This window comes from Schistocerca americana, chromosome 4 (assembly GCF_021461395.2).
Source record: "Schistocerca americana isolate TAMUIC-IGC-003095 chromosome 4, iqSchAmer2.1, whole genome shotgun sequence".
Classification (NCBI taxonomy): domain Eukaryota; kingdom Metazoa; phylum Arthropoda; class Insecta; order Orthoptera; family Acrididae; genus Schistocerca; species Schistocerca americana.
In genome coordinates this window covers 692075548-692219726 of record NC_060122.1, presented here as the reverse complement: position 1 = coordinate 692219726, position 144179 = coordinate 692075548, and the positions used below count along the sequence as shown (strand labels likewise).

The 144179-nt window shown below is 41.6% G+C and overlaps 1 protein-coding gene across 1 annotated transcript; it reads left to right on the top strand.

Annotated features, from left to right (window-relative positions):
• The first annotated feature begins 79186 nt into the window (after positions 1 to 79186).
• LOC124612607 (dnaJ homolog subfamily C member 22) lies at positions 79187 to 142092 on the top strand. The gene is made up of 5 exons (XM_047140900.1): positions 79187 to 79543; positions 80155 to 80302; positions 102209 to 102410; positions 109101 to 109368; positions 141462 to 142092. The coding sequence occupies exons 1-5, from the start codon at positions 79304 to 79306 to the stop codon at positions 141666 to 141668; spliced, it is 1065 nt and encodes a 354-aa protein (XP_046996856.1). The 5' UTR covers positions 79187 to 79303; the 3' UTR covers positions 141669 to 142092.
• The last annotated feature ends 2087 nt before the right edge of the window (positions 142093 to 144179 follow it).

Genomic DNA, 144179 nt, shown 5'->3' with positions numbered 1-144179 from the left:
GTGAGGACGGGTCATGAGTCTTGCTTGGGTAGCTCTGTTGGTAGAGCACTTGCCCGCGAAAGGCAAAGGTCCCGAGTTCGAGTCTCGGTCCGGCACACAGTTTTAATCTGCCAGGAAGTTTCATATCAGCGCACACTCCGCTGCAGAGCGAAAATCTCATTCTGGAAAGAAGTGTATCAATATCAAGAGCACAGATGACAAGCCAGTACTAAGCAATGAAGGTAAATCTGAAAGGTGAGGAGTATACAGAGGGGCTTTACTAAGGGTAATGACATTGAAGACAATACTGTTGAAAGGAAAGACGAATTATATGAAGATAAGATGTGAGATATGATACAGAGAGAAGAATTTGACAGCGTTCTGGAAGTAGAAACGAGGCCTCTAGAATTGATAATATTCCTCCATAATTATTGAGATCTTTGGGAGAAACAGCCACGACTAACTTATTCCACATGGTGTGCAAGATATGTATGAGAGAGGCGAAACAGACTCAGATTTAAAGAAGAATGTAACAATTTCAGTTCCAAAGATAGCAGATTCTGAGAAGTGTGAATATTGCCGAATTACCAGTTTAATAAATCATGATTACGAAACACTCACAAAAATTATTTACAGAAGAACAGAAAAAATGGTGGAAGCTGACTCAGGAAAGATCAGTTCGGATTCTGGGTATTGTAATACATGGATGGATGTAGAGGGTTGTATGGGCGCACGACGGCAAGGTCTTCAGCGCCCGCTCAGTAACAGATTGAGACAGGTGTCAGGAAAAGACTCATAACAGTAAGATAAAACAGAACGTAAAACACAGGTAACAAGCTTGGAAAAATATGGGCCTACTCACACCGAAAAGTGGGACGAAGCATCCCGCCAGCAGTAAAACATGGACAACACATGAAGAAAGTGGTAGAGGGAGCTAAAACAATATATCAGATGGAAGTGGCTGGCTGACCGCAAGGAAAAAGGGAGGAGCCAGCCACTGTGCAATACACTAAAACCTGCAGCCTACAAGTTTAGGCCAGAGTCCAGGCACATCACAAAACTTTAAAACCCTAGACACACACGTCTCATCATTAGCTAAAACACGGGGCAGATCCCCATCAACTTGTGCTTCTGCCCTTGCATTACGGTATAAACTGCAGTCTGTTAAAATGTGGCGGACAGAGATGTGCACACCACAAGCATCACAAAACGGGGGATCCTCCCGCCGTAATAGAAAGCTATGCGTGAGAGGACAGTGCCCAATCGGAAGACGCGTGAGGGTCACTTCTTGTCGCGCGGGATTAGCCGAGTGGTGTCAGGCGCTGCAGTCATGGACTGTGCAGCTGGTCCCGGCGGAGGTTCGAGTCCTCCCTCGGGCATGGGTGTGTGTGTTTGTCCTTAGGATAGTTTAGGTTAAGTAGTGTGTAAGCTTAGGGACTGATGACCTTAGCATTTAAGTCCCATAAGATTTCACACACATTTGAACATTTTGATTTGGTCACTTCTTCCCGCCTGAGCAACCGGCAGGAGGAACGCCACGGCCGAGTTGTTGACTTCACCAACCTCAGTTTATTGTCCGTCACCGCCAGCCAGTCTTCCTCCCACAACTCCATGCATTTCTTGTGGAGTGCAGAAATGACAGACTGCAAGGGAATAGGACACTGGACCACATACTGCTCTCTGCAGGCCTCCTTGGCAGCCCGAACGGCCTGTTCATTGCCCCATATTCCTACATGACCAGGCACCCAGCAGAAGGACACCTCCTTACCCCACTGTTAGAGTAAGTACAGTTGGTCATATATCAGCTGGACCATCTCCTCAGTTGGGTACAGATTCTGAAATGATTGTAAGGCACTAAGAGAATCGGAGCAAAGGAGAAATCGATTGCCCAAACACGATTCATCCGCTCCAGTGCCTTCAGGATCACGTGGAGCTCCGCTGCGAAAACGGTATATTCATCAGGGAGGCGAATCCGGGTAACATGGTCAGGGAACACTACAGAACAGCCAAGTAAATTCTCCTGTTTGGAGCCATCAGTGTAAACGACGGTAAAACAGTGATGCGCATCTAAAATGTTAAAAAACTGAGATTGGAATGTAAAATCTGGTGTGCTATCTTTCTTAAAATTAGTCAAATCTAAAATAAGTCTGCTCCTGTGCGCGAATCCCATAGGGCCGCGTCGCCCGTTGCCAGTTATGAAATAGCCGTGCCAGAGGAAGCTAAGCAATGGTATGGTATGCAGGTGTGTATTTTGTGGACAATGTTTTATACGCCTGTCGCACCGTAAGTAGCCGCCGCCGCATGTGAAGTGGTGGTTCACCAGCCTCTGCACAGGTGCTTGGTACGGGGCTAGTTCTGAATGCCCCAGTGGCCAGCCGAAGCCCTTCATGGTGCACAACGCCCAACATCTTTAAGTAAGAAGACCTCGCAGACCCATACACCGTGCACCCATACTCGAGCCGAGATCGCACAAGCAACCTGTAAAACTGGAGCAGACAAGTCCTGTCGGCTCCCCATGTACTGTGGCTAAGAAATTTTAAAATACTTAAAGCCAGAAGTGACCGTCGTTTCAGGTCTTTAAGATGAGGTAACCACGTATGCTTCGAGTCAAAAATGAGCCCCAGAAATCTCACCGTGTCTCTAAAAGTAAGGACAGTGTCCCTCATCCTCAACTCAGGAAAGGTTAAAATCGAACGAGAATGGTGAAAAAGAACACATAAGGACTTCTCGGTGGAAAACTTAAAACCACTCTTTTGCGTCCAGTCATCCAACCGTCTAAGAGTAAGTTGCAATTGACGCATTGTCGTTCCAAGGTTTGAAGAAGTGCAAAACAAAGAGAAATCATCCACAAACAAGGAACACTGGACAGGGCTCTTCACTATGGAGGTAATGCTATTAATAGCGATGGCAAAGACAGTCACACTTAAAACGCTACCCTGAGGGACACCGTTCACCTGCTCAAAGCGGTCAGACAGGACGTCACCAATTCGATATCTAAAATATCGTGGCGAGAGAGGAAGACAACTACGAAAACCCCATCTGTGAAGCTGCTCCAGGATGAGACGCCTCCAAGTGGTATCGTAGGCCAAAAAATACACCTAGAAGGTGATGACGGGGTAGGAAACCTTATTGTACAGCCGCCTCCAGGAGGGCAAGGCTATCGAAGGTGGAACGAAACCTCCTGAACCCACACTGAAAGCGACTATGGAGTTGCCGGGATTCTAACATCCAGACAAGGCGGTGGTTGACCATCCGAAACAAGGTCTTTCCCATACAACTAGTGAGGGCAACACTTAGTAGCTACTATGGCTCGTGCAGTCTTTGCCAGATTTCAAAGAAGGAATTAAAACTGCCTCACGCCACGAGTCAGGAAAGTGACCTGACGCCCAAATGGCATTAAAAAGTGCGAGGAGGATTTCTTTGTAGCGCCTTGTGAGATGCTGTAGCATACTGTACTGGATACTGTCGTGACCAGGGGATGTGTCACGAGCTGCAGACAATGCAGAATGCAGCTCCCACATAGAAAATGGGCAGTTGTAAACTTCATGAGAAGTAGACTGGAAATCCAGACTACACCTCTCAGCAATCGCTTTATGGCGCTGGAAAAACGGATCCTGACTGGTTGTTGCAGTAACAATGGCAAAATACGCTGCCATAGTGTGGGCAATGTCTCACGGATTCATGTGGAGAGTGCCATTATTCATTACTGAAGCCATTGGCCACCTCCCTCCTCTCCCAGAAATTCTCCTGATGGTCTCCCACACAATGGAACTTTTGGTGGAACGATTAATGGTGTTCAGGAACTGTTGCCACGACCTCTTCTTGGTCTCTCGAATAATGCAGCGACATTTTGCCCTCGCCACCCAAAAGGCTGCAAGATTCTCAGCAGTTGGCCGACACTGGAACCAACGCAGAGCCGCACGCCTGCTCCTGATTGCAGAGCGGCATTCGGCACTCCACCAAGGGACAGGGTGCCTCTTCTGGTGGCCTGTGGACTTTGGAATGGATGCTGCAGCATCGGGGTGGACTGTTTTGGTAATATTATCCACTCATGCCTCAACATTCGCACATTGTTCGAACTGGTCCAACTGGCTATAAAGTGTCCAGTCGGCCCCACTGAGCACCCATCTTAGTGGTCTCCTTTCGGGGCCCATGCCATCTGGCAGGTGAATCCAGATTTGTAAGTGACCACTGCCGTGCAAGTCAGCGACCACTTCCCATTGAGCATTGGTGGCAAGAGCTGGGGAGCAAAGCGAGAGATCAATGGCAGAAAACGACCCAGTTGCTCTGCAGAAGTGAGTGCTCTGTGCTCCATTGAGCAAGTAGGCACAGGATGACAGGAGAAGCCTCTCAATTGTTCTACCCTGGGACAGGTGATTGCAGAGCCCCAAAGCACGTTGGGGTCATTAAAAATCACCACAAATAATGAACGGCTGGGGGAGCTGTGTAGGAAGGTCGGCGAGGGCTGCTTCATCAAGTGCATCATGTGGGGGCAAGTAAAGCAAAGATACAGTCAATGGATGATGCAAGTGCACGGACACAGCAACGGCCTGTAAAGTTGTCATAAGTGAGAGAGGCGAGGAGTGGTAGTCTGTCCTTACACAGATACCTGTGCCACCTCTAGCTCTCTCTCCACGCAGGTCATCCTTTTTGTGGAGTGTATAGCCTTGTAGCTCAGTGGAGTATGATGGATGGAAATAAGTCTCCTGGAGACACAGACATAGTGGTCTACTCTGAGAGAGTATATGAAGTTCCTCCACATGCGTCCAGAACCCCTGCAAGTTCCACTGAAGTATGGGAGGGGGTAGCACCTTCACCCTGTCTGTCTGATGGGGTGGGGAGACTGCAGCAGGTGGAGGGGCAGGCGTGGGGCGAGATGATTGCCCCACACATACGTTGTACTCCATCAGCTCTGGGGAAGAGTCAGATGAAGCATCATGTAAGACGACATCTGCATGGTCAGACGGTTTACCACATGATTTTACCCAGTGCTGCTGCTGTATAGAAGGTTTCTGCGGTTTCGCAGGCTTTGAGGGAGCTGATGTGGGAGTGGTAATGGCCGTACTGGGCTTCGGAACAGCCTCAGCTGTTGGAGGCGCCAGGGGCTGGCCCAAGTTCGCCACTGTACCTTTGTCTGCCGTTCGAGTAGGGGCTACAGGCTTTGAAACACTGGCTGTGTTACAAGAGCACTGACATCTGCAGGTGTTAGTTCCAACACTCACCACCTCTGTCTGCATAGAGGCATCAGCTTTTGGAGTAGGCTTCTGAACCATGGATGCAAAAGACGCAGCAAATGTGGGAGGTTGCATCGACTTGTAGATCTTTTTGGCCTCATCATAGAGGATACACTTGATTGTTTTTATTTCCTGCACTTTACGTTCCTCTAAAGATATTCGGCAATCCCTACTCCATACAGGGTGGTTCCCAGAACAATTGATACATTTGGCTGGAGACGAGCAACCAACTCCTTCATGAGCAGCCTTACCACAATTGCCACAAGTTGCTTCACCTTTACACCCTAAGGTGGTATGCCCAAAACGCTGGCATTTAAAACAGCACATTGGGGTCAGGAAATAAGGCCTCACACCAAGGCGAAGGAAGCCTGCTTTAACATGTTCAGGAAGTTTCGTGCTACTGAAGGTCAGAATAAAGGAGTCAGATTTGACAAGATTGCCATCAACCATCTTCATGATATGTTGTACATCAACGATACCTTCTGGAGCCCACTCACGTTTCAGATCTTCCCTGGGAATGTCGACCAGATCCCAGCATGTCACAACACCTTTGCTATAATTCAAGGTGCTATGCAGTTCAGTGTCTATGGCATACTCCCCAAGGCATTTAGCAAAAAATGGTTCAAATGGCTCTGAGCACTATGCGACTCAACTTCTGAGGTCATCAGTCGCCTAGAACTTACAACTACTTAAACCTAACTAACCTAAGGACAACACACACATCCATGCCCTAGGCAGGATTCGAACCTGCGACCGTAGCGGTCACGCGGTTCCAGACTGAAGCGCCTTTAACCGCACGGCCACACCGGCCGGCGGCATTTAGCAGATTGGAGGTTAGTTGCTTGCTGGGAAGTAGACGTTTCCACTAGCAAGGTTCCATTATGCACGCGCTTCACTGATTTTAAGGAGCCACAGATTCCCTCCAAACCCTTTTGTATATAGAAGGGGTGAAACCTTTTCAAAACTACCCTCCTTCCATTTCACAATGAGCAACACGTTCTGATTATCAGAATGCATTCTGTTACCAAAGACTTTACTTGTCAAAGAAGTGCCAGAGTCAGAGGGACTGACTGTATGAGCCCTCTTGAGAGACTGGGTGTTAGAACCTTCCAGCGGCCCACCCTTTCTGCTGGGAGGAGGAAAAGAGGATTTCGAAGGATCAATCTCGGTCCCACGAGCAGATACGGAACTAGAAGTCCACCTAGACAGAGCCCCACATGCCTAGGTAAGCCTTATACAGCTGAGGTGCAGCAGGTACCACATAGATTGCCCACTAACAACTCAACAGCCATGCATCTCATCAGCGTGCAGCATACCTTGAGATTGAGGGGTTGTTTATAGAGGTTTATTCCATCCTCGCGATCTGGACAGTCAACCCAAGATCCCCATTCCCTGAGACACACAACGTTCCTCTGCTGCGCTGCATGGTGGTCGCTTAAGTATGCCCAGAGCTTATGGTGACAGGGGACTGGCAGCGCTTACCAGTCCCCAGCTCAGGAAACCCAGGGTCGCCAAGCCCGTACCCAGCACCTGAATGCCGAGCCCCTGTGGGGTATTCTAATACAGGGATATGTTGACAGGCAGAAGACGGCACTGCAATCAGCAACGCCTATATAACACAAAAAGTGCCTGGTGCAGTTAATAGATCGCTTACTGCTACTACAATGGCAGGTTATCAAGATTTAAGTGACTTTGAACATGGTGTTATAGTCAGCACACGAGCGATTGGACACAACATTCCCAGGTAGCGATGAAGTGAGGATTTTCCCATGCGACCATTTCACAAGTGTACTATGAATATCAGGAATCCGGCAAAACATCAAATCTCTGACATTGCTGTGCCTGATAGAAGATGCTGCAAGAATGGGACCATTGATGACTGAAGAGAATCGTTCAATGTGAAGTGCAACACTTCCGCAAATTGCTGCAGATTTCAGTGCTCGACCATCAATAAATGTCAGGGTGCAAACTATTTAACGAAACATCAGTGATATGGGTTTTTGGAGCCCAAGGCCCACTCATGTACCCTTGATAACAGCATGACACAAAGCTTTATGCTTCACCTGGTCCTGTCAACACCGACATTGGACTTTTGATGACTGGAAACATGTTGCCTAGTGAGACAAGGCTCGTTTCAGATTGTATCGAGTGGATGGATGCGTATGGGTGTAGAGACAACCTCATAAATCCATGGACCCTGCATGTCAGCAGGGGACTGTTCAAGTTGGTAGATGCTCTGTAATGGTGTGGGGCATTTGCAATTGGAGTGATATGGGACCCCTAATACATCTGGTCTTTGACAAGTGATACGTACATAAGCATCCTGCCCAATCACCAGTAGGGGGACAGATTATGTTGTGGCACATTTTGTTAGTGCGGATTGCCTATGTCAGGGGCAGGTATACACTCAAGAGCGAACCTATTGTTCTCCTTTGATTGACAGATACTTAAACTACTGTTCTCCTTTGATTGACAGGTACTTAACCTATTGTTCTCCTTTGATTGACAGGTACTTAACCTATTGTTCTGCTAAAAGAATCCTTCCTTTTGATTGACAGATCCTTAACCTATTGTTCTGCTAAAAGGATCCTTCCTTTTGATTGACAGTCACTTAACCTATTGTTCCCCTGCCACCTCCCCCTCCCCCACCCCCCACCCCCCTCTCGCTGCTACAACTACACTTTCAGGTCTGAGTTATTGGAATAGCCCCTCTCACTCTTATCAATTTGATTGACTACCTAATGAAATTCATCGATTAATTTACCTCTCCCCCTCCCTGACCTACCACCCTCCCTCCCGGAAATTGGCGGGAAAAGGACTCAGTTGATCGATCATTTGGAGGGAATTCGATTGTAGTGTATGGAATATTGTTTAAACAATTTAGATATTGTGTGGAATATTGTTTATTTAAACAATTTAAGGGGTTCAAGCCAGTGTATGGAATATATGGAAATTGGTGGAGAGGAAGGATCTCATAACAGGAAATTCAAGGGTATATTGTTTATTTATAAAAAATTCAGTTTGTGGGGTTGGATTTCTATTGCTCATCATTCTCTGCTGTTTGGAAACATGTAGGTCTTGTAGGAAGCAATTACATGGAGCGAACATGTTGCATAACCTAATGTCCAGCACTGTACTCTGGGTGTCTTAGCCTAATGTTTGGGCCTTTGTCAGCAGTTAACCTATTGTTCTGTTATGTGGTTTTCCATGTCACCCCCATTTTCTTAAACTATTGTACAGCCAAATTAAGTATTTAGTTGTGTCCTCCCACCATTTCCTGGTACACTTTTCGAATTTCACATTCTTTTGAAGGCCATTTCTGGCGCATTCATCTATGTCACCCACCCCCTTAAGCTATTGTACTGCATTTTACATAAAAATCATGCAAATTAACCTAGTGTTCTGCACTTAACCTGCTGTTATGCTCCATGTCACCCACCCACGCACACCCATGCTTAACTATTGTACAGCTAACACCACACTGATATAAAAAATGTACGCACATCAATTAAATCAAGAATTTTCACATGTATGTGGTAGCTTTTTTTAATTTTCAGCATCCTATCCGTCAGTGAAATCGATAGACTACAATTTAAACAAAAGATCGCTCATAAAACACACATCCCATCACCCGACGCCCGACTCCGCTGCCGCCGCTGCCCCTGGCCCGGACCCTACCCCGGCGACAGCCATCACAGCATTGCTCTGCCATCCATGTGCCGCACTCCCTCAGGCTAGCGGGATAGGGCTGCAGCAACCAGGCTGCTCACAGTGGCCAGATTCCACAGCATCTCCTCCTCTGCCATCACGTCCTTCATCACGTGAGGTACGACACACACCCCTGTCCACCTCACCACAGAACTTCAAGGCATGCTCACACTGATCCAATACACGAAACACCTCTGGGCTGCACGTGTGTTTACCGTTGCTGACGCTATACCTGTGGATACTGACGTCGCAGATCGCGCTATAGAAATCTGTTCCAGAATAGCACATGCTGCTTTCTCTATAGTGATCCTAATGGGACATACGAGCTGTGTCCAGCCATGCTTACCTGTCCCAGCATGACTGACGCCTCGCCACGAAACGTCTGCATGGAGACTCGCCATCTAAAAGGTTCTCAATGTTATACTAACGTCACATGCCTATGTAAAATAAGAGACAAGTCGACCTCTCAGAAATTGTATAGTGTCCCAGAAACAGTTAACAGTCGCTTTTGTAGGCGCTTTTATGATGTCTCAGCTTGCCCACATAGAAATCCTTGTCCTGACAGAACCTGTTTACAAACATAGCACAGAGTAACGCTGAATGCATTCCTCCTGATGGTCCTAACGTGGCATCCATCACATCTTACCTTCCTGCTTTCCACATACACAAACGTCCTCACCACTATGTAGAGACTCCTATATCCCAGCACAAAGAATATCTTGTGAATGAAAGGAGGATTATGAGTGGCTCTTATCGAATTTACCCGCCGAATTACTGATGCCGCCAGTGTGGAAATACTGTTCGCCTTTTTCTTTCTTTCTGCAGATGAGACTTTCAGGTGCAAAAAACTATTTTATACAGATATTGCACCCACAATTAAACTTTGCAAAGTGCCCTACATATCGTCAAATACAGAAATATCTTACTCAATTACACTGCTATCTGACCGAGGACAGGGGCTTGAATATTAGAACGTGAAACTGATCTCCAACACAGCAATATACCACTGCATACTGTGTCAATGTAGTAAACATACAATTCATATCCTGTGCCATACAAAATCATCCCTTTTACATCATTCGTACATACACTGCGAAGACAGACAGCATAAGTACATGCACCATAGGTATACTCACAGCACTAGATATTTCTCGCGCGGTCAGGCGGCCATGCAATCCCAATGTGTGACCAGAGTATTCTCAGTGGATCGATGTCACTCTCAGAACTGTAGTTCACAGACTCACTCTCTTCCCCCTCGGCAGAAACGCGGTACTGTTTTTGATCTGGACCTGCTTGCTTGCTCGCTTTTCTACACACATCTCCAGACTCTGTGATTACAAGAACATATCTAATTTCGCATGGTTTGCTAGAATATCATATCATTTTCGCGTTAGTTCTTGACATCAAACATATATCAATATCGCTTGCATAGCAGTATCGCTCGTGCAATATAATTCTGAAGATATAGACTGCAAATTATTTCTCTAGAAACCCAAAACTTTAGCTAGGTTCAGTATGCTGTAAATCATAGAGTAACTAGAAAAGTATTCCATCTGCGAAGACCTTTACATGAAAAAACTCGACATAAGAAAAATAAACTGATATTTCCACTTGCTAATACCAATGTCGGTGATGTAACAGATTCCAAATCATCCCTATAATTTACAATGTCAAATAACGTGTGTCTCATATCTAGAGAACCAGCAAACGTGTCTTCCACCTGCTAGATGTATACACCACAATCGATGTTCTTTCAACTAAATAAAGACGTGAAATGTGAAGAAGCAGTCAACTGAACAATTTACATGGGTGAGAATAATGGCCCAGCAGAAACACAAGTCGATATTGAATCTTCTCAAATTTCCGCACGATCACGAAAGCCGTCCAACACATACTAAGTATTAGTTCGCTATTAAGCCGTCTAGAGGACTACATGGTTAAGTCAGCTTCATTCCTACACTCCAACAGACCCTTCCATTCAGACAGCTCCTACCGTTAACGGGAAACGTGAATCATTCCCGTCACCGGCGCTGCATGCCAAGCACGCATAGGCAGAATCATCCTAGAAAACCAGTCACATATATGTTTTATCATTGTACTTGCAATTAAATGTTATGATCATAGTCTCAATTGAACAATATTCGACAATGAACAAAGTATTGGAAATACACCCTGCTGACGGCTGTGGCTATGGAAATAGAAATATCTGCACCATTCCTATGACCTGACATACTCTTCCCCTTGCTGTCACAGTATTCCACGTCAAATCCATACCTTCCTTGGCACATGTCTGAACACAAACACGTAATTTATAAGCCTGATGCCCAAGGCAAACCTATCATACATCCCCTACTACTAAGTATAATACCTCGTCAATAACTAATTGCTGGCGATGCGTAATAATACTGACTAAAAATCAACCATTGGTGGGCATGTCACATAAGTTTTTCTTCCTAGTGTTGCCACTGTGCCTTACAAAGAGAGGCGTAATCGTTTAACAAACTGTCAGATGTTAAAAAACACAACCATATTACCACCACAAGCGGTCTTGGTTCTACAGGTGCACACAAGTATCTATGTTAAAAGCTATACTGGCTTTATAAATCTAGGTATGGCTTTCCCTCCGAATAAACTGGTTTTTCCAGACAAATACCGAGACGGTAATAGTAGGAGTGCATATTATCAGACCAGCAGTCTGGCTACACTTAGCCCACAATGCAACCTCGTGATGAAATTGCTGAATTTTGAAAGTGATTCAGCTAAGGAATGTGGTATGAAACCGGTATTTGCAACTACCTCACGCCGCTAGATATTTCTCCAGTATTTGTAACATATTCTGTCTCGATACCATGTCAGAGGTTTGGTGATATATCCACTGAGTTATAGGCGATGACTGATTGAGGAGGATCACAAACAGTAGTAGATGTTGCGCTGACTGACGTCGTAAGAGATATACACTAGCTTTTCAAATCTCTAGTGTCACACTATCTGCTAGAAATGGTATCTATGATTTGGAATCAAGTCCTTCCATTCAAGTACATACCTGTGTTGGATCCTATGGTGAAGTGCTTTAATGATTACAGCTGCAAGTGGATATTTCTGACACTCTCATATCTCGAAACAAATCACTTCTCTCGAACTTATCTGCTACAATAAAATTCCAGCCTCGTTTTAGGTAGTCCCTATGCATCATGCAATAGGCCTCTCAGACTCTGAGCTACCATCCCTGCAGCTTTGCGCACATGATCGTTCCAATGTAACTCGGAACTGAGTAGAAGTCGGAGGAAACTATATCTACCACCTTCTGCATACCGTGTAGAAACAGGCTACGCTGTGTTACTGCGACAGGACTGTGTCTTGACCATTCGATGGAAACGGGAACTGAGAGAAGGAAAAGGATTTTTGCTACTGAACTGTGGTGTACCCCCAAACTACATACAAATACTACAGATCCACGTCCATTCACATCTATCTCCTGAAATTGCTATCCCCGTTATTCTGTACCATCCATCAGAGAAAAGTTACGGACTATAAAAGCTCAGCTAACTTCATCCGATAGAGAACAAGATAAGATTTTTATTGCATCTCGCTCCTCCCATATATCGAAAACAAATACCACATGCGTGCAGGCTCGAGCACATGTGACGATTCAGTTAAATATACGGGTATTGATCAACTGCACAGACCAGTTTAAAGTTTCATTACCTGTACTGTAGGAGGATGATCGTATCCTGCGGACTATACTGTAAGTCGCAAGAGACGCCCCCTGTGACCATGTCTCATTGTTTGAAACATTGTTTTTTTTTCTCATTACCTGGCGAGGTAAGCTTAACACAATTTTGTCATATGATGACATGGTTGGAGACCGTGGCTGTTATTTGAAGAAAAATGTTGATGGTGTTGGCACAAAGTAAAATTGTGGCTGGTTGCTGTCCCAACACCATCAACATTTGTCTTCAAATAACAGCCACGGTCTCCGACCATATCATCATATGACAAAATTGCATTGTTTTTTTCTCTGTTCTAACACGCTATTTACACTGCCAAACATTTTGCTTTCCTGCCACAACTTCGAGGTCTGTGTCAGGTTCTAAACTGACATTAAGACATTCTGATGCACGATCTCTTGCACACAAGTACATCACCCCAAAGTACCATTAACCAAGACATCACACTGTGACGTCAGCTAATGATGCGATTGACGTCATTCATTAAGACATTCTGATCCATGGCCTGACACAGACAACAAGGAGACCACCCCAAAATAGGTTTCTCTAAGGCGTCGCGTTGTGACGCGACTGAAGTCATTCAATATGAGTGCTGTGACGTCAGCTGATGACGAGATTGACGTCTTTCAAGATGGCTGCCGTGACGTCAGCTGATGACGAGATTGACGTCTTTCAAGATGGCTGCCGTGACGTCAGCTGATGACGTGTGTACCGTTACCCAAGATGGCTGCAAAGTGCTACACCCCCTGCCAAGCCCCCATGGCGGGAAGTTTGAATTTTGGAGGGAAGATAGGTCAATCGGGTTACCTCTAGACGTCGCACGGTGTAAATCATATTGTTTCTGCTTTTACCATAACACAATGCACCCACTGGATGATATAAACTAAAAGTCATTTACAACATAAGGAAATTGGAAGAGTTTTGCGGTGTTGGGATGTGTTTACAAACTACATTTAAACTCATCTGTCATATTGACGGAATAGTTGATTGCTCTGCATTCCGTTTCGACTGATTCTTCATATTGCAGTCATGTATGCGATCACTGTTTTGGTGCTAGCCATCCCCAGAAGGTGTCACCCCTCCACAAAACTCTTTCTCCAACTCAAACAAGCGTTGACAGTCAATCACTATATGGTAACCAACAGTGTGCCAGTGGACGGATGGGATGGAAAAGACACCCCCTATGTACTGAAATAATAAGCGTTACAGTTGCCTGTGTGAACAATTTTACCAATTTTAGAGTAATTTCAACACCAACCAATGATATGACAGCATGTTTCCCAGTTTCAGTATCACAGATAAACCACCATCTCCACACTTTGTGAGTACCATTGCGAATGTGGATAGATGACTGTGCAGTACGTCCATGCACTGTTAATTCTCGAACACATCTATCGTCAAAGTATATCAGACAGTGCTCTACACATACACTTCGAGGACAGTGCTTAATTTATGATCTATCTCTATGCCGATGATAGTCACAGAGCATTCTGGCAGTCTTAGTGTAAAATTAGAGACCGAAAGACCCCCCTCACACTGTCATTGACCAACCCGCCCTGCAGCACACTTATTAATTTAATCTGCAATCGACCAGAAGTATACCACTACATTCCACCCCTCGTGAATGAATAGAGCTTGCTGAGTCCTCGCCCATTCAAGTGCACAAGATTTCTTGAGATGTACCCTTGTCGAGGAGGTTAGCACGCATTATTGGTGTATAGTAACACATTTGAAAGTGTTGTGATGTAATAGTAGACCATGAAGAAGAACAAGAAAGGGATGATTTTAATGCGCAATGGAGCTCTAGACGGATGGAGTTCGAAGCATTTTTACGTAAATCAACCAAGCTATCAATTTTAAAGTATTATTCCAGAGTCTAGGTTCAGTACCTGGAAGGTACTGGTAAGAAAGAATATACACACATGCACTCCTAAGGCTACAACGTTCCTCACTTAAAACGGGCTATAATGTTAGATCGCTTGCGTTTCCGACCTATCAGTCATATGAAATGTAGTGCTGTTAACATTTCAATTTAAGAAATATATTTCAAGCGCAAGACATACATCATTTTTCCCAGTTTCCCTACGATAAACTGTGTTATCGAACCGTAAAACGAAAAAAACTACTTCCTTAAAACATTGGCTCTGTGTGAAACGAGCACAACATAGCTTTCCAGAGATGTATAGCGTCCACTGTTCACATCCGATCACGCTTCGGAAATTATACTGTGCCTGCATCAGCCCTATATAAAATTATCGTTAGTAACGGGGAATACCTCTTACAAGGAAACAGATAAACGCATAGCAGCAGCGTCCGACGTGAAAATTGCAAGGAAACCAAAGAAAGATTTAGAGAAGCTACTGAACTTCAGGGAGAAGAAATAAAACCTTCTGTGTCTATTGACACACAGTCAACACGGTTTTAGAAAACATCGTTCCTGTGAAACACAACTAGCCCTTTATTCACATGAAGTGTTGAGTGTTATTGACAAGGGATTTCAGATCGATTCCGTATTTCTGGATTTCCGGAAGGCTTTTGACATGGTACCACACAAGCGGCTCGTAGGGAAAATGCATGCTTATGGAATATCGTCTCAGTTATGTGACTGGATTTGTGATTTCCTGTCAGAGAGGTCACAGTTCGTTATAACTGACGGAAAGCCATCGAGTAAAACAGAAGTTATTTCTGGCGTTCCCCAAGGTAGTGTTATAGGCCCTTTGATGTTCCTTATCTATATAAACGATTTGGGAGACAATCTGAGCAGCCGCCTGAGGTTGTTTGCAGATGACACCGTCGTTTATCGACTAATAAAGTCATCAGAAGATCAAAACAAATTGAAAAACGATTTCGAAAATATATCTGAGTGGTGCGAAATTGGCAGTTGACCCTAAACAACGAAAAGTGTGAGGTCAGCCACATGAGTGCTAAAAGGAATTCGTTAAGCTTCGGTTACATGATAATCAGTCTAATCTAAAAGCCGTAAATTCAACTAAATACCTAGGTATTACGATTACGAACAACTTAAATTGGAAGGAACACACAGAAAACGTTATGGGGAAGGCTAACCAAAGACTGCGTTTTATTGGCAGGACACTTAGAAAATGTAACAGACCTACTAAGGAGACTGCCTACACTACGCTTGTCCGTCCACTTTTAGAATACTGCTGCGCGGTGTGGGATCCTTACCAGATAGGACTGACGGAGTACATCGAAAAAGTTCAAAGAAAGGCAGCACGTTTTGCATTATTGAGAAATATGGGAGAGAGTGTCACAGAAATGATACGGGATTTGGGCTGGACATAATTAAAATAAAGGCGTCTTTCGTTGCGACGGAATCTTCTCACGAAATTCCAATCACCAACTTTCTCCTCCGAATGTGAAAATATTTTGTTGACACCGACTTACATAGGGAGAAACGATCACCACGATAAAATAAGGGAAATCAGAGCTCGTACGGAAAGATATAGATTTTCATTCTTTTCGCGCGCTATACGAGATTGGAATAATAGAGAATTGTGAAAGTGGTTCGATGAACCCTCTGCCAGGCACTTAAAAGTGATTTGCAGAGTACCCATGTAGATGTAGATGTAGATGTAGAGGTGTTGTGGACGACATTGTAATTTTTTCATAGACAGAACGGTTAGTGTTTTGAAAAGAGCATCAACAGAAGTAAAACAAGGGTATGGAATGTAGCTGAAAGAAATAAGACGATGCTGAGTATATTAGATTGGGAAATGCGTCACTAAAAGTACTATAACGTGAGATTTGATACTTGGGCAGCAAAATAACTGATGATGCTCGAAGTAGGGGGGATATCAAATGCAGAGTGGCTATAGCAAGGAAACAGTTTCTGAAAAAGAGGAATTTGTTAATGTCGAATGTAAATTTAAGCGCAAGCAAGTCTGTTGTTAAGGTATTTGTCTGGTGTGTAGCCTTGTACAGAAGTGAAAAGTGAACGATAAGCAGTTCAAACAAGAAGAGAATAGAAGCTTTCGAAATGTGATGCTACAAAAGAATGTTAAAAATTGCCTATGTAATGAGATAAAGAATGAAACTGGGGAGAGGAGAAACTTATGGCACAATTTGACTAACAGAAGGTATCGGTAGACATGCTTATCTGAGGGATCAAGCAATCGTCGTTTTGGTATGGGAGGGAAGTGTGGGGGCGTACAAATTGTAGAGGGAGACCAAGATGTGAATACATTATGCAGGTTCAAATGGATGCAGGCTACAGCAGTTATTTGGAGTTGAAGATGTTTGCACAGTACTGACTAGCATGGAAATCTGCGTCAAACCAGTGTTCGGACTGAAAACCAAAACATTCAAATACACACATCAAAAAACGTCTTGCATCATCCCAGTTCCCAGAACTCCTGAAAATAGACGTTGACTGTGGATATTGTATCACAAACACAGTCCCTTTGACTGTTCAGAGACTAAACCCACCCAAAGATGTAAACAACAACTCATGAGCAGCGCCTATTAGACGGATGGGGTTCGACAGCCGATCAGTTCCATTCGTTCAACCAGGAAGGAGGTACACGGCTCGTGTTGTCTATAGTTCAACCATGCCTAGACAGTCAATACCGCCGTTCGATCGCGTCCACATTGTTATTTTTGCCAGGAAGGGCTCTCAACAAGGGAAGTGTCCAGGAGTCTCGGAGTGAGACAAAGCGATGTTGTTCGGACATGGGGGAGATACAGAGAGACAGGAACAGTTGATGACATGCCTTGCTCAGGCCGCCCAAGGGCTACTACTGCAGTGGATGACCGCTACCTACGGATTATGGCTCGGAGGAACCCTGACAGCAACGCCACCATGTTGAAAAATGCTTTTCGTGCAGCCACAGGACGTCGTGTTACGACTCAAACAGTGCACAATAGGCGAATGATGCGCAACTTCACTCCCAACGTCCATGGCGAGGTCCGTGGTGGTACAACATGCAATGTGTGGTTTTCATGAGAAATAAAAAGGGCGGAAATGATGTTTATGTTGATCTCTATTCCAATTTTCTGTACAGGTTCCGGAACTCTGGAAACTGAGAAGGTGCAAACTTTTTTTCATGTGTGTATTTTCAGTTACTGCTTCTGTTATTTACATATGATTAATAATAACAGTAGTAAATTCTCCTAACAAAAAACACCTGTGCTTTTTATCTTTCAAAATATCGCCAAAGATATTACGTTATATGACAGCAGTAAATTCTCCTAATCAAAAACACCTGCTTTTTATGTTTCAAAACATCGCCAGAGATATTACGTTATAGTCGCCACGTTTTTTTACAATGATTCTCGAATGTACACTTCGTGGTCGACGACTAGTATCGCTATAAGTTCTTTATCAGCACGGTAACTGTCGGCCTACTTCTTCTATAGACGTGGGTTCTGCTTTAAATCATTCATTATTTCCACGGAGCTCTGTGAATCTCTTACGCTTTTACGTGAATAATTCGGGAACACCTTTCTATTTGTAAGCTTCGAGATATTAGACGGGTATAATTGACACGGAATGGATCATAATGCTCGAGATGGAAGGGCTGACAAAAATTAGTTAAAAAAATCATTCGAGCCATTGCGGGACCTAGAAAGAAACAAGACTGCAGTCTCTTATTTGAGAATCTAGATCTAATGTCCATTCGAAGCATGTATATATACAAGATTCTCATTTACAGAAAGAGAAACCCAAAACTTTTCGAGGGCAACTGCTTCTCACTTGAGTATGAGACCTGTCATAGCAAGTTACATGTTACTATTCCACAGACTTCAATTATATGAAAAAACTCCACATTGTATGGGCATGAAATTTATAAATAAAATCTGGAAGTGGAAATGTGACTAAAATCTAAATAATACTGAAGGAGATCTGGAAAAATATCGGAAAAGTAAATGCCGTTATAGTGTTGAAGATATCGTCAATAATAACCATGTAAAATGGAATCTATCTAAAGAAGTAACACCACATTTATTAAAACCATATATTATTTTTTAATGTTAACTGCGTAAAACAATGCTCGTCTCCAGAAGTAGCAATAGATATGTTAACCCTTTCAGCCCTGGTATACTAAATAGATTGGTCTACCTTGAACATCATTATTTCTTTGTGCAATACTCTGGGATACTTGTACACTAATGTTCTGAATATAGTAACATTTCCACTTGAGAACCTGAGTTTAACAATGGCTGCTATCTAGTGTCTTTCCTGAAAACTACAGCGGGAATCAAGATAGTGGGCATAAAGATAGCTCCTCTTGTCTTATAGAATTTAATTGTATATTGAAGTATATTTTGCTTTCTTTTTATTATATTTCTATTGATTACTAGAGTTGGAATAGTGTTAAGTGCAACTAGTCCAATAATTATGTCAGAAAAGGATTAGCCTAAAACAGTATTTATATTCACCTCCAATTTGGTGTAGACCATACTAAATGTAGTACAACAGCTCTCACAGATTATGAATGTATATTATTCATAGTGCATGATAAATTCACTACATATAAAACGTTACGTTTGATTAACAGATCAATGTTTGCCGACATTTAGTCTGTTTTTGTAATGTTGGAATTTTATGGAGCAATTTCTCTCAAAATTTCGAATGAAAACGAAGGGCATTACATGTTTCTAAATGGATAGCGTCGAAGAGTTTATTGTTGATTCCATTATCATTTTCTAGTGTGTTGGAAACTAATGACCACTTTTTCATATTTGCAGTTCTGTCCATTTTGTGGTTTGTAGGACGCTCAATGAATCCATGCTAAAGCAAAGATAGTGATATGTATACGCCTTTATCAGAAGCTGAAACTGAAGATCTACCGCAGCCAATGCAAAATGGTTATGTATCTGTCTGCTGGAGAAGAAGACGAGGAAATCAGTTCGAAACGATGACGTCTGTTGTTTGTCTAATTGCTGGAGCTGATGGTATTATAGTTAATGAAACTTCAACCAGAAAGACGATAATGCTAGAAGTGACAGTTCTGATGATGTACCTGTGTATGAGAAGTGGAAAGTAAAAGAATTTGAGAATTCAAGCAACAATATTTGGCTTGGGACACCATACCGACACGATGGAAAAATGCTTGCATACCATATGAATGTTGTGGAAGCTATATTGAAGAGAACCGTTACGAAATTGTTGTTATTTGTACAAACAATTACATCATTAGAAACATGGCCAGTAGCATTACAACTGGTCCTATTGAAATTCGGAGGCTCATTGCGATGTTCATTGTGATGGGTTTCTAAATCTTCCCAGGCGGAAATTATTTTGGAACCCATTGACACGCATTCTGCTGCTTGCTGAACTGATGTCATGCAACCGATTTGAAAAATTACTTAACAATCTACATTTAGCAACTGACCAACCAGACAACAGTAATGGTAAACTATGGAAGGTTAGACCTATCATTGATTGTCTTATGTCAGTACGTAATGATCCCCATCTTGAAGAATTTGTGTACTGATGAGCAAATTATTCCTTTCAGAGGACCTTTGAGCATAAAGCAATATATAAAGGTAAGCCATATCCTTAGTGAGTGAAATGTTACATTCTGCATGGCGAGAGTGAACTGATTCCATTGTCTACCGAGGGAAAGAAATACTTCTCAAACCTCAACTAACTGAAGCATTTGATGTAAATGGTCCTCTGGTGTCACCATTATACATTACTACTGTACAGGGGATGCACATAACATTCGATATGGCAATGCACGACACTGGCCAAAAGTAGTGGACGTTCAGCGAAGATGTAAGAAAGAAATGCGTACCTTTAACTGAAAAATCAAGTGAGAAAACTGTGACGTTCACTTCGTTCGCTTACGTTTGACGAACAATGAAAAGTGCTTCAAGTCCATCCACAATCGCAGGGTGTAGTACATGAACAATGAATAAAATTAGTACAACATAAAAGACCCATATTTTTACTACGATTAGTGATAATGACATTTCAACAAAGACTTTCTTGTGTGGAAACAGTGCTGAAGGGAAAACAAGATAACAAAGGAATAACTGATAATGCGTAACTACCAACTCCACTTGAAATTTGATGTACTATTTATAGCACACCCTAAATTTACAAACTATATGGATAAAAATATGGTTTTGTGCCTTACTGTGTAAATAGATACTTCCTAAGAAATAATGAAATTTATTGATTTTTTTATGTGAAAAATAAAAAATAATGGCTTGAAGGTTTAAGTTTAGTAGTTACTAAGTAGCGTTAAGCCTAGTTTACACGACGACATTGCGTTGCGCCACTCGTTGCACGCAAATGGTTTCATATTTGACTGTAGATACGGAGAAACCAGTATACAGTTCAGTTTCGTCGTTTTGTGGGTTCCTGAGTCGCGTCTGAAATGAAAGTTTTGGCAGCTGCACGTCGTACGAGTTGTGATGCAGTTAAAGCTTGTTGCGTGGAATCGCTGCATAAGAAAAAAAATAAGAAACGTGTTTCGATTCGTGACTGGACGAAGAAAAGACGTCAGCTCGGTTTCTCAGCATCCTTGGTGAAATAATTTTAACGGAAGACCCAAGAATTTCTTTTAATTATCTTAGAATGTCACTAGAACTGTTCACGTTTCTTCTAAATAGAGTTAATTATGCGATAAGGTATAAAGATACTGTAATGCATGAAGCACTGTCGCCAGAACTGAAATTACATATCACATTGCATGCATTACAATCGAGAAAACTCGGCATACTATAAGATGCGGATTTAACAGTAATAATTATTAATATTAAAAGCAGTAATTATTCAAAGCAGGCTGCATTATGAAGAGAATGGTTTGCAAACTACTCTCTTGAAGATAGATCTGTACAGTGGTAATATTTCGAAATTCAAACATATGTGAATGGGGAGCACTGCTGCGACGTTTTAAATGGATGAATATTGAATAAAGAATGCAGCTTCTTGATTTGTGTAGCCTTCCCTCCTGTCAACAATAGTCCTTCAAAAAAAGAGTCGACCAACTCGAACGATGGGATTTTAGTCTTTTAGACGAGAGCATTTCCACAGCTAGAATTACATTTGCTTGTATTTTTCTTAATTCAGTTGTATATGAGCTTCTAATTCAATAAATTTTGCCCTGCAGCTCAGATATTGTCGAACTATCTGTGTTCTGATTGCACGTGACAGTGTCAGGAGCAGCGATATATTACCTGTTTTTGTAATTAGCATCACTGAAATCCCACAAACACCTATGCAAAGCATAGATATCCAAAACGCAAACATTATTCTCCGTTCCTCACTTCATACTTCAGTTTGTTTACACTCTACGAGCACACATAACCTCAAAACTAATGCAATTAGTGTTGCCAAAGTTGGAACACGCCGAAAGCGTTTAGTTTCGCCGACGAGTTGCGCAAACGCTCGGCACTCATGCGCATTGGCCGGTAGCGCAGTTACCTGTAACCTAGTGTCGTCGTGTGAACTAGGCTTTAGAGTTGACAAGTCACCTATGTCACATTATTTGATTATATGAGATGTGTCACATGATAATAAAAATATGATTGATTACTTTTTCTATCACGCTACATATTGGAATGTTCCCAGTCCTGGGGCCAAGAACAGTCTTTAGTAAACTACAAGTCATTTAAAATGTTCTACAATAATAGGAAGCTGTTATCATACGTTAAATAATTTTCATTCGTAAACACAACTTGATATGTGAAAAATTATTCTAGAGAAAAAGTAAAGTAACGCTCGTTACATACCGCCTATACAGAAGCTCTGCTGTTACAAAAACAGCAACACGACATGGGCGATCTGCGTGATATTTCTCTGTGTGTCTTCGCGAGGTACTGTTTGGGCCCTAATGTTTTCTTGGAGAGCAGCATTCATTGTGTATCCAGCACTCTGTCAAACCGAGCATTTCAGTTTGCTCCCAAGAAAATTATAAGCAATGGAACCACTGGAGCAATCATCTTTCCCGCAACAATTTCACTCTATTTAGAAGAAGACAAACTGCTTTACAAAAATTTATCATCAGCCTCAGGGGCTGCGCAAGGCTCAAACCAAAGATGATTCATATCGGCTCGCCTAAGACTAACGTGATTATATTTATGAATACTTTTTATGTGAGTTTGCCAATTTAATATTAAATCCTTTTTAATTTTACTACCATGTTTAGCGTCTCAGTGGTAGGGAAATCTCCCTTTTCAGAGATGTGAGGAGAAAAATGACAATAAAGAAGATAATCTAGCAAGATATGAGCGGTATAAGTACAGACTTCCTACGAAAGTACAAAAACATATACAGAAACTTACGAATTAAGAAAGTCGCTGGCTGCGATACCTTTCTTCTCTATAAAATGCACGAGTGCGAGTGCATTATTACACCTAGCGGTATGTTTGAACATGACTCAAACTGTTTGAAAAGTCTACATCACAGTTCGGGAAACCTCGGATTCTGTTCGATATTTTGATTGGCCTGTGATCTCGTGAGTTTTGTTCGTACCATCACAACGACCTGTCTTAACGTTTTTAATGCACTATGAATTTCAACAATTAAAAAAAAAAAGCAGTGAAACACGGACTCAAATATCTTCAAGGGTGTAAATCATGCGTAAGAACGGCAACTAATAAATAAATAAAAGACTGCAGTCATGATTTTGTGTAGTTCTCGAGCTCTCGGTCGTCCTACAATCTGGCGAGGTCTGATTTCCAAGACGGGTTACTCCGCTGTAATATATTCTCGCAATAAAACTTAGTCACTTCATTACGACACATTTCGTTTGTTCAGCATTTAATTCTTCAGTAGTTTTATCCGAATGTTGCCGTGTTATTTCCAAACTGATTAAAATCTGCTAAAGTGTTTACCTGTCATTCAAATACGTGAACAGAGATTGAAATCGTCATTTTCAATCTACTAGAATCATTACCGCCTCTGATAATCAAATAAAATATTATCCTGGGTTCACTCAAGCAATATGTTTTGGAGGAAAATATTTTCGTCTTTGTTATTTTCATTTAAAAACCAACATAAATGTTTACATATCCATACATACTGGTACTGTATGAGAACTCGTATTTTAAACTTGTTCAAACACAATAGGAGTTTGTGCAGCGGTAGGATTTAATGCTGTTCCCTGCAGTGTTTCACGAAATTGTGAAATTTAGGCAGAGCCACGGGTTATTGTTGTGAATAGTTCGTAGTTTCTTTCGTAGTCCCCTATCTGTACCTCATCAGTCAACCTTGCTTTCAACATTCATCTGCAGCACCGCATCTCAAATGCTTCGATTCTCTTCTGTTCCAGTTTTCCCACAGCCCACGTTTCACTACCATACAATGCTGTGCTCCAAACGCACATACTTATAAACTTCTTCCTTAAATTGACGCTTATGGTTGATGCTACCAGAGTTCTCTTGGCCATCAATGCCCTTTTTGCCAGTTCCGGTCTGCTCTTTATGTCAGCCTTGGTCTGTCCATCATGGATTGTTTTGGTGTACAAATAGCAGAATTCCTTAACTTCGTGTGCTTCGTGATCGCCAGATCTGATATTGTTTCTCACTGCTCTCATTTCTGATAATCTTTATTGCTTTCACCTTTCTTCGATTTGCTCTCAATCCATACTCTACACTTATTAGACTGTTCATTCCATTCGACACCGCCTGCAATTGTTCTTCACCTCCCCTGAGGATAGCAATGTCATCAGCGAATCTTATCATTGATATCCATTCACTTTCAATTTCAATCCCACTCTTGAACCTCGGTCATACACACACATTTACAGAGAAACATTCTTCAAAATGTGTCTCCAGAGAGGTGTATGAATGTTCGTCTGATCACCGATGTGGGTGAAAGTGGCTTCGTCAGTAAACGTGATTAATGGGAGTACCTGGCAATTTGCAATTAGCCAACGCCGAAACTTCAGTTCTCTACCCTCATCGCCTTCTCGAAGCCGTTCAATTCCTTGTAAATTATAAACATCGAGGCCGTGCGTACATACATAATGTCCGTCATATCTTTTTAAGTGGAACATCAACATGTTCGACCGAACAACGTCTTCTACTTCATCCACAGTCTGTTGTTTTGCACATTCAGATAAATATGACTGTTAGGCACAGCACTAGTCACAGGCAGATTTGTGAAAACACCATTAACTGCTCTTGAATCCAGTACCCTGCGATTAGGAAGTCGTCTGTTGTTTTCTCTAGAAGCTGCAACAGCATTTACGTTACAGAACCTGTACACAATTTTCATATAATCTTAAACGATACAGTGAATCTGGAAACAAATGATAATTACTGTTGAAAATTTTCTGTTTTATGTGTGTGAGGGTGTGTGTGTGTGTGTGTGTGTGTGTGTGTGTGTGTATGTGTTTCCAGTGGCTGTCCTGTTTATTGCTTTCTTCTCACTTCTTTTTCAAGGTGAGGGACTAAAAAAAAAACTCTAATCACTATGGGACTTAACATCTGAGGTCATCAGTCCCCTAGACTGAGAACTACTTAAACCTAACCAACCTAAGGACATCACACACACGCTTGCCCGAGGCAGGATTCGAAACTGCGACAGTAGCAGCAACGCGGTTCCGGATTGAAGTGCCTAGAACCGCTTGGCCACACCGGTAGGCGACGGACTGCAGAATTGAGAGCCTACGAGCTGGATTGCAAAGAGTTTTCACAAAAGAAACAGGCTAGACCATAGATATGTTCAGCGTTCAAGGGGTTTCAACTCAGGTGACAAGCACAGCATTCACTTGAAACTTTCCGGCAGTTTAAAACTGCGTGTCGGGCCCAGGGTCGTATTCGTTACCTTTGCCTTTCACAGGCACGTGATCTAATAATTGAGCTGACCGCACCCGACTCAGGACAAATCTTTACAGCTTTACTTCATCCAGTACATCTCCTACCTTCGAAAATTCACTGAAGCTCTCCTTCGAATCAGCGCACACCCCGTAGCAGAGTGCAAATCTCATTCTGGAAACATCCCCTGGGCTGTGGCTAACAAGGGAACCTCCCCATCGCACCCCCCTCGGATTTAGTTCTAAGTTGGCACAGTGGATAGGCCTTGTAAAAGTGAACACAGATCAATCGAGAAAACAGGAAGAAATTGTGTGGAACGATGAAAAAAATAAGCAAAATATACAAACTGAGTAGTCCATACGCAAGATAGGCAACATCAAGGAGAGTGTGAGCCCCGGAGCGCCGTGGTCCCGTGGTTAGCGTGAGCAGGTGCGGAACGAGAGGTCCTTGGTTCAAGTTTTCCCTCGAGTGAAAAACTTATTTTCAGACAATTATTAACGGTCCGTCCGTCCGTCCAATGCGAGGTAACTGCGCCGTAGTATGGGGACGCTACACCTAAACAAACATCGAAACACACTTTCTTGGGAGTGATTATCACATCCACAAGAAAACCTAAATCGGGCAAGGTAGAAGAATCTTATTACCTATTCCCCAAGTGTGCAAGTTAGGTGGGTCGACAACACATTACTGTCATGTGACGCACATGCCGTCACCAGTGACACATAGAATATATCAGACGTGTTTTCCTGTGGAGGAATCGGTTAACCTATGACCTCGCGATCAAATGTTTTCGGTTCCCATGGGAGAGGCACGTCCTTTCGTCTATTAATCGCACGGTTTTGCGGTGCGGTCGCAAAACACAAACACTAAACTTATTACAGTGAACAGAGACGTCAATGAACGAACGGACAGATCATAACTTTGCGAAAATAAAGAAAGTAAACTTTTCACTCGAGGGAAGACTTGAACCGAGGACCTCTCGTTCCGCAGCTGCTTACGCTAACCACGGGACCACGTCGCTCCTGAGCTCACATTATCCTTGATGTTGCCTATCTTTCGCATGGACTACTCAGTTTGTATATTTTGCTTTTTTTTCATAGTTCCACACAACTTCTTCCTGTTTTCTCGATTGATCTGTATTCACTTTTTCAAGGCCTATCCATTGTGCCAACTTGTAACTAAATCTGAGGGGGGTGCGATGGGGAGGTTCCCTTGTAAGCCATGTCTCCGCAGTATCCTTTTATCCAGTAGCGCTAGTCTTGTAAATTTCGCTTTTGTGAAGTTTGAAGGGTAGGAGATGAGGTACTACCGGAAATAAGGCAGTGAGGATAGGCCCTGAGTCGTGCTTGGGTAGCTCAGATGACAGAGCCCTTGAGCGGGAAAAGCAAAGGTCCGGAATTCAAGACTCGATCCGGCACACAGTTTTAATTTGCAGAAAGTTTCGTATCAGCGCACACTCTGCTGCAGAATGAAAATCTCATTCTACAGTGTTCACTTCCACCACTCATGCACTCCAGGCAGTGGACGGGACAGCTACATCCTGAAAAAAACAGCACTGTCTGAAAAAGCCTTTTAGCTGGATAAATAACACAGCCGGGTGCGCTTTCTAGAAGCTACCGTGAGAACTGAAGTTTCACTCAGCGGCCACGCGGAATACCGTTCTGCTTAAACTTCTGAAACAAGAGTTGCTATTAAGTGTCATTTTTCAAAGAGAGCGCGCTTTTTTATATGTGCTTACAAGTGAGCCCTGCAATGATCCGTTTCAGAATCATATCATGGAGTGGGAGAAGTCTCCCGGCTTTTTCCTCATGCCACAACACCATTAATTAATAATAACTAAATCTGCAAGAGTGGAAGTTTGTTTAACCAGTTATTACTAAAATTTTACTGGACAGAGCCCGCAGTTTCTTCCTCTGTTGGCCGGCGAGTTCCTTGCTCTGACAGAAACAGCGACGTTTCAGAGCTTTAAGATAGAGATCGCTTGCCGCTAGGCGTCGGAAGAAAAACGACTTGCTGCTAGAAGATTGTAGAGGATCGGGCAGATGGCAGAGCAGTAAAGACGACTGAGGAAATGATCCTTGCCGTTATGTGTGACGATGCCTCTACTTCAGCACTGGGTACAGAGAGAGACCCGAACTCAGAGTCTGCAGCCGGTACCACCGCTGCGTTCCGTATCCACGCTAAGAGTTTGGTAAGATGGACCATCACTGCAAACACCGATGCGGTATGGACGCAAAGTTCGTTCACTTCTTTCAGAAGCCAGCTGCACAGTTTTAATGCTTTACAGCCAGCTGTCTGCTCACACTATGCAATTTGGTGAGCTTTCATGTGTTCCTCCCCTTTTTTTCCCATGTTGTTCCTGTAATCAGCTAACCACTCTGCAGTTACTGGTCGTATCTGCGAAATATTCTCACAACTATGGTTTTACCGTGCCTACCCGCCTGTGCCAGGATTAGATATTACTATTATACACTCTTCTCCGGTTATTAAATGTTCATTCAGTTATGTCAGTGGGTAATTCACATATTGATGTTTACGATAATAAACCTGTTTGCTATACCGACAACATGTTTCTGTTATAGGTAGATCATCCTTCCCCTTAGATATCTATGTGTGTGGTATAATACCCATATTTTCGTCTGGCCTGCTGCTATTAATTGTCATTTCGGTGAGGCATTTCCATTTGTGTGACAGTATAATTTCCTTCCAATGAATTTGCATGATCATATTGGGTGCTTGCCTTCTCTGAAAGTCACCAGAGATCGGACTATAGGATCATAGTGGTACGTTAAACCATACCACCAACACCCCTTATCTTGCTTGCTCAAGAGTAGCCACCTCCAAGAATTTATTTATTCTCGTACTTGGACTGGAAACTAAGAATAGCGTATTTAGGCAAGGTTTGTATTAGTGTTAATAAATTAGTAACTGATTTTTCATTACGATTTGTGTGCTACATTTATACTTTTAAAAACATATGAGTGAAATAAATTCGTTTTTATGCTGTAAGACAGTCATTTCTTATCCTATATACTCGTAGTATAAGGTTGGGGTAAATAAGTTAGTGATCAACACCAGGCTATAAGATGGCAGGTAAACACATGATGTCTCACGAAAGACACCCAGGAGGGGTCCATAGGTGACGTGGCAGTAGCAGGGCAACACGAACATCGCCACAATCTGCACTGTTGTCAAATTTATTCAAGATGGCGAATCCAAATTGGCGGCCGTACATGTGGCAACGTCATACTGACATCATGCCGAGAAGTTCAAATTTTGGAGGAAAAATAGGTGAATTGGGATATCTCCACTAACCTAGCTTCACCCCCCTCTTTTTATTATATAGTTCGTTAGGGATACTGCAAATCTTATTATAGCCTTCATACAAGACAATCTGAATTTAAAACACATTTACCAAACACATGTATGAACTGATGTGTTGTTCAACGAATTTTATTTTCCTAAGACCCACGAAAAAATCAATAAATCATTGAGTTAATGATAGGGAAAGGTACCATGAAATACTGCATTTGACTGATGTGCAGAAGATCGCAAAAGGCCAGGTGTTCTCTCAAACTACCTATCACCAATCTGTATTGTGTCCTCAGTTACATTTATGGGCTGCATACACATCGAGTATGGTCTTCCCCTGCTGACGCCAAATGTTGTATCCATCTGGCCAGAGGTGGGAAAGATAATGAATTCGTCAATGGCAACACCGTCGTTATCGTGTCGTTTTGTTTTTGCTGGAAGCTGCCTGAGGGATTCAGTAACCGGCTTAAAGGTCTCTCTCAGTGTTTGCTGTCGATCCACATGCCCTGACCTTAGCAACCTAATTTCTCTCGAACGGCTTTCAGCGCCTGATTGATTTTCTGACATCTCGATGTATACTAAGCAGATGTCTCTTCAGCGAGAGGCATTATATATCCACTCTTTTTCCTCTTATTATGTGCCTGCTCCCCCTTCTCAATAACAAGAAACTCTACATCTATTTTCCCCTCAAAAGTCTCAACCTTTTCAGTTAAGTCGGTTACTTTCTTACGATTTCGTTAACTAACTCATTTCATGCACTGATCATTCTCAGAAGTGTCTGGTAATACGTCTCTAGCTTCCTGCGAATACCTCCAACTTTATGCACTATAGTCTGAGTTTTCACATCCATGTACAAGTGAATGTTCTGTCTATGTACACCCATTCTCGCAGGCTGAGAGACAGAAATCCGCTCGAATTTGTCCCTGGTGCAGTGTATACTGATGTACTCACCTCTACCTAGCTATATATTCAGAAACTTACGGAAATTTTCACCTGTACCTACCATCATTCAGTTTTCTTGTTTTATCAATAACAAGAAACACATACTGTGAATCATTCCAGCAATTGGCACATGCCATTACGAAATCATTGAGCGACATGTCAGTTCCTGCATGTGTTTGGTAAACGTGTTTTCTTCAGATTGTCTAGTTTGAAGGGTATAATGAGGTTTGCATTATCCCAAACCAACTGTTTAGGGATTCTGGAATATATCTGGCTTAGATAAAAAACATCAGCACACATATGACGATCAAAACAGAAATATTTTCGAAGTTGGTCTTGGCTTCCCACATCAACATCATCAACTATGAACACAATGTTTGGCTGAACTTTTTCAGGTGGGGTGATATCACTGCTTTCACTGAAAGTCGTGTATGTAACGCCCTTTACACTGTGCAGTATCTCCTGTAATAGCCGATACTTGGGTTGAAACAGTATTTTTGAAAATCCACAAACAAGTTCAAATCAGAGTGCATCTACGTGTGTTAGCAGCGTCACAAGGACATTAGTCTTGCCACAATTGGATGGACCTACAATAATTGCTCATATATTGCCGGGAAGGAGTATTCCATTCTTCTTCTTCAGGTCTTCTTTTGAATTTTCATAGGATCAGTCACCAACAACAAAGTCCTTGTGACAAGGATGTTTCAGCCACCCTGTCATGATACCAACTATGTCAGGTACCAACAAGTAGTGGGTATATACAGAAAGACACACTTGTAAAGATAGTAACAGTATGTGTATCCACTATAGATCTATCACTTAACCAACTGAGCTATATTGGCTACACAGAGAATCCAGATACGAGGTGCGAGAATAAAGTAATGAGACGGATTTGAAAAAAATGTTGCTTACCACTTTAGTCAAGTTTAGTGTTGTCTCCTTCAAAGTAATTCCCTAGTTCAATGCTGATTGCACACACTTTTTCCAGGACTTCTGCCATTGACCGCCATTTTGATTCTTGGAAATAGAAAAAAGTCGCACAGAACGATATCTGGTGAATAAGGTGGTTGTGGTAGTACTGAAATTTGTTTTGAGGTCAAAAATTGCTGTACTGACAGAGCAGTATGGGATGGCGCATTAACATGATGCAGAATCCAATTATCAGCAATGTTGGCACAGACACGAAGAACTCTTTTACAAAGTCTTTCTAAAATTTCTTCGTAGTAATATTGGTTAACTGTTTGTCCAGGAGGCACCCACTCGTTATGAACAATTCCCTTGGAATCAAAGAAGCACACAAGCATGCATTTCACTTTTGACTTTGACATGTGAGCTTTTCTTGGTCTGGGCGATCTCTTTGAGCACCATTGCAAACTTTGGCGTTTTGTCTCTGGATCGGACTGAAAAAACCAACTTTCATCACCAGTGATAACATGGCTCAACAATTCTGGATTGCTTTCCATTTGGTCTAACAGATCGGCTGCCACATTTTTCTGTGTTTCTCACTGTTGTGGTGTGAGATTTTTGGTGACCATTTTTGCACAAATCTTTCTCATACCAAGAACTTCAGTTATTATTAGACGAACCATTTCTCGATTGATGTTCAGTTCTTCTGCGACCATTTTTATAGATAATCTTCGATCAGATTGTACGAGTTCACGCACCCTGGCCAAGTTAGCATCCACCCGTGAGGTTGATGGTCATCCACTGCGTTCTTCATCTTCAATACTCGTATTCGTTCTGCCTTCACTAAACATTTTATGCCAACGACAAACTTGAGCTCTTGACATAACCTCTTCTCCAAAAGCCTTCTGAAGCTTACCGTAAGTTGTCGTCGCTATTTCACCCAACTTATCGTTAAAAGAAATTGCATATAATCGCGCAATATTAAACGGTTCCATTTCCATGATGAGAGACACGAACACGTGTTAACTTACTACAGCACAACTCACTACTGAGCAGTTGCATCAATGTGCTGCTTGGACTAGAAGTAGCTTATAGACCAAGATCAAAGATATTGTGCCTATACAAGCCTGCAGGGTTGCCAACACAAGCCTGCAGGGTTGCCACATCTTGCGAAGAAAATCAGTCTGACAGACTTTATTGTAGCACCTCGTATATGAAAAAAAATACATACACAGTGTGAGATTATATATATAAGCACATTATTTATTTAAATATAGTACATCGGGTGTAGTATTTCAAAGAAATCATCAGATTCTATCTTCTTTGTGCCTGTACACTATTCCCCACATAAAGCTTATTGATGTGCAATAAATTCTACATGTATCTCCTTCAAACCGATGGGCACCTCGCAATATCCTGGTTTTTCACACGTTCATTTAAGCTGTTTCTCTTTTGGCTCTGCATTCATGCAGAAACAAATGTACTGATCCAAATCATCAACATGTACACTACACACGTGTAGAAAGTTTACATCATCATAGTATGCAGAGTCTATGCTTGGCAACCAACAACTCAGTCTCTGCAATGCAATGTGTAGCACGGTATACACATCATATAAATTCGTGACTGAGGCAGAGCCATCAAACGCTGTTGTCACAGATATTGTCACACCAGTAAGGTGAATGTCCAGCGGGGAGGAGGGAGGGGAGTACGAGTTGGAAAAACCCTGTGTGGTCATTTGCTGGTTAATGTAGCGCAATGCTGTTGTTATAAGCAATTGTTGTCACTCATGTGACAAGCCCTTGATTCTAGGGGCTTTAATTTTTGCATATGGACATACAGACAGTTGCAAATTAATATCATTTGGAGACAGCTTTTACTGAGTGAATTGATAATGTGAAGCTTGTCTGTCCTTCTGAAGAAGACGGGTTTAGATCCATCGAAACCGTCGTCAAGGTTATTTGAAGGCCACCATTTTTTGCAACTGGTTGGGTGTCCTTTTCTCTTCTGTAATCGTTGCTGTAGTGCAGCCATATTCAAAATAGCAAAGTGAACATTGTATTCGGGTATAACAAAGACGGTGATAGTATCGTTATAAGGTGACTGTTTGCAAAGCATGCATAGCGGCGTGTCCAGTGGCGTTTGGCTGTAACCGTTCTTTTCCTCCTCATCGCTCCCACCTATGTAGACATAGGCTAGTCAGATATGATATAGATCCTGACTGGTTGAGAACTATGGATGACATGTTTTTACCTGCTTGGTGTTTGTTTCGGCTGGTATATTGTGTGTGATACTGTACATCGTATTAATGCTCTGAATACTGATTATCCAGAATTGTATTCAAACTTTGTACACCTCGCTGCATTTAATTCTCACGGCTGTTATTATAGGCAAGATTTTGACTGAAGCTAATTTACTGGTTTTAACTATTGTAGCTTACATTATTATGAATTCCCAGCTAGACACTGCCAGGTTTTTCCACTGCTCACAGTACAAGTGGAAACGAACATGACTTCAAGATGCTAGGGTTTCCAGGAAACAAAGACGTAATTAGTGGACATTGTTTGTTAACTCAGAAGACAGTAAAATGGCCTAGTCGAAACTTACAAATAATATCTGTCTATATAAAACAAACAATTTCTCTTGTGAAGTAAAGTAAAGCAAAGTCGTATGGCATGGATGGCTTGGAGACCCCGAAGGGCAGGTTCAGCCTCCTAATCGTGAAGGTTTTCCCTATCCTTTGCGAATACAGGCACCTTTCCTTCGTGAAGTATGAGAGCTGTATGCGTAAGTGTATGTAGGTGACTGTAATGTGTGTGTGTGTGTGTTATGTGTATTGTTATGTTTGTGCTGAAGAGGGTGAGAGAAGGGAGAGCGTGAGACCTGGTGCCGAAATGTAGCCTACTCCTCTCGAAGAACACCAAGGGGACCACCGAGTTTAATGTCTCATTTGACAGATGGCTCACCATCAACAATGTCACGTGCCCTGACTTCATGAGACACTGAGGAGTTGTTTGGAATTTAATCCAGGAGACTGGCGAAAAGACTGGTGAGATGACATCAGTAATGCCCCGCAAACAATATTTTTTAGTATTTACAGTTCAAAAGATTTTTAATTTATAGCATACAATTTTTTTGCTGACAGAAGAACAAAAATATAAAATTTTTATTTGCCAAACAGTATAATTTTAGTACCACACAGCTCGTTAAAATCGTTTCTCAGTTATTACATGACACACTGCAAGGTGCCGAACAAGGACATATCAAACTATGTTGCTCCTTTCTTGGTGTTTCCATGGGCAAAATGAGAAAACTTCTTCCATTTGTAGAAGTTTCATATCAGCGCACACTCCGCTGCAGAGTGAAAATCTCATTCTGGAAACATCCCCCAGGCTGTGGCTAAGCCATGTCTCCGCAATATCCTTTCTTTCAGGAGTGCTAGTCCTGCAAGGTTCGCAGGAGAACTTCTGTAAAGTTTGGAAGGTAGGAGACGAGGTACTGGCAGAAGTAAAGCTGTGAGTACCGGGCGTGAGTCGTGCTTCGGTAGCTCAGTTGGTAGAGCACTTGCCCGCGAAAGGCAAAGGTCCCGAGTTCGAGTCTCGGTCGGGCACACAGTTTTAATCTGCCAGGAAGTTTCATATCAGCGCACACTCCGCTGCAGAGTGAAAATCTCATTCTGGAAACATCCCCCAGGCTGTGGCTAAGCCATGTCTCCGCAATATCCTTTCTTTCAGGAGTGCTAGTCCTGCAAGGTTCGCAGGAGAACTTCTGTAAAGTTTGGAAGGTAGGAGACGAGGTACTGGCAGAAGTAAAGCTGTGAGTACCGGGCGTGAGTCGTGCTTCGGTAGCTCAGTTGGTAGAGCACTTGCCCGCGAAAGGCAAAGGTCCCGAGTTCGAGTCTCGGTCGGGCACACAGTTTTAATCTGCCAGGAAGTTTCATATCAGCGCACACTCCGCTGCAGAGTGAAAATCTCATTCTGGAAACATCCCCCAGGCTGTGGCTAAGCCATGTCTCCGCAATATCCTTTCTTTCAGGAGTGCTAGTCCTGCAAGGTTCGCAGGAGAACTTCTGTAAAGTTTGGAAGGTAGGAGACGAGGTACTGGCAGAAGTAAAGCTGTGAGTACCGGGCGTGAGTCGTGCTTCGGTAGCTCAGTTGGTAGAGCACTTGCCCGCGAAAGGCAAAGGTCCCGAGTTCGAGTCTCGGTCGGACACACAGTTTTAATCTGCCAGGAAGTTTCATATCAGCGCACACTCCGCTGCAGAGTGAAAATCTCATTCTGGAAACATCCCCCAGGCTGTGGCTAAGCCATGTCTCCGCAATATCCTTTCTTTCAGGAGTGCTAGTCCTGCAAGGTTCGCAGGAGAACTTCTGTAAAGTTTGGAAGGTAGGAGACGAGGTACTGGCAGAAGTAAAGCTGTGAGTACCGGGCGTGAGTCGTGCTTCGGTAGCTCAGTTGGTAGAGCACTTGCCCGCGAAAGGCAAAGGTCCCGAGTTCGAGTCTCGGTCGGGCACACAGTTTTAATCTGCCAGGAAGTTTCATATCAGCGCACACTCCGCTGCAGAGTGAAAATCTCATTCTGGAAACATCCCCCAGGCTGTGGCTAAGCCATGTCTCCGCAATATCCTTTCTTTCAGGAGTGCTAGTCCTGCAAGGTTCGCAGGAGAACTTCTGTAAAGTTTGGAAGGTAGGAGACGAGGTACTGGCAGAAGTAAAGCTGTGAGTACCGGGCGTGAGTCGTGCTTCGGTAGCTCAGTTGGTAGAGCACTTGCCCGCGAAAGGCAAAGGTCCCGAGTTCGAGTCTCGGTCGGGCACACAGTTTTAATCTGCCAGGAAGTTTCATATCAGCGCACACTCCGCTGCAGAGTGAAAATCTCATTCTGGAAACATCCCCCAGGCTGTGGCTAAGCCATGTCTCCGCAATATCCTTTCTTTCAGGAGTGCTAGTCCTGCAAGGTTCGCAGGAGAACTTCTGTAAAGTTTGGAAGGTAGGAGACGAGGTACTGGCAGAAGTGAAGCTGTGAGTACCGGGCGTGAGTCGTGCTTCGGTAGCTCAGTTGGTAGAGCACTTGCCCGCGAAAGGCAAAGGTCCCGAGTTCGAGTCTCGGTCGGGCACACAGTTTTAATCTGCCAGGAAGTTTCATATCAGCGCACACTCCGCTGCAGAGTGAAAATCTCATTCTGGAAACATCCCCCAGGCTGTGGCTAAGCCATGTCTCCGCAATATCCTTTCTTTCAGGAGTGCTAGTCCTGCAAGGTTCGCAGGAGAACTTCTGTAAAGTTTGGAAGGTAGGAGACGAGGTACTGGCAGAAGTAAAGCTGTGAGTACCGGGCGTGAGTCGTGCTTCGGTAGCTCAGTTGGTAGAGCACTTGCCCGCGAAAGGCAAAGGTCCCGAGTTCGAGTCTCGGTCGGGCACACAGTTTTAATCTGCCAGGAAGTTTCTTCCATTTGTCTTTCATATATCTTCCTATAAACTACTGTTCCTCATGAAGTTGCATTCATATCAAATGGAAGAGCACCTTGATTTTCATGTACTAGTGATATTAAATGCATGTATGGGGAAACGATTTCGCAGTCCTCCAGTAAGTCAAACAGACATTAGAGCAAGAATGATTTATAAAAAAAATACATTGTGTGGAGACAGGCTGCTAACTTTTTCAGTTATTAACAGGAACAACTGAAGTTTCTTCAGTCTCCCTGAAACTAAACAAATTAAACTTATTTTTCTGGATGGTTACAGTTATTTCCAGAACATCTGGTTATGTGACTAATATTTTTCTCTAATTCTGCCGTTCATCAGACATAAAAATTATTTTGCGGGAAACACACATTTAATTATACAGATCTACAGCAATGTTGTTTCTTTTAATATGTCATCAAATAATGGATTTGAATTCCAGGCCTGGTGTCACTTGTCAGGTTCATGTCCTGTCAAATTTGGCAGGTGACTGCGTTCCATCTTGCGATGCAGCTTAATTGTAGACGCCAGGCACAATCGCTTAAAAAGTGCAGTGAACTGCACTCTGTCGTATACGTTCTCTAGCTACAGTGCACTGAAGAGCTCAAAGACGAGGAGGACTTGTCATGCGACGTGACTCATGATGAAATGGGAGGCGATGTCGAAGACATAGAGGCTCTAGTTCAAATGGTTCAAATGGCTCTGAGCACTATGGGACTTAACTGCTGTGGTCATCAGTCCCCTAGAACTTAGAACTACTTAAACTAACTAACCTAAGGACATCACACACATCCATGCCCGAGGCAGGATTCGAACCTGCGACCGTAGCGGTCGCGCGGTTCCAGACTGTAGCGCCTTTAACCGCTCGGCCACTCCGGCCGGCTAGAGGCTCTAGTGTTAGAGTTTAATAGGGCGTTGAAGTTGCGGTCAAATACAGCGAATGGAATAGGTAATATTCCTTTGGAATTACTAAAGTTACAGGGGAAGTGACAATCAAGAGACTATTCAGTTGGTATGTACAAGCGATGAGTCTTGAGACACACCATCAGACTTCCAGAGAAATATCGTTTACACAATCTCAAAGATTGCAAGAGCAGATAAGGTCGAGAGCTAGGTCACAATCAGCTTAACTATCGTCCATTCAGTTTGCTGACCAGAATAATGTAGAGAAGAATGAAAATAAAAACTGAGAATCTGATGACGATCAGTTTGGTTTTAGGAAAGCTAAAGGCACCAGAGAGTCAGTTCTGACGTTGTGATTGATAATGGAAGTAAGACTGAAGAAAAACCAAGACACATTCAAAGGATTTGTCAAGCCGGAAGAAGTGTTCGACAATATAAAAAAATGCAAAACGCTCAAAACGTAAGCTAAGGAGAAAGGTGAGAAGTATGTAGTATGTAGAAAAATAAAAAATGGCTTTTTCTGCAATCACTTCAACATATAACCACCTCCCAGTGTTAAGTACAAGTTTATGGAAACTTATTTTTGACCCATTTTCTGCCACTTTTGAAGACTGTGGACCATATATGTACACATGCGTAAATATAAGACTTCAAATGCTAAACAATTAGTAAAGTAAGCTATTTTAACAAATACCCATTTCCCACGTTAAACAATTAGCACACTGCAGCAAATACGCTTTTCCTATGTACCAAGTCTATGAGGAAGTACTTCCTGGTGTGTTTACTGTGTCTACTGTGGGATTAATAAGAATTCAAGAAGTTGACAGGTATAGCACTTCCCAGACAATCAAGACCAATAAAAGGTTATAAATTGTGTTTTGCCTGGAACAATATACATATTATATATAATTATTATATTAAAGCTGGAGAAAATATATTTTTCTCATGGTAGGACATTGTTCTTCACAACATCATCAAATATGGATGTTGCTGGTTTAGATGTGATTCGCATGAAAAATGTTATGCCACAAGTCTTAAGAAAAGAAGACATGTTATGAACAGACCTAAAACATACCCTATTAGAAAAACTGAACCTCAAGGACAGTTAATGTGTTATGTCTACTAAAAAGAAAACTGGAAGTGGAAGAAGTCGAATTAAAAAAACGAAGACTGTCGTTTATGACAAAGAAATTCTCCACGAAGGGGGGAGATAAATTGCTATTGGAAAAATAATTGTAGTTGTGCAAGCAAAGCTCACATACTACTTTAAACACAGTGCACAAGAAATCTGGATGCAAGTGGGGTATACAATATATATGCCAATTGAAAGCGATCATAAAGTGGAGTGTGTGCATAAATCTTTGGATCAGTGGACTTTCACTGCATTAAAGGATGCATGATAACATTTTCTAAATATTCGCTCTCATTTGAATCAGCTTGAGGAGGATTATTACACTGTATGTAAATGTGGTGGACTGGACATTTTGCAACAGAATAGTCTTTTGCAGAGTTAAAAACCTGATGGAATAATTACATTTAATGGACATTCGTTGGCAAAATTTGTGAACGTAAAGTATTACAAGGAAATTTCACAAGAATGTGGGGCAGAAGAGCTGCCAACATACACACAGGAAGATGAGGAACGTTTTAACAGTATAGTAATGCTAGAAATAAGAGGTAAAATTAAAATTCACCATTGGTCTCAGCTAGAAGAAGTGCCATAAGGAAAACAGCTAATTGTAAAAGTCATAAAAGAGATAATTTACAAATTAAAACATTAGATGCATATTAGAATTCGAGAATATACATGCTTTGAACTTATCAAATTACTGATTGGAGAAAGTATTAAATGATTCAGATGTAGATTTAAATTATAAGTTTATAATTAAGCTGGATGTTATTAAAACTACACCAAGCTAACACAAAGATACAGTTGTTTGCTCTGTGTAAATGGATATGCAAAATTAATAACATTTTTGTACCCATATATTTGCTTTCTTATTCGGTGTCACGCCAGAACAAGAAAGCCTAAAAATTATCCTATTTATGGTGATCCATATGTGTCTTTTAGATGACGACATTAAACAATAGCATGACGTCAGTTCTTAGGGCCAAATGTAATTTTTTGACTTTTATCTACAAAACACGGCATAACGGTAAACATAGCATTTCTCCTTTATAATGTGTGACAGAGAGAGGCAAACAGAAATGCACAATTAATGGTTCAGCACCGAGGCTTATTAGATCATTGCTCCGGACAATTGTTGATCAGCCTCCCCGTATATTCTCGTCATTAAAAAGCTATTGTTGTCTAGATATTCAGCGCCTCTGTTTCTATAATTGATATATCACAATTTGGTGATCGACCAACAGTGCACCCGTCCTGTACATGGCAGAACGTTCTTGATACCTCAAAACTCTGTATGGCATGTTTGTAGGCATATCATTCGCGTAACTATAAAAAAGTAATCTATCAAAAAAAATGAAGCATTGTAAAATTCTATACTAAGAACTGTGAAGATATTGAATGAGAAATACATGTAAGGAGGACTGAATTGAAAAGCTGACTTGAAAGATCAGCACTTTGCCACGATGTAGTACTGACTATTCTTCGTATTTTAACGTTCCTGTTAATACATACGCCAACGGTCTTGCCGCAATGGTAACACCGGTTCCTGTCAGATCACCAAAGTTATGCGCTGTCGGGCTGGGCTAGCACTTGGATGGGTGACCATCCGGTCTGCCGAGCGCTGTAGGCAAGTGGGGTGCACTCAGTCCTTGTGAAGCAAACTGAGGAGCTCTCTGATTCAGAAGTAGCGGCTCTGGTCTCGGAAACTGACATACGGCCGGGAGAGCGGTGTGCTGACCACATGCCCCTCCATATCCGCATCCAGTGACGCCTGTGCTCTGAGGATGACACGGCGGCCAGTCGGAACCGTTGGGCCTTCATGGCCTGCTCGGGAGGAGTTTAGTTTTAGTTTTAGTTTAGTTAATACGTACAGATAAGACAAGTATTAAATGGCCACGTAAAATTCTGCTTTAAAATCATTTTGTTCATAATGGAGCACAAACCAACAAAAAATGGTTCAAATAGCTCTGAGCACTATGGGACTTAACATCTATGGTTATCAGTCCCCTAGAACTTAGAATTACTTCAACCTCACTAACCTAAGGACATCACACAACACCCAGTCATCACGAGGCAGAGAAAATCCCTGACCCCGCCGGGAATCGAACCCGGAAACCCGGGCGCGGGAAGCGAGAACGCTACCGCACAACCACGAGCTGTGGACACAAACCAACATTTTCCGTCGCATTATACTGAAACACAGCGCTTGCGAAGGATACACTCTATCTCTGAATACTAAGACAGTGGTGTTAAATTTTCTGATACCTTCAATCAGATACTAAATACCATCAGAGAACGACGAGTTTTAGTGTATGTTACAGCCAACATAAAAATGACTACTGTACAGGAGAATTTTGTAGCGGTAGTAGTATGTCTTCCTTTTTTTTTTTTTTTCTTCATTGATTTTCAAGTCCCCCCGAAGGTGGTGGGCTGGCAGCAGCGTAGTACGCTGCTCTACAGCCTACAGACTTTGTTTCTAAAATCGGAACAAGAAAAGAAACAAGAAAAACAGGCGATAAAACGGTGACTTAAAGTGTAAAATGGCGGAAAAATGCGGAAAGTTAAAACAGAAAGCAAAAGGGGTTGGCAATGTTTATAAAAGACACAGGAATCAGACAAGTAACATAGTACACACACAATTAAAAAACATGGCGACAGTCTGGTTTCTGTTCGCAAGAGTTAAAAAGCACACCCAGCGACAGTGTGATGGCCGTTCGCAAAACTTCCCAAAAAACACAACACGGAACACTCACTGTAAAACACTGCACGAAAATGGCGCCACAAAGATGACACTCCCAAGCCAAAGGCAGATGGGGGGGAGGGGGGGGGACCTGGAGGAGGGGAAAGAACAAGGAAGGAGGAAGGAAAAAACGAAAAGGGGGGGACCAAGGAGGGAGAGGACTCATAAAGGGGGAGAGGGACAGGGCAGACGCGAGGGGGAATGAGAGGAGGCAGAGGAGGGAAATGCAAAGGGACTCGGGGGAGAGAAGGGGGCAGAGAGACGTGAGGTGGGGAAAAAAGAAGATGGAAGGGGGGGAGAGGGTAGTATGTCAGGGTTATTAAGTGTTAAAAAAGACATATTATCGGAAATATCTTCGAGAACTAGACAGATATTTAATTTTAAAAAATATTAGAGAGATATCGCCTGTGTTCTGTTCGTGTGATCTGAGAGTTACATGCTGTCGGTTTCTGCTGATACACTATGTGATCAAAAGTATCCGGACACCCGCAAAAACATACTTTTTTCATATTAGGTGCATTGTGCTGCCACCTGCTGCCAGCCACTCCATATCAGCGACCACAGCAGTCATTAGACATCGTGCGAGAGCAGAATGGGGCGCTCCACAGAACTCACGGACTTCGAACGTGGCCAGGTGATTGGGTATCACTTGTGTCATACGTCTGTACGCGAGATTTCTACACTCCTAAACAACCCTAGGTCTACTGTTTCCGATGTGATAGTGAAGTGGAAACGTGAAGGCACACGTAAAGCACAAAAGCTTACAGGCCGACCTCATCTGTTGACTGACAGAGACTGCCGACAGTTGAAGAGGGTCGTAATGTGTAATAGGCAGACATGTCCAGACCATCACACAGGAATTCCAAACTACATCAGGATCCACTGCAAGTACTATGACAGTTAGGCGGTGTAACATTATGTGATTGCCTTATCATTTTAAATCATTCACTAATCGAGCAGTCGCTCGGCAACAGCTACAGTTAGCAAATAATGTTGTGAGAATGTAAAAGGTGAATGACCTGGGACGTAACTTGTTTATTGCCGAAGCGCCGTCAGAGATGCATTGAGTTACTGACTTTGAAAACCGCGGCGGGAAAAACGGACAGAAGAAGAACACTTTTACACATTCTTTTGTTGTAAGAGATATTCTCGATTAACAGTTACTCGCTTACTCATTTTTTTTCTCTTGTCTCTTGTAACTTGCGTCGGACGCGCATGTCTTGCCGTAGTATTATTATTGTTAAAAATAATATTATTTTAGTGTAAAATAAAAGTGCAATACTGCATAGCAGTAGATTTATTGTGCGACGTGTATGTGAAAACGTCAAAGGAATTATTTTCATTACGAGAAGAGAAGTGCTAGTCAAAACGGCATCCATGTTAAATCCTTCATTGCAGCGTAAGTTCATCTATTAATTGCCATAAATTCAGAGTTAAATGGAACTGGTGTATGGACTATTTATTTAATATAGAATCTATGTCTCACTCCTTCATGAAGTTAATTAATTTTCTTTATGTTTCTGCCAAATAGAGAGTTCACAGTCACGAATTCTTTCGTCGAAATCGGACGGAAGTTACATGCGGCGAAATATTCTACTGGTAAATGCATGATAAACTACGGTCCCTTAGGAAATTCATGTTGAGCTATCCAAAAATAATTATATTTTGAATAGGCATTTACTCTCCTCTGCAATGCAACTTCCGACTGATCAGACGATCCAACAAGAAACAGCCGCACACGGTCGGCGTTCGCAAACGTATTTCCATCGCCGATTATGGCTATATGTTACAGCACAAAAGTAAACATATTGTTATAATTAGCGGCTACGAACGGGTACATTTATAACTGTATGTTTATGTGTACACATTACGTAAACATATCGTTATAGCGGGAGGTGAGAAAACTTGGATTTCATGGTCGAGCCGCTGCTCATAAGCTACACATCACGCCGGTAAATGCCAAATGACGCCTGTCTTGGTGTAAGGAGCGTGAACATTGGACGATTGAACAGTGGAAAAATGCTGTGTGGAATAACGAATCACGGTACACAATGTGGCGATCCGATGGCAGGCTGTGGGTATGGCGAATGCCCGGTGACGTCATCTGCCAGCGTGTGTAGTGCCAACAGTAAAAATCGGAGGCGGTGGTGTTATGGTGTGATCGTGTTTTTCATGGAGGGGGCTTGCACTCCTAGTTGTTTTGCGTGGCACTATCACAGAACAGGCCATGTGAAATGTGAAATGAATAGTATCTGCTATATACAAGTCATGCTAATCAACATAAATATATAACTACAGCCCCTGCTAATAATAATAATAACAGTGGTAATAATAATATGCATAAAGTGTCTGAAAAAAAGAAAGACTTGTTTTTGGGGAATTTTGTTGTATTGTTCATAATCAAGTACAGTTTAGGGCAAGAACGAAATAACGTTCAAACTTTCGGTAATCTTCATTTCCCATTTTTGTGTATATAGGTGTTTTCGTGCTTTTTCATTTTTTTCGGTCAAATGTACGAGATCCCCACACAACAACATACGCTTATTATACATTTCTTTTCTAGCCTGTAGTCATTCTCATTGATCTCGTCACTTTCTCAATCAACGAATCTCGCCTGGGAGGCCCTAGTTCCTTTGCGGCTACCTTTCCCTGGTAATTTTCTTTTCTGTTAGCATTTAAAACAGATTCAACAGAGTTCATGTTGACACTACACACGAAAACAGATTCCTGAACAGTAAACAACCAAACACAAACTGCTGTTTGTGGAAATGATTAAATTCAAGTACTACTGTCTACCAACATGATCACTTGACTAGAATAAAACTGAAGCGCTGAGAACCATAAGACCCAAAAGCACACCGTCGTCGATCCCACATTTAAGTGAATATCAAAGAAACCAGTGGGACATCTTTTCGTGAATATTCATGTATACAGTGTGGGCCTACAGCACAGATAAACGTGACACACCATAAGATCCAAGGATATCAGAAGCATGGATACAAAGTCTCACATTTGACGCTGATGTATTTTGTGGTTCTCAGCGCCTCAAATGGATTACTGTATGATAAAATCGAAAACTTAAAATACTTCATCTCATTCAGAAGCCCATAAAACAGGTTTTTCTATAACATATAACGATGTCCAATCTAATTTTACTATATAGTGAGCGAATTATCATATCTGAAGAGCGTGCTGCCGTCAAGCGGAATTTATTCCAAGCGAACGTGGATAAACGTGTGCTGCAGTGTGCTTCCACCTGGTGGCACTGACGTGAACTTCTAGTTGAACTAGCTATGCACGCTGTGAACCCTGCGCACATACACTGTGCTCGGCCAGCAGAGCAACTATGTCACCCAGTTGCCCCTGCGCTAAAGCTTCTTAAAACGTGCGCAACTGAAGGTGTGCTCATGACCCTCATGCCAAGTTTCACAGAATCTAGAGAATTAGTAATGCAGCAAAGCTCGGTAGATTAGTGCCGTGTGTTTCAGAGTACCGTATTTCCATTACATTTAACAGTATTCAAAGAAAAATAACCAATAAATGGTTCAAATGGCTCTGAGCACTATGGAACGTAACATCTATGGTCATCAGTCCCCTAGAACTTAGAACTACTTAAACCTAACTAACCTAAGGACATCACACAACACCCAGTCATCACGAGGCAGAGAAAATCCCTGACCCCGCCGGGAATCGAACCCGGGAACCCGGGCTTGGGGAGCGAGAACGCTACCGCACAACCACGAGCTGCGGACTAACCAATAAATCCGAAAGATGTCAAAAGCTAGGATGTTCACGTGCTCTTGTACTCTTACACAACAGACGCCACTGTTTATCCATACCGAGACGACTGGAAGCGGTTTTGAATGTCAGTGGTTTCCCTACACCGTATTAGACACGGTAATGTGCTGCGTTTTTGGTGTTTCTATATTTTTGTCCACCCCCCTTTTTCTGTAAAAGACCCTACCTGAAAAATTCTCCAAGTGCTATTACAAATTATACAATAAAGGTTCTTTAGGTTTTGCCACAACTTTTATTTATACACGAAATAGTTTTCGGCTTCCTACACCATCCTCGAGTGACAAGGTGTTGTCTCAACTATAGATAAAATAACCGAACCACTGAGGGAAATATTGATAGTACAGAAGTTTTCTGATATAAAAATTGTCAAGTTGGTCATAAGCACAGATGATATACAAAACCAAACTGTTACATTTAAAAAAATTAAGTTGATATCCTTGTAATTGTGAAGATGTCTACATAAATGGTGAAACACATTGGAACAGAGGAGAAAAAAGGAAATTGTTGCTTGTCTGTTTTTAACTAAGCCGGAATCGCTGTGCCCTTTGGGTATTGATTTCTAACATTTCCAGTGGAAATGAAATGAGCGTTTGGCGTCATTGGCCGTGAGGCTCCTTAGGGGGCAGGTCCGGCTGCCTTGGTGCAGGTCTTATTACATTCGATGCCACATTGGGCGACCTGCGCGCCAGATGGGGATGAAATGATGATGAAGACAACACAACACCCAGTCCCTGAGCGGAGAAAATCCCCGACCCAGCCGGGAATCGAACCCGGGCCCGTAAGACGGCAATCCGTCATGCCGACCACTCAGCTATCGGGGCGAACAATATTTCCAGTGGAATGACTTTTAACGTTCATTAGCAGTATTTAAAAATTCGGATTCCACATCCTACGGATGATTTTCTTTTGAAACATGTTTAGCGGCACCTTTCGTGTTCTTACAACCTAATTACTGTGATTCTGCCTTACGGGCCCATCAAACTCTTCTGATGAAGAGAACAATCTTCAGCTGCACAAGTTACTTCAGACACTTCCCTTGCTTCGGCTAGCTTATGTAATGTTGCATATCACATAAAATAAGTGTCTCAGTTCTTTTTACTGTATCTCCCGCAATGTAACTGCAACTAAGTCGCTATTCCCCTTCCTATCACCTTTCGTTGTGGTCATCTTTCCTTTCTTTATCCTCAATACAAATTTGGTGCTATAAAGAGAGTCTATTGTACTAAAGGGTTCATCCAGTACTTACTTTCACGTGATATCAACTGAGAATCTCAATATTTGTGCAGAATAGAGAATAACAGAAAAAAAAGCAGAGGGCGGCTCCTTCGATTCGTGTGAAGCCAAGCGTTGCTCTCGGTGCCATACTGAAACCGAGTAAACGCGAAATGATGGCTGATCACTACTACCACTCGAAATGAACATTTTTACTAAACGAAATAATCCAAACGAATAAATGAAAAGTTTCGCGAAAGGAAAAGCAAAACAAACAAATTTTGCCATATCTTTTGTTAAAACTTATCACACAAGCTTTTAAATTCAGCCGGCCGAGGTGGCCGAGCGGTTAACCGGCACGGTAGCTCAGCTTGTTCGGCCAGAGAGCTGTTTAGCCTCTGTAATAAAAAAAAACTGGGTGGAAGGATGAACAAAATGAACTTTAAAGGATGTCATGTGACGTCCGCAACGACAAAACACAACGAACAAAATTAAGAAAAAAAAAGCGATTTTAGGCGCTACAGTCTGGAACAGCGCGACCGCTACGGTCGTAGTTTCGAATCCTGCCTCGGCCATGGATGTGTGTGATGTCCTTAGGTTAGTTAGGTTTAAGAAGTTCTAAGTTCTAGGGGACCGATGACCTCAGAAGTTAAGTCCCATAGTGCTCAGAGCCATTTGAACCATTTTAAATTCATTACTGTCAGCATGTGCATGATGGAACTGCCACTGCTTTTAGCTTCAGAGGACAACGAAGCTACTTTGTTTTGTAAATATATGTTTTTTCTTCCTCGTATCAATTTTATTTTACTTCTTAAGTTGCCCGCATCTCGTGGTCGTGCGGTAGCGTTCTCGCTTCCCACGCACGGGTTCCCGGGTTCGATTCCCGGCGGGGTCAGGGATTTTCTCTGCCTCGTGATGGCTGGGTGTTGTGTGCTGTCCTTAGGTTAGTTAGGTTTAAGTAGTTCTAAGTTCTAGGGGACTTATGACCACAGCAGTTGAGTCCCATAGTGCTCAGAGCCATTTGAACCATTTTTTTTACTTCTTAAGTTTTCTTTTCTAGGTACCATGAGCTGATAAATCAACTTCAGTTCTAACAGAAACAGCTGTTACGGGACACTCTGCAGGAGTTCCAGTGTTTGCATCAGTGCTGAAAATATCATATGTAACACAAAAGTGTTGCTTTAAATGAAGGCAGTAGGCTGTATTAAAATTTAATTCATAGAACTGTTTTAAATCAGGCCCTGAACTATAAGTTCACTCTTACATACACAGAAGAACCTAAGAAACTGGTACACCTGCCTAATATCGTGTAGGGCCCCCGCCAGCAAGCAGAAGTGCCGCAACACGACATAGCATGGGCTCGACTGACGTCTGAGCTAGTGCTGGAGGGAACTGACACCATGAATCCTGCACGGCTGTCCATAAATCTGTAAGAGTACGAGAGGTGGATGTCTCTTCTGAACAGCCCTTGCAAGGCATCCTAGACATGCTCAGTGATGTTTATGTGTGCGGAGTTTGGTGGCCAGCAGAAGTGTTTAAGCTCAGAAGAGTGTTCCTCGAGCCACTCTGTAGCAATTCTGGACGTATGGGGTGTCGCCTTGTCCTGCTGGAATTGCCGAAGTCCGTCGGAATGCACAATAGACATGAATGAATGCAGGTTAACAGAAAGGATGCTTACGTACGTGTCACCTGTCATAGTCGTATCTAGGCTTATCAGGGGTCCCATATCACTCCAACTCCACACGTCCCACACGATTACAAAGCTTCCACCAGCTTGAACAGTCTCCTGCTGACATGCAGGTTCCATGGATTCATGAGGTTGTCTCCATAGCCGTAGACGTCCGTCCGCTCGATACAATTTGAAGCGCGCCTCGTCCGACCACGCAACATGTTCCCAGTCATCAACAGTCCAACGTCCGTGTTGATGGGCCCAGGCGAGGCGTAAAGCTTTGTGTCATCAAGAGAACACGAGTGGGCCTTCGGCTCCGAAAGCCCATATCGATGACGTATTGTTGAATGGTTCGCACACTGACACGTGTTGATGGCCCAGCACTGAAATCTGCAGCAGTTTGCGGAAGGGTTGCACTTCTGTCACGTTGAATGATTCTCTTCAGTTGTCATTGGCCCCGTTCTTGCAGGATCTTTTTCCGGCCGCAGAGATGTCGGAGATTTGATCTTTTTCCTGATACTCACGGCACACTCGCGTAAAGGCTGCGTTCACACTGCCGGCCGGGCCGAGCCGAGCCTGGCCGGGCCGCCGCCCGCTTCGATATCAAACACATGGTTCTGAATTGCGGTGTTCACACTGGCGGCCGGGCTGCGCCGACACGGCGTGAGCCTCCCGGAGCCGAGCCGACGACATTCCGAGTGTTTAATATTGCCGGCGCGAGCCGACCGCAGGCGCGAGCCTGTGGAGCAGCACTACAGCTTCTGCAGTACCCGCATCACTCGTCTCCCTTCTGCTTTCATCACAAGTGTGACTGCACACGTCTTTTATTTTAAGATGTTACCTCACATTTCACAATCAGTGAGGAAAAATTACGTTTATTATGATGATACATGCGAAATTACTTTTATTTCATTTATTTAATCTACCGTATTTACATGCATTTACAACAATAGCTTGCCAGCAATCGCGGCATTGCCGCCACTGAATAGTTCGCATTTACTTGTAAACGGAGACAGATATGAGTGTCACTGAGGGACGGAAATGTGTCCCTACCAGATGATAATGCATTGTAAAGTCATGCTGTGGCAGTTCCTTATCAGTGGAGATAAAACCACTGAGTCAAAGGGCATTATCTCAAAACTCTTCGCCTATCAATCTGTCTATCTTACAAGGTAATGAAAAGAATTCTGTGAGGTCATCAGTGGCACCACATGATGAACCATCACCACTGCCAAGCGCTGCATCATGAAGAAAAAAGAAGAAAAAAGTTGGAAAATTCTGAAGGAGTATTTCTGCGATTCTTCGTTGAAGGCACAGCAAGACATTACCCAAAATGACGAAGCTAATTACTTCCTAATGGTTCTCAGGAGTCCCATAAACTCTCTTCCCCTCAGAGGTTAGCGTTTGTGAAATTTAAAATACAAAAGCATGACTACAATTAACTGGAGGTAGCGAATGCTGTACAAAGTTCTACTGCAAACCAAAAGGTGTCTACTAACGAATCTTACCTTATCGTTGTACACAATTTTTCTTCTGCTGTTATACTTCTGCGAAAATGTGTGTTCTGTTTAGAAATTTTGTCTTGAATGTTCTGCAGCACATACTGAAATGTATTATGATTCATTCTGTAATTTGAATAAAATTTTTCAGGATAGTTTTTAAGTTCTTCATATAAAGAAAAAAACTCTCCTAAATGTCTGTCGCTATTCATAGGATGAATCCATAACCTCCTAGTTCTTCTGTACTTCAAAACTCGACGAGTTACTGCAGAGTCAAAACAATACCAATAAAAGAGTGAAGACATTGTTCTACACGACAGCACAGACTAGCTAAAGGCGAGCAACCGTTGACTGCAGCTGCGTTTTCTACTGACTTGCTTGTCAGCTGTCGAAGGGTGGAGATCTTTTTAAATTTATTTATTTGGCCTCCCGCCAGCCATTTAGCCAAAGAGTGGGGATTACCTTGACAGTGCAGCGCAGCCCGCCAAAGAAGAAAAAAAAACAATGAAGAACAATGAAACGCTCATCTGTGCCGATCTACAGTAGTTTCATTAACTCTCCATTATTTTTTCTGTCAAAAGTAGACAACGAGACTACAGAATTGCGCTTCAGTTATCTTTTAGTTCGAAATACGAAATGTACATCATACTAATTGTCGGATGTTGATGACAAATAATTGTTTGTCTTTTGTGATGCAACGTGTGGCCAATTATAAAAGCATAGCAGATGAATTGTCCAGTAGCCGAGGGAAAAATTCTTATACATTTGGATTTATCTAGAGAATGAGACCATTAAAATAATAAGAGGGACCGGCACTAGGTCTGCGCTGATCACTAGTAATTAGATTTTTTCTGTGCTGCATTATATGACTACACTAAACCAAGCTGTAACCGCGCGAACTCCGTGGCTTGCGGACGCGGCACTGACGCCACTGAATAGCTCGCATTACTTGAGACCAGAGACAGATATCAGTATCATTATCATTTCAAAAACTTTTTGGTACTTTTAGCTACATTTCATTCCCAACAATGTATGGTCTAAAACGGATCTAACAGTAAGCTACCCGCTACATAACTTTTTCACTACAAGATTTGTAAATCAAGTGCACAACGTTGACAAATAGCATCATTTCACAATGACTGTTAAGAAATATGGAAAGATAAATGATTCAATACGAAGCTAAGATGTTGCACTACCACGTGTTCAAAAATCAGATTCTTTAGCCACATACTTTCTTCAAAATCGGTTGGGAAGCGTTACGAAACTAAGAAATCACGCGAAACGAAAAGTAGACTTTTTCTTTTTTCACGACGCAAGTAACGCTTTTAAGGAAAAAGTAAGTTCATAAAACGATGCGGCGAAGTCTTATATACCGCTAAGAATTTTTAAAACATGAAAATCGGAGAAGTGGATTTTCCCCCATTTCGCCGTCCCGGCTCGGCGCGGCGCGCAATGTGAATGCACTACTCGTCGGTCTAAGCTGGCTAGGCACGAGCCGAGCCAGTACGCGTCAGCCCGGCTCGGCCCGGCCGGCAGTGTGAACGCAGCCTATTAATGGTCGTACGGGAAGATCCTCACTTCATCGCTGCCTCGGAGATGCTGTGTCCCATCGCTCGTGCGCCGTCTATAACACCACGTTTAAACTCACTTCAATCTTGATAACCTGCCATTGTAGCAGCAGTAACCGATCTAACAACTGCGCCATACACTCGTCTTATATAGGTACTGCTAACCGCAGCGCCGTTTTCTGCCTGTTTACATATCTCTGTATTTGAATACTAATGCCTATACCAGTTTCTTTGATGCTTCAGTGTATAATGTATTGTTAATCACATCCGTTTAATAAACGATGGTTGATAAGTGTAAAGAAACTTTCGTCGATGCTTATCCTAAAGATAGCACATGTTTCAGCTTTTCCGTCACTGGCATGCAACTGTTGGAAATTAACGCCTTCTTCTTCATCGTTTTCTTCCGGGAGTAAGTACGACAATAAATCACGATCACTGATTTTGAGAAACGTGCGTCTACTTGCACGAACTGATCACGACTGAGCGCAGACTACTTGCACGCCGTCAGGCAGCGCGCTCGAAGTCAGCGTGCTCAAATAAAATACTTTAACGTCTATTTTCTCCTTAGCGTGGCGGGATGTGGCTTTTCTTCCATCTTTAAAAACAATTTCGATATGTTTGCTGAGTTTAACACGCAGCAGTGTATCACCTGAAATGGACCAAACCAAAAGTAGTTAGCGACCACATTTTTCACCGCAAACCGAGGCCCACGAGAAAGACAAGCCGTGGAGCGTACGTCACAGCATGTGACACTATAGGTCCTACGAGTGCATGCACCCGCCTCCGGTGGAGAGCGAGTAATTATTTCAGACGAATTTAATAATTCTTGACTGCAAGTTTCAATGCGTGCAAATTCTCGATAGGCGTGCAAATTCTCGATAGCACACGACAAAATTAAGACTTTCAATAGGTACCTCTTCAAATACATATCTATTTCTCGTGGGCTTTGCACGGAGCCGAGCTTTCGCGAAGTGTGGCGGACAAGTCCACTAGTGTGACGTTACAAGTTCTTTGCAGGGCCCGTATATCTCGTTGGCCCCACTGCAAACCCTTCAAATTTTATGCTACAGAGTACTTGGAAATTAAGTGTCATAACCATTACCAATATCGAACAAAACAGACACTTCATCATCAGTCTGTGATATCAAACTATATAATACGAGAGAAACCAATTGTGTGTTTCATTTTCTTTCCTCAGAATCGAATGAGATGTGTTATATAGTGAAGAAAATGCGCAAACTGGAAACAAGTCTTTTTAATTTTTTCTCAAGTGCTGCTACAGCCTCTTCGTGAGAACGCTCGTTATTCTCCTTTGTGGTCTTTTTTTCTTGCTATTGCTCATTCTAACAATGGTAAGACTCTAACTAAATATTAACACATATTTCTAGTTTTTACAATACATCATACAACTTCAACTTTTATAGTCCTGTCTTCCTCATTTGCGTGTAATATTACGGTATATTAATAATTTTTACTTGTGGACCGTCTGACAGCAACTGAATAAAACACAATTTTAGTGCCATACGCGTTTCGCCTTTATTTTCTGCAAGGCATCATCAGTGGCAGGTTGCGTGGACAATTTCCTACATATTATGCTCCTGTTGCATTTTTCGTGTTGTTCTTCTTCTTATGAACGCCAGTTTGCGGTTTTTTTCCCCATTCCACAACACTATGCACTGAACGCTTGTTTTAAAGCATAATATGTAGGAAATTGTCCACGCAACCTGCCACTGGTGATGCCTTGCAGAAAATAAAGGCGAAACGCGTATGGCACTAAAACTGTGTTTTATTCAGTTGCTGTCAGACGGTCCATAAGTAAAAATTATTAATATACCGGAACATCATACAACTATTTACTTGTAGGTAAACTCAGCAGCTAAAATGAACAATTAATAAATAAAACGTACCCTTTCGTCTTTCGTTTTAAACACGACTGTTTACTCGGTTTGAATATGGTAGACCTCGCGCTTGCACACTAAATTTTGGCGCTTCGATTGTAGCTGACTTTTCTTTCTCTATGCTCCCTACTCTGTTGTACTGGTACAACAAAGCGACGTTAACGTGCAACCGTGCGTCACATTTTTCTTACACACTGCTGTCTTCCTTGATCTTCCTCTTCATTGCTCCCATTTGGTTGTCCTAAAGTACGTTTCTCTCTCTCTCTCTCTCTCTCTCTCTCTCTCTCTAGTACTTCGTCCCTCGCTGACACTGCTGTTTTGAGGAAAGTGGCTGTAATGGGTGAATGCAAAATATTGCTTGAAACAAAGAGAAATGACCAGATAATATCAGATTACAAAATTACTGGTAAGCACATTAGTACGTGACATCGTAGAAGTGTTTCGTAGCAGTATTAAGAAGAGGTACGAAATGGTAGAATCACGTGAAACGAGCATTAGGGAAAGCGAGAAGAAGGCTTACATTTATTAAAAGGATTCTGGGAAAGTGCGAGGCCCCTGTAAAGGAAATATCATAGAAGACGCTAGGGCGAACAACTCTAGAATATTGTAGCAGTATTAAGAAGAGCTACGAAATGGTAGAATCATGTGGAACGAGCATTAGGGAAAGCGAGAGGAAGGCTTACATTTATTAAAAGGATTCTGGGAAAGCGCGAGGCCCCTGTAAAGGAAATATAGAAGACGCTAGGGCGAACAATTCTAGAGTATTGTTAGAAACGGCGTTCGGAGTCTTTATCAAGTAGACGTGACAGCGGACATCGAACGAATTCAGAGCCGTTCTTGTACTGTCGTAACAGGACGGTAAAGTGTAACAGGAATGCTCGGCGAACTTAAATGGAATCCTTGGAAGAAATACTACGTCATTGTCGGGAAAACCTGTTGGGCAAATTTCTTGTTCTTAAGGAGCCTTTCTCCTGACGGGGGCTGGCTCTGCACTTAGCCAAATGCCATTGTACCATCTCCGAATGTTCTTCAGCCACGAGTTACTTCGCTTTTCAACATACCTTTTATCTTGTATTTCCCCTTCAACGACGAGTTGTTAACTGGTATTTTTAGACTCGTATAATGAGTCCTAGGTACCGAGTTTTCCTTTGTTTTAAAGTAAGCAATAGTTCTTTTTGCTTTTTCATCATATGAAGGACCTCTTTGTCTGAAATTTTCAGCACCCAAGACGTATGTAAGGTACAGCGATACAAATACATTTCAAAAGCAACAATTCTGTTTTCTAAATGTTGGTCAAGGGTCCAGCGTCCGCGTCCGTAGAGAGATATGGAGGAATTGTAACAACAAATCATTCGTATTCTGAGCTGCAGACTAAAATCCGATGTTATGAAAAGTACTTGCTAATAAATTGTCTCCTGGCCTGTGCTATGGTAGATCTGTCCTCTTTCTTGCAGCCACACTGCTTACCAATAATGTTCCCAAGTACTTCAAGTGGACACTTACTGAATCTTATTTTATTGACAAGGTTGTTGGGATTCTTCAGTTAGAGAAGACAACAACTTTGGTCTCGAAAGTTTTGATAGGCCAAACACTTTACTGCGCTGGACTGAATTGTCTATCACGTCTTGGAAAGCAGGTTGACCATTTTTTTGTATGACAACGCTGTCATCTGCGTACCTAATATTGTTAACTATCTTTCCTTTTGTAATGATCCCGTTGTTTTATTCCGCCAAGCTCCCCTGAAAATTACTTCGGAATAAATGTTAAACAAGAGATAAAAATCTTCAATGCTTGGTGCTCCTCAGGTTTCAGATATTTATTAAAGACATCATCTATACACTATAAGCTGCTTTAGAAAGTTTATTTTGCGCACTATGAACCGAGAGTAACAAATTGGTTTTTGGAATCTGTTTGCAAATTGCATTTATTAAACGCAGAGAATAGTGATGTTTATAAAGAGTAACTAATCGTGCCTGCAGAAACTGTCAAACGATGTTCACTAAAGATCTCTGCCATTTGTGTTCCTGTGCAGTTACTGAAAGGAAAGCAGCATTAACGAGAGTCTGCGATCTTTCCTTCGACAAGTCACCAGTAACATTGTTCTCCCTGAAACTGTGTTTTATTTTGGAGTACGCTATTCCTATCGGATTTAGACCGCAGTTGTAGGGCGATAAATATTCTATCTGTGGTCTCTGCTGCTCTCAGCGATTTTTATCCACGACGTACACTTTTACGGCTGGTTTGTTTTCCGTTATTGTAGGTAACAGTTCAGCCTTCCTCACTGAATCATTGCAGTTTATTTGCCCATCTTGCAACCGCTCTAACGTCGTAATCCTGAAATCATATTTATTAGGCATTCTTTCGAACTTCCTGCTGTAGTATGGCGCATTATCAAAAATGGTTCAAATGGCTCTGAGCACTATGGGACTCAATTGCTGAGGTCATTAGTCCGCTAGAACTTAGAACTAGTTAAACCTAACTAACCTAAGGACATCACAAACATCCATGCCCGAGGCAGGATTCGAACCTGCGACCGTAGCGGTCTTGCGGTTCCAGACTGCAGCGCCTTTAACCGCACGGCCACTTCGGCCGGCTATGGCGCATTATCCATACAATCACAGAACTGGGTGGAATATTACGAACGACCATATCTGCAAAATATCGTCAAATTCAAGAAGTTCGCAGGTTAGTGGAAACAGTTTCTTGCATGAAACTTCCTGACAAAACAGTGTTCCAGATCGGGTTGCCAGTTTTGAGTCTCGGCCCGGCACAGGGTTTTATTTTGTAATGAATTTTGACATCAGCGCCCATTTCGCTGTGGGATGAAAATTCGTTCTAGTTTCTTGCGTCTTGCTGCAAGTACTAGCTGAATTTGTGTTTTCGTGAAAGTTATTCTCAAACTTGTGTGTGTTCAGTACCAGTGCGAAGGTATCCTTTTCGAAAAGAGGAATGTCACAAAGACAGATTTGTCGAAACAAATGTACTGTCGGAACCCCTAAAGAAATATAATTGTCACCATCAGTCAAGGAACTGCGAAATGAGTTTGCGAATTACTTTGTTTCATCAGAGGACAAAGTAGAACGGCAGTAAAGACGTCTTTAAATTTTAGCTGATTTTTTTAAATGTTGCTGCAAACATAAATGCATTACATTTGTGATAAACGTAGTAACTACTACTTGCAAAAATCGAAGAATAGTTAAAAGGCAGTCTCTTGGCGAGATACCGCACCGCATTTTTGCTTCCTGCTATCGAATACTTGACTACACAATAGACGAGAGATGTTAGAAATTTGCATACGACATACTCAAAGTTTTAATCCAAGTGAAGTCCTCTAATTTTAGTTAACTGAATAGTGTTTCGTGGTAACATCAATAATTACTCCTCTACTATTTTTCCCGTTTTTTTTAGTTTTGTGTTTCGTCACGATTTGTATCCATTAGTAATAATGCAACACCAAAGGCAACTGCTGTGGCTTTTAAGAATAACTGCACTTCAGTAACAAGTACTTGCGGCGAGTACCTAAAATAAACTTCCCCAGTGACTCGCAGAAATAAAATTGAGTAAGTTTTTGTTCTAATGTAAACACCTCAGCAAGTACTTACAGAAGTTATTTGCTACTGGACGCAAGTCTTTTATAATACTTCGCATATGGGGGCAGCTTGACGTTGGCAGCACTCAGAGACAAATGAATGTGTTTCAAGTAGTCCCGATTTTCTCCGCTTGTATCAGCACTAGCGAAATCGACAAGTTATCGTGGTCAAACAGCAGGAACAAATCATATCCGAAGATATACTACGAGGATTGTAATTTACTTTATGGACGCTTCTTCATGATGTATTATGCCCTGTAGGGTCTTTTACTACCTCTGCATGTAATTGACACAAACAGCAGGAACGAATCATATCCCAGGATATACTATGAGGATTGTAATTTACTTTAAGGACGCTTCTTCGTGATGTATTATGCCCTGTAGGCCCTTGTTACTATCACTGCATGAAATTGTCACAAAATAAATTAGAAACAGTTTTTCCCTATTTTAGGGGCGCATTACTTTTGAGCAGTTGTTGCAAAGCTCTTACATACAAGTTCGATGTTTCAACGTACTTACACGAAAGATTATAATTAATTTAGAGAAGAAATGATAATTAAATAGACACCCTAGCTGCAAGCAGGCGTTGATACACTTCGTTGGGGACATGTTGAAAATGTGTGCCCCGCCCGGGACTCGAACCCGGGATCTCCTGCTTACATGGCTGACGCTCTATCCATCTTTTTTTTTATGCTCTACCATTTTTTTATTAGTTATAACATTCTACAGTAGTACATATTTTTCAACTGACATTTAAAAGTAATAAAACAAAGGTTCCTTGGCATTTTAGAAAAAAAAAAATCCAAGTCTAAACCAGATAGTGATGTTCGTCACTTGATCGTATTTGTTTTTCAAAGATCAAATTGTCTCTCGTTTCTTCATGTTCTGAATCGCATCATCGAAAATGGAGTTCACATGACTGTTCTTCTGAGCCACCGCGGGCACAGAGGATAGTGCATCTGCAGGGACTTATCCCTTGCACGCTCCCCGTGAGATCCACATTCCCAACATGTCCACAACACTACATTCGTAGTGCGTCCCCTTGCGGGGAGCGTGCAAGGGATAAGTCCCTGCAGACGCATTCTTCTCTGTGCCCGCGGTGGCTCAGATGGATAGAGCGTCTGCCCTGTAAGCAGGAGATTCTGGGTTCGAGTCCTGGTTGGGGAACACATTTTCAACATGTCCCCAAAGAAGTGTATCAACGCCTGCTTGCAGCTAGGGTGTCTATTTAATTATCATTTCATTTCTAGCAAAGCTGCATGGACATCCACGGTAACTGTTCTTTCGGGAACAGATACTACCGTCATATATAGTTCATTTAGAGAAATTTGTTGATTAAGCTATATATGTCTTTGTTCACAATTATATTTGATTTTCGTTCATCATTGGTTTAAATGTGACTGTATGCAATTTCCTTAAAGTAACCTGTAAATGTTTGTTCTATTATTGTGGAAGCACTTCATTTTTGAATGGCTGTTCACAAACCATAATAATGGAGTAAAACCTTACATGACTTTGTCTGTGGTTGCGTGATCTTTCGCGTTACAGTCATATTTATTAATGAGTATATCAATAACTACCGGTATACATTCTATGGCTCTGTGATGCTTCGTTAAACAACTGGTAGAAAGTTGTCTGCGAATTTTCTATTTCACAGATCTTTCTGTTCAGTTAAAAGTGTGTCCGATTGGTCTTTTAGATGGATGGAAATTTCAGTTTCTTCCCTCATTTCCATTATTTTAGCTTCCTGTAACTGTTAAATGCGATACAAAGTTGGATGGGCTACTGTCGCTCGTTGCCGTAAGTTCTTTAAATCGTGTGCTAACTTTCCTTCCTGTTTGTTCAACACAAAATTTTGAGCGTTCTTCGCTGTTAATTTTGTAGATTCCTGATTGCGAAAATGGCTATTATTTCCCTGTTATGTGTCTCAATAATCGTTGATTGTTGGTGCTCGTGTAGTTAATGTATAAGTTTGCATTCTTGAAACATCGAATAATTTTGTCGTGAACAATACTTAAATATGGCCATACAAAAACTTTGTTTTTCTGTTGTTCGTTTGTGTCTATATGACGGTTATGTCGAACATTATTAAGAATTGTCACCGTCCAAGCAGTAACATAAATGACAACGTATATACTATTTGATAGGACAGATATCATATTCTATCATATTAACTGACACGCATTTCATTGCTATCGTTGTACGTAACATGCCATTGGCTATGGACTATAAACCCCAAAACCGGTTTTGCGCAAATAAACATTTCTAGTGCAGCTCATGGTGTGTAGAAGATGTACTATATTAAACAAGAGAGTTGATAGTATACAGCCCTGACGAACGCCTTTACTAATTGTCATTACCGGTTACCTCACCTTCTTTTTATGTCTCACGCAATCAAAGGCTTTTTTTATACTCGATTAAACAAGCGCAGACATCGATAGTTATGTATCTGCACCTCTGAACTAATACGTTTAAGGAGTGCTTCACGAATTCCAAGTCAGTTTCGGGACCCAAACTGGATCACGTCCATTTGGGATTCACATTTCTTGTAAATCCGTGCGTGTAGGCCTATCATTCGCAGTGAGACATAAAACTAATCGTACGATACTCATCGCACTGTGAGGAGTTGGTCTTCGTCGGAAGTGATACGAATGTTGATGTCAGCCGGGTATCTTTCCTGAGGCACAGATAACATTAAACAAAGAAGGAGGCAGTATTCGAAGAAGACTGTGCTATCATTACCCTGCCACCAACGTGTATATTGCAGAGTGATGATGAGACTCATCAATTTTCATTTCAAGTTACATTCGAGGCAGTGCGCGGTGTCAGTTGATTTACTTCGTTGTTTTTGTCAGATGCAAAAAATGTTCAAATGTGTGTGAAATCTTATGGGACTTAACTGCTAAGGTCATCAGTCCCTAAGCTTACACACTACTTAACCTAAATTATCCTAAGGACAAACACACACACCCATGCCCGAGGGAGGACTCGAACACCTCCGCCGGGACCAGCCGCACAGTCTATGAGTGCAGCGCCTTAGACCGCTTGGCCTTTTTTTTTTTTTTTTTTTTTTTTTTTTTTTTTTTTTTTTTTTTTTTTTTTTTTTTTTTTTTTTGTCAGATGCATCGCTGATGTTCCTTGCATCTATCCTCTAATGTTCTGATTTCTGATAGTCTGCCCGACGTAAGACATGCCGTATTCGCTAGAAATGCGATACACACGCGGCTCTCGGTAACCTAGATCATCTTTAACATTATAAAGAACATTTTTGAAAAAATTAAACAGTCAACATAAAAATATCGAGTTCACAATGGAGGTTGGCAACAAATCCATAAACGTCTTAGATCTCACCATGGACATCAGTACACACACACATTATTTCAAAATTTACAGAAAAACTACGACTACAGACACAGTAATACCCTCTTGCTCACAATACCCCATAGCTCATAAACATGGAGCTTTCCTCTCAACGGTACACCGTCTCATATCCATCCCCATGTTCAGAGATGATTTTAAAGCGGAGTTAGATACAATAAAATTTATTGCCACAGCCAATGGCTACAATCCAGTTCTTATTGACCACATCTTGCACAGGAAACAAAAACGGAAAATTATACCCCTCCTCTATGCCCCACCTGCTTCCCCATCCACTGTCTGCAAGAAATGGTGTACACTACCATTTCTAGGTGAGGTATCACAGATTGTAGCCAAAGCACTGAAATCCTACAAGTGTAGGCTTTCCTACTATGTCAGGAACACGACAGCCCAGTGTGTTTTTAATACCAAAGATAAGATCCAGTCATTATCCAACAGTGGGGTATACAAAATCACCTGTTCTGATTGTGACAAATTTTACATTGGTCAGTCACGCAGAGACATGGCAACTAGACTGGCTGAACATGAACGCAGCTGGAGGTTGGAGAATTCTGACTCTGCATTTGCTGAGCATGTACTGAGTGAGGGTCACAGCTACCAGCCAGTGTCCCGTGTGCTTCAGCTAGCAAACAAAGGCCATAAACTCAACCTGCTGTAAGCCCTGGAAATTAACAAACATCTTGCTCACAGTCCAGATATAATCCTAAATGACCAGACACAGCTCAACACTACCCTCTCCTAAACTTCATATAATCATCTCTGTTGTTCATTACTTCCCACACTGTCTCTTCCTACATATTCCCATTTTCCTGTATTCATTAAGTTCTTTTGTCTTGAAGTTGTCTTTGTATTCCATATAGACTGTAGTTTCAATAGCTAAGGCTTTCTTTTAACTGGTACCTGTATAACTGTCCATGTTTAACACCCCTTGTAATTGTCTCATCAAATATTGTTCGTATTTTTCTTTGTTCATTTATTTAATGCAAACTGTTACATAGCCACTGTTTGATTATAATGTTAATGTTAAAATGCAGTACCAACACACTCTCAAAGAGTGTGGTGGTAGGTTCTCTCAAACGCCTCCATTTTCCTGCATTTATTTATTTCTGTTATCTTATTTATATTGCTTAAGTTCCTTATACATTCTGTAGCTACACTGATAATTGTCTCTTCTTTTAATTGGTTTGTGTCTCACTCTCCATGTTTCATACCTCCTGATGTAGCCTTGTCTAGTACTAATTTTATTTTATTTCATTAGTTTTGTTTATTAATAGAAACTGTTATGTAGGCATGCTATTCCTATTTTGTGTTAAAGGTTTTCCTGTCTACTCCATTGTTATTTATGTACTGTTCAGTTTTTACTTTTTCATTTGCATTGCAACCACACTGTCAAAGATGTTACTTACTCTATGTTTCTACTTCAGTTTAGTCGTGTTACTTCTCTTCCAATGTTATTTGCAAATATTATAACTTCTTTGGTGATAATACTCAGTAAATGCCTGAAGATGGCCTTGCAAGCCGAAAACCGGTTAACACAATAAAAGTAATATTGTAGAACAAAAGCAAACTGGTGCTTTTCATTTATTATAATGAAGACTTTTCGACAGAACATGCGGAAGCACGTCATTAAGTAGCCGTCTTTTTTTATTCCCTCAATATGCGAATGGAACAAGACAGAAAATGGATCATATTGGAACGAATTATCATCCGCTGTGTACTGAGCAGTGGGCTGCAGAGTGTATGTGTGAATGTACATTCGACTTAGCATTCAAACACCTTGTATTCTGCATTGTCGAAGGCTTTTTGTAGATGTAAAAACGCTACGGTCCCAAACTGAGTTTTCCTTGATCGCCCCACCATTACTACATGCAAAGCCCGAACTAAGATCATCGGACAAAAACTTAATCACTTCAATGCGCTCTCATCGATAGATCCTCAAGCCTTTGCATACTGCGCAGCGATCGAGTCATGTGCTCAACTGTGTGCGCACTGCCTCTGCGGGAGCGTAAGGCAGTAGTGATCAGTGGGACACCTATGTTTCAAGCGGACATTGTTCGTAAACATGGGTAATTTAAGGACATGACATAGAGGCTAAGCGGGGCAATCGTGTTTAGCGGTGCCCATGGCATACAGTGTGCGGAGTTGCTGGATTTGTTGGTGTCCCGCAGCCGACCGTTCAACGTGTCTACAAGCAGTCGTGTAACACACGTGACCTCGAACATAACGCCAGAATTGTGGTCGGAAAAAGATCCTGACTGAGAGGTACCGGAGACACGTTTCACAAGATAGCGACTGGAACTGTATGCAGTGAACACCTGGAGCCCGTCATCTCGCAAGAGGCCATCGCTCGCACAGTCACATAAAGACGACAACAGCAAGGTTCATCGGGCTAGAAGAATACGTGACTAGTTTTCTGATCACTTCCCCCACCCCCCTTTTATTACGTCTCGACTGGGCTGCAGAATCACCTGACTTGAACCCTGCAGATGATCTGTGAGACGTGTTGGAACAGTGAGCCGACAGCAGCATCCCCGCAATTTGGTGTAAATGCGCAATCAAAACCTCAGCGACTGGCCTAACCTAGACGCGACGTACCTACACAACCTTGTGGACTCTCTCCCTTACCGAATCCAGGTCTACCGGTGGAATTGCATGGTATTAAATGATGCTTGTAATGATTTTTCTAGGGGTGACTAATTTTCTGTCCGATGAGTTTATTTCCCTCCTGCCGTTACCTACACTCATATTCGTATAGTAACTCTTCACTCCTGAATAACTTATGACAAAAGTTCACTCGCTGTTGCTCATTTTACTCGGTAGTGAACCAATGTACCTTCGATACCAGCATCGCCAATTTTAATCGATTTCGTGCGTGTTCTTTGCTGGGCCACACGACCGCATGAGGGGAGGACAGTAAACTCCAGACGTAAGATGACCGGGAACAGCGCGTGACGATTGTGGTCGGACAGTGAAAACAGTGTCGTAAAGTCCCGCAAATTATGCATTGTGTGCAGTGGCAAAAGGTCTCTGGAGATAAGCCACGTGCCAACACGGACTCACGTTCAGCCGCTCAAACATCACGCTCCGACACGACGCCTGATGTCTGGCACGAGATCAAGGCGGAACCTTGAGGGCCGGTCAACCCGTTTAGTTAGCTTCCAAGATTGAAATTTTTCATTTCGTTTGGAGCGAGCTGTAATGAATCTGGGGATACGTAACTTCCGCAAGAGATTTCCTAAGTTCCGCATTATTGTTTAGCGTAATGGTTCCCAACCTTTCTGAGACTGTTATCCCAGAGTGCAATCAGATACCAGTATTTCTTCCGTCGCCCCCTCCCCCCTCCCCCCCCCCCTCCTTCTTCAGGCAACATTAGCGCACTTTAGAACGCACGGGAGTTTCTTTTGAACACTTACATTTTTAAAATGGCGAAAGATAAATGATATTTAGTTTCGAAAGGTGTTTTATTAAATCACGACCGTTGCTATTCACAATATACATAAATGACCTTGTGGATGACATCGGAAGTTCACTGAGGCTTTTTGCAGATGATGCTGTGGTGTATCGAGAGGTTGTAACAATGGAAAATTGTACTGAAACGCAGGAGGATCTGCAGCGAATTGACGCATGGTGCAGGGAATGGCAATTGAATCTCAATGTAGACAAGTGTAATGTGCTGCGAATACATAGAAAGATAGATCCCTTAACATTTAGCTACAATATAGCAGGTCAGCAACTGGAAGCAGTTAATTCCATAAATTATCTGGGAGTACGCATTAGGAGTGATTTAAAATGGAATGATCATATAAAGTTGATCGTCGGTAAAGCAGATGCCAGACTGAGATTCATTGAAAGAATCCTAAGGAAATGCAATCCGAAAACAAAGGAAGTAGGTTACAGTACGTTTGTTCGCCCACTGCTTGAATACTGCTCAGCAGTGTGGGATCCGTACCAGATAGGGTTGATAGAAGAGATAGAGAAGATCCAACGGAGAGCAGCGCAATCAGTGAAACAATTAGTACTGATTTTTTCTAATTTAATGAGTAATGAAGCATTTCTCAGTGTGTCGCGAGTGCTACCAACGCCTCCTTCTCAGCAAAGAAGCGAACTATCCACTTTGTGAGTAGACGCTTGTTATAAAATTTGCTTCCTCTGCATCATCCCTCTCCTCGGCGAAAGTTGCATCACCCTCACCGTGCACACAGATTTAAAATCAACCAGGTTAAAATCTGAGCACTATGTTTACTGTTTGTAAATCACTTGAGTACAGAACGCCTTAATTCTGAACTGACGGAAACCGGAAGACTTCAAGCTGTCAATGCGTTGTTTCTTATCTTTGCTACGGAGAACAGTTATAATAATAATAACAAAAATAATACTGTGTAGGCTCCAGTTCATTGTAGTAGCTATTATATAGCTACTGTTCTGTTTTGCAGCGAATTAGATCATTTATCTGTTGCGAAAGTGAATAATGAAGCAATTTTTGGTCCCGTCCGTGAACCACTTACAACTGGAAGGAGGCCTTTTCAAAAGATAGTTGTGCGTATGTTACCCGTATGTCTCAATTTTTCTGTCATCTGTCACAGACGCATCGGTCAAAGCACAAAGGATGCGTCTAGTGGGTGGGTGGACATGTAAGGAAGATGACGTCCATATACACTCAAAAAGAAAAAAAAAGGACGCACCAGCATGGAATTATCCGAATAGGATGGAAACCGGTAGATGTGATGTGCATGTAGAGAGAAACAAATGACTGTAATTTCAGAAAAAATGGATGATTTATTCGAAAGGAAGAACTTCACATACACGTTGGTCCACCTATAGCTCTTACGCAAGCATTTATTCGGCTTGGCATTGATCAGCAGAGTTTTTGGATGTCCTCCTAAGGGATATCCTGCCAAATTCTGTCCAACTGGCGGGTTAGATCGTCAAATTCCCGAGATGGCTGGGGGGGGGAGGGGGGGGGGGGTACTACCCATAATGCTTCAAATGATCTCAATTGGGGAGAGATTTCCGACCTTCCTGGCCAAGGGAGAGTTTTGCAAGCACGACGACAAGCAGTAGAAACTCTCGCCGCATGCGGACGGGCTTTATCTTGCTGAAATGTAAGTCCAGGATAGTTTGCCATGAAGGGCAACAGAACGGAACGTAGAATATCATTGACGTACTGCTGTGCCACAAGGGCGCTGAGGATGACACTCAAAATGGTCCTGCTTTGAAAGTAAATGTCACGCCAGATCATTACTCCTAGCTGTTGGGCCGTATGGTTGGCGACAATCAGGTTGGTATCGCACTGCCTGCGGCGTCTACAGACACGCCTGCGCTGATCATCGGGGCTTCGTTCAAAGCGGGACTAGAAGACATTTCTACTCCATTCAATGAGATTCCAAGCCAAAAACGTGTCTAGAGACGCCCCGTACAGCGGCGGGATGCCAGCCTGACTGTCGCTTCCACACTGTCCGACAGCTAGGAGTGATGGTCTTGGGTGCCATTTCATTTCATAGCAGGATGCCTTTGGTTGTCACCCTCGGTACCCTTACAGCACAGCGGTACGCTGACGATATTCTGCGTCCCGTTTCGTTGTCCCTCCTGAGAAGCCATCCTGGGCTTGCATTCCAGCAAGATAATGTCCACCCGCAAGCGGCAAGAGTTTCTACTGCTTGTGTTCTTATCTTGGCGAGCAAAATCGCCTGATTTCCCCCCAACTGAGAACGTTTGGAGCATTATAGGCAGGTCCCTCCAACCAGCTCGGGATTTTGATGATCTAAAGCGTCAATTTGATAGAATTTGGCATGATATCCCTCAGAGGACATCCAACAACTCTATTAGTCAATTACAAGCCGAATAACTGCTTGCATAAAGGCTAGAGGTGGACCAACGCGTTAATGACTTGCTCAATTTGTGAGTCTCTCATTCTAAAGTAAATAATCTAAACTTTCTTAAACTGCAATAGTTTGTCTATACATGTACATCACATCTATCGACTTCCGTCAACTTTCGTGATGCGTCAACTTTTTGCTGTTTTTATTGTATCTGAAATGTAAACTTTTCGATTATTCCCTCTCTAAATGGGCTCAGATTTCACCCATTCCATAGCTTAATAAGAGTTACATTACTATTTCCAACACTATCCATGTTAAAGTTACTGTATTCTCGTGCATTTTAGAGAAGTGTTCTGCGTGTTGTCTTTGCATTTGATTGATACATCAGCAAGTAACGAATTTTTTCAGGCATGGCTGGATAATCTCGTTAATCGTAACAAGTCCGCACACCTAGCTGCTATTGTTCTTCTACAGTGCCCGCATTTGAGAAGGTCCCAGACCAAAAGGTCTAGGGAATTGAGGACTGGTGAACTTGGAGGCTAACGTGGAGGTTTCGCCTGATCTGCTCATCTCACACACAGTTGGCGCTTTATATTTTCGTCTTACATCAGTACAAAGCGTTCCGCCATGCCTGTACCTCATTCCCCAAACACGACCCATTAGTAAAACTTGAGCCCAGTTACAGGTAGCCTTAACCAAAAAGTTTATACTTTTTAAACACATTTGGACAATATTTTATACTGAAGTCAAAAATAGTTCAAATGGCTCTGAGCACTATGCGACTTAGCTTCTGAGGTCATCAGTCGCCTAGAACTTAGAACTAATTAAACTTAATTAACCTAAGGACATCACACAGATCCATGCCCGATGCAGGATTCGAACCTGCGACCGTAGCGGTCGCTCGGTTCCAGACTGCAGCGCCTAGAACCGCACGGCCACTCCGGCCGGCTACGGAAGTCAGTGGAGCCTCGAAACCATACTCTCGGAGTTATTTTGCTAACGGCTCGTTTGCAAACCCGTGTTTACTGTAGCGTTTTTTGCTTCTATAATATGCAGTGAGACGAAAACGAGACAGATAGGAAAAAGGAAACTGTTTATTATTTCGAAAGTAATCGCCATACCTGTTCATACATTTATTCCACTGTGAGACAAGACAATGGAAAAATATTTGAATTTGCCTACGCAACCGTGATTGCAGCCAGCCGTGCACCTCTTCGTATGAAGCAAATAGACGACCACGGATGTCTTTATTCAGGGCTCCAAAAGTATGGTAATCGTATGGTGACAGATCGGGACTCTACGGAGGATGTGTAAGGGCTTTTCAGCGAAACTTCCGCAGCGTATTCGTCACAACCTTGTCAGGGCTGTCATTATCCTGCAACAGAATGATACCGTCCGTGAACATTCCTGGGCATTTCGACTAGATTGAGTACTTTAATTAATGTACATTAGTACGTGGACACTATGCAAAAACTAAGCGCGCCGTCAAGTCCAGCAACCAGGAATGTTGACGGATGGCATTTCCTGTTGTAGAATAATATCCGCGCCCGCATCTCGTGGTCGTGCGGTAGCGTTCTCGCTTCCCACGCCCGGGTTCCCGGGTTCGATTCCCGGCGGGGTCAGGGATTTTCTCTACCTCGTGATGGCTGGGTGTTGTGTGCTGTCCTTAGGTTAGTTAGGTTTAAGTAGTTCTAAGTTCTAGGGGACTTATGACCACAGCAGTTGAGTCCCATAGTGCTCAGAGCCATTTGAACCAATAATATCCGCCCACATGTTGCCAAGGTTGTTTCGAGAGCGCTACAGAACTTCCGCTGTGAAGCCCTTACACTTTCTCCATACAGTCCCGATCTCCCCCTTTCCACATTTTTGGAACCATGAAGAAAGACATAATCCGCCTGGGGTCAGTTGCCTTCCAACAGCCACCGCCGATCCCAAGGAGGAGGGTTGGGCATTGGGCTAACTATCCAGTCCCGTAAAAAGGTGTTTGTTACAAAACACAACCTTGCCTTGGACATGGACGGATGTAATGGAAGACGAAAAGTGCAATGGGGTATGGCCTACGATTTAAAAATTTAAATTTTGGGTCTTGGCATATTCAAAGACTATGTAGATCAGGAACCATCCAGAGTATGGTCTCAGAAATTAAGCATTACAATGTGGACTTTGTGGCAGTACAAGAGACAAGATGGCTGGGTGAGGGTACTCTCAAAGAAAATAAACATGTGCTATTTCATGGAGAGTGTGTAGATAAACTAATTCGGTTCTCGTTTTGTGATACATCACAAAGCAGAAAATTCAGTTAAAGAATTCAAAGTTGTTAACAAAAGAATATCCTACATAGTAGTCGAAAACCAAGTGTCAGGCATCTCACTTATCAGTATTCACGTCCACACAGAAGACAAAAGTCCGCAGCTCGTGGTCGTGGGGTAGTGTTCTCGCTTCCCGCGCCCGGGTTCCCGGGTTCGATTCCCGCGGGGTCAGGGATTTTCTCTGCCTCGTGATGACTGGGCGTTGTGTGATGTCCTTAGGTTAGTTAGGTTTAAGTAGTTCTAAGTTCTAGGGGACTGATGACCATAGATGTTAAGTCCCATAGTGCTCAGAGCCACAGAGGACAAAACAGACGAGGAAGAGTTCTGTGACCAACTAGAACAAACAATTAAGAGCACGCCAGCTAGAAATATCAAGGTAGTTCTGAGAGATTTTAAAGCAAAAGCAGGCAAAGAGTAATTATATATACCAGCAATAGGAAGGCACTTTTTCACGACGAGAACAATGAGAATGGTCAGAGAATGATCAACTTATCTATCTCAAAGAACCTGAGAGTAAGTTCGACTTACTTCGAACACAAGAAATACGCAATGGAACGCGGTGCTCACCGAATAGAAAGACTACCAACCAGATACATCACGTCTTAGTGGACTAGCACTATAGCCAGAGAGTTGTGGACATTTCAGATCGTACAGAGGAGCCGACTGTGCACTTCCTCATTGTGCGTAGACTTAAACTGATGTTCACCTGCATGTATAGGAAGAAGAAGGAGACAGTAGAACCTGCTTTCAATGTCGGGAAACTGAGAAAAAAATGCAGTTAAACAACAATATGGTACAGAAATAAAAAACCATTTTTAGATCCTAGAAAGCCTAGAAGCAAGACAAAACGTAGATGAAAAGAAGGAAGAAATAAAGGTTACAGTACTAAGTGTAGCGGAGGATACGTTGGGAAGAAAGAAGAGAATGAAGAAGAGAGAATGATTCAATGAGACGTGACAGAAGGCTAAAAGAAAGAGAAGGAACATGAGGAAGGAGTGGCTGGCTGACAGGGAAAGCAAGCAGACAAGGCGACATTTTCTCAACATCGGATGGGAGACAAAACGAATCCTGAGAACGGAGAAGTGAATATATCTAATAGGTTTATTAGAACAAGTTGAAGCAGAGAGCCACGACAACAATTCAAGACAATTTTTACAATGAATCGAAAATCGCTAATGTGAATTTTAGAGCCCAACCTATTTCATTAAAGATAAGAACAGCAACTTGGCAAACGACAAGGAGAGAATTGTAGAAAAATGGAGAGCATACTTCTTAAAACTCTTGAATCGTCCAGACCCAGATGAAATGCTACCTGCAGACACCACGGAGGAAAGGAAAGATGAAGAAGAATGGGAAATTACTGAAGAAGATGGGAAGATTGCAATAAAAAATCTCAGAAACAACAAGGCCTCAGGGGAGGACAGAGTAACAGGAGATTTAATCAATGACGGAGGAGAGAGCTTGCAATTAGAAATATATAAACTGATCCAGATGATATGGAAGAATGATGCATTGCGTGAATAATGTAAATTGAGCATAGTATGCCCGATATAAAAGAAGTGAAGCAAAATGGAATTTGGTATCCACAGAGGTATCAGCCTGCTGAATGCAACCTACAAGGTACTTTCTATCATTATCCTCAGAAAATTACAACGATTCATAGAGAATAACATACAGGAATATCAAGCTGGTTTCGACCAAACTGATCGACAATAGATAGCATTCTCACCGTAAGACAACTGTCTGAAAAACACTAAGAATATGATGAAAATATTTATATCAACGTGCTACGACAGCATCCATAGGAACAGCCTATACAATGCACTATGTAACTTCACAATCCCTGAGAAGCTAGTGAGAATGGTGCAAACTTGTGGGGATGGATCAAGGGCAGCTGTGCGTTTGCGAGAGTTCGCGAGAGAAAAGTTCGAGACTGAGACAGGTGTTCTGTACAACGTCATGTGGGCAACAGGAATTGGCTGGAGTACAGATGGATGGCAATTTCAATTGTCTAGCACATGCAGATGATAAAGTACTGCTAAGTGAGTCAGTCCATGAGTTGAAAGAAATGTACAAGGAAATGGACAACTATTCACAGAAGATTGGGTTAAAGCCGACTCAAGACGAAACGGAGTTCTTGTAATTAGGACGAAGACAAGAGCAGCAAGAGTTCCTTGAGATACATGGCATGAGGTTCAAGAGAGTTCACCAGTTCAAATGCTTGAGATCTTGCTTTACCAGCAACAACAACATAGAAATAGAGTTCAAGGAAAGAATAGCAGTGGGAATTAAATGCTTGTATTCTCTCACGGAGACGCCCAACTCAAAACCTATTTCAGCGAATACTGAGATGAAAATCTATAAAACGGTGATATGCCCAGCCGTCGTGTACGGTTCAGAAATATGGAGCAAGTCAAAACGCGAAAATGAAAAAGTATTAATATTTGAAAGGAAAGTAATGAGGAAAATATTGTGACCAATCTTAGATAACAGAGAATGGAGAAGGTGGGGAACGAGGAAATCTACCTCTTGATGCAACAACCAAAAGTAGTACTGAAGCTGAAGAGCAAAAGAATCCAGTGGGAAGGCCATGTAGCCCGCATGCCAGAAGCATGACAAGCGAAGAAAGCATTTGAAGGGAAACCAAACACCAGACGCCACATAGGACGACCAAGGCAGCGCTAGCTGGACGACGTGGCGGAGGACCTAGCAGCGCTGGAGCCTGAAGACACCTGGAGGAACCGAGCACAAAACAGAAAGGAATGGAGGCAGTTTGTGGAATTAGCGCGTGGTCTACAGGGTCTGTGACTGCTGGATATGTATGTACGAAGAAAAACCTTCGTGGGCGTCGATTTGCTCCGGACGAAGAGGTGCACGTCTGGGTACCATCATTGTTCCATAGCGTAATACTAATAACCCAAGGGAAATTCTCTCTATTCCAAATTGACTCTGTGGATGCCGATCCCACTATTAATACACTACTGGCCATTAAAATTGCTACACCAAGAAGAAATGGGAATCCTATGACTTACACAATTGGTTGGTTCAAATGGCTCTGAGCACTATGGGACTCAACATCTGAGGTCATCAGTCCCCTAGAACTTAGAGCTACTTAAACCTAACTAACCTAAGGACATCACATACATCCATGCCCGGGGCAGGATCCGAACCTGCGACCGTAGCGGTCGCGCGGTTCCAGACTGAAGCGCCTAGAACTGCTCGGCCACACCGGCCGGCGGTTATTCATTGGACAAATATATTACACTAGAATTGACATGTGATTACATTTTCACGCAATTTGGGTGCATAGATCCTGAGAAATCAGTACCCAGAACAACCACCTCTGGCCGTAATAACGGCCTTGATACGCCTAGGCATTGAGACAAACAGAGCTTGGATGGCGTGTACAGGTACAGCTGCCCATGCAGCTTCAACAAGATACCACAGTTCATCAAGAGTAGTGACTGGCGTATTGTGACGAGCCAGCTGCACGGCCACCATTGAGCAGACGTTTTCAATAGGTGAGAGATCTGGAGAATGTGCTGGCCAGGGCAGCAGTCGAAAAAAATCACTGCTCACACCTGTCTAGAAGAAGGGTAGTAGAAGTGAAACTACAGTCCAGTATCCTTGACATAGATTTGTTGTAGAATCTTAGAACATATCCTGAGCTCAAACATAATGAGGTATCTTGAACAGGATGACCTCCTCAATGCCAATCAGTAAGGGTTCCGAAAACATCGATTACATGAAATCCAATTCGCACTTTTCTCACATGACATACTGAAAGCTTTGGATCAAGGCAATCAGGTAGTGCAATATTTCATGATTTCTGAAAAGCATAAGACTCAGTACCACACCTACGCTTATTGTCAAAAGTACGATCGTATGGGGTATCACGTGAAATTTTTGACTGGATTGAGGACTTTATGCTAGGTAGGACATAGCATGTTATCTTGGATGGAGAGTCATCGTCAGATATAGAAGTAGCTTCGGGCGTGGCCCAGGGAAATTTCTTGGGACCCTTGCTGTTCATGTTGTATATTAATGACCTAGCAGACAATATTAATAGTAGCATCAAGCTTCTTGCAGGTGGTGCAGTTATCTATAATGAAGTACTATCAGAAAGAAGCTGCGTAAACATTCAGTCAGATCTTGATAAGATTTCAAAGTGATGCAAAGATCGGCACCTTGCTTCAAACGTTCAGAAATGTAAAACTGTGCACTTCACAAAACGAAAAAACGTGGTATCCTACGACTTACACAAATATCTGGGTGTAACACTTTGTAGGGATATCAAATGGAATAACCACATAGGCTCAGTCTTGCGAAAAGTTAAGTGGTAGACTTCGGTTTGTTGGTAGAATATTAGGGAAGTACAATCACAATACAGAAGAGGTTGCTTAAAAATCGCTCCTGCAACCAGTTCTAGAATAGTGTGTGGACCGGTACCAAATAGGACTAACAGGCAATATTGAACGTACATGTATACAGAGAAGGGCAGCACGAATGGGCATAAGTTTGTTCAATCCGTGGGAGAGTGTCACAGAGGTACTGAAGAAACTGAACTGGAAAACTCTTGGAGATAGACGTAAACTGTCCCGAGAAAGTCTGTTAAGAAAGTTTCGAGAACCGGGTTTAAATGATTACTCTAGGAATATACTACCATCCTTTACGTATTGCTCCCATAGGGACCGTGAAGATAAAATTAGAATAATCGCTGCCCGCACGGATGCATTCACACAATAATTCTTCCCGCGCTCCATACATGAATGGAACGGGAAGAAACCCCAATGACAGGTACAACGGGTCGTACCCTATGCCACGCACCTCACTGTGGTTTGCAGAGTATAGATACATAGGTTGATGAAGATTGTGAAAAACATAGGCTCCAGAGTCATGGTATTCTGCTCGTCGGGGAATGAGGTGTGATGAAGTATTCTGTGGAAGTGTTACGCAACCAAGGGCGTACGGATTTGGAGAACACAATTCCGTAACGAGACAATGCCACGGATAGTATTGCATGATCTAGTTTAGAGATTGCTGTACACACCGGTAACTCTAATACCCAGTAGCACGTCCGCTTGCGCTGATGCATGCCTGTATTCGTCGTGGCATACTATCCACGAGTCCATCAAGGCACTGTTGGTCCAGATTGTTCCACTCCTCAACGGCGATTCGGTGTAGATCCCTCAGAGTGGTTGGTGGGTCACATATCAATTTATTCCAGGCATGTTTGATATGCTGGCCACTCTAGTCGAGCAATGTCGTTATCCTGATGGAAGTCATTCACAAGATGCGCACGATGGGGGCGCGAATTGTTGTCCATGAAGAAGAAAGTCTCGCCAATATGCTGCCGATATGGTTGCACTATCTGTCGGAGGATGGCATTCACGTATCGTACAGCCATTACGACGCCTTCCATGACCACCAGCGGTGTACGTCGGCCCCACATAATGCCATCCCAAAACATCAGGGACCCTCCACCTTGCTGCATTCGCTGGACAGTGTTTCTAAGGCGTTCAGCCTGACTAGGTTGCCACCAAACATGTCTCCGATGATTGTCTGGTTGAAGGCATATGCGACACTCATCGGTGAAGAGAACGTGATGCCAATACTAAGCAGTCCATTCGGCATGTTATTGGGCCCATCTGTACCATGATGCATGGTGTCGTGTTTGCAAAGATGGACCTCGCCATGGACGTCGGGAGTGAAGTTGCGCATCATGCAGCCTATTGCGCACAGTTTGAGTCATAACACAACGTCCTGTGGCTGCACGAAAGGCATTATTCAGCATGGTGATGTTGCTGTCAGGATTCCTCCGAGCCATAATCCGTAGGTAGCGGTCATCCACAGCAGTAGTAGCCCTTGGGCGGCCTGAGCGAGGCATGTCATCGACAGTTCCTGTCACTCTGTATCTCCTCCATGTCCGAACAACATCCCTTTGGTTCACTCCGAGACGCCTAGACACTTCCCCTGCTGAGAGCCCTTCCTGGCACAAAGTAACCATGCGGAAGCGATCGACCCGCGGTATTGTCCGTCTAGGCATGGTTGAACTGCAGATAACACGAGCCATGTACCTCCTTCCTGGTGGAATGACTGGAACTTATCTGTTGTTAGACCACCTCCGTCTAACAGGCGCTGCTCATGCATGGTTGTTTACATCTTAGGGCGGGTTTAGTTATATCTCTGAACACTCAAAGGGACTGTGTCTGTGATACAATATCCACAGTCAACGTCTATCTTCAGGAGTTCTGGGAACCGTGGTGATGCAAAACTTTTTTTGATGTGTGGATATTCATAAATGCATAATACTACCAAATGCATAATACTACCAAACTTTACTAGAAATACTTCGCTAGTTAGGTATATCCATTGCTCGACGTATAGCAGCAACAACATGATGTTGCCCGATACAATATTAATCACGTTCGAAGCCGTCCTCGCACTGGGCAAGGCAGCTAACGTTGACGTGGACGAGATATCCTACCTCACGAGAGATGGCGGCGTCTGCATACTGGGTGTAGAGAGCCTATATAGAGGGATGTGCTATTTAACGTGATTTTTGCTCTCTAAGCGGATCAAGCGACCGTTGTCGGCTTTATTTGGCTCGCAAACCGCACAGTTTCTCTATCAGGGTGGACGCCTGTAAAATAACTGTGTTAACTCGCGAAACAGATTCTGTACTTGTCGATGGCTTGAAGAGTGAACTGCTGGAAGTGGAATACTAAAAAACGCTGTGCAACGGTCTGAGATACATACTTGTTGAAGTCATTCGTTAACTCGATCGTATTTTCATCTAATTTTCGGTTTTAAATTTAATATAGTTAAGATTGTTGTTGTTGTTGTTGTGCTCTTCAATCCTGAGACTGGTTTGATGCAGCTCTCCGTGCTACTCTATCCTGTGCGAGCTTCTTCATCCCCCAGTACTTACTGCAACCTACATCCTTCTGAATCTGCTCAGTGTATTCATCTCTTGGTCTCCCTCTACGATTTTTACCCTCCACGCTGCCCTCCAATTCTAAATTTGTGACCCCTTGATGCCTCAGGACATGTCCTTCTTGTCAAGTTATGCCACAAACTCCTCTTCTCTCCAATTCTGTTCAATACCTCCTCATTAGCTATGTGATCTACCCATCTAATCTTCAGAATTCTTCTGTAGCACTACATTTCGAAAGCTTCTATTCTCTTACTGTCCAAACTATTTATCATCCACGTTTCACTTCCATACATGGCTACACTCCATACAAATACTTTCAGAAACGACTTCCTGACACTTAAATCTATACTCGATGTTAACAAATTTCTCTTCTTCAGAAACGCTTTCCTTGCCATTGCCAGTCTACATTTTATATCCTCTCTACTTTGACTGCATAGTTAAGATATAGCGTCTAATGTCAGTTTGTGCATGCGTAATATCCATAATCTCAATGCTTTCCAGTAGAGTGCTGAAGATTTGTTCCCATATAGTAAGCCCGGTATTGTCCGAAATATATAATTCATCACCAACTCAAGTCATTTTTCCAGAGAGACTAAAATATGTCGTTGTTAAACCCCTCTTTAAGAAAGATGGTAAGAGAATGTCAGGAACTACTGACCTATTTCACTGCTGACATCATTTTCCAGATTTTTTGAGAAAGTGATGTATTCTGGAACAGTATCTCACCTTGGCAACAATAATATCCTCAGAAAATCACAGTTGGAGTTCCAGAAGGATTTACATGTTGACACACCAGATATTACAAGCATTAAATAACAAAATAGCATCGGTAGGTATTTTCTGTGACCTAGCCAAGGTATTTGATTGTCTGAATCATAGTATACTCCTAGATAAATTGAAGTTTTATGGGACTGATGGTATGGCCAACCAATGGATCATGTCATATCTAACCAAAAGAATGCTGCAAGTTGTCCCTAGTACTAATACAACCACAGGATCCAGGAACATAATTCTGACTGGGGAGAAATAACGTATGGGGTTCCTCATGGCTCAATCTTATGTCTACTACTGTTTCTGACATAGACTATGTAAATGATCTACCATCTAACGTACTACAAGCAGAATTATTTTGGCAGATGACACCAGTATTGTAATCAATCCCAGCATACATACAGAAATGGAAGAAATGTCAAACAAAGTTCTCAAAAGTATCGTTGACTGGTTTTCTGCGAATGGTCTCATCCCGAATTTCACAAAGACACATCTGCACCTCTAGGGGTACTGCACCAGTGATACGTGTAACACATGGCGATGAAATAATACATAGGGTGGAAACTTCAAAATTCTTAGTTGTTCACATTGATGAGAATTTAAACTGGAAAAATCACTTTTTGGAATTCCTAAAACAACTTAGTTCAGCCACATTCGCACTTAGAATCATAACAAATTCTGGGGAGAGAGAAATCAGTAAGTTGACATATTTTGCTTATTTTCATTTAGTAATGTCAGGAATTATTTTCTGTGGTAACTCATCTTTAAGAAAGAATGTCTTCATTGCCCAAAAACATGCTGTAAGATTAATATGTGGTGCTCATCCGCGATCATCGTTTAAGGGAGTGGACATTCTGACTACTGCTTCAAAGTATATTTATTCTCTCATGAAGTTTGTTGTAAATAATCCACTACAGTTCAAAAGGAACAATGAGGTACATAATTACAATACTAGAAAAAATGAAATTCATTACTCAACATTAAGGTTGTCTTTAGCACAGAAAGGGGTGCACAACACTACAACAAAGGTTTTTGACCGCTTACTCAGTGATATAAAATGTCTAACAGCAAAGTAAAATCTGAAGATAAATTGAAAAAGTTTCTCCTTGACAACTCCTTGTATTATGTAGAAGAATTTCCGTGTTTGTAATGTGTAAAAGCTGGTGCGTAGAAATTGCCAACTCAATCTGTATATCTTGTTTTCATTTCAAGGAAAAAATAATTATATGGTGATGTTTAGAGTACAAATAGATTTACAAATTAATTTGCAATATGAATGTAAAATGACTCGTTCCACATCATGAGGATTTATCGTGCAAAATGACCCACGGAACATGAAAGTAGCTAACTAACTAGCTGAATTGACTACCGACCCTCTGAAATAACGTACGTCATCACATATGTATAAAAATTGCAAGGTCGAGATTAGTTTCGTAATTTCATTCAAATGGAAGCAACAAATTTTTCGAAGCAGCTGACATCACTGAGAAAGACATTTACCGGCAAGATACAAACCTTAGCGAGTCCATAAAGTTAGAGATCCCTACACATATTTTTCAGGAAGTTTCATAACAGCAAAAACTTCCAGTGTGTAACTTGTATTTACTTTCAAAGACTGGGAGTCACGTTAAGGTTTCTGGCCGCAGGGGAAACATTCCAGTCCTTGATCTTTGCAACAAGAATTGCAAAAAATACATTTTTTATATTAAATGAATCGTCTTTTAAGATAATGCTTCCGTTAAATGAATAAGAAAGACACAGAGTCTTTTAGAAAACAAAAGATGAGAAAAAGATATTTCGAAGGAAATGCGGCCGATCCCTCTACGTTTAACTTCACTACTGTGGGCCGAGCACATTACGCTACCTGCCGCGCTACAAATTCGACTTACTAAATTACCGTATATGGTATACACTCCGTAAAGACTGTAACTACAAATGTCATTATTTGATATTTAATATACAAATTGTAGCAAACATGCGCGCGATTGATATATCATTGTGATGTATCATTGAAACTTTCGTAGAAAACAGATTTTCACAGTAAAAACATCAACTACTGGAAGTCTTTTCTCAGACCAGCTGATATCTAGTTTCCCGTCATTTTATTATAACAAATCGCAACTAAAACGACACGCTTTCGAGAGATCCTCAGCTTATATTGATACCACTAACTCTGTGAGAAAGAAAACCCAGTAATTACGATGTTTATCGCCATACAATATGAAGGGGGGGGGGGGGTACTCTAATCTGTTTGTGACGCAAAACGATATCACATCTCACTGGTCACGTTCCTCTCCACGAGGCAAAAATCTGACACACGAGATTCTTTATTTCACGCTCGGCAGTGTAGTGGAACATGGAATCCCATGCTGTGACGTCACCAGCTCCTCGTCTACGTGCGTTGTCAGGTCCCTTGAGAGGGCGGCTTTAAAGATATTTATGTTTTTCTAGTAACCTGACACTGAACACGTTTCGTCTAGTCTTGGCCTATCGTAGACACATAACGGAAAGTGCTGACACTGCGGCGGCTGCTGACGTGTAATTTAGTGATTGGTTACTGGCAATCATCAGTACATTTGCCACGTGACGAAACCACAATACCTTCTCCAGGGAATTTCCCGGTACAAGTTGCCAACCCTTAAAAATGTAATCACTTGCAAGGGCGTGAACTTGTGAAATCTTACGTACCGCTAAAGTTGTTTTTGCAGTAAATCCAGCAGAATATGAGGTCTCATGCCTACCTGTTGGGAACTGTGCTGCAGCCAACTTTTATTTTCATCATTTCCAATGGGATTTTCCGTCCCTTTGTCATAGAGATCAGTGGAGACTGAAAATTATTGGTCCATCTGTACGTGGGTTGTTGGAAGGAACTGTTCGCCTTCTGAAACGAATGATACGATCTAACTTAGCAAACACGGAAAATCTGAATCGCGATGGAACAAGGGGGACGTAAGCATCAAATCTACTGTATTAAACTCTAACCGTACAATGTATTATATTTTAATTAATAAAGAGAGAGAAGGAAAGAATTCAATTTAAAAATAGGTTCTGTATGTTAGTAGAGTGAGTTATTCCTCGTCCTAAATACTTTCATAGTTGGGCGCATTTGTTCGTTTACGGTTACAGAGGATTTCAGCATTTGAGGCCCGTCGAATTTCTCTCACAGGGTCGCAACATCACCCTGTTGACGAGGGAAAACAATACAGTATGTCCTGCTAAAGCTTAACTTGTGGCATAGATTTTATGTCCCGTTCGAAGTTCCATAAAGCTACTAGGTTTCCGAGGTTTAACTGGAAGACTAGTCCAGTATTAAAATGGTTCAAATAGCTCTAAGCACTATGGGACTTAACTTCTGAGGTCATCAGTCCCCTAGAACTTAGAACTACTTAAACCTAAGTAACCTAAGGACATCACACACATCCATGCCCGAGGCAGGATTCGAACCTGCGCCGTAGCGGTCGCGCAGTTCCAGACTGTAGCGCATAGAACCACTCGGCCACACCGTCCGGCTGTTTGGTATTAGCGGGGGGGGGAAAAAAGGAAACGCTTATTATCAATCATATCAATGTTCGCAATTTAAATGACATCATAGATTACCTGATATTTACACATAAAATCTTACTTTATGACATCTGACGAAATAGTAGTTCACGTAAGGAGTCTGAGGAGTTTACCCAGCTTTCGAAATTTCCTCCAAGCTTCTCGATCAGCAGAAACAATAGCCAAGCGGAACAGAACATCCCAATCACTCAAGTATGAAATCACGAAAACAATTTAAAAAGCAGCTATGACATATCTCCGAGTCAATTGTGTATTGATCGTTATAAAAAAACATTGTACGTACGTAAGAACTGATTTTATCTTGTAACTTGTAAATATTACATCGATGAACAAAATTATTTAAGTCACCTGACAGTTGCGTTCATTCCACAGACGTTGGCAGCCGTGGGCCATGTGGCGTAAGGCCGGAGTACCGTAAGCGCGACCGGTGAATGTGTGTCAACGAAACAGTTGTGAATGCTGTGGGTTTTGTAAGAGTAGGTAACCTATTTTATTTGCGCGACCAACGAGAAGAGAAGAAATGGCGAAGAAGAGTGTGTTTTTAACATATCTATTATGGTTAGTTGGTGGTGTCTTTGGTTTGCATCACTTGTACTTAGGAAGAGATTTGCAGGCTTTTCTGTGGTGTTGTACCCTCGGTGGATATGTTGGATGTGGTTGGCTGCGAGATATAGTTTTTATCCCGGAATATGTGGCAGATGCAAATGAAGATGAGAAGTTTATGGAAAAGTACGTCGAAAAAATCAGGAAACATAATACAGTAAGTATTCAGTGTTTCATTAAATACTGTGCTTGCTAATTAAGCATTATATCTATTGATGTTTTCATTACATCATTTATTGTGATAAAGTTAAATGCTCTAGATAGCAACGACGAATAGTAATAGACATTTGTTACCTTCAGTTCCGTAATAAAGAACTTCTAATATATGCATTTTTGCGCTGTTAGCTGCAGATGATTTGTGGGGACATAGCGTATTAACAATGGTTGACGAACTTGTCAAATGTTTGTCAATACCTTTTTTTTTCAGGGTGTCATAAGATCTTTTCGGCAAAATAGTTACATATCATTGGCCTTTGAGCACAGAAGTGCTCTGACAATGTAATCTTGTCACCTAACGTTCCCAACAATAGAACATCTGCTGTCAGAAGTTACTCAATGTTATAGTTAAATTTTTTGTATTTTAATTTTTTATTTCAGTAGCTCTATCAGTAGGAAAACAGATCAAATAAATTGTGACACTCAAGTGACATGTCTGTCTGCGTTGCTGTATTCTATGATCGGAAAAGCCCAATGGGGAGGGTATGAAAGAAACTAACTTTTTGAAAATTAAATCTTCGTGCAATATACTTATGACTTGCCCAATTTCAGCCTCCATTCTCACTGACGAGGTACACAGGAATGATAATTGTGGCCTACGTATTTACCTCTGTTTTGATGTTAGCCATACCAGAAGAAGAAGTTGGTGGTATTGACTGGAACTGGTTGGTTGTCTTCGTGCCTCTTGCATGTGCCTTAGGTGAGAAATAATTTAAAATTCCTACCTGAGCATCATTTAATGAGTGTTCCAAAATGAAGTGTGCTATAAACATTTTATCTTTCTGTCTCAAAGAAATAAATGTGCTCTAACAAATAGCAAACATAATGATGGAATTTGTGTTTCATTGATAAGTGAAACATTTGTGAATAATGTTCCTTTTAAATACAGAATTGTATGATGACCATATGCTGCGGACATTTAATTTATTTGGATACAGTGTATCAGTTCAGTCTCATGGCCTGCTCTGCATGAAGTATTTAATCACTGGATTTCTGAGTCCAACTGTCTGGATCTTAATGGAAATATTACATGAACTTTTTCTAAACCAAACTCAACAATAAAGCAGTCAATTTCACAATAATTTTGCGTGTGTGGCAGCTTTAACTGATTTGCTCTGTAATTCAGTACATTTCATGTATTGTTATTTTTTGGATTTACCTTTGTATGAGCTAAGGGCGAAAGCAAGAATAATAGAAACACACATTATTCATAAGTTAGGGAGTTACCTCTCCACACAAGTTACTGAGATACTGAATAGCTGCAAAGGAGGAGAGGGTCTGGAGCGCAGCATTAGGGTCATAAACAGTTAGTCTGAGAGGCCTTGTGAAAGATGCACTCAAAAAACTCAAAGTTATAACTTAAGTAATTTACAGGGCACTGATGATTCAGAGGAGGACACCTACTTAATGAATAAAAAGACAATCAGTGGGAGCACAACGGACATCCATTGATAGCAGAGAAGTTTTTGTCATATATCTAGCTTTCACATGTCAAGTATCAAAACTACTGAATTTAAGAAGTTGTTTCTCTGTTAGGAGAAAGATACTGATAGGGATAAAAACTACAGTAACACATAACTAGAGGATGCTAGTAAAACATTTGTTCTGAGGCATAAATTGTAAGACACCAAAGCCAAACAAGATTAAGATACCAAATTCAAGATTTGAATTCTGGAATACTACAGGTTTGGAAGTTCAGTCTTAGCAATCACAGTCACTTTTCCTCCTGTGATATTGAGTCGTGACTGTTGCAGCAAGATTTGATTTTGATTTTTTTGTGTTTGATCCTGTTGATTACATATGTACACAAGTTGTACTAGTAATATCTACAACTACACAAATACTCAATAAGCCACCGTACAGTGCGTATTGGAGGGTACCCTGTACCACTACTTGTCATTTCCTTTCCTGTTCACTCGTGTTTAGAGCAAGGGGAAAAATGACTGTTGGTATGCCTCCAAACGAGCACTAATTTCTTGTATCTTATCTTCATGGTCCTTATGCGCAATGTGTGTTGGTGGCAGTAGAATCATTCGGCAGTCAGCTTCAAATGCCAGTTCCCTAAATCTTCTCATTAGTGTTTCACGAAAAGAATGTCACCTTCCATACAGGGATTCCCATTCGAATTCCCGAAGCATCTCCATAACATGTTTTGTTCAAACCTATCGGTAACAAATCTAGCAGCTCGCATCTGAATTGCTTCGACGTCTTCCTTCAATCTGACCTGGTACGGACCCGAAAAACTCAAGCAGTGCTCAAGAATAAGTCGCGCCAGTGTCCTATATGCAGTCTTCTATAGTGAAATAATACAAAACTATGTGAGCATTTTATGTATCGTACAAATACTTATTTTCTGTAAATGATTGATTGTGGACAATATTACAGCCCACATTCTACTGGTAAAAGTTCGATTGAATGCTTAAAGTAGCAGAATGAATGGAAGTACACACTTTTATCCCTGTGCCACAAATAAATAATGAAATTTGCATTTTGTCATTATGATTTAAATTAAAACACAAAATTTTTATCTTCATCACATAAGTCAAATGAATACTTAATAGTGTAGAATGAATGGTAGTACACATTTTGACCTCTAGTAGAAATAACTTGACATTTTATCACTATAATTTGTTATAAGCACACAATTCTGTCTTCATGACGCAAGTAAAAAAAAAAATTCTGCTATTTTTACTCACAAGGATGCCTTTTTACTCTAGGAGTTCATTCTTTTTATAATACATTTCTTCTCTGAGTAAGGTTTTTAGTTTAGTGCTTGGAGCAACTCCTTATGTGCTGCCTGCTTCTGTCTTCTGAAGAAGAAACTGTCTAAACATTCTGAGTACTGTTGTTGTTGTGGTCTTCAGTCCTGAGACTGGTTTGAGGCAGCTCTCCATGCTACTCTATCCTGTGCAAGCTTTTTCATCTCCCAGTACCTACTGCAACCTACATCCTTCTGAATCTGCTTAGTGTATTCATCTCTTGGTCTCCCTCTACGATTTTTACCCTCCACGCTGCCCTCCAATACTAAATTGGTGATCCCTTGATGTCTCAGAACATGTCCTACCAACCGATCCCTTCTTCTGGTCAAGTTGTGCCACAAACTTCTCTTCTCCCCAATCCTATTCAATACTTCCTCATTAGTTATGTGATCTACCCATCTAATCTTCAGCATTCTTCTGTAGCACCACATTTCGAAAGCTTCTATTCTCTTCTTGTCCAAACTATTTATCGTCCATGTTTCACTTCCATACATGGCTACACTCCATACGAATACTTTCAGAAACGACTTCCTGACACTTAAATCAATACTGGATGTTAACAAATTTCTCTTCTTCAGAAACGCTTTCCTTGCCATTGCCAGCCTACATTTTATATCCTCTCTACTTCGACCATCATCAGTTATTTTGCTCCCCAAATAGCAAAACTCCTTTACTACTTTAAGTGCCTCATTTCCTAATCTAATTCCCTCAGCATCACCCGACTTAATTAGACTACATTCCATTATCCTTGTTTTGCTTTTGTTGATGTTCATCTTATATCCTCCTTTCAAGACACTGTCCATTCCATTCAACTGCTCTTCCAAGTCCTTTGCTGTCTCTGACAGAATTACAATGTCATCGGCGAACCTCAAAGTTTTTATTTCTTCTCAATGAATTTTAATACCTACTCCGGATTTTTCTTTTGTTTCCTTTACTGCTTGCTCAATATACAGATTGAACAACATCGGGGAGAGGCTACAACCCTGTCTTACTCCCTTCCCAACCACTGCTTCCCTTTCATGTCCCTCGACTCTTATAACTGCCATCTGGTTTCTGTATAAATTGTAAATAGCCTTTCACTCCCTGTATTTTACCCCTGCCACCTTTAGAATTTGAAAGAGAGTATTCCAGTCAACATTGTCAAAAGCCTTTTCTAAGTCCACAAATGCCAGAAACGTAGGCTTGCCTTTCCTCAATCTTTCTTCTAAGATAAGTCGTAAGGTCAGTATTGCCTCACGTGTTCCAGTGTTTCTACGGAATCCAAACTGATCTTCCCCGAGGTTGGCTTCTACTAGTTTTTCCATTCGTCTGTAAAGAATTTGTGTTAGTATTTTGCAGCTGTGACTTATTAAACTGATAGTTCGGTAATTTTCACATCTGTCAACACCTGCTTTCTTTGGGATTGGAATTATATTCTTCTTGAAGTCTGAGGGTATTTCGCCTGTTTCATACATCTTGCTCACTAGATGGTAGAGTTTTGTCAGGACTGGCTCTCCCAAGGCTGTCAGTAGTTCTAATTAGAATGTTGTCTACTCCGGGGGCCTTGTTTCGACTCAGGTCTTTCAGTGCTCTGTCAAACTCTTCATGCAGTATCATATCTCCCATTTCATCTTCATCTACATCCTCTTCCATTTCCATAATATTGTCCTCAAGTACATCGCCCTTGTATAGACCCTCTATATACTCCTTCCACCTTTCTGCTTTCCCTTCTTTGCTTAGAACTGGGTTTCCATCTGAGCTCTTGACATTCATACAAGTCGTTCTCTTATCTCCAAAGGTCTCTTTAATTTTCCTGCAGGCGGTGTCTATCTTACCCCTAGTGAGATAGGCCTCTACATCCTTACATTTGTCCTCTAGCCATCCCTGCTTAGCCATTTTGCACTTCCTGTCGATCTCATTTTTGAGACGTTTGTATTCCTTTTTGTGTGCTTCATTTACTGCATTTTTATATTTTCTCCTTTCATCAATTAAATTCAATATTTCTTCTGTTACCCAAGGATTTCTACTAGCCCTCGTCTTTTTACCTACTTGATCCTCTGCTGCCTTCACTACTTCATCCCTCAAAGCTACCCATTCTTCTTCTACTGTATTTATTTCCCCAATTCCTGTCAATTGCTCCCTTATGCTCTCCCTGAATCTCTGTACAACCTCTGGTTCTTTTAGTTTATCCAGGTCCCATCTCCTTAAATTCCCACCTTTTTGCAGTTTCTTCAGTTTTAATCTACAGGTCATAACCAATAGATTGTGGTCAGAGTCCACATCTGCCCCTGGAAATGTCGTACAATTTAAAACCTGGTTCCTAAATCTCTGTCTTACCATTATATAATCAATCTGATACCTTTTAGTATCTCCAGGGTTCTTCCATGTATGCAACCTTCTTCCATGATTCTTAAACCAAGTGTTAGTTATGATTATGTTGTGCTCTGTGCAAAATTCTACCAGGCGGCTTCCTCTTTCTGAGTACTAGGAATTCAAAATTTATTGTTGGTCTTTGTGTTAACTGCTCATGGTTTTTATTGTATTTGGTTAGTATATGCTCGCTAGTTAACTCGCATCGTGTCTCTGTTGATTTATGACTGTCTTCAGTGTGATAGATTGCCAACAACACTTTTTGCTATTATGAAATTGAAGTTGCATAATTATGAGAAGCTGGGGGGGAGGGGGGACCACACACACACACACACACACACACACACACACACACACACAAAACGGATAGCTCAAAGGCTATAAATTGAATTATTTGGGTAATCTGCATTGGTGATGTAGGCTACATGGTTGGGTTGGAATGTGGTAACTCGTCTTTTTGGAGACTGGAGCATTAGTTTGTTCAGTTATTCATTTGTCAAGTTTCATAGATTCCATCAAGGAGAGCCTTCATAAATGTGAGCAGAATGAGGTATACATTTTCAAAAGACACAGAAATTAGTAAAGCTGGCATTTATTTGCATTAGCAATAAATTACCACTACACTGCTTAATGCTGTTGATATCTATGTCAGCTATAATCAAATAAATTACAAAGAAAGTATGTAGGCCCTACTTTCAAAAAAGTTTCTGGTTCTTCTGTTAAACTAATTATCTCCTATTGTAGTGTAATTTTTCCATGATTGTTGGCATTCTTAAAGGAAATGGCATCTTACATCTATAAATACAGGCTATTAAGAACAGTGTCACATACTCATACAGGAGATAGTAGTGATCAAAACTAGAAGAAAAATTTCTATAACAATGTGTGTGGAAACCAGTACTTTATTGAGATAACGGCCTGTACATCCTGTCCTTCCCTGTCGTGTCTGTTACATTAAGGTAGACACTGTAGGCAGTGCTGCTTGTGGTTAATATGCTTCCTGACTCATCCTTCAGCCCTCTCTTGCAGCAAATCGTGTACTAATTCAAATACATGTGGCCATATGCAGAGTGTGACGCATGCATCTGCAACATGTGTATGCGGTGTTTGCACAATAACCATTGTCAGTGTGTCAGGATGTACACAAATGCCTTGAAATGTCCCCATAGTCAGATATCCCTGGATTAAGGTACGTTGAACAGAGGCCATTGGACACCTTCAACTAATCCATCACTTATGAAATATTTCAGTGAGGTGACGTCACATGAACTGTATAAAATATGGTGGTGCTTCTGTCACGCATAAACCAGTCATTGTCTTTTTGCAAGAGTAATCGTCTCCAATAGCACTGGTATTTCATCACACAATGTAGTGCAATATTAAGGTGGCTAAATTTCTTATCACAAGTAGAGTGGCCAGATGCAACATGTATTGGTTTCCGGGCATGCAGTTGTAGGAATTTTTTGCCAAAGTGTCACATTTCATGCTGATGTTGGCAGTCCATAGGCATTGGTTGTAGTCAGTTGGCTGATAGTGTACGGAAGCCAATGACTGTCACTAAATTTAATAATTTATTTTGCCTCTAGTCACGAATTGATTACATTTATTTTTGGGTAATTTCTAAGAGTAGGTGCGCATCAAAGTTGCAGACCCACTGCGAGCGATATATTTCGAACGTTTGACTCTGTCAAGTCTCAAAGTGGGAAATACTACGTACGTACAAGCTCTATTGTATTTGTCTTCTACAAATATGGAACATGCCTAGATGTCTTGTTATTGAACATCACACTGTACATCGAGAACCAGTCATTACATGGGTTTAGCAGTTCTATTTCATTAATGGAAATTCAGTGGGGGAGTTACTGGTAGAAGGTGGCAACATGCTTAGATGTTTATCAGACATTGTGACAAATGTTTTCAAGGAACACACAAATGTAATTACTGATGGTTTCAGTCGCAGTAATTCAACCTGTACACTTAGGTTCCTGCATAACCGCATATATGTATATCATGATTCATTAGTAGGAAATAGGAATTGTAGCTTTCCCCTTCCACTTCCATTAATTAAATAAAACTGTTACACCCACTTAGTGACTGGTTCTTGATTTATGCCTTGATATTCAATACCATATAGTATCTTTCTGTTTTGGATATGTTCATCTTTTGTTGCGTGTCTTGTCAACACCTCTGGAGGCAACTATTTGATATGTATCAAAATGGGTCAGCTACTTCAATGTGCACAGATTCTTGGAAATTACCTATTTTTGGTATGGAGAAAGTGAGAATTACTTTTACTGAACTTTCAATATTGGTTACCGTTTTCGTATTCCTTCATATGGCTGGCAAATTCCAGATGAGCCAACAGACCGACCTGTAATAAAGCGTGAGTTCTAGGTTTGCTTGGAATGTTGTAATTTGCTTATGAGATGACAAAGCCAGTGAATCTCAACATGAAAGTAAAAGATTGTCATAGTAGATTGATGAGTATTGTAGCTTGTGGTATATAGTTGTCATTGCAATAACTGATGCTTTATTTTGATGTTACCAAAAATTCCAATGAGTAAATTCTAACCTAATTAGCAAAGTATCAGCTAACTTCATTTACAAATCATAGGAAATCTCATTGCTGTCTACATCTGACTCATAGTTTGTCATGTTGACTTTGGCCAATGCTACCTTCTGTATAAAAAAAATAAAATAAAAATAAAAAAAAAAAATTAAAAAAAAGACTGTGCATAAAGCTCTGTTTATGACTCATTGTGTGTTGTGGAGCTTTACAACAAACCCTACTACCTGCCACATAGCTCCAGAATTTTGTATTCCTTAATTCTAGATACACAGATAATTTGTTGAACGAGTGGCTAATTGGTATGTTTTTAATTTTGTTTGAACTGTTTGAGATTCCCAGTTTCTTGCTGTTGGTAGGATGGCTAGTGTACACCATAGTTCAGTTGAAGCTGATTTTTGTTGCCAGCAACAAAAACAATCAAGGAGAAAATATGCAACTGAGTGTAAGGATTCGGAAGATGTCAAAAAGGCTTTTTCATGATGTAGAATCATCTACTTCACGTGGTATTTTTTCTACTTACGTCTTCTGAACAAACACTTGATTAACTTTATGTACACTACCCCAGAAGATCATTCCATGAATGGAGTTCAGACATACTTAATATGCCAACACCATTGTTATTGGCTCAAGACAATCAGAGGTGCTTAATAAGCAGAATATGATGAATTCGGGTTCTTAATTAGTGTAGCTATGTGTCGACTTCATTTTAAATAATTGTTCCACAAGAACCAAAGGAATTGCGTAGTATTTCACCAATTCTATGCTCATTGAGGTCTCCTGGTGCTAGCAGGTTATTTTTGCTCGTTGAAGTTGCATAACACCTGAATTGTTAGCAGAACTGGCCTATAAATGGTTAATATCTGTTACCCGAGTTATGTTTATGTCGACAAACATAGTTTTTCAGCTATCCTTTTAAAATCACTGGAATATTAAATGGATGGATTAACATGCCCTCCCTCCCTCAAATTGTAAACTTTGCAGCTGTGGGTTGACTTCCATGTTTCGACAATACCGATAGCAGTGCCACAAGTACAAGAACATCAGAGAACTATCTGTAGAGAGGCCAGATATATAGTTCCTGAAGAGAGGCAGCAGCCTTATTAGTCCAGTCAAATGGTGATATCAGGAGGAAAAATTTGTAGAAATTTTTTGATAAGTTTCCTTTATATTTTCAAGTATGCTGAATCCAAATTTTCAAAGTCTCCTCAAAATTTTGGCCTGGAAATGGATCAGAAACAGAAGAAAAACAAAAAATGGGCCTTTTTTTTTTTTTTTTTTTTAAAAACTCTGAAATGATTCAGTTTTTGGCCGAGTTGATTATGAAGATAAAGAGGATAAAATTTCCCACAAACTAGGTATAGTGACCATTTTCATCAGACCAACCATACGACATGTAGCACATGTTGAAGTTAGCATAATTTTGCGTGCCACCCCCAAACCGAACTTCACATCCCTCAGTATGCTATGATGTTCATTTAAAGAGCAATATAAAAGCTTCAGTCACACCTTCAGTTACAAGGTGTTCAAATAACTTATGTAAAGACATAATAATATTTCTTTATTTGGCATTTGGTAATAATAATAATCATCTTTATATTGTTAATATAATCACTTTAAACAAATTACATAGATGTTAGTGCTAAAAATGGGTTAATTTCAGTTCATACCTCAAAGTAGGAAAATAATTCTTTACCTACTAAAATTATAAATAGTTATAATACATTAGAGTTGAAATCAAAGTGTAGTGCTTCTTACAATTATGAGGTCATGAGATTTCACAACAGGAAATTATAACAATAATAATGTGAAACACAGCTTGCCTTTGGCTATAACCATCCTCATTTCAGTCTCCTGTTTCTTCTCTACTTCCAGTATGGGATATGTTAAGTGTTGTGAATTGAGGTGCCTGACATTCTCACAAACCGTATTGCATTTGATGCAGAAGTTCAAGCAGTGGAGGCCTGTTGTTTGGAAGCTACAGGAGCAGCCACGACACCCTGTTTTGCATTTACCTGCAATATGGGTCAGAATAACACTGGGTGCTGGCAGCTGAAGTATAGTGACTGGAATCCAGCAATCCTTAAACATCATCCTACACCATTCCGGAGACTTTTACTTCTGCCCAGCCACTGTTGTACCTGGTACACTGGACTCACATTTGGGAGAACGACTGTTCAAACCCACATCCTGCGTTTGTGACTTAGGTTTTCAGTCATTTAAGGAAATCACTTCAGGCAACTGCTCGGAGGTTCCTTTGATAAAAGGCATAACTGATTTCCTTCCCCATCTTTTCCTAATCTGAGCTTGTGCTCCGTCTCTAATGACCTCATTGTTGATGGGACATTAAACACTGATCTCCCCTCCTCCCTGTTCTACATAGTGGTACACTGAGAGAATATGCTGGCAAGCCGCATCCTCAGTTGGTGGCAGAGAAGCAATGTTGGTGCTATTTTGAATGTCTATTTGATGTAGCTTCTGTATCTGAGGTGGTTTAGAGACTCTCCACTTACACCACGACACACTTTGATGAGGGATCGTTTACCACTCTCCACTATGGCTTCCTTGTCTGCTTCCATACCTTTAAATATACCTATTACAATTCAGGGTTTTTCTTCAATGTAGTGATACATTTCACTTCACCCGGATTGTAAACAGCAGAGTAGTGTCACAGCCAGTGACTGCATTCAAAAACAAGATATTCTCTCAAGCAGGCTGGCCAATTCCCGTGTGCTGCCACGTTTGATGCATACTGTGCATGGAACAATGGCGCTATCCAGAATTGGCACTGAAGCAACTGTGGTGCACCACTGTCATAGATGACAGACGAACGGCAGTTGCGGAGATGTGTACGGCTTAATAGACATTCAAATGTTGCTCAGATGAACCAAAGGACTACCAACAGTGTCTCCTTAATGACAGTTCAGCTAACATTGCTTTGTACGGGCCTCTGCATCAAGCACCTGGTTCAAGCACTGATGCTGACAGCTTTTCATCAGCAGAAAAGGCTGGAATTAGCATGCCAAGTGGATGTCCACTGAGTGGCGGCAGGTTGTATTCTCAGATGAATCACGTTTTATGCTCAATTGGACAGATGGCCATTGGCGTGTAGGGCATGAAATGTCTGAAAGTGAACACCCTGCAACAATCATTGGGGCATTATTGTCTGTGAAATGTTTTCATGTCATTCCGTGGGTGATCTAACCGTACTGGAAAGCACAGTGGATCAACACAGGTATGCATCTATCCTTGGGGACCATGCTGTTTGTTTTTCCACCGCATGATATCTACCAGCAGGACAACACAACATGTCAAATAGCTCACAGTTTATGTATGTGGTTCGAAAAGCATCAGGATGAGTTTTCCTGGCCACCAAACTCCCCGTATTTAAACCCAACCAAGAGTCTGTGGGATGACCTCAATTGGGCTGTTCACAACATGTGTCCTAACTGAGAAACACAGCGCAGCTGGCCTTGCCACTGGCGTCAGCCTGGCTCTATATCATTGTCAGTACCTTCTAAAACCTCATTGACTCTCTCTTCCAGCACATCTTGCACTGGCCTGTGCTGCAAAAGGTTATCAGGTGTCTGACAGTCACATTAATGTGACCAGACAGTGTACATTACTTTGTTGATTGAGGCCTTTGAGAATGATAAAAAGGCCTACAACTATGATAGTTGAATGTGTAGGGGTCATAGATCTTGCAGTGTTGATAATCTGGATATCAGCATTGTCCATAACTTGTTTGGAAGCTATACCTGCTTTGGCCAATTTGTCCATTAAATTGATCCTAAGCGGTCCTTATGCTTTGAATTAGCGAGAAATTTTTCCTGAGAGACAGTTCTTACTATCATTTCATTGAAGATTATTTCTGCAGATCTGTGTTCATAGGTCTTCCTCGCTCACTAGTTCTTTATGCTTGTGCTCAACTTACACAAACAACTCGATGCAACAGGTATCTCTCCCATCAGGAGAGCGAGTCAGTGCCATCTGACACAGCTTACCCCTGACCACTGCAATTATCAGCTACCAACCAGACACAATAACATAGTGACATTTCTGGAGCACAGAATTCGGTAATGGCTGTGCAATTAAGCACGGTAAGGTGTGGAGCGAAGGTCTTGAGACAACCCATCTCCTTAAAATTGAAATCGTTAATCTTCCAACATGCACCACTATAATGATGGTGGTAATAATGGCACATAGAAAAAGTATTTAAAAGTTTAGAAAATTCATATTTGCTGATACAGCAATTTCTGAGGGGGTAAATTGAAGAAGACTGCACCAGGTAAGAGAGCTAGGAAATCGGGAAGATCTAGTTAGAAAGGAGAGTGTAATGGGGCAACGAGTATGTGCAGGGACAAAGTTAGACATTACTGTTGATTCAGTAGATATGCCGTTAACTGTCTTAAGAAACTAGAGATGTTATTCAGTTCGCTGAAGTGATGATGGATTCTAGTTCCTGTTACTGGAAAGGACTTCAAGACAATGGCTGAGTGTTTGAGTGGGACAGAAAGGAATTTGCATTGATGGGAACAACTGTTTCTACTATGTTGATCAGACAAAACCATTAAGGTCAAGGAGAGACAAGAGCAACACTATATGTTATAAGACAATAGAGGACTCAGAGTGTATGGAAATCTATGTGCCTGTCTTCATGCAGTCAATATAGCTGTGCATGTGGTAGTTAACTTTGAACAGTGCTGATATCTCAAACACAGGCGTTCATAACCAATTCCAGGTGCCATGAGTTTTCCTGAGAAAGACGTTGCAGGATAACATAACTGTAATCAATTACTGGCAGTATAAGCATTTCTGCAATTATCTTTATTTCAGGTCAAGAAGAAAGAGCTTTTTATATTTTGTTAGGGCGCAGAAAAATGCTGATGCCTTCTTGCACATTGCAGCTATTTGCTCCAATTTAGATTTTCGTCTGTTACTAATCTATTTTGAAAAGACAGTTGCAAGTGCTGTATTTTTGTGTTTCTTCAGTTTCTGAATGTGAAGTGTTCTTATGTCTGAAATGCTGTGTATAGGTTCAGATTGTGATGATGATGATGATGATTGGTTTGTTGGGTGCTCAACTGTGTGGTCGTCAGTGCTCATACAAAGTCACAATTTTTACCCAGTCAATTTTTTACTCAGTCCAGTTGAGCCACTGTCACGAATGACGATGACGAGGAGGAGGAGGAGGAGAAGACCCAGTCCCCGGGCAGAGAAAATCCCAAACCCATCTGGGAATTGAACCTGGGACCCTGTGATCCAGAAGCAGCAACACAAGCCACTAGACCAAGAGCTGCAGACGGTTCAGATTGTGAAATTAATTGCTCTCAAGTTGTGAACTGCTGCTTCTAGAAATACTACTCAGACAATCAAATAGTGTTATAACCTGTAATCACCAATAATTGCGTGGATATTCAAACACACTCACTTAGAAACAATAGCTCGTTACATGATAACAACTCAGTATCTCTTATTTGACTGCCGTGCTGTGACATGCGGCCGGCGCCGTTCGTAGCTAGGTGGCGCTCCCGCACTCAGCCGAGTTGCAGAGCACCTCTATCGCCGTTTGCGCGTACTGTCGTGGCGGCACTGTTCAATGTCGTGGCACTGTCACATCACTTTTCCCCCCTTGGAAGGGGGGGGGGGGGGGGGAAACCCACTCACTTCCTTGGAGACATGGACAGTGCGGAGACATCCATGGCCTCTGGTGAGGCCCCGAGAAGATCCCGCGGAGAGACACGAGAGTATGGTCAAAAATGTCCAGGACGGAAGCTCGTGCGTGGAACTTGCCTCCTGGACGAGATGATGGGTGAAAACTCCGGAGCAGCATCTATAGGTGTCATGGACCTGGGGGTGTGCTCCAGCGAGATGGGTCCCGGAGAAGGCGCGTCGCGACTGGGGCCGGTTCCGGCGTACTCGGAAGCGGTAGTGACGTCGGCTGCATCAACATGTACGGTAGATCAGCAGCAGCGACAGGACTGGCTTCTCGGGCTGGTGGAGGCGAAGGAAGGGGCGGTGGCACCGGCGTGGCCACCACTCGTGGGCGCATCTGGTCGTAGTGGCGAACAACCATGCCGTCGTCCGTACGTATTTCACAAAGCCGGCAGCCACGAAGAGCCTTGACCACCCCTGGAATCCATTGAGGGTGAGATCCATACCCTCGTGCCCACATGCTGGTGCCCACCGAGTATTTTCCCGCACTAGGGGACACAGCACAAGGCTTGGCAGGGTGAAGCAGGTGCAGTAGAGTGCGCGGTTGGCGGCCATGCAAGAGTTCAGCAGGGCTGCGATCACCCAGGGGCGTGAAGCGATAAGAACTCAGAAATTGCAGCAGATCGTCATCTGTGGAAAAGTCACTAAGGAATTTTTTCATCTGGCTTTTGAAAGTGCGGACAAGGCGCTCGACCTCTCCATTCGATTGCGGATGGAAGGGCGGTGCTGTAACATGATGAATCCATTGTCCAGTACAAAAATCACGGAAGGCATGTGAAGAGAACTGAGGGCCATTGTCCGTGACGATCGTGGATGGAAGACCTTCTAGCGCAAAGATTTTGGACAAAGCCAGCGTCGTCACCGCAGTTGTGGGCGACAGACATCGAACAACAAACGGAAACTTTGAGAAGGCGTCAATCAACAGTAGCCAATAAGTACCGAGGAAGGGGCCGGCAAAGTCAGCATGCACCCGTTCCTATGGCTGCGCCGGATCAGGCCACAGAGAGGGCATTGTACGAGGTGCAGCCAGATGTTGAGCACACAGACCACACGCAGCAACCATGTGGGCGATGTCCGAATCAATACCGGGCCAATAAACGTGCCTGCGGGCCAGGGACTTAGTCCGAGATATACCCCAATGGCCTTCATGCAACAGGTTGAGGACATCTTTGCGAAGAGAGGCTGGCACCACGACCCGTGGAGATGCGCCATCCGTGGCCAGAAGAACACCACCATCACGCACAGACGAAGGCGCAAGGCATGGTAGTTGCGAAGGGGATCCGATGCCCGGCCCTTGGTCCTGTCCGGCCAACCCCGTTGAACAAAACCGATCACCTGACGCAGGACCGGGTCCCGCGCAGTAGCCGACGCGGCCTGCGAACCTGTAAGTGGAAAACCCTCGACCGCACGACGTTCTTCCTCGTCAATGTGGAAGCAGAGTAGTTCATCATGATCAAAAACCGGGTCGGGGCCCATCGGCAATCGCGACAATGAGTCAGAGTTGGTGTGCTGGGCCGTGGGGCGATAGTGAATCTCATAGTGAAAACGAGACAAGTATAAGGCCAAACGTTGGAGGCAGTGAGCTGCCTTATCCGGAAGCGACGCCGATGGGCTGAACAGAGAGACTAGCGGCTTGTGGTCAGTGATGAGGTGAAATATAGAACCATACAAAAAAAACGCTGAACTTTTTTAGAGCATAAAAGATAGCGAGCGCCTCCTTTTCGATTGGCGAGTAACGCCGTTGCGCATCGTTGAGGGTCTTGGAAGCATAGGCGATGGGTCGTTTCGACCCATCCTCATACCGATGGGCGAGAACAGCCCCTAGGCCATACTGTGACGCGTCAGTCGCCAGAACCAAGTGCTGACCCGGACGGAATGTGGCAAGACAAGGCGCCGACTGCAATTGAGCCTTCAGGCGGACAAAAGCCGGCTCACACTTGTCGGACCAACAGAAAGGGACGTTTTTGCGTAACAGCTGATGCAGAGGATGAGCTACCGCCGCCGCGGATGGAATGAATTTGTGATAATAAGCAATCTTGCCTAGAAACGCCTGAAGTTCTTTGACCGTAGACGGCCGGGGTAGAGCGTTAATGGCCGCAACGTGCTGACGTAGAGGACGTATACCCTCACGGGACAAGTGGAAACCAAGATACACAATGGAGGGTTGGAAGAACTGTGGCTTGTCCAGATTGCACCTCAACCCAGCCGAATGCAAAACCCGAAACAGTGAACGCAAATTGCGAAGGTGCTCCTCAGTGGAGGCCCCTGTGACAACAATGTCATCCAAATAGTTTATGCAGCCGGGAACGGAAGCCGTGAGCTGTTCCAAAAACCGCTGAAAAATGGCCGGCGCGCTAGGATGCCAAATGGTAACCGCTGGTACTGATACAACCCACAAGGTGTGTTGATGACGAGAAATTCCTTGGAAGAAGCATCCAACGGCAAGTGATGGTACGCCTCCGATAAGTCAAGTTTGGAAAAGAACTGGCCCCCCAGCGAGCTTGGTAAATAACTCCTCAGGACGGGGAAGAGGATAAGTGTCAATGAGGCTCTAAGCGTTGACAGTGGCTTTAAAATCACCACACAATCACAGACTCCCATTTGGTTTAGAAACCACCACGATTGGCGATGTCCATTCGCTGGGGGTAACAGGAAGGAGAATCCCCGAAGCTGTTAACCTGTCTATCTCAGCCTTGACAGGTGCACGCAACGCCACCGGAACAGGGCGTGCCCGGAAAAACTTAGGGCGAGCTGTAGGTTTAAGAGTAATGTGGGCTTCAAAATCCTTGGCACGACCCAGACCAGCAGAGAACACGGACGAAAATTCAGAACACAGTCCATCCAGCTATTGATACGGAATATCCTCAGATATGAGGTGCACGTCATCATCAATGGAGAACCCGAACAACTGGAAAGCATCATAACCGAACAGGTTTTCAGTGCCCGCATAATCCACCACATAAAACGTGAGGGGCCTAACAACAGACTTGTAGGCAGTGGAAGCATCAAACTGGCCAATGATAGGAATTTTCTGTTTATTATAAGTTCTCAGATTTCGCGTAACTGGAGACAAGGGAGGGGAGCCCAACTCCAAATACGTGCGAGAATTAATGAGTTACTGCAGAGCCAGTGTCCACTTGCATGCGAATGTCTTTTTCCAGAACACGAACAGTAACAATCAACTTATTTGTTTGAGAAAGCACACAGTTAACATCCATGTCCGATGCCTCGTCCTCGTCGACAGGAACTTTAGGGGACTGACACACAGAAGCAATGTGGCCCAACGTTTTGGACACGCGGCCCTGTCATGCTGTACGAAACAACGTGGACAAGAAGGAAGTGCCCAACGAACCTGCTTCTGTGGTTGCTCTTTACGCTGTGAGCGTTGCGGCCCAACACGACGTTGTTTACGCGAGTGAACCGCCGCCACATCTTCGTTCTCCTGTGAAACAGGCAAATTGTCCGTGTCGAAAGTTGACTGTACAGCGCCTACATCACACCACACGTCTATTTGTGCGCCAGCAGCGTGAGACACTTCAAAGGATTGAGCGATGCTTAGAACTTCCGACAGCGACGGATTTGGCAGTTGTGGGGCACGTTGCCGAACTTCTTTATCAGGAGCAAGCCGTAGAATAGCATACCTAACCATTGAATTAGCATAAAGACTCATGATGAGTGTCCGTGACAAACTGACATTTCCTACTCAGACCGTGTAGTTCCGCCACCCAAGCCCGGTAAGATTGATGGGGCTGTTTACGACACCGGTAGAACGCCACGCGGGCGGCAACAACGTAGGTGTTTTTTCGGTAATAGTTAGACAATAAGTCACACATTTCTTGGACGGACAGAGAGGCAGGCTCCCGCAGAGGGGCTATCTGAGATAGCAGCTGGTAGATCCGTGGGATAGAAATAACGACTTCACATAGCAGCGTCGACAACGCCGAAAGCCAAGAAGTGTTGCCGCAAACGCTTCTCATAATCCTCCCAGTCTTCAGCGGCCTCGTCGTAAGGAGGGAATGGAGACGGAGAAGAGGAAGACAGACAATGAGTAAGTGACGTCGACAGCGCCTGAATAGCAGCCGTCAGCTGTGTTTGTTGTTCAGTGAGCGCTTGCATAAGCTCTTCTATGTCTGCCCCGTCACGAACACACAAATCCACAACGCAGTGAAAATATCCGACCTCGTCGCCAAAAAGTGTTATAACCTGTAAACACCAATAATTGCGTGGATATTCAAACACACTCACTTAGAAACAATAGCTCGTTACATGATAACAACTCAGTATCTCTTATTCAACTGCCGTGCCGTGACATGTGGCCGGCGCTGTTCGTAGCTAGGTGGCGCTCCCGTGCTCAGCCGAGTTGCGGAGCGCCTCTATCGCCGTTTGCGCGTACTGTCGTGGCGGCACTGTTAAATGTCGTGGCACTCACAACAAATAGCTTTTTTTAACGTGTACTTCTTCACTGCTGCAGCCATTCTTGTGCTGGAATCTTGAAGCTTTTATAAATTCTGACTTTCTTCTGTTTACTAGAATGTATATTTCCTCTGACAAAAGTTAAATTGTGTCTTCTGCTACAATTGATGTGTAACGGACCATCACATTTACGAAGAATGTTCATGCATTCAATAGGATGTTCCATAAACACAGCCTGACAGTACTAATAACAGTTTTGTAACAATCTGACAGATAGAAAGCAATGATTGTCATATGTCCTCTGTGATGTTAGCACCATTTTCTTAGAGGCTCCTTTATTCAGTTGCCTGCACCACTTCTTAGAGCTGTATTATCATAGCACAGAAAAACTGCCAAGTAAGCGGATATGACAGTGCACAGCAAAATTGCCATTGTTGTTGTACTTTGGGGACTGCAGTAACTATCCTTCCCATTGTATAAGCACAAACAATAACCAACTTAACTTTGAGACAATTCACAATTCTAAACAAACAAGCTAATAATAAATCATTTCACTGTTTAGATCTTTTGTTGTATATCTAGATGTTCAATAACACTCGCTTTACCAAAAGCTATGTGTTACAACACAGGTTGTTGTAGACAGTGCACTAGGGCAACTCGTACATGTACCTGGTTGTAACACTTTGTAGAAATATGAAATGGATTGATCACGTAGGTTCAGTCATGGGTAAAGCAGGTGGTAGACTTCAGTTTATTGGTAGAGTACTGGGGAACTGCAGTCAGTCTGCAAAAGAGATTGCTTATGAATCATTTGTGTGACCCATCCTAGAATATCACTCAAGTGTGTGGGACCAGTACCAGATAGGACTATCAGGGGATATTGAACGTGTACAGAGAGGGGCAGCACGAATGGTCACAGGTTTCTTTAATCCATGGGAGAGTGTCACAGAGATACTGAAGGAACTGAAATGGCAGACTCTTTGAAGAGAGACGTAAACTATCCCGAGAAAGTCTATTAATGAAATTCCAAGGACTGGTGTTAAATGATTACCGTAGGGGTATACTACAACCCCCTAGATATCACTCGCACAGGGATTGTGAGGATAAGATTAAAATAATTACTGCACGCGCAGAGGCATTCAGACAATCATTCTTCTTGCATTCCATATATTAATGGAACAGGAAGAAACCCTAATAACTGGTACAACAGGATGTATGCTCTGCTATACTCCTCACAGTGGTTAGCAGAATATAGATGTAGATGTTGATGAGAAAGATTTAGACTAGGTGAAAAAATAGGCTAAAGTGCACTTACAATACACCATGGCTCTTCTGTTGAGTGATTCTAATGGCAATTTGTTATTGGTGTTCGTAACCAGTCAGGTGGCAGTATGTGGTAGGCAATGAAAATCACCCAATCTTGTAATTCTGGTTGTCACAAATAGATAATTATTTTTTCCAAATTTGTGAAGATTTCCATGGTTGGAACATAATAGCCCAGTTTGAATTGCTGCAAACCCACATGTGACTCATGATTTGTCATATTCAGTTGCGTCATTCATTATGCAACAGCAACATGCATTGGAAAAACTGTGGAACACTGTAGGTACACTTTTACGAAGAAATAATTAGGCTGTAAACTTATTTAATTATTTTTATTTACTTATTCCAAAATTTATTCTTGATTAAGACTCTTGATCAGTCATACATACTACTACGCACAATATTATGAAAAGGAAAGTTACTACTCACCATATAGTGGGGATGCCGAGTCACAGATAGATATGACAAAAAGACTGTCACATATAAAGCTTTCGGCCATTGAGGCATTCGTCAACAATAGAAGACACACACAAACAAGACGTACACACTGTGGCAGTGTGGTTTCACATTCTATTCTGGATTTTCCATTGTTTGATACTGCTAGGTACCTAACGTTTTACAAACTATACATATATTTGTGTGCAATTAATTATGAACACAAGAGTAGAATGAATCTGCCAGTGCAGTGGATTGTATATTGTTTTGAAATGAAAATAGTTCACACACATGTCTTCATTTCTACCAGCCCCTGTCTCCTACTCACTCCTACATTAGAATAAAAAATGTCATGACTGAAAGAAAGGGAGGCAAAGGGAAAAAGTGAACAAAAGAAGGTAGTATGGTGTAGCAAGTCTTCACATTATGGTAACACTTTTGAGATCATTTAAAGAAACATCAAAGCATTTGGTGTGAGTGATTTAGCAAAACAACAGAACCATTAAATCGGGATATTGCACACAGTTCTGAACCATGTACCTTGTGAATAACTCTAGTGTTTAATCACTGCGCCTACCCAGTATAATAAGTAGGAAATTCAAAATAATTAAATAGTTTTGTGTCCACTGCTACTGATACCAAAAGCGCCAATTTACTTTTAAAATAAATTACCTGCTACTATGAATACACCTTTATTTCTGAGTAGTTACTTTCCTTGAATAACTCCAGCTACATACTCCTCAAAATTTTCAATAACATGTCACTGATTTTCCCCAGTAGTGAAAAAGAAAAGTCCAGACTAGCTGCAGTACGTTTAATATTCTGTACCTCAGCTTTTGTGGCTTTATTGCCATTCCGAATTAAGTTCTAATGTGATCTGGCTCACGTATGGCATCTGTAGTAAACTTCCATTGGCTAATTCATTGTAATTATGTGACATGATGATGATGATGATGATGATGATGATGATGATGATGTCACATATTCCGAGGAGCATAGGGGACGATGCGGGAGACCCGCACCGCCATACTGGCCAAGGTCCTAGCAGAGGTGGTTTGCCATTGCCTTCCTCTGACCGTAAGGGGGATGAATGATGATGATGAGTGTGACACAACACCCAGTCATCTCGAGGCAGGGAAAAAATCCCTGACCCCGCTGGGAAACGAACCCGGGATCCCATGTGTGGGAAGCGAGAACGCTACCACAAGACATTTAGTAATTGTAAACAAGTGAAATACTCTTTTGACACTTGCCTGATAGCATATTTCATCATAGGAAATGAACTATCAAATAAATAATAAACCTTACTTTTAAACGAACTCTTAAAATTTCCAAAATGCTGTAATGTATGTGATGTGGCATAATTCTGGATTAGAATGACATCAGTGATGTAGCCTTAAAGTTATGTTAACTGTTTTGTCACCCTTCTTGAAAATGAGAATATTGTACATTTTCTACTAAAAAATTCTTAGTAGAATACAAACAGTAGAATGAGTAAAGACAACTGCTCGGTGTGTAGTTGTGGCAGTAAGTAATAGGTGGGCACATAAACAAAAAGTGAAACATAGATAGTGGATTTAAATACTTGTTATTCTCCAGAAAACACACACACACACACACACACACACACACACACACACACACACACACACACACACAGGTATTGTATGACACAATTTCAAATTTCAGTCCAATAAATTGTGATAAAGGTCACACTTGTATGATGCATTCATGTTCTCTTTGTTTCCCATATTAAGCCTTAAAGATAGTGTTGGGAGGTTTTTTCACTATCAAATGCTGTCTCAGGTTTTCCTGTTTGTGTGTTCCATGTTGTACACTCTCTGTTAGAGTACTGGTAGACTTTAGTCAGATTTCTCCAGGAGGCACAGTGTTGTTGCATGCTTGTAGCATGGCTGCCAACTATTACGGATGTCCAAGTTGTTACAGTTTTGTCACCTTAATTATGGAGTTAGGGAAGTTACTAAAAGATTACAGAAATAGATATTTTACAATTTGATGTTACAAAAAAAAAAAATCAGGATGGTTACTGTTCACCTATTACTAATCATTTGCTAGTAAAGTGTGTTAACAGATGGTAATGGTTTCCTTCCTGAGTATATAGTAAATGTGTCAACAAACGATTTCATCGCCACAACATACTAAGGTGGTTATGCTGAGTGACGCCAAAAATTTTTCGTTCTGTTCATATCAACTGAAAGGATAGGAATGAAACTGCTTTCGTATAAAGTGACGTCACAAGGTTCAAGGCATTTGTCTGTAAGGTGTTGCAGTTTTTCTTAACACGTGAAGTGACAAGACGTGCAGTTCCTCTGTTCATCCGTACTTAGTGTTACACTCCACACTGATGCTATTATAGTAACGGCCGTCTCCTTAAAGCTTTTAAAATTTTTTTCGGACGTAAGTTATTATAGACTGATGATATTTTCAGTTATTTTGTGCATTATGTGTGTTCAGTGATTTTATTCATCTTTTTAGTTGATATATATGTGTATGTGTATTGATTCTGTAGTATTTGAAAGTTACTAAACTGTTTCTACAGCACTCTTGATGTTAACTAAACAAATTTTTAGCCTTTTCCATTGAACCTGATCTTTTCATTTGCAATTCTTTTTCCTGGAAAATCTTCTTTATTTAGGATCAGAATGTGAGTGAAATGTAGTGCCTGAAGGTCTAAATCAGGCTTCTTAATTACAAAATGTTCTGGGGGGATGGCTCCTTTGGTCCCCTCCGTATTTGCCATGTGATTACGGTAATAACCGCCTCTTCTGAAGGTTGGCAACTATGTTATTGGACATAATAGCACAGGACAATTCATATCAGACGACCTTTCATATAATTGTCATTTTGTTAAGATGATGTCATTTTATTTTGTTCTTTATGTTCTTTTTCATCTTCATTGGCTTGTAAGGATGCCATCTGTCTTCCCACTTGTACACTATCATTTTTGTGTCATTTTATTGTGTATTTTTTGTTCTCAGTTTTTCACCATTACATTCTCAATATTTTGGTGTATATTCACTGACAGGTGTTTGGGCTGTGGGTAATATTGGGCGACAGAAAGGAACAATATGGTGGGCACTAGCCGCAGCCTTTGCAGTATATCCTTTCCGAACATACTTTTCAGATGATTCCACATGGCTTACTACAATGACTTTTTTATCAGCATCAGCATTTGATAATAAATCCAAACAATGGAGGAGGACACACAAGAGGAGGTCTCTTTGCAGGTAACTGTGAAACATTATTTTTCTTAAATCAGAGAGGAGTTAGAATATTTTTTTCACCTTAGGAACCATCTGTTAATTTTATGGAAAGTTTATCAACCACTCCTTTTCTACAGGAAAGGCAGTGGGATAACTGTTCTGCTCTATATCTATTGCTGATGCTTTCCTTTTCTTACAGATAAATTATAATACTTTTATCTTAAATATGTGTGCAGTTCCTGCAGAATCAATGAGCAACTCTTTGACCCTGTGTTCTGTGCCCCTTGAGCACAGTGGTGAACTGGTGAATTGCTCTGCAGTGTCATATGCGGCTATGTTGTAGGCTATAGGTCTCAAAATATTTTGTTTGCAGTAGCAGTATCAAAGTTCTGTGTGATCATAGATTTGAACATTTCTTGTTGATCTGTGGTTATGTGAAGGTGTAGTGTAAAGCCTACAAGCCATCCTTGTACGAAATGCTTTACAACAACTGCATTTGCCTCTGGCATTGGTAAAAATTTTTACTGACTTGGGTAGTGATGGCTTTAACAATAAAAGATTCCTTCTGGTCCATGAGCACCTGATCAAAATGCTGTTTGAGCGATGCAGAAGAATCTTAGGCGATTGACAAACTGTTGGCAGTTTCTTGCTGTGCATGTCCAGACGAGTGCAGCTGTGATAATGCTTTGGTATGATCAAGACTATGGGCCACAGTCGTGGCAGATCAGTGCAAAGAGGACGAAAAGGAGGAGAACGACTGTAAAAAAATAAAATTCTCTATGGAATTTAAGTCTATATGTTGTCATTGTGGTTATTCTTTTAATATATGCTAGGTGCATGGTGTCATCATTTACAGAACTATTCAAGTATCATAATTCATTATGTGCTTCAGTTGTATTTCCTGTCATAATGATCCATTCTACGAACACCCCGCCCCCCTCCCCCCGCCTCTCTCTCTATCTCTATCTATCTGTCTGTCTATCTATCTATCTGGATGTCGTAAGAACTGGGTAGTCAAAATTCTTACTACATAAATCATGTCCATTTTTAGATATGTTAAAATTACAGTAATCGTACACACAATGCAGTGCACACTGCACACCTAGCAATTAAGATGCAACATTTCATATGAGGAGCTGAACCATTCAATGAAGTTTAGAATACTAGTAACCCTAGACTACTCCTTAACATCTTCCTTTCATAATTACTACCTAGCAGAACCTTTCTGAATTTTTACTCAAAAAACCTGTGCTGACTTGCATATGTAGTCAGAGCATTCTGACTGCCGCTTTTCTATGCAGGTTGTGTGCACAGTCTTGTTCACAATGTCCAAAGTGCTGAAGTTGCAATGACTGTGTAGATTAAAGGTCCCTCATGTAATACATAAAAAGGTGTAATTGTTTTTGTCTTCTAGCATACCTCTTGTGTTCATCTGATTACTTTTGTGAGTTGTTGTTGTGTGCGCCAGCAAAAGTTTTTAACGAAAAAGGAATATTTCTTTGTTCATCATTGTGTCTTAAGCTATTCATAAACTTGGTGAAACAAGTTGGCTTTGCTGATGTAGATTTTCAGGCTTTCCCGGTGAGGTGTTGCCATCTTGAAAAATTGGGTTTTCTGCCAGTAATCCATGTTCTTCTAGCACAATATTTCAATAGCATAACTCGCAGTCTTCATCAAGTCCTCCGTAAGGCTGAATCCGTTGTGGAACAGTTCCAGTATTTATGCCTATGTGGGGCTAGGCACTCCGTCATTGGTCCACGTCCCGCCAGTCTGAATTACTCGCCAGCCAGTAGCAGCAACTATATTATTTCCTAGCTGTTGCTTTTCTGACTGTTGTGCACATTCTCTTTGGCTGTTGTAATTTTGCCATCTGACGTTCCGTACCACTTCCAAGTTGTACACGGAGTTCAGTCTTCTGATTGCCGTCATTTAAGCAGTGCTGTGCACTATAGTGTTCTATTACTGTAGTTGATTGCATCAGGTGCTCATCTGAGGTCCACAACCACTTGGAGTGACTATTGGATTGTTTTCTAGGTGCTGTTGTTCAAATTGCCATGCGTTCTTGAAATGACCATCCTTAGGTACTTGTTTTGCTACCTGAAGTACCACCATCTCTGCATTCTGTGTTGGTTTTGGTGGATAATGTGGTCTGTCACAATTTCCAAAGTTATTTGCTCAGTGTTTGGATGTTGCGTCATTAGGAGATAGACCGTGTGACATTCGCCTGCTTTATTTCTTCGTTGATAGTCCTCACTGTTGACCTGCTACATTGTTATACTCACTGAAAAATGGGGGGGGGGGGGGGGGGGGAGGGAGAGAGTTAAACACCGACTACTGTAAATAATGTAGCTGAGAGTTGCATAATTGTGTTTCACAGTTCTTTATATTCACTGTTCACAATCCCCCAATATTGCACAATTATATGGCCAGTTCACTATTGGTAAATGTCGATAAACCTCATTAATAGGTTGCAGGCAACATCAGCATACTGCTACAATACTTTGATGTTGAACATCTATAAACAGTAAAAACCTAACCACGCAGTTCATAATTCTTGCTGAATAATACATTCACATTTCTTGCAGAATAATGTGTTATGTATTTTTCAAATAAATTAAACAGACATTGTCATTAATTGTTCTAACACACGGCGTATTTGTGTCACACTTACCCCACTGTTTAGCTGATGCATCGTTGTTAATCTAACCAGTACATGTTTCACGTCTGAAAATCGGCCGTAGATTGACTGACTCGGGACCAAAAATCGGTCCTTTATATATCCTCACAGTAATAGGCACTGAAACTATACAATGTCCAATGTTTTAAGTTACAGAAATTACAATTAAGACATAACTCATTCAATTAACTAGGTACATCAAAAAATTCCTTTTTACCGGTTGCTTCTACCATAAAGGTTAGGCCGAATTATTTGTTGAAATAATGAAATTAACGTATATAGAAATCAAAGGTGGTTTAACTTACCAAATGAGAAAGCACTGGTATGTTGCTAGACACAATAAAATGAAAAACACACAAACACACACGCAAATACTCAAGCTTTTGCAACCTGTGGTTGCTTCATCAGGAAAGAGGAAAGGAGAGGAAAAGACGAAAGGATGTGGGTTTTAAGGGAGAGGGTAAGGAGTCATTCCAATCCTGGGAGCGGAAAGACTTACCTAAGGGGAAAAAAAGGACACGTGTACACTTGCGCGCGCGCGCACACACACCCATCCGCACATATACAGACACAGGCAGACATATGTAAATGCAAAGAGGTTGGGCAGAGATGTCAGTCAAGGCGGAAATACAGAGGCAAAGATGTTGTTGAATGACAGGTGAGTGGAAGTTGAGGCCTGGTAGGCAACGGGAAGGGAGAATATATTGAAGGGCAAGTTCCCATCTCCGGAGTTCGGATAGGTTGGTGTCAGTGGGAAGTATCCAGATAACCCAGACGGTGTAACACTGTTCCAAGATGTGCTGGCCGTGCACCAAGGCATGTTTAGCCACAGGGCAATCCTCATTACCAACAAACACTGTCTGCCTGTGTCCGTTCATGCGAATGGACAGTCTGTTGCTGGTCATTCACACATAGAAGGCTTCAGTGTATGCATGTCAGTTGGTAAATCACGTGGGTGCTTTCACACGTGGCTCTACCTTTGATCATGTACACCTTCCGGGTTACAGGACTGGTGTAGGTGGTGGTGGGAGGGTGCACGGGACAAGTTTTACACTGGGGGCAGTTACAAGGGTAGGAGCCAGAGGGTAGGGAAGGTGGTTTGGGGATTTCATAGGGATGAACCAAGTGGTTATGAAGGTTAGGTGGGCGGCGGAAAGACACTCTTGGTGGAGTGGGGAGGATTTCATGAAGGATGGATCTCATTTCAGGGCAGGATTTGAGGAAGTCATACCCCTGCTGGAGAGCCACATTCAGAGTCTGATCCAGTTCCAGAAAGTATCCTGTCACAAGTGGGGCACTTTTGGGGTTCTTCTGTGAGAGGTTCTGGGTTTGAGGAGATGAGGAAGTGACTCCAGCTATTTGCTTCTGTACCAGGTAGGGAGGGTAGTTGCGGGATGCAAAAGCTGTTTTCAGGTTGTTGGTGTAATGGTTCAGGGATTCAGGACTGGAGCAGATTCGTTTGCCATGAAGACCTAAGCTGTAGGGAAGGACCGTTTGATATGGAACGGGTGGCAGCTGTCATAATGGAGTTACTGTTGCTTGTTAGTGGGTTTGATGTGGACAGATATGTGAAGCTGGCCATTGGACAGATGGAGGTTAACATCGAGGAAAGTGGCATGGGATTTGGAGTAGGACCTGGTGAATCTGATGGAACCAAAGGAGTTGAGGTTGGAGAGGAAATTCTGGAGTTCTTCTTCACTGTGAGTCCAGATCGTGAAGATGTCATCTATAAATCTGTACCAAAGTTTGGGTTGGCAGGCTTGGGTAACCAAGAAGGCTTTCTCTAAGCGACCCATAAATAGGTTGGCGTAAGAGGGGGCCATCCTGGTACCCATGGCTGTTCCCTTTAATTGTTGGTATGTCTGGCCTTCAATAGTGAAGAAGTTGTGGGTTAAGATGAAGCTGGCTAAGGTAATGAGGAAAGAGGTTTTAGGTAGGGTAGCAGGTGATTGGCGTGAAAAGAAGTACTGCATCACAGCGAGGCCCTGGATGTGCAGTATATTTGTGTTAAAGGAAGTGGCATCAATGGTTACAAGGATGGTTTCCGGGGATAACAGATTGGGTAAGGATTCCAGGCATTCAAAAAAGTGGTTGGTGTCTTTGTGTTTTATATATATTTTTCCCACGTGGAATGTTTCCCTCTATTATATTCATAATGAAATTAACAGATATAGTTATACAAACAATACTTTTGACAAACCTGGTAATCATTTTGGAGTTATTTAAGGGCTAGCTTTGCTAATGTTTTTGAATAGAGCCAAATAAATACTTTAAGAATCCTAGTGGGTCTTCTTCCAGATGTTTATAATTAGTACAGTATTTATATTTCTTTATAAGTCAACAGTAGAATATAAGTCCGAAACAATTACTGATTTCATCCTGTAATGATCTGTAGCAAAAGGTATTAACTAGGAATAGTTAAAATAAATGGGGAAATTAATTACATACACAAAACTAAGCAGAGAATTAGACCTGGTGCTATATTCCTTAAGACTGAGGGCCAATGTTTCTCTTTTATGGAAACACAAATTATACTCGTGCACATTAATGGTACTTTTGCAAAAATGAAAATAAAATGAAGTTAAGGAGGCAGATGACAAAACGAGAGAGGAATTAAGAGATCCGAGCTTGCTTCGTCACAATTGCTTTATTCCAGGCAGAGCTGAGTTGATATCTCATGTCATGGTTGGTAAGACTGTGTGACCTTTATTTGGATCGATTCTTTAATAATACTATCCCAGTTTCTGGGTATCTGTATCGGAATCTTGACATAATCGTAGTTCATGGGTTGATTTATTTAAACAGTGTTCTGCTACAGCTGACTTGGAAGCCAGTTGGAGTCTGGTGTGCTGTTGGTGCTCCTTATACATGATGTCAGTGGTTCTGGTGGCTTGGCCGATATCTGACATACACCATTGACATGGTATGTGAAATGCCCAGTTTCTGTTGGCCGAGATCATCCTTTACACTCCCTGACAGAGCTTCAATCTAATTTGGTAAGCAGAACACACTCTTGGGGTTATATTTGAGAAGAATTCTGCTGATTTTGGCGTATATTGGTCTGGTATATGGCAAAAGCAGCCTTCTTTCCTTCTTCTTGTGCTGCTGCTGACTCCTCTACCAGAGAAGCAGGATGCAGAGCATCCTGAATATCTCTGGAAAAATATCCATTCCTGTAGAACACAGACTCCAGTTGTTCTTTCTCCATTATCAAGTTGTCTGGAACCAAAAGAGTTTGTGCCCGATGAACCAGAGTTCTGAGCACACCATTCTTCTGGGCTGGATAGTGGCAGCCACTGGCTCACAGATATAGACTGGTGTGAATTGGTTTTTGGTAAGTGCTATGATCAAAAGTGCTACCAGCCTTCCTCTGGACAGGAACATCTAAGCATGAGAAATTTTTGTCCGTACTTCTCCATTTCCATTGTGAATTATATGTCAAATGACAAAATTATTAACTGACAATAAACAGCAGTCTGAGCAGCTACGTTGCTGCTAATGACTGGCACATATGTTGGATGGAGAGCCTTGTGTGGCGCAGACTGATGACTGAGCATGTAGTCCCACATAGGCATAAATACTGGACCCGTTACACACTGGATTCAGCTTCGGGGAGCATCTGATGAAGGAGGCGAGTTATGTAATCGAAATATTGTGTACATAAAACACAGGTTACCAGCAGAAATTCCGATTTTCCAAGATGACAAGCTGAATCTTAGCTTTGGCCCATCATAATATTTTAACCATGATAGCTATAACTGTAATTACATCAGTTAACACTCTGAATGTTTTCATGTCTAGTGACATGTTATATTGGTCAGAAACCCTAAACAGTGTGCACATCATTTTATGTTCTTATGCGAGGCCCTAATTTCATTCGTTTTCAGTAATTTATACATGATAATGCTGTTGTGTGATCAGCTCTTATTGATTGCTTTCTTGTATTCTTACTTATTTCCATCCACAGTGAAATAAAATTGTGTGTGTGTGTGTGTGTGTGTCCACCATGGTAATAATTTTCTTTTCTATTTTCTCAGGCGGCTGACAGTGTTCACATTGTGTTTATCACTGTATATGTCATTGTGGTGTAGCTACATATACTTCAATGCTAAACTCACAGACAGTAATGGTGAAGAAGTTAGAGTGCATGAAGCTTTGCATCATCTTTTTACATCTCCACTATGGACCGACCTAAAACAGTCATTAAAAGACACATACAACTTTGCTCAGCATCATGGATGGTATGAGACATGGAAATTGGTTGTTGACTTGTCAGATCCTCATGGGGAGCAAAATGCCTACAAGGTAAAATTTTCTTCAAATATTTGACTTCTTTTGTTACAATACTATGATGTTAACATAATTACCAGTGATATTGTTGCTGCTAATTTAATTACAAAAAATATGTTTCAAGATTCTAGTTTGGAGTGAGTGTGGTGAAGTCCTTCAACATTTTTTTTAAGAAAAATGAGGAGCTAGTATAATACTACATGACTACTAGGGTTGACATTTATATGTCTGTCTACCATTAAAAATGTCGTAGAACTTGAGATAGCATTTATGTAACTGGTTATTGATTATTCAAGCAAAGTTGATGCATCACCTTGCAACACTCTTTGACTGTAACCCTAACTGATATTGCATAAATGGCTCAGTCTATATGAAGTGGTCCAGTAGTGGTAGCTTGATCATTTTTAAATATTTTAATTTGCCCTATATTTTATTTATATTTATTTAAATGTCATATTATATTTATGTGATTGCTCTATATTTGAGAAGTTCAAAACAGTTTATTAAAATTATTTATCTTGCACCTTTACTGGATGGTGGCCATTTTTATTTGTAGGCACCGGATGATTTTTCAGTCTGGTGACATTAGCGAAAATTTGATATCTCTGCACTGGGTTAAGTTAGAACATTGCAATTGGCATGATTGTTTTTAGAGAAGTGCCCTGTACAACATTGTCTATTACACAAAATACCCTAAATTCAAAAATAACCAGTCAAAATGACCTCCAAAGTTCGGTATCCAAATTTTCAAAAATCCACTTTTTAGGCCCAAAAAATAACAAACAAGTAGTGACTTATGAGAGTCTATTTTTTCCTATAGCTAGATATCATACACTACTAGCCTCATATAGAACAAGAACACCTTCAAATGTTTCCTTAATTTTTTATAAATTTTTGAAATTTGAAAATTTTCATTTTTTTTAAAGTTTGGGGTTAGTTATCTCAAGTGGGACTGAATATAAAAATATGATTTTTGCACAGTTTGTACACCTATATGATTGCAACGTACTGTAAAAATTTCAACTTTGGTATCAGACTGTGAACAAAGATATTGTTTTTTGAAAATTAAGAAATAATTCACATTACTCTGCAATTAATCTTATGGCTGTTGCCTATTTAAAAGGTTTATTGTTTCATTGTAGTAAAATTTAATTGTGACATATATTTAGTTAACACTATCATCCAATATTCATTTAGTTTATTTATTTTTAATAATGCAATAGGAGCTTTTGCTTTTGTTCTATGGTAATAAAAATGTCCATTTACATTTAGGTTTATTGTCAATAAAGAAGTACATTATTGCTGGGTGTGACATTGTTGTAGTCAGTCTGTTGTGAAACCTCTGTAAGAGTAGATGTACATACTTACGGAGTGTAGAATGTGTTATGTGCTTTGTTATGTGTGTAATTTGTAATTAATTTTCAGAGATTAACTGTAATGCAATAACATGGATGAACAGTGCTCTGTTGGACACGTAGCAAGTGTAGGGTGTCACAAAACAGTTTCCGGTTCAGTTTCAAAAAATTTGAAAAATGAAAATGTCAATGACTTTGATGATGTTAGACAAACTTTGTTTAAATTTCGAGTAAGTTCTTCAGTAAGATCAGTGTATGAGTATCATGAGGAGAAATATATTCTGAAGTACAACCACATTTTTGGTAAAATTGCTGTGATCCACTAAAGTTCATAAAATACCTGTTCCTAAAGGTTTGAGGGAAATAAAACTTGAACATTTGTCCTTGGTATGTGAGAGTGAAACAGCTTCCCAAGTGAAACGTAATGATTCCTGGAAATTCCCTGTGCCCAAATTGTTATTCAAAAGTATTTGTTGGGAATCCAGAACCAGAATCACGTAACCTTGTTAATGACATTTATATTCCTAATAAGGAAGCTATTAGCATATTGGATTTTGCTTGTTCTAAGTTAGACATATCTCCTGCTTCGAAAATAATAAAATTAAATAGCAGAAAAAGAAAATCAGCTATTGAAAATAAGGTAGAGCAAATTTCAGACAAAATTAGAAAATACTTGGAGTCGTACTTTAATAATACAGATGCCGACATTGTTTCTAAAGAAGAAGAGAACCTACCACCAGCATCATCTGACACTGAATATTTCAGCTTAATAAAGAAATTAAAAATTAAATGTTCAGTGACATCTAATAGGAAAAACTTAAAATTTCAAGTTTGCTCCCTGACTCATGATCAAGAGAAAAAAATAGTTCATGAATGTAACGTTTCTCATTGTTTGGTTAAACTAACCCGAAAATTAGTGAAAGAGCAAGACATTCTTCCAGTTTTAGGAAAGAAGAAAGGAGTAGGCCTAGGTATAAGTGAAGAAACAATTAAAAAGATCCAGCAGTTTTTTTGAAGATGATGAAAACAGTAAAATGTGTTCAGGTTGCAAAGATAGCAAAAGAGTTGTTATAAATGAGTTAAAGTAACAAAGCAGAAACACCTAGTTATGTCAAATTTAAATGAACTTGATGTAGCTTTCAAAAATTGTCATTCTGAATGCAAAATTGGAAGGTCAAAATTTTGTGACCTCTGCCCTAAGTGGTGTATTTTGGCTGGATCCTCAGGGACACTCTCCATATTTGTTTGTTTATATCATCAATATGTCAAACTGATGACTGTGGGTGCAAAGCTCAGTGATCTTAACTACAAAGAGTTACTAGATTTAATGATCTGTGACACTAACAGTTATGACTGCATGATGAGTTTGTGTAATTAATGGCCTGGTAAGGAAACCATTATTGAATTGTTTCATGAAAATTATTAGGAAATGCCAGACAGTATTACCTTCAAACAGTGGGTTACAACTGACAGGGCAGAAATGATAAGTTTTTGCAGGACAAAAAGCACGACTTCATGAAACTGAATGCATAGTGCTAGCTGATATTGCAGAAAGTTGTACATTTGTGATTCAGGATGCAATACGAGGGTACCACTGGGTCAATGACCATGCAACAGTGCATCCATTTATTCTCTACTTTAAAAATGAGAAAGATGAAGTTTGCATTCTAAACGACTACTTGCAGCACAACGCTTTGGCTGTACATTTGTTTCAAAAGTATGTAATAAATTACATAAAAGTTGAGAAGCTAATATACTTTTCAGATGGAAGTGGTAGTCAGTGTAAGAACAAAAAGAATTTTTCAAATCTGTGCAACCACAAAGTAGACTATGGGTTGGAGGCTGAATGGCACTTTTTTGCATCTTGCCATGGTAAAAATGCATGCAATGGAGTAGGAGGTACAACAAAATGTGAATTAAGTAAAGCCAGCCTACAAAGACCAACCACAGACCAAATTCTCACAGTACAGGGCATGTATGTCTTTTGCAAGGTTAATATTAAAGGCATTACCTATTTTCTGATCAAGAAAGAAGTGGTTCTGCATATGAAAACAACACTTCAAACCAGATTTGAAAACTGTATAGCAATAAAAGGAACAAGGCATTTCTACAAATTCTTTGGCATTGCAGTAAACTTAGTTCGATGCTATGTAACATCAGAAACCGAAATTTATGAGGATCATTGTGTCAGTAAAATTACATTTCCGTCTTTAACGTTGAATGACATAGTGGCATGTGTGTATGATGGACAGTGTTGGCTCGCAGAGGTTGAAAGAATAAGTTTGGAAAACAATGATGTTTTTGTGCATTTTTCCCAACCTGCTGACCCAAGACCATCATTCAAGAAATCTACTAGTGATAAAATTCGGATACCAATGAAAAATGTTTTAAGGAAACTTTCAGTGCTTGAACTTACCACAGCAATTGGGAGGTCTTATTCTATATCACAGAAGCTGTATGAAGAAATGTGTTCTTAACATTCACCACCACGTTTACGAACAGTCACATCTCGAAGGATGTTAACTGAAAATATTTATTTTAAGTGTGCCAAAATAATATAAATGTTAATTTCAGTGATATTTCCGCTTTTTGTGTATAACTCAGTACCTTAACTTCAATAAAAATTGATTATATGCTGCCATTATCACACATGAATAGGCAACAGCCATAAGATCAGTTGTAGAGTAATGTGAATTATCTCCTCATTTTCATAAATTCGTGTCTTTGTTCACAGTCAGATATCAGTGTTCAAATTTTTACAGTACATTGCTATCATATAGGTGTACAAATTGTGCAAAAATCATATTTTTATATTCAGTCCCACCTGAGATAACTAACCTCAAACTTTACAAAAAATTAAAATTTTCAAATTTCAAAAATGAAGGAAACATTTGTAAGTGTTCTTGCTCTTTATGAGTCTAGTAGTGTATGATATCTAACTATAGGAAAAAATAGACTCTCATAAATCACTCCTTGTTTGTTATTTTTGGGCCTAAAAAGTGGATTTTTGAAAATTTGGATACCAAACTTGGTCATTTTGACTGGTTATTTTTGAATTCAGGGTATTTTGTGTAATAAACAATGTTGTAGAGGACACTTTTCTAAAAACAATGTCAATTGCAATGTTGTAACTTAACCCATTGCAGAGATATTCGAATTTCGCTAATGTCTCCAGGCTGAAAAATCATCACGCGCCTGCAAATGAAAATGGCTGCCATCCAGTAAAGGTGCAAGGTAATTTTTTGAAACTGTTTTGAACTTCTCAAATATAGGGCAATCACATACAAAAAATTAAAATATTTAAAAATGGTCTAGCAACCAACTTAATTTATTGGACCACTTCGTTTGAATTTACTCAAATTATATTTTTGTTATACGTAAGACATGTTTTTAACAGCAGCATAACATTGGTGATTGCTTGCTTATTCCGTAATTACCGAACAATCCTTCTGAAATTGTATTTTAGAATCCAAGTAAGGTATCTATATTTCCATATTCTTCTACCATGAACTGAGGATCTATATCAACTAAATACCATAATAGGTTTCCTGTGAAACCCACTCTTTTGCTAATTCCAGAACTGTACCATGTATTGACAAGTGGATATGTTCTGCAGTATTAAAATTGAACTAAAAATGTTTCCAGAAGTGAAATTCATTCAACTAAGGTTAGGAAACACAATATAATGTTTTACACATGCAGCCGTTATAACCTGAATGCATCAGGTGTATCAAAATTAATAAAATGTTAATCACAATACTAAATTATCTGTAACTTTGGAAATACTGCTGACTTGCAAAATGGAAGACCCAATTTGGAATCATTACAACAGTTCTTTTAAGGTGAGACATTCAACACATCATTTCACAATAATACTAAAGTTCATAAAAACTACTTTATTTTGCGAAGATCACAGAATGAGTTGTGGAAGGAATAATTGTCTCAGATATTGTTGCTACTGCGTTCATGTACATTCAGACCGATTTAATGTGCAAAGGACGATCTTTATGCTAAAAGTATTAGAAATTAAAATAGTGCTTGCCACCAGGCAGCTTTATTGTACTTCAAAGTATATATTTGTTCTTCGTTTATGTGGCCTTACATCCCTAAAAAGTGATAGGGAGAGGCATGTCTATATATAGATTTTTACTTTGGAACATGTGAACTGTGGTCCCAGAGCCCTGGAATGGACTGCAGCCAGTTCATTCCACTATTTGTATCAGTGAAATCCAAAATATTGACTAGTGGCCTAACTTATGATGCCTCAGTATTAGTTGAGTTTACTCATCCAGTTACAAATAACAAACTACTATTTGTTGTGGAAATAAGAGCTAAATGGGCTTGTCCACTTCAGTAATACCATCTTTGATACTGTTAGGTGTCACTTTAAATCATTTTGTATTTTCCATTCAATGTCGAAATACTTTGAGAGCATTGACATCCCTGTTCTCATCTACACTGACGGGTTGAGACGTCACGTGATTTTATGACAGTGATTACTAAATTGATCCGAATTTAAGTATAAGTTGGCATTATGAGCCCCTTTATCAATACAGTGTTACATCCCCTATGGCCTGGATGCATGCACTGACTTGTTTGGGAAGGATGTCGTAAAGCTGTTATGTTTTGAGGGAGCTGGACCACTACTGTTGTAAATGGTCCTTGATGTCCTGTATCCCACATACTGAAACATGGTCAGAGTTGATGTCCCAACTGGCTCCATGCTTGATCTAGGATTTTGTTGGACATTGGAGTACCTCTATGCAGACAGCTCATAGACGTGTGCCATTTGGATGAGTGTTATCCTGTTGAAATATGGCACATTGCTGTTGCAAGAGAGGTAATACAAGAGGATGCAGAATATCCGTAACGAACATTGTGCAGTAATTAAAACTTCCGGGCTAAGAGGCCGTGGTCCAATAGTAGAAATACTTCTCCCTGACGTTTCGTTGCCAGCTGCGGGCAACATCATCTGAGGTGAGTCTATGACTGGCTGCTAGGCCGTGGAGGTCGTGTTTATATAGAGCGCCTAGAGGGCGCCACCACTCGTCACGTGTTGTCAACAGTAAAACTATCTCTGGGTGGCGTCATTACTCTCAATCGAAGGTAATCGATTGTCACATCTTTGGTACAGAATCGATCGCCATATCTTATCTAACTTCAAGCCTTCTTCTTTCCTGTTAAAATTATTGTGGTGTTTAAAAATCTCTACAGCCTCTCAGTACATACGTGCATAATAATGCGATGTCGTAGCTAGCACGCTCGTCTCACTAAATTTTATTTCATGGTCACCCGCTTCAAAAACATGTTCGGCTACAGTCGATTTGTCCATGTGTCCCAGTCGACAGTTCTATTTATGTTCAGTTAGGCGAGTATTGATACTTCTTTTTGTGGTTCCAATGTAAACCTTCCCACAACTACACGGAATCTTATACACACCAGGAGTAGCTAAAGGGTGTCGTGCATCTTTCGCCGATCTTAAGCACTCACCAATCTTCTTGGTGGGTCTGAAGATTGTTTCAACTCTGAACTTGGCCAGCACTTTCCCGATATGGTCTCTAATATTGTGGATGAATGGAAGAAAAACTTTCCCCACCGATGGTGGTGGTTGTTGGACGTTTTCGGACATTTTTCTTCTGGGATGGAGTGCTCGATCTGTCTCCTTGCCAGCCAGTCGTAGACTCACCTCAGATGATGTTGCCCGCAGCTGGCAACGAAACTTCAGGGAGAAGTATTTCTACTATTGGACCATGGCCTCTTAGCCCGGAAGTTTTAATTACTGAAGACGCCGGCCGTGAAAGCCTACATGCTATGAACATTGTGCAGTCAGAGTTCCCTCAATCAGTGCCATCCATAATCCAGTATCTGATGGCTCCTCTTACCATGATACCAGGGTTAACACCACTGTGCCTCTCCGAATCATTGGAAGGATTGAACTTTCCTCCAGGTCATCACCATACTCACCAGTGGTGGTCATCTGGGTTATTGCAGAAGTGCAGTTCATTATTTAATGACATTTATCAGCAGTCCGTATATCCCTGTCACTGCAACACTCCAAACAGAGTGGTTTGTGTTCCTGTGTTGACAGCCTAAACATGTGATGATAAGTCCCTAGTCCAGCTGCTGCTCGTATCTGACCAATGTTGCAGCATGAGCCAAAATATTGCAGGAAGTCCATTATTTGTTGTTGGATGGCAGGAGCAAATACGAAGTGGTTATGATGTGCCTGGTGCACAGTAAGTTGATCCTCCCTAGTGGTGATCAAATGTGGCCGACCACTACCTTGACAACGATGTTCCTATGCAGTCCAACATTCATCCAAATGTCCCCAAAACTGTATATTGCTAGATGTGAGCTGTGAGCACTGAGGTCCACAATGAGACCCCTTTCAAACACCTGTCAGGTGCTGATAAAGCTGTCTCACATGAGCACTCTCTCTGTGTCTTTCAGAGATCACTCAACATCTGACACTTTACTTGGCCCCTTATGTACTCAGTCAGACAGGCCTGGTAACAACACTAACATGAAAAACACTGACACACTCTGGTGGCTGCCCCACCTGTCACAGTGATTTTTAACTCTATAATCATTCACATACCCGCCAATGTGTTTGTGTATATGTACAAAGTTACATTGACATACAACAATGTCTTCTTAGTGCTTCACCTTTTTATCAGGAAGTATGCTTAGTACTTCAAATTTTTGTAAGGAAGTATGCTTTTGAGTAGTATTGTAAAGTGTTTTTGATTTCTTAGTGTTTTTTTTTTAATTTTTATGTTTATTCTTTTTTATTGGTCCAGTAATAAGATGTATAGCTGTATACAAAGTTGAAATTAAGAGGACCTTCAAGTGGCGTTATTTCCGCATCGTAGATGAATCTTTATCATAACCAGTTGAGATACTTCACACTATATCATGTAACTTGAGTAGTGTGTCATATGATTCTCTGGCACAGCTCTAGAGCACTAACATGATCTGTGTTCGGATAGGAGTTGCAAACTGTTTTTGTTTTGGATTATGCTGGCTACAGTAGCTGTGGAATTATGTTATACTCTTCAGTAAGTTATACATTTAAATATTTGTGGTAAGCTATCAAATTAATGTGTAAATGGAAAAATATCCCTGTCCTTTGAAGGTCATTTTACTTATGTTCTGTATAAGGAACATTAGCTTCAGCTGAAATAAGTGTTTTGATAAGATCTGCTGCATCAAAATCTATTTTGCCACACATTGTCAGAAGAGATATTTTTCTATTGTGTTCTACTCTTCCATCTGCTGCCGTCCCCCTTCTCCCCCCTGCGGGTCCGTGGGTTAGAATAGGCCCGAGGTATTCCTGCCTGTCGTATGTGGTGACTAAAAGCAGTTTCGCACGTTTCGGCCTTTATGTGATGGTCCCTTGTAGGGTTTGACCTCCATTCTACAAAATTTTTCCGAAGAGCGAGCCAAATGGGGAAGGACGCCTTTACAAGGTGCATCGTGTCCATTGTGCATCGAGTTCTTTAGCCAACTTTCTCGTCGTTGCATTGCAGTCCTGCCCATTCTCCATCTCTTGGGCAAGGACACCTTCCTGGGTGAATTTTCCACCATGCACCTTGCAGTTTCGACTTCTACGTCGACAATGACCATGGACTTCTTTGCACTTGATACCCAGCACGGTAGCCAGTCTGCTGTGGTGGGGTCGCCATGTACCCTATTGGTTGTAGCCCACTGACCACACAGGGTTCACTGTGCTGATGCCTGTGCCATTATTTCCCCACTTGTACGAATGGGTAGATGCCCATCTCCCTGGCGCATCAGGACTCCCGGCAATGACCATCCTGCCAGGTGGCCTTTGCTGCGGCTGGGTGGTGCCCATGGGGAGGGCCCCTGGTTGGAGTGGGTGGCATCAGGGTGGTGACGTGTGATGAAGCGTAGTCCATCATCTCTTGCTGGTGGTAAAACACCAGCGGTCTCTAAGCAATCACAAGCTCAATTCAATGCATAGAAGTACGACCTCAAATCGTTCCCCTTCCAGGCCACACTATGGGAGGAACGTCAGGCTAAGGATGGCAGCGGATCTTATTCACTCCGGTACCTTGTGTGTTCGAGAGCTGATGGGGAGTCTTTCATGGCGATGAAGCCTCAGTTTTTTGTTGAGCATTTAGAGGACAAGTTCGGGGAGGAGGAGGGCTTGTCCAAAATGAGATCTGTGTCAGTCTTGATCAAAACAGCATCCTCTCTGTCATGGGAGTTACTCACTTGTGACAAGCTGCGGGATGTTTCTGTAACCATCATGCCCCATAAGAACTTAAGTATGGTCCAGAGTACCATATTTCAGAGATCTTCATTTGCAGTCCGACAATGAGCTGTGCGCCAATTTAGAGCAGCGAGGTGTACATTTCGTCTGGTGTGTCCACCGGGGTCCGAAGGATAATCAGTTTGCCACCGGTGCCTTCATCTTGGCCTTTGAGGGTGATACATTACCCGAGAAGGTCAAGGTGATGGTCTACCTGTGTGATGTAAAGCCCTATATCCCTTCCCCAATGCAGTGCTTTAAGTGCTGGAAGTTCGGCCATGTGTCTTACCGCTGTACTTCCAGCGTCACATGCCAAGATTGCGGACGCCCATCACATCCCAATACTCCATGTGCCCCAACTCCCATTGTGTCAACTGTGGAGAGCACCATTTGCCTTGCTCGCCTGACTGCAGGATTCTCCAGAAAGGAAGGAAAATCATGGAGTAAAAGACACTGGACAGACTGACCGACACTGAGGCTAAGAGAAAATTTGAATGCCTGCATCCTGTACATATGACATTCTCTCACGCCGCCGCTACAACAGTTCTGGTACCATTATCTCTGCCAACGGATGTCACCTCTCAGAGCCGGAAGACTAAACATGCCCCCTTGATGGTAGGGGGCATTTCCCTCCTGGTTGCTCCTGCACCACCTACTTTGGGAACAACCACCCCCACCCCAACCATCGGGGACGTCCGTCCCCACTTCCAATCCGGAGAAGCATAAGTCTTCTTCGGCTTCTCTCGCTAGGAAGGGGTCCTCTCTTCCCAGGTTTCTTCTAGTGGGAAAGACGACACCCACCAGTGGCTGAAGAGCCCAAAAGCAGCTGGTCGTAGGGCTTCGCGCTCATCCTCAGTCCCGGAGAATGAGTGAGTGAAGTCCTCCCAGCCAGGGAAGCCCAGGAGCAGCAAGAGAAATCCAAAAAGAAAACCTCTAAGACCAAGGAAATTGCAGTGGCACCCACACCACTGCTACCTAGATGCTCTGCGGCTGAGGATGGGGTGGAGATTTTGGCGTCCACTGAGGACCTAGATCTCGCCAGACCCTCAGACACAATGGATATAGACTGCTCAGGCAATAACTCGGTGGCAGCAGGTGACTCTGAAGCGTAAACTGCCTCATTGAATGTTCCATGCCTTCCCAATCTCACGATGTCATCCTCCAGTGGAATTGCGGCAGTTTTTTCCACTGCCTGGCTGAGCTATGGCACGTGCTATCTGCATTGCGCTCCAGGAAACCTGGTTCCCAGCAATGCGGACCCCTGCCCTCTGCGGCTATAAGGGATATTACAGGAACCATAGTGACTATAATCGAGTGTCGTGTGGAGTTTGCATTTATGTCCTAAACTTGGTCTGTGGTGAATATGTGCCTCTTCAAACCCCTCTTGAAGCTGTGGCTGTCAGAATAAGGACGATGCAGGAAATAACAGTCTGCAATGTATATCTTCCTCTAGATGGTGCAGTGCCCCTGAATGTATTAGCTGCACTTATTGATCAACTCCCTAAGCCTTTCCTACTTCTGGGAGATTTTAATGCCCGTAACCCCTTGTGGGGAGGTACCATGCGTACTGGCCTTGGCAGAGATGTCGAAACTTTACTGTCGCAATTCAACCTCTGTCTCTTAAATACTGGGGCCGCCACACATTTCAGTGTGGCTCATGGTAGTTACTCGGCCTTTGATTTATCAGTTTACATCCCAGGACTTCTCCCATCTATCCACTGGAGAGCATACGACGACCTGTGTGGTAGTGACCACTTCCCCATCTTCCTGTCACTGCCCCAGCGTCAGGCACACAGATGCCTGCCCAGATGGGCTTTGAACAAGGCAGACTGGGGAACTTTCACCTCTCCTGTCACCGCTGAATCTCCGATGTGATGGTTGAGCAGGTGACTAGCATAATTGTTTCTGCAGCAGAAAACGTGATCCCTCGCTCTTTAGGGTGCCCGAGGCGTAAGGCAGTCCCTTGACGGTCGCCAGAAGTCGCTGAAGGAATTAAGGAGTGTCAGCAAGCTCTACAGTGGCATAAGCGCCACCCTTCCCTGGAGCACCTCATAGCCTTTAAATGGCTCCTTGCCCATGTTCACTATCTTATCAAACAACGGAAGGGGGAGTGTTGGGACAGATATGTTTCCACCATTTGGTGCCAAACATCACCTTCCCAAGTCTGGGCAAAGATCAAACGTCTTTTCGCGTACCAGGCCCCAACAGCTGTCTCCGGTGTTACCATAAATGGTGAGTTATGTACCGATGCAAATGCAATTGCCGAGCACTTTGCTCGAGCCTCTGCGACGGAGAATTACCCCCAGCCTTTCACACACTCAAACGGTGGCTGGAAGGGAACGTCCTCTCATTCACTACATGCTGCAGTGAATCCTATAACGCCCCATTTACAGAGTGGGAGCTCCTCGGTGTCCTTACACATTGCGCCGACACAGCTCCTGGGCCTGATCGCATCCACAGCCAGCACCACTGATAATCTTGTGTCCATCGAGTCTGCCACCCGAACAGCCTTATCCAGATGGCAACACCTGATTGCCGTTTTTTTTACTTATGTAAAGCATACGATATGACATGGCGACATCATATCCTTGCCACATTGTATGAGTGGGGTCTGTGGGGACCACTCCCAGTTTTTATCCAGAACTTCCTGTCGCTCCGTACTTTCTTTGTCCAAGTTGTCGACTCCCATAGTTCCATCCATATCTAGGAAAATGGAGTCCCACAGAGCTCTGTATTAAGTGTCTCTTTATTTTTAGTGGCCATTAACCGTCTAGCAGCAGCTGTCAGGCCCTCTGTCTCACCTTCTCTGTATACAGATGACTTCTGCATTTCGTACTGCTGCTCCAGTACTGTTGTTGAGTGGCACCTCCAGGGAGCCATCCACAAGGCACAGTCATGGGCTCTAGCCCATGGCTTCCAGTTTTCAGCCACAAAGTCGTGTGTCGTGCAGTTCTGCCGGCGTTGTACCCTTCATCCGGAACCCGCACTTTGCCTTGATGACGATCCACTCACTGCAGTGGAGACATATCAATTCCTAAGACTGGTTTTCGATGCTCCATTGACTTGGCTCCCTCATCTTTGTCAGCCCCCCCAGGGGGTCCACAACTCTTTTGTGGACACGTGCGTAGCAAGCACGGGTCCCCGAGCTAATGTGGCCCTCCTTCCTTTCTGGGCTGCATACCTTTCCTTTCCGCATCCTTCCCTGTCCCCCATCTTCGACCCCTCCCTCACCTCTGGCTCTTTCCTTCCCTTTCTCCCCCTCTGGGAGTATGGTTTGTGCCTACGTCCGGAGACAGATGCTCGAAACTGTTACAAATTCCTTGCTTTCTACACTTGCAAGTCTTCGTCCTTCCTCTGTCCTTCTCTTTTCCTTCCCTCTTCTTTTTCCCCTTTTCTCCGCTGCGGCGTTTGAGACCCCTCTTCTTTCCTTTCCCTTCCTGTTTTTTCCTCCCTGTGCGTGTCTGAAGGCCGACCCACGCACTTCCATGCTTAGCCGGTGACAGGGTAACGCGTAATTCCCCGCCCCGGGTAGACAGGTAGGACACGTACGTACCCCCTGGTAACGGCCAGGCCCAGGGAGGGGTGATTACCCGAGCTGATACCTTCCGAAAGTGCCGATTGGTCCCTCCGTCCGTTTGTCGGGAGGTGTGACCTGAGGTGTGAACAATCACCTAAGGCGGGAGTGCCCTCAGTGAGGGCCCCCACAAGGGAGGAGCGCACCATCGGAGACGCCGGTAATCATGGGGGATTCTTCTGCAATGGTTTCCTCACCTTCCACTATGTCCGCTCACAAATGTAAGTTCACTGAGTCTCAGCCACAGTCAGTTCTTCCATCGTTGCCACAGTTCCTTGTTGTTTCTCGGTCTGACGAAGGTCACGACTTCTCCACGGTCAACCCTTTCATTATTCAGAAAGGTGTCGACGCAATTGCAGGTCCTGTAAAGTCTTGTTTCAGATTACGGAATGGCACCCTGTTGTTAGAAACAGTCAGTGCCCTCCAGGCACAAAAATTGCTGCGTACTTCTCTGCTCCACACCTTCCCTGTCTAGGTGGAACCGCACCGTACCTTAAATTCCTCGCGTGGAGTCGTTTATACACGCTCCCTCGATGGATTGTCTGACGAAGAAATTCAGCACTACCTGTCTGACCAGGGCGTAACGGCTGTTCATAGAGTTATGAAAAGGGTTGACACGAACATCATTCCAACCCGCACTGTCTTCTTGACATTTGACAAAGTTCAACTCCCATCGAAAATCAAAGCAGGCTATGAGATAATTTCCGTTCGCCCTTACGTCCCAAACCCTACGCGTTGCTATCGATGTCAGCGGTTCAATCACACCAGCCAGTCCTGTTCCAGTCCGGCCAAATGTGTTACGTGTGGCAAGGATGCCCATGAGGGTGCTTGTCCACCTCCATCCCCTCGCTGCATCAACTGTATGGGTGACCACACTGCTTCCTCTCGAGATTGCCCCGTTTTTAAGGACAAAAAGCTCATCCAGGAAAGAAGAGTGAAAGAAAAGGTGTCGACCTTTGCTGCTCGAAAATTATTCTCCAGTCGACAGCCCGCCGTGCCTCAGACAGGAAAATACAGCACTGTCCTTGCTTCTCCTCGGCCAACAAAGGAGGCGGCCACGCAGACTTGCGACCTCACCTTTAGTGCCACGGTCGTCAGATCGGCCAGCGCAAAGATCGCCCGTTCGACCTCACCACTTTCGCCTGCCCACTCTATGGCTCACCCTTCGTCGGGTTCTGCTAAATCTCGAGCCCAAAAGTCAGACACCAAGACTTCGAAAAAAGAGCATACTCGTGAAGAGTTTTTACATACCGCAACTTCCCAACCATCGGTTTCTCCTTCATCTAAACATCATACTTCCAAGAAGGCTACAAAGAAACCCAGTTCCTCTCCTTCTCCGCCAAGGCGTGTCCCATCTACAGCACCACCTGGCGGAAATCGCCCTCGGCCGTCTTCTGTGTCGCCGAGGCGCCCTGCTGGTGGCCGGTCAACCGGCCGATCACTGGTGGCAGGAGCTGCTCCTGACCAACCTATGGATCAGGATCTTCTGCCTTCAGCTGAATACCATTCCATGCTGTCAGTCGCAAGCTCTGAGCAGTCGTTGAGTTGACAGCACCCTTGGTCACATTCGTCCATTTTCTGTTCACCCTATGTCCATTATCCACTGGAATATCCGTGGTATTCGAGCCAATCGGGATGAATTGTCGATCCTCTTACAATCCTACTCGCCGGTCATCTTCTGTCTTCAGAAAACAAAGCTGCGTCCCCATGACCGCTTCGTTCTCCCTCATTTTCAGTCTGTCCGATATGATCTCCCCTCTGTTGAAGGCACTCCAGCACATGGAGGACTGATGATTCTTCTCCATGAAACTCTCCATTATTACCCAATTCATTTAAACACTTCCTTCCAAGCTGTCGCCGTCCGTCTTTCCCTTGCCGGATACACGTTCTCTCTTTGTACTGTATACATTCCATCGTCCACACCAATGGCACGAGCTGATCTCCTTCATCTTCTTGGTCAGCTTCCACCCCCCTATTTGCTGGTTGGGGACTTCAATGCCCACCACCCGCTTTGGGGATCTCCACATCCTTGTCCACGTGGCTCACTATTGCTAGACGTCTTCCACCAAGCGGATCTAGTTTGCCTCAACACTGGGCACTGGGTCCCTACATTTTTATCTGCCTCCACGACAAATTTATCTCATTTGGACCGTGCGGTCGGTACTGTTTCGCTAGCTCGGCGCTTCGAATGGTTCGCCCTTGATGATACACACTCCCACGTTTCCTATCTTTCGGCTCGCTGTCTGCGATCCCTTAACACCCTCCGTGTCCTGAATGGTACCTCCTGGGGAGCGGACCGAGTGGTCCTTCTCCACCTCTATTGCGCCTTAGTGCGCTCGAAATTGGATTATGGAAGCATAGTCTACTCCTCTGCTCAGCCATCTATTCTTCGGCGTCTTGACTCTATCCACCACCGTGGATTACGTTTAGTGTCTGGAGCTTTTTACACTAGCCCTGTGGAAAGCCTTTATGCTGAGACTGCTGAACCTCCGCTGTCCAATCGGCGAGCAGTCCTTCTGAGTCGTTATGCTAGCCATCTGTCTTCCATGCCTGTTAATCCGGCCCATGACCTTTTTTTCGACGCCTCCTTTGATGTAGGGTATGCAGGCCGCTCCTCCTCCCTACTACCCCCGGGAGTCCGCTTCCGTCAACTGCTCCATTCTCTTTCCTTCCGCTTTCCTAGAACCTTCTTGACAACTTGGGGTACAGCACCGCTTTGGCTCCGTCCCCGGATCTGCCTGCTCCGTGACCTTTGTCGATTTCCCAAGGATGGTACCCCTACACTTGTTTATCGTCGGGCATTTGCTGCTCTATGTGCACAAATGCCGGACGCCACATTTATTTACACCGACGGCTCGAAAACATCGTTAGGTGTAGGGAGTGCCTATATTGTTGGCGACACCCCAAATCACTTTCGGCTTCCCGACCAGCGTTCGGTTTATACTGCGGAGCTTTACGCTGTTCTCCAGGCTGTCCACTACATCCGCCGCCATCAGCGGATACAGTACGTTATCTGCTCAGATTCTCTCAGCTCTCTCCTCAGTGTCCAAGCTCTTTATCCTGTGCACCCTCTGGTCCACCGGATTCAGGACTGTCTGCGCTTGCTCCACCTGGGGGGCGTCTCGGTGGCGTTCCTCTGGCTCCCGGGACATGTTGGTATCTGTGGAAATGAGGCGGCCGATATTGCAGCCAAGGCTGCAGTCTCTCTTCTTCGGCCAGCTATTCAATCGATTCCTTTCGCCGATCTACGGAGCGTTTTATGTCGTCGTGTTGTTCATTTATGGCACGCGCATTGGTCAACACTTCCCCATAGTAAATTGCGGGACGTGAAAGCTCTTCCTTGTGCTTGGACCTCTTCCTCCCGAACGCGTCGTCGGGAGGAGGTAATTTTAACTAGACTCTGGATAGGGCACTGTCTTTTTAGCCATTGACATCATTTAAGCGGCGATCCTCCCCCACTCTGTCCCCACTGCTCTCAGCTGTGGACGGTAAGACACCTTTTAATTGAGTGCCCCTATTTTAATCCGTTACGCTCCCGTCTACAGCTATCGCCTGATCTATCGTCGATTTTAGCAGATGATACGCGCTCAGCCGACCGCATTCTCCAGTTTATTAGTGCCAGTGAAATGACTTCAGTCATTTGAAGCTTTTTTTGGGGACAACCAACCCCTTTCTGTTGTGGATTTTTAAGCCTTCCTTCTGCTTTTAGTTTCTCCAATTTTATGACTTTGTTCCCATTGCTGCTGGTTTTCAATTTCGGTTTTTTACTGTTTCCTAAGTCACGGTTGTCAGCTTAAGCAGAAGTGCTGGCAGCACCTCAATGTCCTCCATCGCTTGAGTAACACCAATTGGGGTGCCAATCGTTACGCAGCACACAGTCATAGTTACCCTGAGTATCCGAATTACTGTCTCCTTTTCCCACCCGCGGCAGTCTCTGCAGCCCAGATCGGGGCAAACGATTGCATTTCACGTGCGGTCCCCTCTCTCTGAACTGGAGTCCTTCCCTTTACTACCTCTACTTGCGGTCCGTTCACGTTCGCCTTCATGGTGTACGCCTCAGCCGCAGTTTTGTCTGGACCTTTTGCTTTGCCCTAAGGACTCTCTCCATTAACCCCGCCGCTCTCCGCTGTCACTTCCTTTCAATTCTTGACGTGTTCCGGGGCTCTGAAGTGGTTTACACCAACGGCTCAATGGCTGATGGTCATGTAGGCTTTGCATATGTTCATGGAAGACATATTGAGCAGCACTCCTTGCCAGTTGGCTGCAGTGTTTTCACTGCAGAGCTGGCGGCCATATCTCGTGCTATTGAGTACATCCGCTCATGCCGTGGCGAGTCATTTCTCCTGTGTAGTGACTCATTGAGCAGCCTACAAGCTACCAGTGCTATCCTCGCCACACTGTGTTAGCATCCATTCAGGAGTCCATCTATGCCCTGGAACAGTCCCGCCGTTCCGTGGTGTTTGTGTGGACCCCAGGGCATGGAATCCCCGGCAACGAACTTGCTGGCAGGCTGGCCAAACAGGTGACACGGAAACCGCTTCTCCGAAACTGACCTGCATTCTGTCTTACACCGCAGGGTTTTCCGGCTTTGGGAGACGGGATGGCGTAACAGCACGCACAACAAACTATGTGTCATTAAGGAGACTATGAATGTGTGAAAGTCTTCCATGCAGACCTCTTGCAGGGAATCAGTTGTCCTCTGCCGGCTCCGCATTGGCCATACGTGGCTAACGCATGGTTACCTACCCCATCGCGAGAACCCACCTCAGTGTCGCTGTGGCTTCCAAATGACAGTCGTCCACCTCTTGCCGGACTGCCCACTTTTAGCCGTTCTGCGGCAGACTTTTAACTTTCCAAGCACCCTGCCTTCGGTGTTGGGCAACAGTGCCTGCACAGCAGCTTTAGTTTTAAGTTTTATCCATGAGAGTGGGTTTTATACTTCTATGTAGGTTTTAGTGCATGTCCTTTGTCCCTCTGTGTCATCCACCCGAGTGCTTTTAGGGTGGGGGTTTTAATGTGTAGCAGAGTGGCTGGCTTTCCCTTTTTATTCTCGTGGTTGGCCAGCCACTGTAATCTGCTTTCATGTTTTACTCTCTTCTGTTTCTAGCGTCTCTATGTTGTTTTCTTCTCCTCTTTTGTTCCTTTTAGTGTTTGTTGCCTTCTCTTCATTCTTGTGGCTTTTCCTTTCTTTCCGTTTTGTGTTACATGTTTAGTCTATGTTATTCTCACACTTGTGGCATTGTTTTATTAGGACCTCGTAGTTTGGTCCCTTCTCCCGCCTTTAAACCAGCTAACCAATCTTCCATCTGCTGTAGAAATATACTTACAGTGAACTGTAGCTAATTACATAGTGCAAGTGCCATCTATAGACTTGACCTCTACTACTACTACTACTACTACTACTACCACCACCACTACCACCACCACCTCCCTCACTTTCCAACTACGGTTACACTCATCTCTTCTAATATTATCTTTTCCTGTTTGAGGTTTCTCAGTCATCGAGAACAAGCTTCAGTTGAAGAATTTTTAACACTTTGAGGACTGGAGTGTGAGTGTGGATGCTCAACCGGCTGGTACTGAGCGATTTCACAGTTTCTCTGAATTTTCTACAGCAGATTCTGTACCACAGAAAAGTTATTGTCTTTTGCATTTAAAAACTACGTCCATTCCCTTGAGAGTACTGCAAAGAAATAAACATTTATATTAGTGACAAGGGCTGTATATTAATTTGAGTGTATGCTGTTTTCACAGTGAAAAAAAATTTTTTTTTTAGGTTTTAGGGCCTCTAAGGGACATAGGATTGAAGTTGTTAGTTTTAAATGAATAACTGTTGAAATATAAACTTTTATTTTACTAATATCACACAGTTACATTGGCTTTTGTATAAAATATTTCGAAACATTTTGGAAAACAAAGCCCTACGTCACAGGTTTCACAATAATATCGCGTATCTTTCCTTGAAACTTTACCACATCTGGCCTTGCTTGTTTCTGCGCATACTTTACACCTTCTCTAAGGCTACTTAGACATTTTGTGGGTGGAATTAATTTTGGAAAATGTTTTCCGCTTAGTCTGTTGATGGGTGAACTATTCTGAGAAGTGCACGAGTCTAAGAGGCCACCTTTGCGAACCAAGTTCTCTGCTAACTCTGTAATGTATTCAACCAGATGTTTGCTTGTAATGTATTCAACCAGATGTTTGCTTGTAATGTATTCAACCAGATGTTTGCTTGTATTTCCCGGCGTTTTGTACAAAATGTATGAATTTACAGTCATGAGCATGAAAATGTGAAAGAAAACTTTTTTCCACCACTTTATTTGTTTTCGTTCAAAAGGATAGTACGCCATTAGCTGGTCGCTATGACCCACATCAGCATTTTTACTATCGTAGTCCAAAACACAGTCTGGCTTCATTTTTTCAACCATTCCAAAGTTAATTGTTACACTGACATTTGTTGCAGTCATTTTATGCTTTGTTGTCAAAAGAAAAACGTCTCTGTTGTCCTTCCATTTTACAAACAGTAAGTGATCTCGTCTGTTAAATGGAAGTTCAATTTTCTTTTTTTTTTTTCTTTTCCAATTTCTGGCCAGCAAGATCCCTTGGTAGTCCTTTTCTATTTTTCTGCACAGTACCAACTGCCTTAGTTCTTTTCCCCCACAAATAATCCAGTAAATCAGGGCTGGTGTAAAGTCGGTCCATGTATAATGTGTGACCTTTATTATTAAACGAATGACACAATCTGTCTACAATGTGTAAAATGCTGTTATCGGCATTAGACTGTTTCCCAGAATAAATTTCACAGTTCAGGACGTACCCACTTTCACTTTCACATGGCGTAAAAAATTTTACGCCATATTTATTAGGCTTATTTTTCATATACTCTCTAAAACTCAGTCTACCACGGAAAGGGCAAATTCCTTCATCTATACTAATATTTTCGCCTGGCTTGTAAGCCTTTCCACTTTGGGTCACGCATCTGTCGAATATAGGTCTTGCCTTATGAATAGGATTGTGACCTACCTGGTTTTTAGGAATATATGTTGCGTTATCTACGAGATGTAACATTCGTAGAATTGACAAAAATCTATCTCTTGGCAGACACTTTGCCGTAAATGAGGACTGCAACACTGGATTTGTTGACCAGTAGTCAGACAGTTTTGGTTTCTTGACTAGGCACATATGCAAAATAATACCAAAAAATTTATACACTTCACTGAGTTTCACTGTTGTCCACTTACGCCACACTGACTGAGGCTTCAGTTTTTCTGTAGCACTTAGTGTCTCTATTGCCATTCTAGTGTAGAGGTTTGTCTCTCATTTGATCAGTGTCACCAGTTCTTCATCGAAAAAGTACGTGAAACAATAAAACACTGAAGAATGTTGGTCAATCCCATCTTGAATTCCACAGGATTCAGAAAAAACAGGAAGCTGGGGAGTGGTTGTATTGTCATCTGTCCACTGGCCAGAAGAATATGGCAAATTGCAATGACCAGTTGTGTTTGTTGTACAACGATGTCAATAGCCTCATCATCAGGTCTTCCTGATGGTTCACCGTCAGAGGGATCGTTTTCATCTGTAAGGAAATTTGTAAAAATTATTTTTTTTCTGACCAGGAATCAAACAACAAAATTACGGAAAATTCGGACAAAAAATAGCTTACCATCACTAATGTAAAAATCTGCAATTTCTTCATCTAATTCTGAACCACTATTGTTCAATAAAAACTCTATTTCTTCATCTCGCAAGGCCATGACGAAAAATAAAGCGCAAAGCTATCAGCCGACAACAATCTAAAGTTTCAAACTGCCGCGCGCCTGTTGTAAGTCGAGCGTGAGCGTGGCAAAGCAAATGACTCAAAAAATATACTCCTGTAGCACCTCCAACAGTGACATATGCTGCCATCTATAATTTTTTCTTGGTACTAGGATAACCAGACAGTACTTTTAAACCTACAGAATATGAAAGTCATGCGCTGCGAGTCGTTAACATCGCTGATAGTCGGCCGACGTAGGACCTACGTCGATCGTCTTTTTGGGGTACTGTCGGACCGACGTAGGAGTTACGTCGCTCGTCTCGAAAGTGTTAGAGCTTATATTTTTTCTCCATGAATAAAACTTTTTGACAACTTCTGAATGTTTGAGTGCTTGGAAACGAAGCTTTGGCCTGGAAACTAGTTGTTGTTGTTGTTGTTGTGGTCTTCAGTCCTGAGACTGGTTTGATGCAGCTCTCCATGCTACTCTATCCTGTGCAAGCTTTTTCATCTCCCAGTACCTACTGCAACCTACATCCTTCTGAATCTGCTTAGTGTATTCATCTCTTGGTCTCCCTCTATGATTTTTACCCTCCACGCTGCCCTCCAATACTAAATTGGTGATCCCTTGATGCCTCAGAACATGTCCTACCAACCGATCCCTTCTTCTGGTCAAGTTGTGCCACAAACTTCTCTTCTCCCCAATCCTATTCAATACTTCATCATTAGTTATGTGATCTACCCATCTAATCTTCAGCATTCTTCTGTAGCACCACATTTCGAAAGCTTCTATTCTCTTCTTGTCCAAACTATTTATCGTCCATGTTTCACTTCCATACATGGCTACACTCCATACGAATACTTTCAGAAATGACTTCCTGACACTTAAATCAATACTGGATGTTAACAAATTTCTCTTCTTCAGAAACGCTTTCCTTGCCATTGCCAGCCTACATTTTATATCCTCTAGTACTTAACAAATATAGAAACAGTGTAGCTATGAAAGACTTTATTTCCAGGAGAGTCACTCTATGTCAAATCAACACACCTATTTTACCTCACCCTCTTAGATTTTGCTGAAAGTTGATATACTTATAGTGGGCACTGAGACTAAGAAAAATACCAAATTTCAATTTTTTTATCTCAAACCATTCCTGAAATATGGCTATGTAAACTTTTCAAAAACCAGTCAAAAATGTGTGAATGGACTTCTTTTAAATTGTCCTAGGAGCTGCCCTAATTGAGCTAGAGAACTGGGAAAGGTGTCATTTTGCATGCTCTTTCCAGGGATATACAACAAAACATAGCTTCTAATTAATAACCTTTTTCAAAATACTAATTAATATTTTGATTTAATTTTTTTACAAAAAGTACATCATTGAAAATTTTCAAAATATTTCCATAACTACTTCATACTATTGTAAATCACATGGCAAAATATAAATGTGGGGTGATGATGGGTTCATTGTTAAAAAAAATTATTCCGGACTTTTGTTTTTCACTAACGGCCCTAGTTTGACCAAATTGACCTTTAACAAACAGGAATTTCTTTAAAATATACTGAAAGGTAAGTAAAAAAAAGTATTAGAAATATCAAAACATCACCTTATTAAACCAAAACTAATCAGCACATTTTATAATTAAGTTGATTGCTTATTTTAATTTCATACAACTCACTAACAGTATATTAACCAATATAACAAAAACAAGAAATTGAGCCTTTAACTATAAACTGAAATAAAGTATGAATAAGTACAAGTATTTACATAATAGTTCTGGTTCATGATGTTTGAAAAGGAACTATTAAACAAATTAAATACGTAATGCTTGTTTATGAGTAACAGGTATCTGTACATAGCTAAATTTAACACGATAGGTACTAACAATAATTTTGAAACAACTTTCTATAAAATATACATTAACACTAACCTGAGACAAAAATTAAGTTTTGAGTTGAAAGCAGTTTCCCAATAAATTGTCTTGGAACTTCACATATTACATTTTAATAAAGCTGACTGGGTTTGGTTTACATCACTTTCATTAAGAATGTATGTTCTCCCTGTCGGAGTAAATGGATTCACTTTTGTGAGAACATCCACAACTGACACCCACAGGACACCTGCATTTGTAGCATAAGAGAATGACATGGATGAAGAAAAGTTATTTTCACTTCATCAAGTTTTTTTTTTTTTTTGTGTAAAATGTACCCAAGCTGCCAGTTTCTGCCATATACAGTGGTGACATAGCCTGATACATCTTATAACTTCAGTTTGTCTGGTGATGTAGTTACTTCCCTCTCACAACTCTCTCCCAACTCTGCATATCACATGAGAAGTATTTGACTATTAATTTTGATGTAGTGTTGGGAATGAAAGTGTGAAATTGCTGTGTTCCTCTGATTGTCAATGCCTCTTCATGTCGGCTTTTTAAGAATATTTCTGAAGCAGCGTAGTCTTCTTGACTGGAATATGCAAAATCAACATTTGTGATATTATCTACTGCCCACTCAAATAGATCTCGTGCAGTTTGAATCTGATTTTGGTATGACCTTTGCAAACTTGCACGCCAGTCTCTTTACTGAACCCCCTACTCCATCACAAGGCCCTTTGCCATGTACCGTGGCAGAAAAGTGCCACTCAGCTTTTATGTTGAAGTCTTCCTCGTGAAGGCAAAGGTTCAGGAAGTTTTTCTTATTTTTATACTGAGTGGCAGAACCGTCAGAATAATAGTATATCTTTCTTGGAATCTTTTGAAATGTATTTGTTAGGTATGAAATTAGCTTCTTTTGAAAGGTGTAAACCGCAGTTGTATTGTGCTCCAGGCAATCAGAAACAATGACAAAGCTCATATGCTCAATTTTGTCTTCGTGTTTGTAATATATAACAAAAGGATGAATGGTAATATGTTGTCTTGTCCAGTGGAAACTCTGAGCTTCATCCTGTAGAACTATACTATAATTTTATGAAAAATCACATATGACAACAAATTCAGATTCCATAAGGTTTTCTCTTTTAGAGTTAAGGAATGTCCGTTGTTGCTTGGCAGTGAAGTCATGCCGAATCAAAGTTTTTGACATCTTACTACAAAATAAATCCATGAATTCTTCAGAAGTTTTCTGAACAATTTCCAGATTACATCGGTCAACTGACATCCACTGTCAGAACTGAACTTGTTCAGTCAAGTTTTCATGAAAAGAGTCTTTTAAAATTTTATGTATCAGTTTCTCCTGGGCAGTATTCACAGTTTCCCATGTTGCAATCAACTGATGATGGGTTGCAAAGCATTTTTGCAATGCAAATGTTTAAGGTGCTGTTTGTTACTGTATTTAGTTTGGCATTCCCTATCATTAATGTTATGTTTTGGTGAGTTGTGCACACACAGACAGCGTGTGTGCCACTGTTGCCAGCTAATACACTATTTTGGTCTCAACTCAGCAAATTTAGAGAAACCTATTTTTATGTCAGGAAACTTGTCTTTAAAATGTTTGTAAGCTTCTTTAAGGTTACACAAAATAAGTCTTTTTTGATATTTTTGTTTTATTTCCACTTGTTTCTGTAGCTGTCACACAATCTTTAATACCTGGCATTGCCCTGCTAACTTCATCATTTTCATAAAATGAATGTACAGTTTTGACAGTTTCTGTTCGTAAACACTTCCCTGGTTTTGGGTTTGGACCTTCCATGAATCCTCTCTCTTTCAAAATTTTTTTGGACTGTTGAACAATGTAATTAGGAGCATTAAATTCCCTCATTATTTTCCTGACACTCCACTTTTCAGGTAAACTTGTAAGAATCATTAGTTTTGTTGCTCTACTTATAGAATTTTTAAAGTTTCTTTTAAGATTTTCAAGAACGGATTCATCATTATCAGTATCTGACGAAGAAGTTTCAGGAGCATCAAAAAGTTTACACGTCATTGATGAGATTTTCTTCACTTTTGATTTGGCATAATGCCTAGATGTTAGTTTTCACTTGTCAATTGGGGACTCTCCTAGTTCTTGAAGTGTTGTGTTAAATGTTTTAACAGTTACTGAAGTTGGAGTGAAGTCAGGGTCTTGATTTCGGATGATTATCTCTGATCCAGAAGATTCTTCAACACTTTCATAACTGATGGGCTCTGGTGTATTTTTCAATTTGGTTACATCTTTCCTACATTTATCACAAATCTTGGCACCACTTGGTATTTGAGGAAATAATTTGGGCATCCATGTTGTGACATTTCTCAGTTTTTTTCTGTCTCTAATAAAATGATTTGACTTCTTCAATGGATTACAGTACTGCACTCTTACAGCAGTGCACTTTTTACTTGGTTCCATATTTATACAAAAACCACTTATTAACTGTCCTTCAATGTATAGATTTACTTGAAAATGAACTATTAAATATAATACATACAGACTGGTCAACACAGAGGTAACAACTGATTTACACTAAAACCACAGTGCACAATAATGCTGTAGGCACACATAGCCTTAGAAGGTAACAATGCAGACTACATCATCTTAACAATGGCTCCAGTCTCTGAATTATTGTACAGCCATCAAGCCCTATGTATACGGTCCTCTACTGATGTACTACCTTAAAGGTCAGTTTGGTCAAACTAGGGAAGTTAGTGAAAAACAAGAGTCCGGAAATTTTTTTTAAACAATGAACCCATCATCATCGCACATTTATATTTTGCCATGTGATTTACAACAGTATGAAGTAGTTATGGAAATATTTTGAAAATTTTCAATTATGTACTTTTTGTAAAAAAAATTAAATCAAAATATTAATTACCATTTTGAAAAAGGTTATTAATTAGAAGCTATGTTTTTTGTCTATCACTGGATAGAGCATGAAAAATGCTGCAAAATGACACCGTTCCCTGTTCTCTAGCTCAATTAGGGCAGCTCCTAGGGCAATTTAAAAAAAAGTCCGTTCACACATTTTTGGCCAATTTTCAAAAAGTTTACATGACCATATTTCAGGAATGGTTTGAGGTAAAAAATTGAAATTTGGTATTTTTCGTAGTTTCAACACCCACTGTAAGTATGCCAACTTTCAGCAAAATCTAAGAGGGTGAGGTAAAATTTTTATTTAAAGTGTGTTGATTTGACATGGAATGACTCAGGAGAAGAAAAATATTATAAGTTACTGGTCCACAATAAAATTTACTTTGCAGACAGGCTGATCACTAATAAACTTGTATTTTAAGTATCTATTAAAGTAGAAGAGAGGGAGTAAATATAATATAAAGACTTCAGTTTGCCATTGTGTGTTCACTTATCTTTCTGAAATTCAAACTAGGCTCAGCAAATAAATGCGAAATTCTTGAACAAAGAGAGTGAAATTTATTGCCTCTAAACTTTTGAATTTTTTACTGACCATGACTTTTTCCCCCATATACCTCACACATTTAGCATCGAACTTTACTGATTTGCAAATATGGCTTGGTCATCTCTTGGTCTTTTGTTGTTGATTGCCCTCCTGCTAATAATGGACTTTATGAACATACCGTATTTACTCGAATCTAAGCCGCACCTGAAAAATGAGACTCGAAATAAAGGGAAAAAAAAAATTTCCCGAATCTAAGCGGCACCTGAAATTTGAGACTCGAAATTCAAGGATAGAGAAAAGTTTTAGGCAGCGCCTCCAAATCGAAACAAAGTTGGTCCATTGTAATATGAGATACAATTTAGGTCGAATGAATGACGATACACCTACAGTAGTTTGGTGCGAGTCGTAAGCTTAGCAGTTAAGCTTTACCAGGTAGCCATTGCTAGGCGTCAGGCACTTTGTCCGTATTTATACGGGTACCCTTCCTTTTTCACGTGCTTCATCTGGTTTGAATCGATTGCTTATTTTGCTTTGATCTGATAAGTGCCGTTTTCTTTGTTATAGGTGTTTACATCACTCTAAACTGAAAATGCATTACTGTCATGCATGGTTTGTCGCATTCTGATAGTGCGTGTTTACGGCCTGTCGCCGCTCGCGGCATGGCTTGCTATGGCTTGCTTTTGTGCGCGCTACCGCCGCTTACAAAAAAAAAAGGAATTGTCTCATTAGCAAATCAATGGCAAGAGACTGCTATTTGTTGTTACTTACACTGCTGCTTTCTTTGATAATGATCAACAAGAACCAAATAATAGACTGCGTATGATAGAACATGTTCTGAACGAGAGTTAGGTGAAAATTTTTTTCCCATTTGAAAATCTCTGCGGCCGCTTCTTGAGTACATCAAATTTTGCACAGTAATTAGAGTCATCATAGATTTAAAAATCTAGTCAGTTGCCGTGCTTCATTTCTGACTGTATCACTATTAGGCATAAGAATAATACGAATATAAACATGACATGATACGTATATTCTTCTGCGTTTGCTGTCGTCTCACTCTAGTTTCGTAGTTTATTAGGCAGACAGGATTTAAATGAGATAGCAACAAACGCGAAAGAATACATGGCAAAATGTTTATATTCATATTATTCTTATGGTGAAGAGAACACTGTATGTGATCCACATTTCATCAGGTTCCTATTAACAACCATCTCTTCTCACAGGTAGGAAAAAATTCGAAACGTAGAGTTGGCCATATTGACAAACATCCCAAACAGTCTTTCCAGTGGGATTTTCGTAGTACATTGAAATTCTGCTACATTCGAAGGTGAACAATACAGAATTGGTATTTACTTCGTTGGATAATGTATGAAAATGCATCGAAACTCGGGGCGGAGAAAAAAAGCTCGTCTTCTGCCCCCCCCCCCCCCCTCTTTTTTTTTTTACTGACGCAGAGGGTTTTGGCGCCAGTATTTATCTTTGTGCCTACAAAGCATGCCTGTGTAGCGCTACATATATTCGATGGCACAAGTCAATTGTGGCGACACCTATCAACATTTTTCAGAACCACTGCTTGCTTTGCACTCAATTCTAAGCCGCAGGCGGTTTTTTGGATTACAAAAACTGGAAAAAAAGTGCGGCTTAGATTCGGGTAAATACGGTATGTTGAATAAAGTATGTTGTACTGTAGCAAATGATTTTTCAAACTCTTCATATTTATTTATGCACAATGATCTGTTTGTATGATCAGCTTTGTAACATGCAGCAATCTCAATATTTGAACCGGATCAGAAAGCTACACGAGTTGATACCATACCACGACGTTCATTTGTGTCAGAGTAATATATTATTTTACGTGATTATGACGTAGTAACCACGTGGTAGCAATGGTGAAATGTAGATCAGGTGCAAGTTCCCAGCTGTGGCCTTTCTGACACACACATAATACCTGTATGTTCTATAGAAACAACTACACGATGTTTACAATTACTGTAGTAGATTTGAACTACACAGTGTGAACTGAAAATTACATTATGAGACAGATTGTTTGTATGATGACTACTAGCCTCTGACTCACATCAAGCTTTGTGTACGATACCTATTTAAGACATGCATGATATGGATAATTACTGTTTGTTGAAATATGTTGCTATTACATTTTAGATATTATTACAAAAACCAGGAAAATTGAAAGGAACAAAGGTACAGTTGGCAGTTGTGGAAGTTGTTTAACTAATAGCAGTATAATTAGAAAATGGTAGCCAAATTATAGATACACTTTTATAAGAGAGCATTTCATTGTGAAAGATGATTCCTAAAATTCACTGGAAGCTCTGGAATAATTAAAGGACTAATGAAACAATGGAAAATCCAGGATAGAATAATGGCAATATGAAAATAATTGCTACTCACCATACAGCAGAGATGCTGTCTCAAATCGGTACAACAAAAGACTATCAAATAAGTAAGCTTTCGTCCAAAAAGGCCTTCATTGGAGCAACACGTGCGTGCACGCATGCACACACTACCACAGTCACTTGCTGCTGAGGCCAAACTAATTAGCAGTTTCCAACAAAAAAATCAGGGTCATAACACTGTGGTACTGAATTTTGGAAATCAATACCTGTTAAGGTTGGAAGATTTTAGAACACTGAAATTTTGAACATGCTTAACTTTTGAAATGTTAAGATTTTGTAGTAAGTTCAACAATTTTTGTAAAGAGAAAAATGAGGGCTTTCAAATGAGCTGTAGCAGTCTAGAAACATCTTTCAGCTCATCGTAGGTTTCGCCTTTGCATGGTTAACATGTGCAGTAAGTCATGAATATTTCTCTAAAGTTGAACTAACTGTACTATTGTCGTTAGTAATTGAGAAAGTACACAGGAATTATTATTAATAAAATGAGACCAGGTTAGAACAAAATAATACTGATGTTGGGGATGGTATAAGAACAACTAGGATACTCCCACATTGCTCTGTTACAACCTCATTGGCATAATAATTTGACCATGCATTTTGCTACACATAATGCAGAGAGGCAAGTCTCTCAGCATCCTACAATTTAAATTCCAACAAGATTTCTGACAGTTTACATTTCTTCTCTCTGAAAGATTATCTTGAGCAGAAAGGTGAATTTTTAAAGGACTGTCTGAAAGAAAGAAAACTTATACAGTGGAGTGATGTTTCACACAGTGAGTGACAACGATTTAATGTAATATCACCAGCCGTTTGCACACGGCTGGGGAAACATTCAACAGTATGAACACCTTTCATTGTTGGCAGAAGCATATGATCAATATCTTTAGTACATACTGTAGTCTGCCAGGATCATCAGTGGCCGAAGAAGTATTTAAGGGACGTCATGGGTGGTTCGAGAAGTTTAAGAGTAAAATTAACATCCACAGCATTGAGGATGGCGAAGCAGCCAGCGCCGACACAAAGGCAGCTGAGAACTTAATCAGCAACTTCAAGATACCAATGAATTCTGAGTGTTACCTGCCGTAACAGGATTTTAATTGTGACGAGACGGGTCTAATCTATAAAAAGATGCTGAAGCGCACCTTTATAAAAGCAGAGTAGAATTCATTGCCCAGCAACAAGCCAGTGAAAGACCATCTCTCATTACTATTTTGTGCCAGTGCTAGCGGCGATTTGAAAACTAAAATGCTGCGTGTTTACCATTCAGATATGCAAATTGCCCTCAAGAAGTGTCAAGTCCAGAAGTGCAGATTAAATGTGATGTGGAGGTCCAACAACAAGGCTTGGGTGACATGATCTTTTTGTGATTGGATCAATGAAGTGTTTCATCCTTCAGTGTAAAAATATTTGCTTGAGATGAATCTGCCACTCCATGTCCTGCTTGCTATGGACAACGATCTTGCCCATTCTCCAGGCCTAGAAGACCACCTCCTTGAAGAATTTCAGTTCGTCAAGATTCAGTTTCTGCCTCCCAACACCACCCTGTTACTCCAGCCTATGGATCAGCAGATTATTTATAACTTCAAGAAGCTTTACACTAAAGCATTCTTCGAGCATTGCTTCGAGTTGATTGATGCTACTACTCTCACTCTGAGAGTTTTGGAAATATCACTTCTACATTGTTACTTGCGTCAAGATGACCCAAAAGGCATGGGAAGGGGTTACCAAGAGAATTCTCCCTTATAATTTGAATAAGCTCTGGCTGGAGTGTTATTGAATGTGATACTGAGGCATTTGAGTCAGTACCTGTGGAGGTTGTAGCCAACAAGATTGTGTCTTTGACCTACAGCATGGGACTAGAAGTGGATAACAATGATATTGATGAGCTTGTGGAAGATCACAGCCAAGAAATGATCACCGAAGAGCTTATGGAGTTGCAGTGTGTTTCACAGCAGGAAGTTGTGGAGAGAAGTTCGTAGGAGGAGGAGGAGGAGGAGGAGGAGGAGGCGGCGGTATCAGCAAAGCAACAATCTTCTGGTGCAATAAGACAAATGCTGAAAGCATGGAAATCAGTTGTATTGTACATTGAAAATGACCCCCCCCCCCATAAAACAGTGGCTATGCACACTACAAATTTATTTAATGATGATGCTGTGTTGCATTTTCGTCAAGTGTTCAAGCGTTGGCAGAAACAAATGACTAGAGATAGCTTCCTAATAAAAAAGAATTAGTTATGTATCGTGAATAAAAAAATTCATGGTACAGCTTGTGTAATTTTCGTTGAATTAATGGCATGAATAAAATAAAACTTGTATTACTTTTTCTGCATGGAATGCATTATCATGTTTTACATGAATTTGTATGGTATAAATTGTTTCGCTTAATGGATGTTTCGTGCTATGAGTAAGATTCTGGAGTGAATTATGCAAGGTTCCACTGTACAGTCTTCATGTTAATAAAGGAAATAAATTTTGTGCACAGGTCCATGATCAATGTGAATATTCTGTTAATAAAACTGTCTATATTGCTTAAGATATGTCTTTATTTATAACATTTTTTTGGCTGCTACCGTCATCAGATCAAAACTTAGAATGTGTAAAACAAGGTCCAGTGTTAGTAGTGATGAAACCTGTTGTTATTGTCACTCACTGAACCTTATTTCTCAAGTTCTAAGTTTTGATGTGATGATGACTGTTGCAAAACAATCTTATAAATCAAGAGATATCTTGAGTGATGTAATTGTTGTGTTCATAAAATAAGTCTTTCTGGTAGAGATGAAATTCTTTTTATGCCCAACACAAATCGTCACATTCCAAAGCATAAGGACAAGTAGTCAATCATTTGACTTTTACTGTGCTGTCAGCTGTCCTACAAAATGGTTAATTTTGAAAGAAGTGTCCCTGGACAAGGCTATTTCCAAAAGCTGTTTATGTTTTTGGCAATCTTTTAAAATATCCTAATGCAGTCTGAAGCACATTGCTACAGTGAAGGAATCAAGTGTAACCAAGATATTAAATATCAGTATGTGACTATGATATTCAGTATCAGTAGAAAGCTCAACCTAAAATGCAAACTGTTTCTGTGTTTGTAAGTGTGCTCCTCATTGTAGCGTACAGAATGCTTTGCATCTGATGATAAATTCTTGGTTGTAATTTTCTAGAGGAAGTAGTTTGATACGTGTTTGTGTTTCCTCATTGACAAGGCTCTCAGTCCTGCTCTTCTCTTGTTTTGGCATTTGGTTGCTGTTCTTATATTTGGAATACCATTTACTCTCAACTCTGTCGGAGACAAATTTGGTTTAAAAGGTTATTGTCCTATTCTGTTTGTGCTGTTCATTGTCTATTAATGTTTGCTAAGCTATTTTCACATGTAAGGTATAATGATCTTTCATTGACTTATCTGATAATATTTCACTGCAGGTTTTGGAAGTATCAAGCAGTGCGACACAGGCTGAGATAACATCCAGTTGGAGAGCTTTGTCAAGAAAATACCACCCAGATAAAGTGAAAGATCCAGACAAACGGCGAGAGGCACAGGAAAAATTCATGGAAATTCAGCAGGCATATGAAATTGTCTCCAGCATTAGGGCAAAGAGAAGTAGCAGAAACAAAAGATACAATCCTTAATGTTGGAGAACATGGATCCCTGTGAGGACTTTCGTTTGTGTGTGTGTGTGTGTGTGTGTGTGTGTGTGTGTGTGTGTGTAGAGTTTTTCGTGGTTTATTTATTTTATAGTGTTTACTAATGTTTTTACCAAAGCAATATATCTGAGTTCTGTGATGGGAAATCAATCTTAAAAATAGATTTAAGTGTCTTTTTGGCCCGGTATTGTTAATGATAAGTGTAACTACGAGTTCACCTAGCGTTTTGTGAGAAGAGTTCAGGCTGTAAGGAATATTTCTATGTTTTGTGATCTGTTGAGACAGTGAGTGTCATGTGATTATAAACATGTGACACACAAAGGAAGTAATTCAGACAGTGTTTCTTATTTTTATAACTGAAAGGTTCTTGAAACCTTTTTTATATTGGGCTATTGTTGATGTAAATAATGGAACACGACACAATCGATTGTTTGCCCTATCGACCTGTGCCGAGTGCAAACTTATAGTAAGGGCCTACGGACCCCTTACAAAGTTACGCTGTTATTGTTGGTTGAACTCCTTAGATTGTATAGTTTTCTTCCTTTTCCAGTGTCTCAGTTATTCAGGTGATTATCTACAGAGAGATTAATTGAAAATTTCATTTTATCTGCAATTCTGCTGACATCAGCAAATGGGTGAACCTCATACTTTCAGGATTAAAGGTGCCTTTTCAAAATATGAAGAAATAAAGTGAAATTGACAGCTATCTATGAAGCCATGTCCAAGTCCATCTGCATAATAATGAAACGGATGTGAGAGGTCATCGCAACGTAATATGATATATGAACAAAAGGAGATGAATACCTGTAGAAATTGTGAAGTACTTACTTTAGTGGTTGGTGCAGCTACTTCCACTTTATTTTTCAAATAATAATTACTGTTTAATGATTGTGAGCTTTGCCTAAATTAGTTGTAGAAAGGTGTGTTATTTAGTATCACATTTGTATGCGTCACTAAAATTTAGTGAAACACAGGTGTCTGTAAGTAGCTCTATTCTGTTGACTTCTACACTCCGACAAAAGAAATAGTCCTGTGATGGGAAAAGCCACTTACAACACTCTTATACGGAAAATTGTGCTTATAGTTTACACATCATAAATGTGCCTACATTCCACGACTGTCGAATAATGTAACCCTTTTTACAGAACTTGACCATGATGTATGACTAATGGATATGGAAGTCAGACTATTAGTTCCTTTTCCTAAGAGTTTCCTAGGTGTTAGAAAGAAACACTTTAAAAATGGAATAATACTGAATCTAGAACCTATCTGTAGCAAGTTCATAAAGTGGTTTGTCTAATGGATTTACAGTAGCCAGCCTATCTCAGAAAAGAAATGGTTAAGTTTAGGAAAAGCAGAAGAAGTAAATTTGGCCTACTTTCTTGCTGTTCCCTAACTTAACTTCACAAATAAATATAATTTTTCAGGATATGGTTTTGAGAAAGACACAGGAATCTCTTAGCTACTACACCCACATACACATATAGTTTTCATCTTAGAAAGGCCACAAATTTTCAGTTGTCACTACGTGCTAAAAAAGAACTGGCCAGTGGATACTTCTGTGTTTGCGTTTTGTGTAACAAAAAAATTAAATAACTAACTATTCTAATAGCACAATACACACATTTAAATTTGTTAAGACATGTGGTTCATATCTTTATCCTAGCAAATTATCTGTCAATAGAAAAAGGTAGGGTGTGATCACTCTATATGGTCATTCAGTATTTTCATGCAATGGTACTCAATTTTCTTTTTATAACTCTTTGTACCTTACTGAATTTCAGTTATAACTGAAAGAAATTTATCTTTACTTCACTGAAAGCTTAATCTTGCAAAACTTCAGTATTTATGCTTGACAAGTTAATCTTTTTAGCAAAACTTATTTAATCACTTTCACTTTACTTACTACCACAAAGAGAGTAAAAATATTAAAATCGTTAAATTCGTGTGAAAACATTTACTTAAGTGCTTCAGCAAAATTTCACCTCAGTATTTCTACTACTTAAATCATACAGTACTGTTATGTGTGCCGTAAAAATTAGTTCACAACAATTAGTTACAGACATTTATTCAGATATGAAAATTAGTGCTTGCAGATACTGAATGAAGTACTTCAAATGTTTTTATAACAGATTTACTCGGAATAATCGAACACCAGGAAAGGACCCTATATAGGTCAGTAATTAAGAATAAAATAACAGGATGAACAAAATTTTGTGATCAACACAATAATTATTTAAAAAAATTAATTTTGAGTTAATGGTTCACACTTCTATAATTCTAATTATACATTTCTTAACCTGTTGGGCATGGCAGATAGTAATGGTGGATACTACCCATGGTATGACATACACGTTTCTTGAAGTTCTTCTTGGCATCTTTTAAAGTCCGTAACTTAGCCTAAAACCTACATCAAAGCTTTAATAATTCAGCAGTTGTGATCGGGGACAGTTGTGCAACAATTTCCAGGCAAGGCATCGCCTGCTTAGCCCTCTT

What these genes read in the sequence shown, in the direction of transcription:
- LOC124612607 (XM_047140900.1), top strand. Translation starts at nt 79,304, where the DNA reads ATGGCGAAGAAGAGTGTGTTTTTAACATATCTATTATGGTTAGTTGGT. An exon ending in AAGAGGAGGTCTCTTTGCAG is followed by an intron (nt 102,411 to 109,100) that starts GTAACTGTGAAA and finishes CTATTTTCTCAG; the next exon opens with GCGGCTGACAGTGTTCACAT. An exon ending in GGGAGCAAAATGCCTACAAG is followed by an intron (nt 109,369 to 141,461) that starts GTAAAATTTTCT and finishes ATTTCACTGCAG; the next exon opens with GTTTTGGAAGTATCAAGCAG.